We start from the raw sequence: 121,743 nt of genomic DNA, 5'->3' as shown, positions 1-121,743 counted from the left end.
AAGACAAAGTTAATTATATGCATAGAACCTTTTTTCGCTACTGTAGTTGTTGCTAATTTTTGTGTCGCGTGTTACTAAGACACTATATTTAAAGCATTTTTATTGAAATTAAGAGGTGACCGGATATTTCTATTTTGATTGCAATTCATGAATTTGATGAATCGTCATCAAAAACCGAATATATATCTAAAATAAGGATATTCTTCTGTTATTACTTTTGAAAAAACAAATAAAACAAAACAAATGTTGGTTTATTCAAAGCTGTTATTATATATATATATATATATATATATATATATATATATATATATATATATATATATATATATATATATATATATATATATATATATATGATATGTCTCCTTTGATTCTAATTCATTCCTTTGCCAAATCGGAATGTCATATTTGGTGCGAACCGAACATACGTAGTTAAATAAAAATATATTTTCATCTGAAAAATGTAGAATGCATCCGAAATGCTGAAAACTGAAACTGTGAATTTATGATAGCTTGACCTGAGTCCCTCTCCTGTACGGTGAAGGGGCAGAGAGGTCCACATTCATGCAGGTTACAGGGATCATACTAGGAGATAAACATCATGGGTTGGGACCCGTGAAGGTCGCGGGGTAGAATAGGCCTTCAGTAACCCACGCTTGCCATAAAAGGCAACTATGCTTGCCGTAAGAGGCGACTAACGGGATCAGGTGGTCAGGCTCGCTGACTTGGTTGACACATGCCATCGGTTCCCAATTACACAGATCGATGCTCATGTTGTTGATCACTGGATTATCTGGTCCAGACTCGATTATTTACAGACCGCCGCCATTAAGCTAGAATTTTGCTGAGTGCAAACTCACTCACTCATCATGTACTGGCCAATTGTCGGGTGTTATTGAGTATTTGATACCCGGGAATACATTTGTAACCGACGGCGCCAAATACTCAATAACAAATTGGCCAACACATGATGTTTATCGGCATTGTAAACACAAAAGTAAACCGAAGGGTTAAAATTTACTGCCTGCGCTCGTTTACATCGAGTAGGGGTACAGCAGTGAAGTGTCATCAGCAGGCTGTTTCAGCTGGTTTCCTTGGTAGCATCTGCAGTTGCTCATTTGTGACGTGATTCTGACTTTACGTCATAATGTGATTTGAATGAACTATTATAGTTAAAGTACGGGACGCAAGTGTCCTCGTACTTTAATTATAATAGTTCAGGGCGAAAGTGTGCTTTATTACACTCTACATGGTGGTAGAAGGAACTGTATTTCTTTTCTAAGTTGCCGTATTTAATAATTTCAAAGTCTAATTTCGATTAATATATGGCAGGAAACAAACGACGGTGTCTCTGACCTAAATTAAGAATCTTTGCACAGGGCTAACTAACGCGTTGTTCTTTTGACGTGTCAACCCCCTACGTTAAGACAAACGTTACTGGAAAAACAAATGATGAACAGTTTGGTGAAGGTTTATGTTCAGGTTAAATATCTTCTCTGGATCAGTTCATTTGCATCTGTGATTCTCTTAAACCATAAAAGGCAATATGAACTACCAAGATGAACTACCAACGAAAGTTTAGATCATTACATTCAGCTGACTAGTCGTGACATTCCACGATTGCATTGTGGCAATGTATACATTGCAAACATTACTGTGTCTCTGTAAAATTATAAGTCGAACCATGAGACATTTTATCCATCGGAAAACTTAAACGTAATGTTTCCACCAGTGATGTTAGCTGTGTGATGCAACTGCAAACCAGCAGTTTACTGTGGGAGGTTGTACGAGGCGATGGCAACTGACATCCATCGTGACGTCAGTTACATTGTGACGTAATGCAAAAAAGTTCGATTACGAGGGGGCAGACAGGAATGGCGTCAACACATTGTGACGTAATGCAAAAAGTGCACATTAACGTCTGATAAAGTATTGTCGGCGCTTTTGATCTTTCATCGAAGCATCTTAGAAGTGTCAATACGCAACGAATAGCCTTGGCCTCCATGCAGCTAGTTCACCCCCCAACAATATTAATCCGTGTTAGCACGGCCATCTGCAATCAAAGAGCCGACTTATGGGATCGGGTGGCATTGTTAACTGACTTGGTAGACACGCACGTCATCGTGGCCGAATTGCGTAGATCGATGGTCGTGATATCAGGCACGAGAATGAGTAGCTTGAATGAGTGCGATGTTAAATAGCAAACACAGGCTGTAATATAAATGTATTGCATGTTGTATATATAATATATGTAATCGGCAACCAGTATGCTTAAAAATGTATCAGGGGCGGTGGGGTAGCCGAGTGGTCAGATCGGTTATGCGTGGCCACATTTCCATCTGTGATTCGCTCTCATTTACAACGATAAGTCCCTTGCCGACCGCCATGGAAGGACAAACTGAATATGTGTTCATTTGTGAAGAGCACACGAGAGCATGCAGTGACGTTGGTTCCAGCGGCCATGATGTCCATTCCATTTCAAACGCGCCTGCCTCTGACGTGGTGTTAGTGGTTAACGAACTGCAGGTCGCCCACAGCGGAGACTGGGTGATCCTGATATCCTAACATGTTCAAGACAGAAGTACATCTGCTGCGTTAAGAGACCGGTTACTTAATGCATTGGTGTTATCGTGTGCCTCCAACTGTTGTGACTCTGGGGAGACCTGGTCAACGTGCATATTCCACGGGCCCATAGGCTTGAACTCTCTGCCACAGTGTACAAACAGCACTCTGACTCATATAAAAGCGGACAGCAACCAGTCCTGTCGTTGAGTTTGACCAGATTCAAAAAGCCTGATCCATTTCAATAAACGTTCAGGTACCTGAACAGTGCACGACAGTGAAAATGTATTTATATTGCCCTCCACTTTTCTTGGACATGGCCACGTGCACGTGAAAATCATTGACATTAAGAGAAGGGTAGATTTCCATATTGACAATCCGAATAAAAAATGTGTCATTTACAACAGAATATATCGGACGTAAAAGAACGTAATAAAGCCATTTCAACTGCCTGATGTGTTTTTGCATACTGTTAAGAAAGTTTGTAAAACGTTCTTTTGTACCTATATATTTCAGACAAAAACGAAGATTTTACAACTTTTAAGAAATAGTGTTACCAATAGCTCGACCCTTCATTAAAGATTATATATAATTAATCCGTCCAGTCGTGTTGTCTACAAACTCACAGACATCCATTGAAACGTCCCTTACGCCTCTATTGTGTTGATAAAAGGGGTGATATAAGCCTGTGTATTGTTTATCTAAGTCATTACCTAATTGTTTTATGACATACCATAAGTTCGAGTCATCTCAATCTCTTACACAATGCTATATTGTCTATGTCCCGGGGGCATGAACCGTCGTGTATATAGGAATACCGATCCAGAAATGTACTCAGGTTTTTGTGGATTTGTACAGACGTCCCTCTGAAGAACATACAGAAGACGTTCATGGGATATTGTAGCATATTCAGCAACTGAACATAAGGTATGGTTATAAACATATGTTTGCTTTCATATCATACTGTTAATATGTACATTGATGTATAAAATAATATCTCAAATAGAGGTTTTCTATTCAGCTTTCATTCACACGATACATCCCAAATGTCGTTTGAGTTAATCAAAGCACGTGGTTGCCAACCATAATCCTTCGAATCAAAGTAAGAAAAAGAACAGAAAAGAAGGCATTGCTCCTGGTTAACCGTTTGCGGAGCATTCAAGAAAATAAGTAACAGGAATGACAATGCTCAAGTTCTTATTGCAAAATCGGCATTTCGAGAAAGAGACTTGAAAACGATATAAGTATCTACACCGAAACGTCGCTATTGCACATTAAAAAAACCTTGATCATCCATAAAGACTTGCCATTCCTTTGTCCTCCTTAGATGTCGTAAAAATGTGACGCAATAGACGTTATTCAGTGGTGATATATGTAACTTGGATTTGAACTTGTTTGTGGTGTTTTGACGATGATTTCCGCCTGATTTAAGTTTTAATAGAGGCGAAAAAATATTTTTCAAGGATGACTTTTCTTTTACACACATTTGTATTTTCACGGCGATTGTTTGCATATATTGATGGCCGGTGAGCAAATATATGTACTCCAGAGAGCACAGGTGTTCCCTTAATCATTCTCAGGTTTCTTCACAAGTTATTCGATACACAGCTTGTGAAGAAACCTTGGGAAAAACAAATAGAGGAACACAGCATGTTCTTTCATGTGATCCCTTATTTTTTCCCTCCGTAGATATTCATAACTTGTAACATAAACGTTTCAGATCACACCAACAAAACTCCTACTGACACAAGTTTCTAAGTGTCTTTAAAAATAACAACAATTACAATATGTCTGTTTGTGCTGTTACAAGATTTGCTGTGTAATATATGCTACTCAAAAGAAGTTGAAGAACAGCAGGGCACTGTTCCGCTAAGTGATCGTAATTCCTATACTAGTACTTGTACATCATATCTTTAAAATGCACGTGGTGTTCATATCGCTTTAAGGAAGTGGAAATTGACCTACATTCTTTCAAGTCTGACCAGTATTGTTAATCAGCCATCTTGTGTCTTTAATTTCTGGTCTGCGGTAGTTTCCCCACAGGAACTTTGCCCACAAGGAAGTTTGCCCGCCATGATAACACAACATTATATAAATATGTGAAATATGATTGTGCTATTTATTTATTTATTTATTTATTTATTTATTTATTTATTTATTTATTTATTTATTTATTTATTTATTTATTTATTTATTTATTTATTTCTGGTGAGTGAGTGAGTTTAGTTTTACCCCGCTTTTAGCAATATTCCGGTGATATCAAGGCCTGGGACACCAGAAATGGGCTTCACAAGTAGTACTTATGTTCGAAATCGAACCCGGGTCTTCAGCATGACAAGCGAACGCTGTAACAACTAGGCTACCACACGGCTCTTATTGTTTTACTGCGTGAGTGGACAAGTGAGTTTAGTTTTACGCCACACTCAGACATATTCCAGCTATCCGGTGGCGGTCTGTAAATTCAATAATCGAGTCTTGACCAGACAATCCAGAGATGAATAGCATGAGCATCGACCTGCGCAACCGGGAACAGATGACATGTGTCAACCAAGTCAGCGAACCTGACCACCCGATCCCGTTATTCGCGTCTTATGACAAACATGGGTCACTGATGGTCAATATTCTACCCCGGGACCTTGATGGGTATATTTACTTAACTACACAGAAACAGCATTATTATATACCACACTGACAGCGTCAAAAAAAGGTAGGTGCATGAGCATTAAGTAAGTATTAATTGTGATTAGAAAATGAAGTACAAAGGTTCTGTGGGGAAAGTTCCTTGTGTGCGAAGTTCCCGTGAGCAAAGTTCCTGGATTCTTAATTTCTTTTTATGCGTGTGCGTGTGCGTGTGCGTGTGCGTGTCGTATACTTGTTTTCCCAGTTTTAAACCAGTTTTATCAAGGGAAATCATGAGTAGGTGATTTTAAAACCCTTTTAAATTACTATACTTAGAAATAAAGAGTAACTGCCTCAACGTAATATGAAAACATTTTTGATGAAATTAATCACATACATAATATCACGAATACTGTTTTGACAACAGGTGAAGGCCGTCGGCGAGATGAAGTTTACAGCTGTTACGGACGTGGAACGAGGTGACGCGCAGATTATGTAAGTTACACAATTTGCATCCTAATGAAAGGCGAAATGGACTTATTTGGCGTTGTTTTGTTAACTTCCATTTCTTTTTTTGTCCCAGCATATTACGCCATATTCCGCGTTGACTATAATTGTTTTAACGCATAGAAGTCGTTTCCCTTTTCCCTCAAACGATTGAAAACCCGGCACTGTACGGGATCATGACCCGTTGATGTCAGCTTGGGGGACGTTTATCAGTTATTCGTGGGATCTACATAATTACAAGGTGTAGCTCCAACAATTTACGAAAAGCTCTGCAAGAACAGAAGCCCATATCTGCCTACTCGCAATTCGTCAAACCTCGCCATCTTCCGTGGGAATTCGCTCCCCCTCCCACCCTTCCCCGCCCGAGATATGACGTGTTCACGAATAATAAATTCATTAATGTACACAACAAAAGTGATGACGTAGTACGCAAGTACACATGGCATAGTAAAAAGCGGAAAGTGAATCATTGGCAGGTGTTGACGAATGTAATATTAACTTATCTTTGGAAACGCAAACCACAAGAATCTACACACTGTTATACGAGGTGAGTGTGGGACGTTCCATCGCTAGGAACACAGCGATCTCGCGATAATAGGGAAATCGGGCAAGGTTGCAACGACCGTTCTCCAACCGCTACGATCAGGTGATTTTACTACAACGCATGTTGAAAGGCGCACGGCTGTTGACTCTGCATGTTATGAGGACTATGCTCCGGACCTACTATCTTTGAGGTTATCGTGCTAGTACAGCCTTTGACAGGTGCTAACTTGGTCTAATTTCGTCGAGTTGACCTTTGATAAAGTAGTTTTGTTTGGCGATAATGGCAAAGTCGAAATATTGACCGTAGCAGTACTGTTAGTTTATACTGGTGATTATGAATTCAGTTTGGCTATGATTCTAACAGAAGAGCTGTGAACTTACTGTTATGAGAAAACGGGAAGACACGACTGGTTTCATTGTCTGTGTGTTGTGTCTAGTTATCAACAGTTACCACCATGACTTCTACAAGAAAGTAAGACCTTTTTCACTGGCGATAACAGAACTTAACTGTCTTTATGTCCAATATTGAATGAACCATTAGTTAGTTGATGTGCCTGAGGCAGAAATGGGTACCACAATCAATACATAAGTATTTTTAGTATTTGGTCATACTCCGAGATTAATTAGTAATCAATCAGCTTAGATTTTGTCTTTGAATACCTAGTTTCTATGGTAAACAAATATGACGAAGTCTAAAGCTGTGTACAGGGACACACCTCCATACTCCCCATAAACTTATATGGTATAACTCTAAATCTGCGGATTTTTAACATGGGTCATGATTTCTCCATTTCTTGTGAAACTACCACTTCCTATAACTGTTTTTATCAAAATCACAAATGCTACGCCATCAGTTTGAAATAGTGTGTCTTATATTTTGGAAGGGTAACATATTCTAAAACATTAAGGTATAACATATCATTTCTCACATAGTCAAAATATATTGTATGTCATCATTCAAGCAAATCATGAGTATGAACTATGAATTGTGTTAAAACATTTCTTCTGTATGTTGTTCTTTTCCAGCAGCTCCCGTTTGTTTGATATTTGAAATTGTCGTGTCAAGAGTGTTGATTCAGTTGAAATGGAACTTTTTCCAGCTGGTTGAAAAATTCATGAAAAATCAATAGACAAATAATAACAGGGAGCAAACGTTGATAAATGATGGTACTTGCTGTAGCCCTGCCTGAAGCAAGAACCGATGGACTCAGAGACAATATACTGTGTCTCATTTGCCTACATGCCTACTTTGGCATGATATCTTAGTGAGACATGCATGTCTCATACAGGCATATGACAATGCATCTTGAATGCCCCAGTTTATTATCTATTTATTGTAAGAATATATCTTGCATTAATCAATTTGTTGCCTTCCATGCTTAGCCATGTATAACAGCAAGTGAGTGGTCCAGTGTTCATACTCATTTTTGGGTCATAATTTGGCTTGGGTGATGCAGATGCTCCTAGCTTGCAGTAACTGTATCTTCCAATTTGGAGGGTGTGGTGGTTTAGCCTAGTGGTTCTCATTGTCTTTCTCCTGTCAGGCTGAAAACCCGCGTACGATTCCCCTACATATGTACAATGTGTGAAGCCATTTTCTGGTGTCCCCTACCATGATATTGCCAGAATGAGGTGAAAAACACAAAAAACCATACTCACTCACGCCATGCTGGGACATCAGGGATGACAGCTGTTACCACAGGTATGGTGTTCCAGTGTGCTAATTGTGATAAGTTATATTTTATTCAGGCTTTTGGTATTATGGGGTTTTGTTTTGCTTGTGATCATGTGTTGATAGTTTCCTTGTCAGAAAATACCAATGAGAAAAATACGATTCATCATGTATGCGAGTATTCTTTTAGTGGTACTCACTCTTGGATGTAGATGCCAACTCAGACATGGCATCTTGTATAAATGAGTAAGTTAGGTTTTTATGCTGATTTTAGCAATATTCCTTAAATATCTTGGCATAGAACACCAGAAATGTGTTTCACACATTGTACCCAAGTGGGGAACTGAAGCCAGATTTTGAGCGTGATAAGCAAATGCTTTAACCACTATCCTACTCCGCCATCCTATGCATTAGATATTTATAATGACACGTCACTGCCTTTATTGTTGGCAGTGACTGGTTAATGGGTGAGTGAGTGTGTTTAGTTTTGTGCCGTTTTCAGCAATATTCTAGCAGTATCACTGTGGGGGACACCAGAAAATGGGCTAAACACATTGTACCCATGTGGGAAATCGAACCTTAACCACTAGGCTACCCCATCGCCCCACTGACTGGTTAACCTGACACTAGTCAGGTGGGTATGGTATATGAATGAGATATTGGATATAAGTCATGTTAATGAGAGTGATGTGTCTGAAGGATACAGATTGTGGTGAACAGAGTAATTTGTGATTATTCAGGAAAACATTACTTTCATATTGTCACAAATGTTATAAATGGTGTGAGTTTGTTACTGAGTTAAAATTTAACATCACATCAGCAATATTTCAACCATATTGTGATGAGAACGTTTGACATCGAAGTGGAAGTCATGGTGGCTGAGCGGGCTAGATGGCTGACTTTGTGTGCTGGCGATTAGGTGCCTGACTCTGAGGGTGCGGGTTCGAATCCCGGTTGGGACTCAACCAAAAAAGTACTAGGATTTGTACTTACTGAGAAAGTGAAATCCCAAAAATGACATATGTTGCATTTGTCCACTTTCTAAATGGCATGGTGTTATGACACATATAAAAACCTGTCTTCAAAGGATAGTTAAACAACTAGAGTATCACAATTACATCTAATAAACCTAATATCACTATTTGAACAGTACAATATAAATACTCCATAAATGTAAGAAAAGTGTTGATGTATTGTTTTTTGAAAGTCATTTTTTCTTGGATAATAACACAATGTATCTTGATATAAATTACTAAATTTATCCAATCTAATCTAAATCTGTCATTTTATTAATAATTGTGTCAGTTATCTGTTCAAATTATGGTGCCATGATAATTGTGTCTAGTATTTCATTAAAGGTCACATGCAACCCCCCCAAAAAACATAATTAAAACACATGTAATATACATTGCTGAAAAAACAAATAAGGAAAATTATAAGCGTACATTCACGAATCAGAGTGCAATATTTTGAACTTGGGTTTATTTCCCTCAAATTCTAAGATGCTTCGGTGAAAGATCAAAGGCACCGACAATACTTTATGAGACGATAATGTGCACACTTTTTTGCATTACATTACAATGTGTTGACATCACTGCGCCATTCCAGTCTGCCCCCTCATAATCAAACTTTTTTGCATCACAGTGTAACCGCCGTCACTATGCATGTCAGTTGCCATCGCCTCTTAGAAAAGAAATACAGTTTGCTTTACCACCATGTATAGTGTAAGAAAGCACACTTTTGCCCTGCACTATTATAACGTTAAAGCACTCGGACACAAGTGTCCTCGTACTTTAACTATAGTAGTTCAGGGCGAAAGTGTGCTGTATTACACTATAAATGGTGGTAGAACAAACTGTATTTCTTAAACAAAGTACCCTGGTGACCGAACTCGCTAAGAGCGGGTAGGTGTGTACTCAAGTTTAACAAAGACTTTTCATTGGCTGCTTCGTTTGCCGATATGCAGAAGGCCCATAGTGTGATTATAGGGATGATGTGTTTGGTTGGCATTTCAGAAGTATGGTGAGTTATAAGAAAGTAAGATTTTTTATGGATAACAACTTCTTTTATTGCATATGATGTGACATTTGAGTACGGATTCATATGCTGTCAAGCAAGAGTGATAATGGTATAAGATTCCATACGGAAACATTGCATCATATACAGTAGAAGTTGTTGTCCATAAATAATGTATATAGAAATGAAGGGTCTTGTAAATACATGTTATGCTCTCTGCATTTCTGCAATCAACAAATACTGTGATAGTGAACTAATTCATGGCTGGAAACTGTCCTTCATCCAAGTACAAAGCAGAACTTGAAACGGACAGTGTGAGTTTGCACTGATTTCCAATTCCAAGCCACAGATATGATAACATGTCATGTGTACAAATCTCACACCTGCCAGTCTGTTAATTACTTGATATGACAGAGACAGAACCCAGTTGCACGAGTCATAAATCAATGTATTCTGTTTATGGTGTATATCCTGATTGGTGTTTTAAGCTCAAATTGCATGTGGTCAATGATTTAAGTTGTGTATTGCATATTGTCATTAGCAGACAGGCAGGCAGACAGACACGTAGGTGTCAATAAACAGACATTGAGTTCTGTCAGTGATAGAGACAGTTTATCACAATCAACATATTTTTCTGTTTTCATAGAAAGTTTTCAAGCTGAGCAATTTTTAGCAATGAAACTGGTATTTCTAATGCTACACTTTCTTGAAACCTTCATTTGCAAATCTGCATGTATGGGACCAGTGTATATTTATTACTCCAGACTCAATATGCTTGTAATCACAGGAAACATCTCTGTTCTCCAACTTCGACCGTAGAGATAATCCTTGCGCACATCACTTGCTGTGTTTGTACGAGTCACCTTCCCGGTTCAAGCTGTGTCAACCTAATCACTGCGCATGCGCTATGGGCACAGCGCAGCACAGCTGGTGAAACCACCTTTTTTCCCAGACCTGGGGGAAAATTAGTGTATTGTTTGAACTACGATTTCATGGCCTTTTTTTCCTTGCATTATTTTTCAACTTTATAAGTTGAATTTGCATTTTTGATGATTTGTTTCTGTAAGTCCGTACCGAAAGGTATCACAATCTGTAAAGTTGTGTTTTTCTCATTGCATGTGACCTAAAACCTATAAGCGTGCTAATTTGTCAACAGACTGAACTCTAAACCAAAAACTTCACAATTCATGTTTCTCGCTCAAGAACGAACTGTGCTAACATACAGGCATAATGACCAAAATGGTGGAAACTCTCCCATGCCATAGGACACATTAAAAATTCATCTTTGAGGGCCAATACAAAACTGCTTAGGCCGAATATCAGTTATGGATTTCTGAGGTGAGCATAGGTGAGGCTGAAAGTAATTAATTGTTTTTAAGTCTGATTTTTATTAAATTGATGATGGCATTTTGGGATCTCAGTTTCTCATATTCGTTGAAAGTTGTGTATATGGTGGAGGCTTGGTTTGAAAATGCTAGCTTAAAGTGGCTTGAATAGAGGAATTATGCATGTATAGCTTATGGTTTGGGGAGCTGTGGAAATGCTTGCCTGGGTCAGACCAATTTTATTTCCTATTTTGCAGATTTTTGTCTTCTGAAAACCTAAAGGCAGACAGGGAAGAAATAAATATGAAATTTCCGATCAAATAGATATTCCTTCAAAACACTCAAAATATGTTACTTTTGGCAATTTATGAAGTGAATATGGATAAAAAAAAACAACCTAAAAAGTATTTTCTTGCGATTTTACATTTTTAGCCAATAAAAGCATTAGGATTTTATTTTTTGAGCAAGGAAAATTAATTTTTAATAAAAGTTTTATTTTTTCTTTCTTATTCTTGAAAAAACATGACAGGCTGATCCATAAAACAAGAAATAAAATTGGTCTGGTCTTATATAGACTACTGGGTTGTCAGACTCTCAGTTTTGTGACAGCATTGGTGACAGAGTGAACAGAGTCACTTGTTATGTGAAGACGTGAGTTTGATTTACAACATAGGTACAATGTGTTAAGCCCATTTCTGGTACATGACTTATCCCCTCGTATACCCAAACGTGATATTGCTGGAATATTACTAGGAGCAGTGTAAAACTACTTTTTTTCAATCAGTCTTCATTTAGAATGGGATAAATTGTGATAATGACAAATACTTTTTTTTATAATAACGTTTTTGTAATCAGTCCACAATTTACTGTTGAGATATAAGCTGACAGCCATATGACACACAAACATTGTTAAGTATTTGGTAATTTAGTGTGTGTAGGATGTATATTACAATGTACTTGATCATAGCAAAAAATGGGTACCCGAGGGGATAAGCGCCTCACAGGCAGTTTGGGCTTTCTGGGATAATGATAATCATTTTGTGTGCATTCAGCATCAATGTTCTTAATTAATTGACTAGACATGCCTATTATGCTTGTCGTAAGAGGCGACTAATGGGATCAGGTGGTCAGACTTGCTGACTTTGTTGACATGTCATCGTATCCCACTTGCATAGATCAGTGCTCATGCTGTTGATCACTTGATTGTATGGTTCAGACGAGATTATTTCCAGACCTCCGCCATATAGCTGCAATACAGCTTAGTGCAACCTCAACAAACCAAACCAAAATAAAACCAAACATATTGTCTATTGTCAGGCGTCATCACATAGCTGTAAATATGCTGACTGTTGTGAAACATCACATTACCTAAATGGCTATATGACTTTTATGTATTTTGACTACAGCAGTTTATCATTTTCAATGCTGATTTGTCACCTGAAACCATGTGACATCATGGTAGACTATTGTAGAGAAAATGGGACTTGACATCTTCATTTCTTTAAGACGACGTCAAAAACCTATTACAAATGCTTTCTAACAATAGACAATCTTCAGAGACGTCAGTGTTTGCGACAGTTTTGTTTGCCAATTGGCCATCAAGGCCCTCAGCTCCTGCAGGCTTTTGAAATCTACAGGTCCTAAATGAAACCTACAGGCTTATTGTGTTTAAATTAAACCAATAAAACCAAAATAGACTACACAGTACGCAGTTTCACATTGTTTCTACAAGACCAAGTAGTAAAGCCTATGGAACAGAGAGATGTTTTTATTTGTTAAAGACTGCGGTTGACATTCCTCTCTGCAAAGCGCTGAAATGCCAGGAAGTGAATCTGTAAGATATCGTAGCATGATGGATCATTGATGATTCCTGAAAGTTATTAAATTATAGATTAAGATTTCAAATGTTGTAAGTAAATGCAGACATTTCAGATCATTTGCTTATTTACTTAAGTAACTGTGACTGGTATTTGTTGGTGGTGCTGATTAACTGATTTGCTACTCGCCTCATTTTTTGTCTAATTTTGTGTTTTTCAGGAGGAAAATGGCGAGCCGGAAACGGGATAGGAATGGAGAAGTTATAGCAGAAAGCAGTGAGTTGAGAAGGCCGGTGAGTGTTTCTGATCATAGTGAAAGATCAACTCAAGACTTCAGTTTCAGAGGCAGGTGGATTAGCCAAGTGGTTAATGTGTTGGTTGTCACGTTACAGATCTGGGTTCGGTTCTTATCACTGATTCAATGTTTGAAGCTATCCATTTATGATGTCACCCGCCATGCACTTGCTGGCATGTTGCTTCAAGCAGCGGACATTATATTAAACTTCATTCTAACAGAGTGGCAGTCTAAACAGGATTCCAGGTGGGAGCTGGCTTCTAGGAATTGGTCGCTAGTAATATAAACATGTTGCAGGAGGTGACTTAATGATTTGGTCGGTCCGTCAAATGGACTTGGTTGATAGCATATCAATCGCAGGAAAATTAGCAATGGTAATTTTCTGCGAATCCTCAGAAATCTGTGGATATAAATGCAAATCAATCGCAGACAGTCAACATTCCTGAAATAATTTGTGGTGAAACAGTAACCACACAATAGCAGATCACAGCAATCTAGTCAGTTTTTAGTGTTTTGTTTTAAATTTGTTAAAGAATGTCACAGTCATAAGACATTCCATATTATTTGGAACCATGAACTACGAAGTATGCTCTGGACCCATCGGTGGTGGGGCAGTCTAGTAGTTGAAGCATTCGTTCATCACGCCAAAGACCTGGGTTCCATCTCTACATGGGTGCAACGTGTGAAGTCCATGTCCCTTGCTATGATATTGCTGGTGTACTGCTAAACGCAGCGTAAAACCGTACTCACTCACTCGCACTTTATCCATCTGCACCATAGCTTCAAGTGTATGTAATGTCTCCATCCTCTTAGGGGCGTTGGGGTAGCCTATTGGTAGAAGTGTTTGCATGTTATGCCAATGACCTGGGTTCAATTCCTTTCATGGGTGTCCCCTGATATTGCTGGAATATTACTAAAAGCGGCGTAAAACCATACGCACTCATTCCATCCTCGTCTTGATGGTCACTAACCAGAGAGGGCTAGCCTAGCCTAGGGCCTTAAAGCGTTTGCTCATCACACCAAGGACCTGGGTTTGATTCTCCATGGGTACGTTGTTTGAAGCCTATTTCTGTTGTCTTCCGCTGTGATATAGCAGAATTTGCTTAAGGAAGCTATAAAGCCATCCTCGACATCTCCAGGGTATACACTCCGATAAGTCTCCACTATACCCTGGACGCATCTACGGCTGTGCCAGATAAATTTATTACCTCCCTTTGCTGGCTCCGCCTTCTCACACTAGCCAATCAGCTAGGCCGTCGTTATAACAGAGCTTGCCAGTGTCAACAAAGGTAGCGGTCGCAACTGCGAAGGTTTGCCCACAGTGCGTCCCAGATTTTAGGGAAATCATACAAACAAATTGACAGGTCTGAAACTTTAAAACAACATATGCAAGAACGTCTTCTACCTCTTCCAGAGAACCTCTGCATGGTTTGTGTTGCCAAGTATAATCGGTTAGATGATTCAAAAAACGAAAGTGAGTTGTGATTGGTTCGCTCAGCTTCCCAGCGTAGACACCTGACTGGATGAAAAGACAGTCAAGGGAGGTAATAAATTTATCTGGCACAGCCGTAGATGCGTCCAGGGTATAGTGGAGACTTATCGGAACGTATACCCTGGAGATATCGAGGATGCTATAAACCAAACTTTCTCACTAACCTGACAGAATATTTATCTCACTCATGAGAAATCACCAGCCTTTTAGACTTCCATTGACTTCTGCCTACTAGTTTTGAAGCAAACCCATTGCTATTCCAGTTTGAACGGGATCAGGTGGTCATGCTAGCTGACTTGGTTGACACATGTCATCAGTTCCCAATTGCGCAGATCAATGCTCATGTTGTTGATCACTGGATTGTCTGGTCCAGACTTGATTATTTACAGACCGCCGCCATATAGGTTGAATATAGTTGAGTGCGGCGTAAAACTAAATTCACTCTCAGTCATGTTTGATGTGACAGTATCTACCTTAAGAGTGAATTGTGAAGATCTGTGTTGGAATTATTCCTCAGCAACCCATGCTTGTCCAAAGAGGTGACCAACGGAATCGGGTGGTCAGGCTTGATGACTCCATTGACACATGTTGTGTCCAAATTCCGTAGATTGATGGTGTTGATCAGTGGATTTTGTGGTCCAAATTTGATTGTTTACAAACCCCCACCATATATCTGGAATATTGCTGGGTGTGACATTAAAGAAGAGAGAAGGAAACAACCTGGAGTCAACAAGGAAAGGAAACAGGAAGCAAATGGAGTCTAGTTCAGCATTATAGTTAGGAACATGAACCCCATAGTGTCGTGTTTATTGTAGGGCGGTAGGATAGCCTGGTGTATAAAGCATTAGCTTATTACACCAAAGACCCAGGTTTGAATTCCCACATGGGTACAGTGTGTGAAGCCCATTTCTGGTGTCCCTCGCTGTGATATTGCTGGAATATTGCTGGAATATTGCTAAAAGCATCATAAAACAGTACTCACTTACACTCACTGCAACATAATACGCCTGAAATGCAGTCTCGTTTAGTTTTAAGGTTAGGAATACGAACCACTTAACTTCATTTTTGTTGCAATATTATCCTCCTGAAATGCCGTCAAGTGCCACTTTACACAGACTTCCCAATAGGTTCTGAACTCATGCAGTATGTTGTGGTTCATGAATCGTTATCTCAATAAACTATCATACAAATGTCAGGCCAGTACCCATTGTAGTGAGTGGAACTCAGTCGATATCTCTCTCCTGATGGGGTATTGCTGTTTGTGTCACTAGTGAAAGTGCTTCCTGTAAACTACTGCAGCCGATCATTTTCAAATGTATTCAATGCTGGCTGTTGATCAGGTGTGGCAAGTTGGCTGATGCACACATGGCCAGATGTTACTGGTAGCTGTTTTCGATGTTTTAGAAGTATTTTGTTTCAGGCTCTGTATCAGTGGCAGTATGTTAAAGGACATCAAGCTGTTTGACTGTGAATATGATCAAGCCATTGATTATCTCGGTATACATATATAGATTGTGTAAAATATATACTTTGTCAAGTGCTTTAAGAATAGCGTGCCAGATGGCTCTAACTAGTGAAACATCGTTCCTTACTGTGTCCTGGTTTTAGTGGATCATACAGTTACATATTGTATCCTTGGTTTTACTGCATGTTAAATATTGTGTCCTGGTTTTACTGGATATTAAGTATTGTGTCATGGCTGTAGTGGGTATTAAATAATTTGTGTCCTGGTTTTACTACATATTACATATTGTGTCATGTTTTTACTGGATGTAAGAATGCTCAAATACTGAGTCCTTGATTTATTGGGTATTAAATGTTGTATCCTTGGTTTTACTGGATATTAAATATTTTGTCATGTTTCTTTTGTAGGTCAGAATACTCAAATATTGAGTCCTGGTTTTACTGGATATTAAATGGTGTCCTATTAAATATTGTGTCTTGGTTTTACTGAACATAAAATATTGTGTCCTGGTTTTACTGGATATTAAATGTTGTGTCTTGGTTTTACTGGATATTAGATATTGTATCCTTTGTTTTATTAGATATTAAGTATTGTGTCATGGTTTTACTGGATGTCAGAATACTCAAATACGGAGTCCTTGGTTTACTGGATATTAAATTAAATATTGTGTCCTTGGTCTTACTGGATATTAAATATTGTGTCTTGGTTTTACTGGATATTAAATATTATATTGTGTCCTGGTTTTACTGCATATTAAATATTGTGTCCTGGTTTTACTGCATATTAAATATTGTGTCCTGGTTTTACTGCATATTAAATATTGTGTCCTGGTTTTACTGGATATTAAATATTGTGTCATGGTTTTACTGGATGTTAAATATTGTGTCCTGGTTTTACTGGATGTTAAATATTGTGTCCTGATTGTACTGTATATTAAGTATTGTGGCATGTTTTTTTCTGGATGTCAGAATACTCAAATACTGAGTCCTTGATTTACTGGATATTAAATATTGTGTCATGGCTTTACTGGATATTAAATATTGTGTCATGGTTTTACTGGATGTTAAATATTGTGTCCTGATTGTACTGTATATTAAGTATTGTGGCATGTTTTTTTCTGGATGTCAGAATACTCAAATACTGAGTCCTTGATTTACTGGATATTAAATATTGTGTCTTGGCTTTACTGGATATTAAATGGTGTCCTATTAAACATTGTGTCTTGGTTTTACTGAACATAAAATATTGTGTCCAGGGTTTTATGGATATCATTGTGTTCTATTTTTACTAGATGTCAATGACCAACCCCAGACAATATGCATTAATTGACTGTAACATGTCACATAGTACAGCTTGTGAACTATATATATTTTTTGCATCAATAGAAAATCCAAGTTCCAGGTTGAAGTATATTCAGATATTGCATGAATGTTGCTTAAAGCGTTATCTTTCAAAGGTTTTCTTAGAACAGAAAGCTAAAGATATCTATATATATGTTAAGGCCCAGTTGTGTATAGTTAAACAGATGCAAAACCTCCGTACATGTGTTGCACATCGATAAACCCTCTTGTCTCATTGTGACATATTTCCCTGTGGGTTCCCCGTGGGACTGCTCTCTCTATGTAATGGCGGAGCAGCCATGTATATGTAATCATTCTGCTCAACAATTCACTTTCGGTCGAACCGAACCCACACAATATTGATTATATTGATTGTCTTTTTTAGACGCGAATGAATTTTCTATGAATGAATCGTTATCATGAATTTCACTTTCAGAAACTGATTCTAGAAATGGCATGACCCCCATCCTCACATTCAGATTGTGGAGTGTTACTGAATTATTCAGATAGAGTGTTGTTATCACCTGCCAGCAGACTTCCCCTACAAGGATGTTGTGCAACAAACACTTAATTAGGTGTAGCCTCATTGACGTTGTTCTTGTGTTCTTTGATCAAATGGGTATTGATTGAGTGTATATTACATTCTCTGACTTGTCTGTGGTGGTTATGTTCATAAGTATGTTGGATATACTGTCAGTGTTTTGGATATGCTGGTTGTGCGTAAGAAATGTTGACAGTGTCGTATATATATGTAAAAAATGTTGACCGTCTCTGTTATGCTGACTGTCAGATATGCTGATGACTGCTTTAGCAGTTACAATGAATACTGCACATCAGAAATATCTCAGAATGACAGTGGTAAATTAATTTGAATTATTTGGGTTTAGTGATTTCTATATGGACCTGTTTTTTCAATTAATGGAAGCTTATCTGTAAAAAATCTGTTGGTTGATGGTTGCCAAGTCTGTCTCACCGTCCCTGAACCACATTGTTTCCACCACCTCTTTGCATTCCCTGTAATGCTAAATCCCACTGTATAAGCATACCCTGACACCCAGTACCAAGTACCCCGGTGAGTACCCTATTTAGCTGTTGTGGTTCTGACTCCAATGACAAAATGCATGCTGGGAAAATCCTTTGCGAGAATATACGACTATAAATACTACGAATGTCATCATTAACTCACATTATCAGTGAACTGTATCACATCATTATGTTCACTTTTTGTGATCTCTAGAATCAAATATTCATTAAGTTTTTAGAGAGAGCTTTTACTTAAATTTGGGTATTATTGAGATACGAAAAGTTGAATATGTTGAAGCCATGAACAATAGTCAACCTCTGATATATTTAATATAGAGATGCCAGCCTATACGATTTTATCATGTTCGTTAAGAAACACAACACAAAGTACATGACTACAGTAGTAGTAAAAATATATGATTTTTTTTTAAAAAGAAATACTTTAAATTATCAAATAGCATGCACAATAAATATGAACTCCATTTTATTCAGGTGCAAGCTATATGGGGATTCTTAATGCATTTATATAATGTTAATGAACTATGGGGATTCTTAATGCATTTATATAATGTTAATGAACAAGTCTTATGAATATTCATTTATCATCCAAAACTATGTTCCACAGGAGATATAGCTTGTGTAAAAATCAAACAATATCTCCTAGGAGATAGCATTTTGACAGTAGATTTTGTACAAAGCCCTGATGTCATACATGACATAACAATCCTATGATGTCCAAAACCCAATGATGTCATAATGATTTGACATCTTTACACTGTAAGTCTAATGGCAGTACCCTGTTCAGAAATGTATAATTTTCATTTTCTAATGAAGCTGATTTTTATGGTACATAGAAACTCCCCCTCATGTTTTCTGATATCAAACAGTTCACACCCATAGATAAAAGTAAAAATAAAAATTTGTAAAATTTGACAGCTTGTGGTGATATACTGGATAACCAGTATATTGCATTTGCAGTTCGAACTTCACAGTATGCTACATTCTAAGATGCTTCTGTGAAAGATCAGAGGCGCCGACAATACTTTATCAGACGATAATGTGCACTTTTTGCATTACGTCACGTGTTGACGTCACTGCGCCATTCCATTCTGCCCCCTCGTAATCGAACTTCTTTTGCATTATGTCACAATGTAACCGACGTCACGATGGATATTAGTTGCCATCGCCTCGTACAGCCTCCCACAGTAAACTGCTTCGTCCATCCCATTTCTTGGTTTGCAGTTGCATCACACAGCTAACATCACCGGTGGAAACATTATGTTTTCCGATGGATAAAATGCCTCTTAGTTCGACTCAAAACGTTACAGAGAGAGACACGGTAATGTTTGCAATGTTTACATTCCCACAATGCAATCTTGGAATGTCGCATGACTAGTCAGCTTCAGCTGAATGTACTGATCTAAACTTTCGTTGGTAGTAGAAATGAGATGGTCACTTTGCCTTGTATGGTTTAAGAGAATCACAGATGTAATTAAAATGATCTAGAGAAGATATCTAACCTGAACATAAACCTTCACCAAACTGTTCATCATTTGATTTTCTAGTAACATTTGTCTTAACGTAGGGGGCTGACACGTCAAAAGAACAGCGCGTCAGTTAGCCCCGTGCGAAGATTCTTAAGTTAGGTCACAGACACCGTCGTTTGTTTTCTGCCATAGATTAATCGAAATTAGGCTTAGAAATTATTAAATACGTCATCTTAGATAAGAAATACAGTTCGTTCTACCACCATGAATAGTGTAATAAAGCACACTTTCGCCCTGAACTATTATATCATTAAAGCGTCTGAGTGCTTTAGCAATATAATAGTTCAGGGCGAAAGTGTGCTTTATTACACTATACATGGTGGTAGAACGAACTGTATTTCTTAATTATGGTACACTTTTTGCGAATTGGTTTGCCTGATATTATCAGGAATTTCTGTGACCAGGGTCGGTAAATTTTGTCATGTAGTCAAAAATACTAATAACATTTGAATTTCCTTTGTATATTCACTGATAGTTTTGAGAACCTTTATTGGTCATATAATTGCATTTGCATGACTTTTAAACCATGCACATAAATAAAAAATACTTTGGTACCAGCACTTATTGTAGGGATAAACAAATCAAAATGACAGATGCCGCTGTAGACGCTCTTTCTCTGTTCAAAACTTTAAAGGAAAGCATTCAGTTTGAAAATGTTTTCAGTTGATCTCTTGAACAAGTACTTCTGAGTCATGACAGTAGTCAGTGGCATTGTTTAATAAAATGAAACAGTAATTTCATTATCTTAACATGTGTGTTGCACTTTCACAATATAATGCAATGCAACAACACATATTACAGTATGTGACAATTTGAAAATTTTGGCAATACCCAACCCAAACCATCATTGATATCTCCAGGGTATATGTTATGATAAATGATAAATCTCCACTAAACCTTTGATGCATCTACGTCTCTGCTTGATAATTTTATTACCTCCCCTAGCAGGCTTTTTATCCAATCAGGTGTCTATGCTGAGAAGTTGAGCGTATCAATCACAACCTACTTTTGCTTGTTAAATCATCTAGCCGAGGATGCAGATGAACACTGAAAGAGGTTGAAGCAGTTCTTGCATATATTGTTTTAAAGTTTTGGACTTGACAGTTTGTCAGTCATTCTCTTCCCACAGAGGTTACTCCTGTCATATCTTCCTAAGTCCCATTTAAACTTAAAGGAAGCCTCAGTGAGTTGGGAGAAATGTAGACTTGCGTCATTTTGGACTTCAGCATGCATTGCAGGGAGGTTTGGCAGTAGGAAAATAATATGGTTCAGGGACTGTGAGGCAGACTGCTCTCAATTTGAAAACAAATGCAAGTATCGCAAAAAATTCAACTTATCATCTTCTGGTTGTTGACCCTTGCTGGGGAGATGATACAAGCAACCCAACCTAACTTTGATAGAGGACAAGAGTAGTCATCAGGAAGACAGTATCTCAAATGACCTTTGGCCCCTACTGTTACTCATTCAGCAACTGTCAAGTTGATTGGATGCCTCATAATTGGAGCCATTGAACTTTGGTGCTCTCACCCATATAACATGCACATGTTGGACTATTGTCAATGATAATTGTCACCTCATTGACAAGAATGGGTTGTTAGGGCAAACTTCTTACATACAACATTGAACAACCAGAATGACAGCTCATGGGTCCACTTGATGGTGATACTGATAGCATGAACGTTGGTGTGCTGAGATTTTGGTGAAAGATATTAGAAGACCAAGTATTTAAGGAAGGTATACCATTGTGTGATTGTTGCGTAAATATTTTCATAAACGTTTTGGTCTTATTATGAAATTTGAAAAATTGTGTCAGTCTAGAAATCAATTCCTATATGTTAAATGTCAAGTTCTGTCTATGTTTATCAGAACAGCTTCATCGACTTCAGTTAGGATGAAACATTGTGATGTCAAAGAACTGCAGTGTGATTGTTAAAACTGAAGAAACCCCCTTAAAACTGGTGATTGCAGTAAAACTGTATATATTGTGATTATAATTGATAACTGTTCTACATAAGACTTCTGATAATCGATAGTGAATTTAGTTCCAAAACACTAGGTTTAATGCCTCTTCTAACATTTCCCCTACATATCTTCTTCTGTCAGCTCATAGGATGCTTGTCTCAACCATTTACCAGGGTCTTGGGGTTGCCTAGTAGTTAGAGCATTCACTCGTCATGCTGAAGTGCGGAAGGTCTGGGTTGGATTCCTCACATGGATGCGATGTGTGAAGCCCATTTTCTGGTGTCCCCCGCTGTGATATTGCTGGAATATTGCTTAAAAGCGGCATTAAACTAAACTCACTCACTCATTCACTCGTCACATTGAAGACCTGGGTTCATTTATTCAGTTATTGTCATTTCTGAAGCTCACTTCTGATGTGTCCTCCAGTGATATTGCTGGAATAAGGGTTTTAGCAACCATACTCCAGGGGTTCGAAAAACCCATCGCCCGACCCCCAGAACAAGTCAGTTTTCATTTCAGGCAATCAAATAATAGTAGCTTACTTGTCCATGGACTACTAGATAATTTCCACTTTTGGTTTCAAACTGCAAATAAATTTGGAGTTTGCTTCATATATGCTCAAAATGTAGCTATTAAATTTCACAATGATCATAAGGTAGAGTTATCTTTCTTTGCTATTTATCACTTCTTAATAAATAGCCCACTAAATATTTATTATTTCTTAACTATGTCATCAAGATTATAAAAATCAGGGCTTGTGGAAAATTACTCAGGACAAGTTACTTTGTGGCAAGTGGCTTTTAAGAAAAAAATTTGAACCCCTGCACTCACTCACTCACTGAGACATCTTTCCATTTAGGGAAACCAACATGTCAACTTCTGATTGTGACAAACCTTGAAATGTGATAATGGCAAATAGGGATCTGAACCACAATCATTGGTTCCTGATGGCTCCAAGGGCCACAAATCTGCACAACTAATTTCTACATGTACATAACTAAGCTTGTACTCTCTGAACAGGTGTGCAACTTAACATGAGTGTAAATTAACTGTTTGGGCATCCAGTTCTCAATAACGCTTGTAACTGTGAAAGTACAATTCTGAAAAATGTCACGGCAGTGCTATACAGATAATACCTTGACGGCTGCCGATTATTTATCACATTATGTTTAATTGCTATGGTTTGCATTTCCAGTTTACGAGAGAATGACAGTACAATACTTTCTTGACTATGTATTGCCATGGGACAGCTATATGATACACTTGGATCACTTTGGGAGTTTCTGTTAAAGATTGTCTATTTGATGCACTACCCTCTAATATATACAGCTGTTGGAGGCAGTGCTTAAATACACTACCCTTTAATGTATACACTTATTGGCAGAGGTGCTTAAATACACTACCCTTTAATGTATACAATTATTGGCAGAGGTGCTTAAATACACTACCCTTTAATGTATACAATGATTGGCAGAGGTGCTAAAATACAATATCCTTTAATGTACAGTCGTGCCCCGTTTATCCGGACACTTGTGTTTTTATTGAAATTGTCTGGATAAGCGAATTTTCGGATATCTGAATCACGGGCCATATGTATAAAGAAATGTACAAAGAAACGAACATAGTAGGCATCAGATACAATCTTTATTGATTACGGTACTTATAAACAAATATCAATGCACACAATGTCTCATACCTGTTCATGCAGTTATGCTCACTTGAAGAAATCAGTCATAACCTTTTGCACTGGCTGTATAGAAAAGCGAGAGGACTTTCGTCGCTCGGTTCATCACTGTCGACATTCACAAGATCGTCGGCAGTAACCGTCACAATTGCAACTTGTGCACAGGATCGTAGTACATCGCGAAGTTCCGACAAGGCCATGTCTACTTGTGGGTTCTCATTTGATTGGATAATATCCACATGATGAAAGCAATCAGCGATTGTCTTTTCACTCACAGCTGTCCAGACTTGCTTAATCATCCGGATTAATTAATTATAGTGACGAACAAATTGACAAGCCTCAAAATTAACTCAGTGTCACCTTGCTTCTCAGATGTAATTAATCTTCTCATGCTTCAAAGACCGCCAACTTCTTAGTTACAGCACGCGAGGCACTCGGTAATCGCGTGTGTAAACATACATTTGCTCAACCATCCAGATATACGAGACAAAAATGCACATGATTTAGTGTTTTGTATGTGAAAATGACTGTACGGTTACGGAAAACGGATAGGTGAGTGATTTTACAACATTGTGAATTCGTTTTAAGGAATTTTCGTTTGGAAGGCAAGTTTTCCGGATATCTTCGGTTCGGATAAATGGGGCATGACTGTATACAACTATTGGCACAGGTGTTTTAATGAACTACACATCGCATAATAAATCATACAACTCTATGAATAACAACTTCATGTTTATTGCATACAGCAATCGCAAGAGGTGACTGATTGGATTACGTTATCAGGTTTGCTGACTTGGCTGATATCTGATCGATGCTCATGTTGATCACTGGATTGTCTGTTTGAGACTCAATTATTTACAGACTGCTGCCATATGGCTGGAATATTGCTGAATGTGGTGTGAAGCCAAACTCACTCGCACTGAGCGACATATCGGTGTAGATTCAGTGAAGATTTTACCATGAGAAAGGTATAAGAATGTACACCAAATTATCGCTCTATACAATAAACAAGAACTTATTATCCAAAACTTATTATTATTAAAAGTTGTATGCTTTTTAACTGACTCATCAACTTCTAGAATGTGGATGATATGGTTACACTATCCCATCTATGTAACTTTTGGCAGGGGTGCTTTAATACAAGAATGTGTGTACTGTGATGTTTCTGGTAGTGTGACCTGATACCCGCGATAACCTTATCAACGCCTCCAGGATTTAACCTAGATATTTTTTTAGGACACCTAGATCCATTGACACACACTGAAAATATATCATGCACTTTCCAAAGGGTTAGTTCCATCCATTTGACCCAACAACTAAAATATAACTGGGAATTTCTAACACAATTGTAGGGCTGGGACGGGTCCAAATTTTCAACCCGGGTACCCCACCCTATTACCCTACCTTACCCTAGGTCACCTAGATTCATTATCTCACATTGAAAATATATCATTCACTATCGGAAGAATCAATTGCATCTGATTGATGCAATAGCAAAACTAACCTAGGTATTTCAACACAGATTGTAGGGCTGGGACAGGGCTAAATGTTCTAACAGGTACCCCACCCAATTGCCCTGTCTTACCCGGGTACCTGATATGGTTTCCTTGCATCAAATTTGTAAGGAATGCCTCTCTATCCTTCCGCCCAGATGCTGAAATTTCAGGTTTTTCACTGTCTTAATCATGTATCGTAGTCCAAACAAGTGACAAGAATGTCTTAGTTTTCAAAGACATTACAAGTTTTTCATCATGAAAGAATAAGATACAACATTGTTTTTATCTGTTAGACTTAGTCACTTGATCATAAAGGGTAAGGGCATCAAGACTTGTACCTGGGTCAAACTCATAAACCCCCCGTCCTGGGTATTCAGGTTACCCGTTTCAGCCCTAAAAGATTGCATCAGGTACCCAAGTCTTTGGGATCTCTGCCATAATACTCATAACTTTGGATCCAGTGATCACACTCAGGAGTGCTTCTAGGAGTTCTACATTGACTGGAGTTTATACAAGCACTTTTCGTGAACACATATGTCTTGAGATATTTCTGGAAAGTGGCAGCATGTTGATTGTTCTGATATCAGTGTGTGTGGGGGTTGTTCCATAGATTAAGTGCACCTGACTCGTGAACCATGTACAGACAAATTCCATGGAGTGGAATGCCGGCTTCTGAAATATTATGCATAACTAAAAGTATGTGTTGTTCCCCACCATTTCCTGTTATCGCTGTCATCATTTGATTTCTGGTTGCACGAATTTGTCTCATAAATACACGATGACTCGTGAAGGAAATTTGGTCTCATGAGATTCAAACAACAGCAATCTTGTACACATAAGCCGAAGTTAATCAGTGAGAAGACAATTGGTGTAGCCAACTGATCTAATTAACAAACCAGCTCGGTTGACAACTTTCTGCCATTGACGGGTGGGAATTCTTTGTATTTGTTATCTATGTCACCTAATGTATTGTTGTGCAATTTTTTCAGAGAATGTGTTGAATAAAGGACTTCTGAAATATTCAATCATCATTTTTTTTTCTACCCTCATAGACATATCTATGTCTCAAAAGCATTGATAAGTCAAATTTTTAACTTGAGTCCCAAGTGATTTAACTCATTGGGATTTGACTGTATTTCCGTATGATGCTTTGTGAGATGCTGGCACAATGGAGCAAATCATGACTTTTTCTCTCAACATTTCTGGAGATTTGTTTGGTTTATCATTCAGTATTTGCTGTGAATTGATCTACACTTGACACAATCAGCAACCACCTACGTCCATATATTTGCACAGCTCTGTTTACAGCCAATGCTATTACCTTGAATATTGACCTTTTGTTAAGATGGTTAACGAACTGTCACCATTTTTATTGGACAAGACACCAAGGATAATTGTCATTTGAGCACATGTCAACTTTTATCAATATAACTTTATATTTATGATGTTTGTTATTAATTACACATCTAGACATTAACAGCCAAGTATGGGGCATTTAGGTGACAGCAGTTCTGTTTTCGGTGACAAAACGGTCCACCTGTTGATTAGTAGGTGGTTATTGCACCTGGGAATTGTCCCGAATTTTCTGTTGCTGTGTATTGTGATACGCACTTGGAATATATTGATATGAACATATTTAGCTGGTGGTCATGAGATATTGTTGGTTGTGATTATATGGACAGTAGGTCTTTGGTATTGAGACTGACAACAGTGTTACATTAGCGTAAGTAGTGTCGAGAGGTGCTGTGTTGTGCTTTTGCTTCTTCCTTTTAGTTTCACCATTACATTACTTTTTTTTTTCTTGACTAAAGACAAAGAAATATGCGAGTATATGTATAAGCAGGTCCCAAACTAGCTGCTTGTGCCAAGGGGCAGTGCTTATATCTTTTTGCTTACCATGTTTGATTCCACACAGGGGTGCAATGTGTGGAGCTCTTTTCTGGTGTTTACGGTTGTGATATAGCTGGAATGTTGTTAAAAACAGAGTAAAATTAAACTCACTCACTCACTCACCCACTCATCCACCGAAGGGAAAGCGGGGTAGTCTTGGCTAATACTTTTGCTAACCATGTTCGATTCCTCACATAGGTAAAATATGTCCATTTCTGGTGCTCCTGCTGTGATATTGCTGGAATATTGCTAAAAGCAGAATAAAACTAAACTCAATCACCCTTAATACATTTTGAGAATCCAGGGAACATTGTGTCATTTGTAGCCCCAAGAACTAACTCTGATCGTAACCAATGTTTTAAGAATGGGCTTAAGAAGTTCATAAGACTACGATCATTTCAAGAATAGCTAGCCATGTCCATTTCTGGTCTCAGTATACATCTATATTTTTTCCTTTCCTCCAAGATCTGCACCCAGGGTGGCTTCACTCACACTCTTGACCCAAACACCTCGCAACCTCACAACACAATACATTCTCAATCAGCTTTAGCAAGACATCAAATTACGTTGTGAATGTCCCTCTTGAGTATGGTTGCTTCTATCCTGTGTGTACCACTGAGACCTACAGAAATGGAAGTGAAAATCTAGGTGTCACAGCTGTCCCTTGTGGTATGCCTATGGAATACACAGTTATCTCCCTTATCTGTGATGTCACAGCATTTTAGCTTGAAACCCTTCATAATTTTTCTGTATTGGCCACATACAAGAAGTGCATACAGAGTGGAAGTGTTTTGACTCCTACTTCAAGTCTTTCTCAACGATGCTCTAGAATCATGGTCAGTAGTGTAGCCTTGGCTGATGTTCGGATTATTGCATTTGATATTTATAGTCTGTTTGAAGTGAAATTAAAATTGCTATTCCTCATAATTTTACCTTGTCAATGTGAACATTTAGGTTTTAGACTTTTATTCAGCTTAATATAAAAGCTGTTGAAGAAATGATCATAGATTCAAATTGTTATTAGTTTGTATTACAAGGGGTCAAGTGCAGCAGTTGGAACAGGAAACAAATGCGTGTGCAGTACGTGATGAGCATTAACTTACACCAACCCTACTTGTTCTTGGTGTTTCATTTAATGTGCATACCCTCTTATGATACAAACAAATAAAGCAATGTGAATCTAACATAGTTTGTTAAACAACTTTTAATCCAAGTTGAATAGAATTCTGAGATTTGTAATGATCAACTGACAAGGTAAAATTATGAGGACTTTTAACATTTTTGTTTAAATTGATATTCATCAGTACGTTTTCACAGCCAACAGAGGATTGTGCATATTTGCTTTCAAGTTGTTGTGTTTCAATACTTTGCTGCAATTGTTATCAGTTTTAAGTGTAATTATCTTTCTCAAGCATTTTAAGCAACAAGTTATGTTGTTTTCTACATAAAACCCTGAAATTCTCCCATATCCCCCCAATACTATCAGCATGACCAGTAACCTCATTTGGCATGTTAGGTTGTTGTTGTCAACAGTGTCGTTTGACATTTCGGAAGTCCAGAGTCCAGAGATAGTTCAGAGTAATTCTGGTGATGCAGTAACGATTGATAACCTTTGTACTCGGCCCATACTCCTGCTTGTGTCCTTGGTGACCTTTGCCATTTCTAGGTGAAAGGTCACTGGAGGTCCCATCCATATCAGTGATAACACAGCGGCACGTTGTGGATGTCACTTATCTGCGATAATCAAGTGAATTAATTCTGTCCTAGGTGAATGCCTAGACTGTCATACAGACCCTGAAGAAAATTTATCCAAGTCTGAATTGTGTGGCAAGTGTAGATTTCCACGGTTTCCGGAAATGAAGAAAGTCCCTGAGCTCCTTTTCATTATATTTTATGATTATTTTTTGTGAATAGTATTTTTGTAGGAAATATGTTCATTTGATAAACTAGATGTTTACACCTTAACTCCCAGTCTTTAACATTTCTCAGTGGCTTCCTCAGTGACTTACGATCATCAGACTTCATGCTCTATGAAAAGAGGCTCTACTTTGTAGATTGTGACATCATCGTTGCCATGTGGTCACAATCAGTTCACATTGCTAATCTAATCTCCCTGTTGTTATACCGACATACAATGCACCCTGTTGAACACTATTTTTCTATGCTTATTTCTGAAGTGATGCCACTTTCAGTATCCATCATTGCTGACATAGCACAATATGTCTGTCACTGGTGAAAGTAATGATTGGTTGGTTACGTTTAGAATTGTTCTGTACCAATCAGGTTTAACGTGTGTTAATCATAGTAATTGCTCATGTAAAGACACACAGGTAAACACTGGATAAATGTAGATGCAAGTAGCATTTTGACATATGTACATGATAGCAATCGGGTTGAATGAGTCACACAACACTGGAGTGTGATGTATATGGAATAAATGTGACCTGTGAGGATCCGGGTTAGAGTTGGTCTTCAGCAAGCGATGCTTGTCATAAGAAGTGACTAACGGGATTGGGTGGTCAGGCTCACCGACTGGATGACACATGTCATCACATCCCAATTGTATCATGCTATTGATCATTGAATTGTCTGATCCAGACCCGACTATTTATAGACTCCCACCATGTTGCTAGAAAATTGCTGAATAAGGCAATAAAAACCAGGCAAGTGGTGGTGACTAGGTTAACGCTTAGTCTCTGAATATGTATATTTTTTTAAAGTAACAAACAAACCCATTTTAATTGAAAAGGAGCTCCAGGGATACCAGAGATTCAGAACCTAAGGAAATCTAGACTTGTTTCATTTATGGCTTTAGAACTGCAGAGAAGGCTTGGCATTAGGCAAAATAGTGTGATTCAGGGACTGTGAGACAGACTAAGCAGTGACTAACAGGATCTGCTGCTCAGGCTGTTTTAGTCTTGACACATGTCATTGTATCCTAAATGCATGGATTAATGCTCATGATGTTGATCACTGGATTGACCGATCCAGACTCAGTTATTTACAGATTGCTACCATGTTGCAATCATTTTGCGGAGTGTGGCATTAAAAATAACTCCAAACAAACAAATGTATATTATTGATAGAGCAGAAACAGATCCTCTGTGTGGTGAATTTGAGACGTATCAAACGTATCGGGTAATGAATGTGATTATTGGATCAGGAATACAATAACAAGTCAACAACTGATGTTGTAAATATACTTAGTGAAACAGTAACAAAATATATTCTTTGACATGTGTTGGTGGTTCAAGTTTCATGCCAGTGACCAGTGACCACATTACTACAGTCTGAGTCAGAAACAGATGGATGAATTGCAAATTTTATCATTGTACAAAAGTGCCACATAAATATAAATAGTACACGGGTTTATCATTACTAATACCCAACAGCTTTCTTATATTTGAACATTTTCCAGACACCAAAAAAGTTGTTTAAGAAACTGTCATCATTGAAAACGCAAAAGTTCTTATCCATCGCGGCGGGATGAAACTGCTGAAACGGATCAGCCAGTCATTGCAGGGGACATCTCAAAATCTTTTCTGGGAGACCTGTTGGTTCCTTGTCTGTCGTAGTGTCATAGCAACAACTTAACTACAGTCTCGGTGATGACAAGTGGTGCCTCATTTGCCTGTTGTAAGTCATCCCGAGACCAGTAACCTTGTTCAATGTTTGGCTGAGCCAAAAATCTAGCCAGACAGCATGACTGGTAACTTCAAAATGTTACCAGCCCCAAATGGATTTAACCAGATCAGACACCAAGATATAGTGAATTTACTCAGATGTATGGAACATCTAAAATTTGCATCAGACCATCAGACTGACTAGTTGTAAATTTAGACTATCCATCAGAAATCTAGCTCGTCTCAGTCGGTCGGCCTTATTTTATACACTGCTATCATTCTTCCAACCTTGGATGTGTCTCAGTGTGATGTAACAGTGTGACACCTGAAGTCAAACATAAACACTACCTCTTTTAGTAAGTCATGCTAGTGATCGCCTATAATGCAATGAATTTATGTGGTAGTGTGTGGTTCTGTGCATAGCGTTCAGGTCCAAAACAGTTGAAGTTAAGCAACATTGAGTCTTTGGATGGTTGACCACGTGTGACAGCTTGACTAGTGAGAGTTTCGTGGACTCTGTCCTGCCCCACAACAAAACACATGAGATGCATGTGGTCTCACCTTAGTGAGTTTGTTCAATATTGCCTTATGTAACTAACCCTCTAGCACCGCACAGCTTGGGTTAACTGGGCCCATTTGCAAGAAACAATCTTGGCACTACGACTATCTTAAGCCTATGTTGGAGAATGGGAGCTACAATCATTGCAAATCAAAGATCGCTTTGTGCAAGTGAGCCCTGGGGCAGTAATAATCAGGGTGTAAGAAATTCGTAGTGCTTTGAGAATGAACTAGAGCATGGAGTCTAGCACTTTACAAATCCAGTTTGTTATCATTATTGGATGAGTGAGTCATAACAGCCCAACTGTGTAATGGCAATGCAATTGTCATTGTTATTATCGTTTTATAGATTTTTATCATCAGTGGAACCATAAAAATATGTTGAAGTTGGGTTTGTGCAAAATGTGTGCAGTGTATTTCAGTGTTAGACTCATGTTATTTCCTTGTTGTTGTAGAACATGGGCCCTGCCCCCTACCACTACGAGCCTCTGGCAATGGAGAACCTACACCTCTGTGACTATACCACCAGGTTCAGCCTGGAGCAGGCTAAGGCGGGACAAGGTGAGGGGATATCAGGCATAGCGACAAATACAACCTCAGCCTCAACAGTAGCAGCAACAACAACATTATCATTAACAGTAACATCATCAACAATAACGACATCATCAACAATGACATCATCAACAATAACGACATCATCAACAATGACATCATCAACACTAACAACATCATCAGCACTAACAACATCATCAACGCTAACAACATCATCAACACTAACAACATCATCAACACTAACGACATCATCAATGCTAACAACATCAACACTAACGACATCATCAACACTAACAACATCATCAACACTAACAACATCATCAACGCTAATAACATCAACAATAACGACATCATCAACACTAACAACATCATCAACAATAACGACATCATCAACACTAACAACATCATCAACAATAGCGACATCATCAACACTAACAACATCATCAACAATAACATTATCAACAATAACATCATCAACAATAACGACACCATCAACAATAAGGCATCATCAACACTAACAACGTCATCAACACTAACAACATCATCAATAACGACATCATCAACAAGAACATCAACAATAACATTATCAACTATAGTAACATTATCAACAATAGCTATCATTAACAGTAACAACATCATCAACAATAGCAACAGCAATAACAGTAACATCATCAATAACAAAATCAACAACAATAATATCAATAACGTCATCAACTGTTAAAACTTTGTTAACAACAATAACAACATTATCATAAACAGTAACTATATCCTGAACAACAACTATAACATTTACAAGAATTACAACACCATCAGCAACAGTAACACTGCAACAACTGATATATATGTTCACGATGAAAATAATAACATCTGCTATAATAACAAGAGCATCATCCACAGGGGTAATAATGACATCAATGACAACAACAGCAAGAACAACAGCAAGAACAACAGCAAGAACAACAGCAAGAACAACAGCGTACAACATACATACCTGCATCAATACGAACACTCCCCCTGCCCCCTTCCCAAGCAGTTATTTTAATAACAACACACAAAAACTCTAAAACATCATTGATCTCAACATCCACAGCAACAATTTCTGTAACAACGATAACAACATCCACAGCAACAACCACCACATCAAAGATCAAAACATCCACTACAGAAATAATAAAATAACAGCAACAACATCAACCTCTGCAAGCGTGCCAGCCACAGCAACAAAAACATCTACTGCAAGAAGGACATCTACCACGACACCACAGCAACAGTAGTTACAATACCACAACATCCTCATTCCTAATGCCTTCACTTGTTGCAGCAACCCGACCAGTACGAGTTTACGCTGACGGAATCTACGACATGTTTCACAGTGGCCACGCCCGACAACTGATGCAAGCCAAACTGGCCTTCCCAAATACCTACCTCATAGTGGGAGGTGTGTATGCCGTTGCCATGGTAACAGTGTGTCAGAAATCTGAAAGATTGACAATTGAATTTATGAAAAAACCTGCTGGTGAACATTTCTAGGCATATAATGTGTTAAATTAGAAGACAATTAATTTATAACCTGTGTTTGGAATTCAGCTTGGAGATCAAACAGGTCCTTGTAATTTGTTGGAGATCCATGGGATCAAATATGACCCAAGATTCATTATCTTTTTAAAAAAGATTTCATGTGATCACAGTGCACTACCAGTGGGTGTTGCGGTTTAAAGCACCATCACTTACGTCACCTGGATCAGCTCCAGGAGGAGGTTAGCTAGTGGTTAAAGAGTTCTCTTATCACACTGAAGACTCTGGTTCAATTCCCTACATGGGTACAGTGTGTGAAGCCCATTTCTGGTTTCTCCCACAGTGATATTGCTGAAACATTGTGAAAAGCGGCATAAAACTAAAGTCACTCAGTCCTTGTCTGAACTGCAGTCAATTTCTGGAAAATGCTCACGTTTCCACATACGTACAATATCTGGAACTCTTTCGTGGTGTCCCAGATATACTGCTGAAATGTTGCAAGAGCATCATAAAACACAATTTGTTGATCACATGTTGTGCTATCCTGTCCGTACATGAATTGTCTGTCATTTTTCACAGTGTGTAATGATGGCCACACTCACAAGATGAAGGGCAGGACTGTCATGAACGAACGAGAAAGATATGAAGCTGTCAGACATTGTCGATATGTCGACGAAATTGTCACTGATGCACCCTGGGTACTCACAGAAGAATTCCTGGAAGAACACAAGGTTCGTGAGCAGGGAATTCTAGTTAGAATAGGTGGACAGCGACTCTTGCTGGTCGCAGAATAGAACCAAATGAATTAATTGTTTGTCGGACTTGGTGACTGTGCTTGACATAGATTGTTGTTCACCATATCAACCACTGGATGTCTTGTCTGGTTGTTAATAAATAATTAATTATTGACTCAGTGCTGTGGTAATTAGAGCAGTGTGACACATTAAACAACAAACATGTCTCTGTAGGAATCTAATTATGTTCGAAAAGCTCTTCTGGTCACCTAGAAGTGAGTAGCTACCTGATTTAAGAAACAGTTATGTAACTATTTACCTTCTAGTACCTTTGTAGCTTGGCCTGTATACATCTCAGGGAGCTGAGAATTATGTTTGAGTGTACACTGATTCACAGAACAGTCTATTGCTAATGCTGCCCCTTGTAGCATCCTCTAGACCTCTTTACTGTTACTCCTGCTGCTGCTGCTGCTGCTGTTGCTGCTGCTGCTGCTGCTGCTACTGCTGGTGTTCCTATTAATTGAAATAACCAAATGTTGGTGGCAGTGACCAAACGACCAAGCAATCAATCACATTTTTTCATAATTGAACACAAATGATTTTGGAACTACTGCTTTAGTCTTTGAAACATTTGGCCATGGAACATACGTTCAAAATTATCAGGGACTGAAAAGTTGTTTCATTCTCATAAAACTCATTTCACTAACTGAAAAGTCATGACTGAATATTTCTTGAAAACTTCATGATATATTGATCATCACTTATCATGTTATACATATCTGCAGTAACAATCTGGGTAGGAAAATCTGAAAAATGATGCTAACCAGTTTTTGTCGATGATCGTTTGTTACCAATGAGGCAATCATCAGTTGTGAGATTTCAACCAATTCCCAACACTATCTACTGCTACTACTACTACTGCTGCTGCTGCTACTACTACTACTACTGCAACTACTACTACTGCTGCTGCTGCTACTACTACTACTACTGCAACTACTGCTGCTACTACTGCTGCTACTACTGCTACTGCTACTGCTGTAAGCATTTTCTTAACAACGGTCATGAATCAGCACCTAGTATACTGATGTCCCCATTTATATTACAGATTGACTTTGTGGCTCATGACGAGCTCCCCTACACAACTGGTTCCAGCAATGGTGATGTCTACCAGGGCATAAAAGAGAAAGGAATGTAAGTCACACCCAGCAACAAGAAACCGGTGGAAACTGACAGTGGAATCAACAACATATTACGATAAGAGAATAAGAAACTTCATCATATGTCATACAGCATTCTCTGAACAACATGCAAATGGCAGCATTAATTTATTTCATGGTCTGTGCATGCCTAGTTTTGAAGAATCCAGCGTATTTTGTACTGCCAGTTACATGTTTTGGTAGTGACAACAAAATAAGAATAATGGTTTGTACTTTGTTATGTTGTCATAGGTTTCTGTTGCCGATTCTTTGCGTATTGCAGAAGCATGCCAATTTTTTGTATCTGGGCCTGAAGAACAACTCTTCACTTTGACTTCTGTGACACGTCCCAAACAGAGAGCTCTGTAGGTTTTGTGGCAGGATATGCTCCTAGCATCTGTGCTTGCTGTAGATGGATTGACGAGTCATGCTTGTAATTTGGTTGATTGGCAATCATTGTAACCCAACAGGGGAAGTTACTTATTATCTCAGTCACTGGTTCATGTGGTCCATTAAAGTCTTCCTTACATGACACAGTCACCATCATCAAAAGTAGGCCTGTAGGTCAAGGTCAAGATCACCTGTGTTTTCATAATACCAAATGATTTAGGGGGTCCTTTATGAAAGTAGATCAAGGAAACTAGGCTCCCTTAAGTTTGAACACTGCAGATATGTGGCTGTAGTAACATGATGGTAAATCCCGTTCAATGTGTGCTTTAGGTTCTTGGCCACAGAGAGGACAGAAGGGATCTCCACAACCGATGTGATTGCCAGAATCATCAAGGATTACGACATGTATGTGAGGAGAAATCTCCAGAGAGGGTACACAGCCAAGGAGCTCAACATTGGCTTCATGAAGGTAGTAGTGGTAAAGTCTAACATGAGTGAGTGAGTGAGTGAGTGAGTGACATGTCATCTTGTTTCAATGTTTGCATATCCTATTTGCATGGATCAGTGCTCATAATGCTGGATCACTGGATTGTCTAGTCAAGACTCAGTTGTTTAAGGATTATTATGTAGTTGAGTCCTGTATTAAGCAAAAACTGGTGGCAGTTGTCAGTCGCCGGATTATCTAGTCCTGACTTTACTACTTGCAGATTGCTTCCATGTAGCTGGAATATTGCTGAGTGCGGTATTTAATAACTAGCAGAGAAAAATCATGGTCACACATCATCATGTCCCAGATGCACAAGTTGATGTTCATGATGTCAATCACTAGATTGTCTGGTCCAGAGTAATCATATACCTGGAATGTGGTGTGTGCAGTGCAGTGTTAGACAACAAAGAAACATGTCTTTGAGCAGCAGTTGGAAGATGTTATAGATGACCAAGATGTTTTATGTTGTGTGGGAAAGAATAAAACTTAAATCCATGAAATATCGTAGTCAGCAAACAAACAGTTAAGAAGTCTGTGAATAAGTGGTGACCAGACAGTGTTTGGTTCCAGGAAAAGCGGATCATCTTCAAGGCCAACTATGAGAAGATGGGTGAGAAGGTGAAAGAGAAAGGGAAGGAGTTCTATGACAAATGGAAGGAGTCGGTTGACAAGGGCAACGAGCTCATCCACAAGTGGGAGGAGAAATCCAAGGAGTTCATTGGCAGCTTTCTCGATATGTTTGGCAACAATGGGAAACTGGTGAGGACTCTTTGCCCCGGAACATCGAAAACTGTACACTAAAACTTACCTATGATGACGAGTTATAACCACTGGCTATTCTGGGAGAGGTAGAACTTGACCATTGGGTATTGTAGGAAGTGACCACTGGCTATTCTAGAGAGGTAGAAACTGACCATTGGGTATTGTAGGAAGGAAGTGACCACTGGTTATTCTAAAGAGGTAGAAACTGACCATTGGGTATTGTAGGAAGTGACCACTGGCTATTCTAGGGGAGGGAAAACTTGACCATTGGGTATTCACAAGAAAGAAAGGAAACCACTGGCTATTATTGGGGAGGTAGAGACTAACCATTGGCTATTTGAAGGGAAGGGAGGTAACCACTGACTTGTCTAGGGAGGTAGTGTTTGACCATTGGGTATTTTAGGGAAGGGAAGTAACTGCTGGCTATTCTTGGAGGGAGCAGACTGAACATTGGCTATTTGCAGAGAAGAAATGTAACCGCTGGTAATTTTAAGGGAAGTAAAGAATGACCACTGGCTATTGGCAGAAAGGAGGTGACTACTGGCTATTCTGGGGAGCTAGAGATGGACCATTCTGTATTGGCAGGGAAGGGAGGTAACTACTGGCTATTCTAAGGGAAGTACAGACTAACTATTGGTTATTTGTAGGAAAGGAAGGTAACTACTGGGTATTCTTGACGAGGTAGAGATTGGCCATTGGGCAGGGGCAGGGAAGGGAGGTAACTACAGGGTATTCTGGAGGAGGAACTGACAGACTATTTGCTGTTCACAGTAAAGGGAGGTACCAACTGATTGTTCTGGGGAAGGTAGAGATTACCCATAGGGTATTCACAGGAAAGGGGTAGGTAGAGACTGATCACTGAGTACTGGGGTAATGGCAGGGAAGGGAGGTAACTACTGGCTACTCTTGGGGAGAGAGAATATTGGATATTCTTGGGACATTTTCCAGCTGTATTTTGAGAAATTTGCTAATGAGAATTACTATGGACTGTTAACTCGCACTTTCACAGAGCAACTGGTTCCAAGAGAGCAAGATGCGGATCGGCCGAGCGATGTCCCCTACATCAAGTCCATCTCGTGATGACTCTCCGTCTCCGTCCTCCAGTGAGCCTTCCAGCCCCCCAACCAAGAGAGGGCGCTTCTCACCGGAGCTGCGATATGAAGAAATTGAGGATGAAGACTCATAAGAAGCTTGTTGCCTTACAACTTATCAAACGGATTTGTGAAATCAATCCCGAAAGAATATGGATAATTTGATTCGTCAAATTTCCAAACTGGCAAGATGGTATATAGGTTATGTGAAGAAGACTACAATTATGATATTTAAGTCATTGCAATATTAAATTAATATTCAGGAAATATCATTTTGTATGTGTCATGCCTCGTGACATGGCTGATGTTCATGTATTGTTACTAGGGTGACAAGTATAATAATGACAGGTTATTGAGTGCAGTTTCAGCTGTTGTATGACATGAGTACGTTTATTGTCTGGAATGAATCCTAGCAGCTTTTCATGACATTTGTGACACGGAGAGTTTGCATTATTACTTCAATTGTATAATTGTCATTGACTGCATTGAATCATGTCATTGATCACATGTGGTTTTATTATCATGGTGTACAGGGATTGAACTCATACTGTAAATTGTGATTGATGCATATAATTATAATATGGACTTTCTACACGCCTGGATAGAAAGAGGAATCGATAGATGTATGGTAAAATTTTGATAGATATGACACAAATCCCAGGGATAAGATCAACAGGGAACCTACAGTGGCCTCTAAAGTAGATAAAGAGTCACAGTGTTTCATAAGCTGTGGTAGGAAGGGAGATAACTCCTCAGGCATAGATTGACAGCCACGCAAAATATGAGCGAAGGAGATTATCAGGTTGTAAAACATTTTGTATAAAGTCATTATTTGTTGATATATGTTCCGTTAAATTTCCCTCTGAAACAATAAGCATTCCTTCTTACTATATTTTAGCAACCCATGCTTGCCATAAAAGGCGACTCAGCTTGTCGTAAGAGGCGACTAACGGGATCGGGTGGTCAGGCTCGCTGACTTGGTTGACACATGTCATCGGTTCCCAATTGCACAGATCGATGCTCATGTTGTTGATCACTGGATTGTCTGGTCCAGACTCGATTATTTACAGACCGCCGCCATATAGCTGTAATATTGCTGAGTGCGGCGTAAAACTAAACTCACTCACTACAATATTTTATTACCCAATGATGTAAAATCAGGCCCTCACTGGTGTGAGGTAAACGATTGGTGACATCCACGCATCAACACCACATTCTTGTTCATGCAGGGACACACACCCCATCCTCAGTTATGCAGGGTATTTTATCAATTCCATCATTAAGAGCCCATCATCTTCATATCTGCTGAGATAGTGTTCCTAAACAAACAGTTTTACTGGACAGTTATGGTGACAAGTGGGTCTGATATATCTGACAGTGGGGCAGCTTTGTGGTCAAAGTGTCTGCTAGTCTCACTGAACATCAAGGTTTGATTCCATGCATTGGACAATTGCTTAGATCGATGCTCATGCTGTTGATCACTGGATTGTATGGTCCGGACCCGGTTATTTACAGACCACTGCCATATGGCTGGAATATTGCTGAGTGCAGTGTTGAACAGCAACCAAACCAAACCCTGCGTTGGTACAATGTGTGAAGCATATCCGGTGTCCCCCAGCTGTGATATTACTGGAAAATTGCTGAAAACAGCACAAAAACACACTCCTTCACTACAGAATATTTTTGGCATCAGAATGGTAAGATACACTTTGTTTTCAGATATGGCATCAGTTGGAAATTAGTAATTTGTATTCCAGGGAAGAATAATATTCATTTCACATTAGGCATAATTAAATATTTTCATGCAGAATATATTTTGTGGTTATCTGCCAGTTTATGTAAATATGACTTGGCGACTTGGACTTCTCACTGTTGGCTGTCAACTCTTCCTTGGAATCCTGTCTCAAGCTTATGAATGTCGCTAACCATCTTTCAGTGCCCCATGATGGTGTGATGTGCTTTATGGGAGGATCCTCCCCCATCATTCCAGCCTCGGCTCAGTGCAGGTGCAGGGTCATTACAAAGAATATTATCCCTCATTGTAAACCAAAAGTTACTGTGTTCTGTAATCTGATTGGTTGAAAAACATGATTAAATGGTATTAGATTCCCGGAAACTGAAAGACTATTCACCGCGTATTGACACGTAAACAATTGTTTTGTTGTGTCATCAACAGTGGTGACGTCATTCAAATCATATTGTGACGTAAAGTTAGAATGACGTCACAAATGAGCAACTCCAGATGCTACCATGAGAACCAACTGAAACGGCCAGCTGATGACACTTCACTGCTGTGTCCGTAATCGATGTAAATGAGTGCAGACAGTAAAACCCCTTTGGTTTCCTTTTGTGTTTACAATGTCGATAAACATCATGTGTTGGCCAATTTCCGGGTGTTATTGAGTATTTGAAGCACGTCAGCCGGAGGTTTCAAATGAAATATTCCCGTGCTTCAAATACTCAATAACACCCGGAAATTGGCCAACACATGATGTTTATCTCCTAAGTAACAATCTGCATTACACATTACATAATTCCTGAATTCTAATTTTGAAATGATTCATGTTACAGACAGTACACCAAATACAGCAAATTTTAAGCTTCCAAGGAAAGGATTAGACATGCCTGAAATATTAATTGATTCATTATATAATTAAATCAATGGATCTGTTTGCAAAATTAGTCAGGAAGAGAGATGGGGCAGTAGCCAGAGGTTTCAAATGAAATATTCCCGTGCTTCAAATACTCAATAACACCCGGAAATTGGCCAACACATGATGTTTATCTCCTAAGTAGCAATCTGCATTACACATTACATAATTCCTGAATTCTAATTTTGAAATGATTCATGTTACAGACAGTACACCAAATACAGCAAATTTTAAGCTTCCAAGGAAAGGATTAGACATGCCTGAAATATTAATTGATTCATTATATAATTAAATCAATGGATCTGTTGCAAAATTAGTCAGGAAGAGAGATGGGGCAGTAGCAGAGGCAGAAATTATGCATCTGGAAGAGTCACATTGTCTGTGGTTATTTCCTGATTTTAATGGACACAATTCTATAATAGGAGTCAGATGCAGCAAGTATTTCAAATTGTTATCTAGGTAAGAAGGTACTTTAAGGAACATTCTCTACTGTATTTTTTAAGGGGCTGTATATTTTCTCATTTTATGAATGATTGCAATTGATTGTACTATTTCTGGACAAAACATTTATTGTGAAAAATATTAATTTTTTATTTATCTTTACTGAGCGTGAGTATTGTGTGTGTGCATGCTTTCTTATTTATTCTTTATATTGAAAGAGTAAAGCAGTTGAAATCTCTAATCAAACAAGATTTGGAGCAAATCTTAAAAAAAAGGAAAAGAAAAACCAAATGGTCCTAACATTTTGTAAAAATAAATTCTCACGAAATTTTTATTTTATGCAGTGTGTTTTTAGTGGAATGTGAGTGGAATCTTTTTGTCAGCAAATAATAAAGAGTGTATGTCAAAACTTTAAAGTATTTGTCTCGAAGTTAAAGCGATAACCTGTGAGAGATTTTAGGAACAAGATATTTTGTGTATGGTTGAAAGATTTTTATTATCAGTTTGTGCAGTGAGTTGTGTTATTTACCTGGCCAGGCATTGCTCTTTATATCAGAGCTGATGTGGCATTCAGGTGTTCTCAATAGATGTTCAGTTTGCCTATGCTGTTAGCTCTTAATGATATTTGTAATATGCTTGGCCTTTTTAAAATCATTGAAATCATTCACATAGCCATTTCCGTTAACAACTAAATCATTGTCGTCAATCATAAGAAAATTACCGTCAATCATAACATCACAACTTTTAATTCTCAAGTCATTCTTGCCATCACTAAATCATTTTCATCAGTCACTTAACCAATGACCGTTATCACTAAATCACTACTTGTCAATCATAAGATCATTAAGTCAATCATTACTGTCAGTCATTAAATCATTACCTTCAATATAAAATGTGAAACCGAGTTTTTGGTGTCACCCCTTGTAATGTTGCTGGAATATAATACAATTATTAACTTCTAGTGAGGTTAATCCAGTGATTTATAGACCTTGAACATGTGATATTCGCCTCGGTGAAATATCACATGTCCAAGCTCGATAAATCATTGGATGAACTGAACTTAAGTCAGTGACTGTTTTATTATATGACAAAAGTACTGACACAGTCATGAATCTTCGTGGTGGCGTGTCGTCTGCCATTTTGATACTGATGGGAGGTAACTCAAAACCAGCATAGTCACAGGGACGAAGGGATGCCTATCGCTTCTTTACCTCGCATGATGCACACAGCGCGGACTTCCCAGCTGGAATAGCCCAAATCTATTTTTAGCCACAGGAGGTGCTTGGATTGTTATATCAATCTCTCGCAACATAGTGACTTTGACATCACTGGGCCAATCAGAAAGGCGGAAATCTACCCGTCATGTAATAATGCTAAATGTGACATGAGAGTAAACTCTCTCACTGATGGCATATTGCTGATTATGTAAGCAACATTAACCCTTTCACCTACTTTAAAAATGAGTGTCACTTGGTATTGAATGTACCATCTAAAATGAATTCCATTAAGATTCTGTTACATGTGATCTCTGTTTCATCGAATACATCATACTTAGACTATATTTACTACTGTGTCATCACGTGCACCCATAATGCATTGACGTTCACTGAAGTATTACCAGTCTGTTTGAACGGAGTTCGAATCTAACTGCAGCAGAACATTGTAGAGGTCGTTGGGCATATGGTAATCAGGTTAAATATGATATGTTTTCATTCTTCATTAGACGTGTGTCGAATATGATCACAAAGATTGATTGATTGACTGAGTTTAGTTTTAAGCGGCTTTTTGAAATATTCCAGTGACATCACAATGGGGGACACCAGTAATGGGCTTCACATGTTGTGAATCGAACCATGGTCGATTGATGAGTGAATGCTTTAACCACTAGACTACCCCACCACCCTGAACACAAGGAAGAAGCAAAGGAAAGAATTAACCTCTGTTTTTACTGAAAGTGAAACTTAAACAAGAATCATTTAAAAAGAAATGTTTATCTTCTGCCATGAAATTGGTATTATATGATTTATCATTATCTTGAAAACTGCGAGGAGGCTTATTATTTTATTATTGATTTTTATTTTTGAAAAATGTGAAATTCCTTTGTGTGTTTAAGTATGTGACTGATGAGAAGTTTGAATGTTTTCTGGGGCTATGTTGTATGACATCAAATAAAGAAGCAAAGGGGCAGACACAGGAATGTTTCCTCTGAAGGAAGGGCAGTTGTGGTAGCCTAGTGGTTAAGGCACTTGTCATCACACCGATGAGCCGGGTTCAATGCCCCAATTGGGTACAATGTATGAAGCCTATTTCTGGTCGACCGTGCTGTGATGATGCCGGACTATTGCGAAAACCAGCACAGAACTCACTCACTCATTCACTGCCTTGAAGGTACTTGAGAACATTAATTGATGGGATCCATGTGGGAAAATGTGATGACAAAATCTTATCATTTTTTATTAACCTTACATTTTGTTTCAGTATCCATCTGATCATTCAGATTCTTTTTACTGTGTCGAAACTAGGTTCTGCAGTTAGAACTGAATGCATCTAACAGAGTGGTACTGTCCATGACAGGCATCACTTCAGAACAGGTGATGGAGTGTTTGACTGTGCTGATGAACGTAACTTTTTATTTTGACCTTATATTCTTGTTCAGTGTCTATCTGATCATTCAAATTCTTGTGACTCTATGGAAAGTAGATAAATGCAGAATTGCCTGCATTTACCAAACTGGTACCATCTAAGAATGGCATCATTTTTGAAAGACACACTATGGTTTAACTGAATTTTCCAAGACAAAAAGCCACACCCGAAGCTTACTCTTTAAGATGATTAACACTGAAAATGGAGATGATGAGGGAGTTGTTTCACATGACGCCAGCTCAAGCTTGTGCTGAATCTGCAAAGTTTGATTCCTTCATGATTTAAAGCCATGAATCATCTCTGTTGGAAACGAGATAATCTACTTACCGGTGGATATATAGTCATATATAATATATGTTTTATTCAACATCACCAGGAGTACATTGTATTTCATTCTGTATTACCCATGTTGTAAGGTTGTAATTCATTTTCATTAAAGTTAGCTTAAACTATATTATTTTTATGTTTGATACAAATCAGAATTTATTGTCTCCATTACTCTTACAAGTGTGAAGTTAGATATTGTTTCAGGTAAGTAGAGATGTATAAATGTCACTCAGCTTTTGGTAAGGATAACAAGATGTTATGTCAAATGTACACTTTGTAACAAAATCAGTTTCATATCATGGAAATATAAGAGTTATTCTCATCAAAAGTTGAGACGTATATGTAGTCGGTTCAATGTTATATTCCATTCCTGCTCTCGGGGTAGAATAGGGTCTGTAAGTAGATCATGATGCTTCGCAAGACCTTCAGACTTCCGGTGACAAATGTTTCATGACTTTTGCATGGTCTCATGGTTGTCAGATGACAGTAATGAACCAATAATCCTTGCAGGAATAACAAGTGTCAAATCTGACCATCCACAAATTAGCCAACTATTATGACTGTCAACAGGTGTGACAGCCAAGCATTGTTCTACCCTTGATCCTGCCTAGAAAAGTCATATTTGGTGGTCTTGAATTTTAAAACCAGAACTGGTTCTTGAATATACACTTGTCACAGGAAATCTGGTACAGGAAGTAAACTGTGCACTGTCTCGCATATCGCAAGTTAGCACAGATAAAGGGAGGCGGGAACCGGCTTAGTAGACAAAATGGTCCCTCACAAGAGTTACATGCCCTATATCATTGTCAGCTGCAGTCTGTAATATCAGGTGTTACAAGTGCTTCATGTAGTTACTACCTTCTTTAAAAAAACTCCTAATGTCAATGTAGTCATTGGATTACATGTTACATATGCATGAGTGAGACTTGAAACAAAGGTCAAAATATATAAAAGTAACAAAACTTACTTTCCTTTGAAATTCTAAGTACACAAAATGAAGACAAGGGGAGGTAATCTTGGCAAAGTCATTGCATCTGGGAAAGGGTGCAGACCTCTAAATATATTCTACCCAAAATTACCTGTGGTGGATTGAGAGTAATCATAAAGTCAAACTGAACATTTTGGCGGATTTGCATAACTCTTTTGAAATGTTGAATATTCCCCCAAATTACAATGTATTTATGCATGGGTGCTGTGTCCATGTAATTTTTAGAAGTGTCAGTTTTAGATTTTGGAGGGAGTGGGTGTGAAACTAGGGATGATACAATAAATATTATGGTCACATCTGGAAAATAGTTTTAAGTCATTTTGTTTGTATAACTGTATAACCATGTGATTGAAACTACTGAAGACCAATCCATGATCTTAAGGCAAATTGTCAGGAGTGAATACTTGCAACATGGGAAAATATTTCTTGGAGTTGGTGAGTGCCTATTATTTCCTTGCTATCAATCTGTAACCTTGGTAACCAGAATAATGTTGCCTTCTGTCATGTCATGCCTGTGTTTTTTGTAAAAAGTAAAACTTACAACAAATTAGATATACATGTAAATAGACAGGAAGATGTCTTCAGGCTATGTAAACTGTAACCTGCTTGTTTTTTTAATTCACGATTTGTGTGGCTTGTTTCATTGAAATGTAGTTGCTTGTCTGTATTGTATCTCATAAAGTTTACCGATATTCTGTGAAATATTACACTTCCTGGACTTAAAAATCACTTTGTATATAAATTTAAAATGTACTCAATGTCATGTATCTCTTTGTATTGTATTGGAGCAGGGTGCTGTCAGTCAATACAAAGGTATGTCCTGTATGTCAACCGTCTGATCTTTGGTTCAAATCCAAAATTGGCATGCACTACTTTGACGAGATGAAAAGAAAATGAAATCCCTTAAATTCACAATATTTCAAGGCTGAAAACATCAATCCCACTGCTTCACACTCACATTTACCTAACAACCAATTCCATAATATTTTGCATCAAAGCAGTTTACCCAGATAAATTAGGTTGTGTATTGAAACAAATGTAATACTTTTTTTCAGGATGGTTACTTTTGTGTTACATGACAAACATAGCTTGCAAGTTTGTGGTGTGATTACATTTCTATGACATTTCAGTTCTTCCATTGTAGGCTGTTGTATGCCAAGTAGTTTATTGGGGCACACAGACACGGAGTTATCCCCTCTGGCGTTAACACATGTACATACTGATTGTCTGTATACCATGGCTGGTATGTTACTGGGCTTTCATCTTATTTTACATAGCTCTTGCCAGGGTCATTGCAGACTAATATTTATTGCAATATCATGGCTGCTTTCATCATTTTATTTGGGTATTAAAGTGATTTTAGATTGTCATTGTATTTATTATGTTAATTAATGTATTATTTTGTTATTTGGGTATTGTTTACTTTATGACAGATTGTGCAATTTGATGTGATGAGGCCAAACACTTGTTTAACGGAGAGACTGTGCTAAATTTTGTAATATATAAAAAATGCTTCTTTTTGGTCTTTTATGTTTACAATCATTCATCTCAAATCAACATTACTTTGATATGAAATTTTGTTTTAGAATCAGAATTAGGAAATATGTAAAGAAAGATACAGTATTGTCTGGCTGGCTGTCTCAAGAATGGATCAGGTGAACTTTCGGAATGACAACAAAACCTTGAGAGCTGTACTTAAGTTTCTTTATGTTATTTTATGACCCCTACTTACTTACCTCCCTTTGAAATGCCAGACCTCTGTTACTATAGGTTTGAATCGTAGATTTGACCCGTTTGTGATTCCTAATTTTGACAACTCATGATTTGTAAATGGGAGAAATTGTACAAGTTTCTGTTCATGAAGTGATTTGTCATTTTCAACTTGAGGCCTATCAAAGAAAAGACCAAATGTGGATTTATGGACCTTTGTTATCTGCATCAGTAGAAATATCTCTTTATAATACATGAGCTTTATTACACCTTATAATATTTTATAATTTATCTCCAACCCAAAATGTTAGAAAACCGTTCTTCTGATTCTTTTACTAATTTCCTCTGGAACTCAACTCAGCTTAATTGCGATTGCCCTGTAGTATTTACTCTGTGAGGTGCTCATACTGTGTATAGCTTTTTTGCCTCTTAATAGCAGTTTTTCCTTTCACAGAAAACAATTGCCTGTTCAACCTAGTTGTGTCACTATGTTTTTAATAAGTTCACAGTATTTTGATTTTGAGTGCAAATTTATTTGTATTATATGACATTTGTTTGATATTAAATGAGTATTTTTCTTCCTGGCCAATAAATGGTCTGATTAGTTTGAAGATGTTTGTTGTGAAATGTGAGAATGCCATCCTACACAATATGACGTCACTGAATGTCGTATGACGTCACTGAATGTCGTATGACGTCACTGAATGTCTAACTTCTTTACCTGTCGAAGATAAAGTGGGATGAGGTGAAATGGGATCAAAACCCCCTGGATGCCACAGGGACATATGTGTCCTTCCTCTACATACCTCACTTGGAAGTCCAATAAAATTCTAAATATACCACGCATATATAAATACTTCACAGTTTTGAATTCTGCGGAAAATTCCCACTTTCTTGATACCATCCACTATTATCTCAGACCAAGTTAAAGTGCTTAAAATCGCCTTTCAAAACAGGCTTCATCGTAAATGTCGCCATTTTTCAAACTGCACAAAATCGAGATTCACAGCGTTATTTGCAGTATGTTTTGAAATGTGAAAATCGGATAATTACTGGGATTAATGAATTTCAAAAACAGCATATTAATGATCACTGATATCAAGTTTTCATGTAACCAGGAATGATAATTCTGAAACGTCACCGATGTACCCAGAATCGGTTGGGATGTTTTCGAAAATACACTTACACGAACGCCGAAGTGCGCTTTCCGCCATATTGGATAGTGTTTACAAAATCACGTTTCGAGAAGGCCGGTATTGAGAAGCCTATTACATCATGTATACTTCATAGTTAGCTACGACAAATGCATCATTGAACACCCCATGCATCTTAGAATCAAATTACAAATGGTCTTTGTCACCAATACCAACTGTCTAGACAAAACGAAACGAAATATACTTTGTATGAAAACGAACGCTGTGCTCGAAAGACAGCGCTTGACTGAAATGTAAACAAAGAAAAATTCCAATTTTACACTGCCGAGCATTTTCGGAAATTTTCCAACATCCAGGCCTATAATCATTGCTTACAATGGCTCAATACGCTTTGTATATTCAGGGGAAGAGTATCGTGGCAAAAAATAGCAAATTGAAAATAGATACAATGAAATAATTTGGTAATTCATAAGAAACTGTCAAACTTTTAGTGCAGCGTGACGCCATGACTGACGCAAAATCACGCAGAACGACAACGGTACTTATCGGCATTTCTGGCTTCTTCCGTCATTCACAATGTAAACGATAAGAACACATAACAATACACAGATAGTCAGAATAATTCTGATTGCTTACATCTCACATTTATGTACAAAAGATCCCTGAAACGAGGAAAACGTCCTCGCAAAATCTTGCGTACCCTTGTCAGCGAAGCCGCCATTTTGAAAGAAATCGGTCATCAGTAGTGATGTCACACGTCAACATTGTTGCACATATTAGACAATTTCTTTGAGGTGAAGGTCGGTTGAAGAAGAGTAAACACAATGTCCATACCATTCCGATTGCACTTTTAGTATTGTGATGTATACTTTGCGCATCGTTCAGATATTTTTTCATGAAATTGATTTCAGTATCTACATATATCCATGTTCAACACCATATCATGTGTGGATATAAGGTATCCGTTTTTCATTCTTTGAAAGCTTTTGATTGTTTGAATAATAGTTACATGGGAAATTGACTCAGTAAGTGTATTATACCACATTTTAAGCCTCTACACAAGTGTTGGAAGATCACACGTAGCCATTACTGCAACATGTGCTTTAGTTCCCGTCATGCGCAATATTCAATACGTTGGGACAAATATTGCAGTTTCATATGAACAGGTTAATAAAGAGCGATTTACTTCCAACTTATAAGTAAAACGGATAATATTAATGAAAATGATTTGTACATTTTATGAAATGTAGGGGCACACATACTACTATTTAAAGGAATTGTCTTGTTCATTGTATTGGTTTGTGTCGTTTTTATAGACAAAACTATTATGAATATTAATTGACCAGGTGCGACTTTGTCAAAACGTTTTTTTTTTCGATAATAAAGTCAGTTCAAATTCGATTAAAATATATCTGATGGCAGAATATCTAACTCAAACAATATTTATATGAAAATTGTTAAAAACATATAAACCAGATCATGTCTTAATTTGGACAAGCCTTACGTCCATATTTTGATACTTATGTACTGAAAAAGCGATCTCTTTGTACCTTTCATTGCATACTTATGAAGGGAACTGATTTCATAATCATAAGAAGAAAAGTCTTTTTCCTAAATGAATACTCAATGAATATTCAGGTGTTGTGAAATTTTCATTTACGCTAAATTGATGGTAGGCAGGTGCGCGTGTTGCTCACAATAAGATATGTAGTAAAACCGTGTAATTGTTGATATATTCAGGACACCATTTCAGTGATAAAACCATTCATTTTATATTTTGGCTCAAAAGTGTTGAATTCTGACACAGAAGCACATTGCAATTCTTTTACACATTGAGTGGAAATTAGGTTAGATATATACTAATCAGCAACCAGAGTAGTCTTTTTCCGACGTCACAAAATGCACAAAACATGCTGTGACGTCAACTAAAATGTCGCATTATTTTCAGTTATTTCATTACGTTTGAAAATGTGGTTGTTACTCCGTTAATAATGATGGAAAATTAATAAAAATACATCTACACAAACAGGAGAATATGGGAATCTAAGAACTAAATTATGTATCGGATAGGGACATCCAAATCGCTGTTACCTGCTTTTTGATGTAGTACACTTGCATCTTTTCCTACAAATTGTGAAACTACCAAAAGGTATCCTCTCACATTGGGAAATTTGTATTGGAATAGTTTGGTTCACTGTGAACAAAACATAGCAAAAATATACTGTCGGTATCCACAGCAAATTCTCTCCATGTGATCGGAGTTACATTGACCTAATGTAAACCACAGCGGAGTTATGCCCCCTTATATTTATACGTGCATGACCTCTCTGTCGACGTTTGACGTCATAGAAGAAAATCGATTTTGACATTTATTGCAGGTCATTTTTGATTTTGTGAGTATGACGTTATGCGTTAGTGCATGCATCCATTTCATATACACCTATGTCGTTCAGATATCAAGCTGTATTTTCTTCGCTCACACTTTCCGTAAAGATGCCAAATTAACAAAAAATCGTAGCAAAGTGCTTTTATTGGTGCACGATAAAAAACGGAGAAATTTACTGTTTTTCAACACACACAAAAGTTTTGGACAACTTTAGCAGTGTCAATTTCTCAAACCCCTGAGGTAACCGCAGTTATATTTATACCAACGGATAGGAAATTAAATATTCTACATTTCTGTGCAATTTTGTAGCCGAACGCAGATCCAGTAGCACGCGAGCGCAAATCTCGCACAACGTTCACTTTTCAAACCTTACGAAAATGTGTGCCTGAAAAATAAAACTCGGCATCCAGGGGGTTAAGTAAAGAGAAATTGACATTTCTCAAAATTTTGCACCCTCATTTAATAAAACGATTAATGGCAGTTACATTTTGGTTGGTTTTCATTTTAACACCGCATTCAGCAATATTCCTGCTATTAGGCAGCGTCTGTAAATAACAGAGTCTGGACCAGACAATCAAGTGAGCAACAGCATGAGGATAAGTCTTCGCAAATGAAGTACCTTGACATGCTTCAACCAAGTCATATAGCCTGACCACCCGATCCCGTTAGTAACCTCGTACAACAAGCATAGGTTACAGGTATTCAATTCTAACTGAGATCTTCAAGGGTAACAGCATTGTGGATGTGAATTTGACTTCAAAATGACTCCCTCACACACGGATATCACTGAAGCAGTTTTCAAACCAGTGTTAATCCAAACTCTCTCTCTCTCTCTCTCTCTCTCTCTCTCTCTCTCTCTCTCTCTCTCTCTTTCTTTCTTTCTTTCTTTCTTTCTTTCTTTCTTTGCTGGCTTCACATTCTAACCGAGCTTGCCAGTGTCAAGAAAGGTAGCGGTCGAGAAAGTTTGCTCGCAGTGCGGCTCAGAATTTGGGGAAATCACACAGGCATATTTTTAGGTCCGAAACTTTAACAAAAAATACATGTGTATGTGCAAACCTCCTTCTACCTCTTTCAGAGAACCTCTCCATGGTTTGCTTTGCAAACTTTAATCGGTTAGATAATTTGAAAAGCGAAAGCGAGTTGTGATTGGTTCGCTCAACTTCCCAGCGTAGACGCCTGATTGAATAAAAAGTTGAATAAAAAGCCAGCCAAGGTAGGTAATAAATCTATCTGGCGGAGCCGTGGATAGCTACGATACATAGCGTTCACTACATGAACGCTATGCCGCACCTCCATAGGCCGCAATGGTAGAAATCCTTTGTCGCACTTTCGCGCACTCGTTACGACTATTGCGCACGAAAAACTTATGTGAATGGCTTCTTTGAACTTATACCTACATGTGCGCATTAGTTTCGTTATCAAAATATTCAAAAATAAATATTTGCAAGCCATCAAACATCTCATTCGGCGCCATTTTGAATCACGTGACGCGAAGTGATTCCCTCATACATGATGCACGTTAAAACCATGTGAACGGTGCGGAAATAGTGTTTTTGGCAATATTCAAAGATGTCATCTTGCGGAAATATTAGCTAGTGGTAACCATGTCAACAGGAACCCCAAAGCGTATATACTGCAGGTCAATTAATTGTGTTATATGAGGATTTTTGTTTGTGGAGATATCTGTGTCAGTGAACTGAATATTGTGTTAGTCCCTCCGACCCCAAAGTAGTAGCCGTTGTCTGATTGGTTAAATATATTTAACCGTCTCGCTATCGATTGGACGGTCACAGTCGCTCAAAGGTTACCTGACGCGACCTTCTACTTGTTGTTAAACTCAGTGGTGGAGTGTAACAAGTGACATTGGAGGCTGAGTTTACTTACACCGAATGACATGATGAGTGAAGGCTTTCACCACTAGGCTAGCACGCTGCCCACAGTGGAACATGAGGTGGTCGTCAGATGGTGATGTCAGCTTCATAATGGAGGAAGAGATCCAGGCTGAAGGCACTGAACTTGTAGTGCAGCAACATTCCAGCCAGCAATATCACCCAGAAAGGACACTAGAAATTGACTTCACACAACGTGCCCACAAGGGGAATCGGGTCTTCAGGTCTTCGGCGTGACGAATGAGTGAGTTCAGTTTTATGCCACACTCAGCAATATTCCAGCTACATGGCGGCGGTGTGTAATTAATCGAGTCCGGACCAAACAACCCAGTGATCAACAGCATGAGCATCAGTCTGCGCAATTGGGAACCGATGACATGTGTCGACCAAGTCAGCGAACCTGACCACCTGATCCCGTTAGTCGCCTCTTACGACAAGCATATTCGCCTTTTATGGCAAGCGTGGGTTGCTGAAGGTCAATTCTATCCTGGACCCTCACGGGTCTTCGGCGTGATGAGCGAACGCTTCAATCACAAAGCTACCCCACCGCCCCTCACGATATATGAACGCATCAAATAGTGTATACATTGGTTGGAATAGTGTTGAACGCAATATTCCAACTAGACAACCTCACCGCTGGGATGTGAACTCACCCACTGATGTTTCACTGGTACGGGTTCATATAACAAGGAGATGGACATGTGTAAGGTGTAAAATACGTTCTGGGTCTTCCTATTAAGGATGTACAGTATTCTGTTACCGTTTACTTGCATTGTGAACAGTAGTTTCCAAGCTGCACTTAAAACCAAATATAGTGAGTGAGCTTATTTTACGCCGCACTAAGCAACATTCCAGCTATACTGCGGCGGTCTGTAAATAATGAAATGTGGATTTCAGTGATTAACTTTGTCGCCTTTTGTGGCAAGCATGGTTTACTGAAGGTCTATACGGCAGCTAGGATAGATAGATAGATAGATAGATAGATAGATAGATAGATAGATAGATAGATAGATAGATAGATAGATAGATAGATAGATAGATAGATAGATAGATAGATAGATCTGAGTATGGAAGTTACGACAATCTTTGCGCCGAGATTGCTTTGTGGAAGTGGGTCGTGGACAAAACTGGCTACAACGCTCTCAGTTTCCAAGTGAAAGGGTAAACTCCTAACGTCTTCCATATGAACTTGGCGTCAACTTTGCAGAAGATTTTCCATATTTGCCACCACCAAGGCAGTGTAAATGAGTTTAGTTTTACGCCGTTTTTAAGTAATTATTCCAGCAATACACTAACAGATTTGTACCCCACACTGTACCCGTAACTAGAGTCGATCCTGGATTTCAGCGTGACGAACGTGAGGATTAGCCCTATATAGCCTGGTTCTATATTGTATTCTTAGTTATAGTTATATATTTAGATTGAATTACTAGTTTCAAATTTTTATCCGTGATAATCTAGTTGCTTTACTGTCCTTTACTGACAGATTTATGTTATTTACTTTCAGTTACTGTAGATCTGTATGTTGGCAATCTATTGCCAGTTTTTTATATTGTATATCAAGATGGTTACATTAGATTTTCATACTATAGTTTCAGATTAATGTCACTGTGACATTTTAACTATTTTATTGTCCTTTGCAGACAGGTAAATATATTATATAATTTTGATTTATTCATTTATAAATTTGAGTCACGATATGACTGAAATAATGCCGATGTGATTTTAATTTTAAGTCAATCACTCACCATAAATCTACTATCTGATTTAGTCAGGATATGGCTGATATATTGCCGATGCGACTTAAAATCTTAACTCACTTACTCATGAACTTCCTACAGAACATTTTGAACGATGACGACCACTGCTAACCTTTGAATATTTGCAGCTCGCATCTTGAACAAGAACCCATTGTAATAAAACACTTTATAAGATGCCAAGGCTGTCCCCCATTTCCAGTCTTGTGTACCCCTTGATAAAAAGGTGATCGCGCGAAAACGCAACTTTTGTTTGTTTCCTCTATGTACAGTTTTCAACGTCATGCCAGATCCGACCCAGTATGACGTAAAACCTCTTTCAAGGGAAGTGACGTCATAGACGTCTCCTCATAGTTACGCCTTCATTGTCAGCGCATTGCCGCCTTGGTCGGACGTTTTGTTGTTGTCACTGTTGATATACGTCGTTTCAGACGCTGCTATCTCTTCTGGTCTATACGAGGTAGGTGACAAGTATTGAAAACTGTGTAATGCCCGTGAGCAAACAATTTAGATTACTTTTACGTTCACAAATATACAAGTACAGATTACGCTTAAAATAGGGAGTTGAACACGGACCATGTGACGTACAAAGCCGCAAAGCCACTGAAGTGTTCTAGTAGGATATCATTGTCAGTATCATCTTACCGAACCAAGGTATTTAAGTTGTATATGCGGGAGGCTTAAAGAATAATCTTCATCCAGGATATACGGTTTATTGAAAACTTCGCTGATTTATCTGATTGCATACAGAAACTGGCCGGTGATAGATACAGAGTATCAGTTTGGAAATGATGATATACATATTCTGCTTTATTTCTTGACAGCACGGAAAACAAGATGATCTTTCTACATGGACTGGCTTTAGCCGTATATGAATTTCAAAGATACCTCAAATACCGCGATGGTACGTCATGCGTGTGTGTGTGTGTGTTTGATTGTGCTTAGTTTGTAGTATAAGTCCACACACAGCAATGATCAAGTTATACCTGGTAAATTTCTATATTTTGAGGAACACTACGTTTCGGAGTATATTTCATCTTTTCATCCTCAATATTTATGATCCTATTTTAATTAAGAATATATGTGGATTTCCAAATTTGATAAATATCCTCTTCGTATTATTAATAAAATTTGCAAAAGGTAACAATGTAAGAATCGGTGTACATGATCGCCTGTTACCTGCAGTCGTTGCCCCCAACAGATCAGAGACAAGAGATGGGAAAGCGGGCTGCAGATCAGCAAGCCGCCGAGGCGTACGCCACCGCTGCTGTAGAGAAGGCCGAGGCTGCTACAGCTGCAGCAGACGCTGGTTACGTCGCCTGGAAGGAGGCCCTGATTTTTGCAGCTTTAGAGGCTGAGCGAGTGTCTGCGTACTCTTCGAAGAATGCTGGGTCACCTGCAACGTTGGAGGTCCATAGGTTAGAGGCAGTGGCATTGGAGAAGGCGTATGATTATGCAGCATTGGAGAAGGTGAGAGCAGATGCAGCTCTCGCCATGGAGAAGGCCCAGGCAGCCGCAGCTGGTACTGACCTCCCCACTGATCAAGACGCTGCAGCTGCTGTTGCAGTTTCCAATGCCGACACCGTTCCAAGTAAGAAACATTTCCATTGTATTCACAAAACGTCACTTGAAGCTGTTGTAAATATTCTGATATAAATATATTGTGTTCTTATGTTGTAGAATTAACCTTCTTACTGGGCTAACATATTTTCGTATTTTCTTTCAGCCAAACAAGACAAGGCCAAGAAGAAGGGCATCTTTGGGGGCATGAAGACTGGCTTCATGCTATAAATGCTGTTTTCTCATTGGTCCTCGACAGGCTACTTAATCCTTTCATGACCCATGCGCATGTCCTCCACTAACGACCTTGACCGTGATTGAACCAATTCCTGATGGACTATTTCGCTGAACATACAGCGGTTTGATCAACTTCTTCACAAGCGTGTAAAATTAGGGGCTGATGGGTGAAGAGTTTACTACTGAATTTGAATATTTGCGTATGTGTAATTATTGTTTCAATGAGCATGTACCAATTTCAGGGCTGTGAGATGGTTCTAAGTGATGACATATGCAAAAGCAACAAGCACTGTGACATATTGTGACGGGAGAGTGCGGGTGTGTTGTTTCACGATGTCGATGTGTTGTTGACCGCCAAGGTCGGACTTTATGCTGCTTAAGTCCAAGCTACCCTAACGTTGTGTTTCGACACTATTGGCAAACAGATAAATACGGTGGATGGTGGCTCAGTTTGGCAGACTGGCTGATGATTGTCCGTGAGGTCATAGCGATCGGGTGTTGAGATTTTCAAGAGTGGAGTTGGAGAGACGTTGGGTGCGGTGTTGGGTGAGATGTTTAAGAGGTGTTGGGTGAGATTTTCAAGAGGTGTAGGTTGAGGTGTTGAGGGGGTGTTGGGTGAGGTGTTTAACACGTGTTGGTGTGAGGTGTTCAAGAGGTGTTTGGGGAGATGTTCAAGGGGTGGTGTGTGAGGTTAACGTGATTGAGAGGGGTTCGACTTGGTGTCATAGCGGGTGATATTAGTAAATGTTCCCCAGCAGTGTATTTAAAAGGGACCCGTGTCACCTCTTTTGTGTTGTGTATCAAACAACCCAGTGTCTCCTTTCTAGTGTTGTGTCTCAAATACCCCAGAGTAAGCTCTCTAGTGAGGGTCCCAAATACCCCAGTGTCACCTCTCTAACATATTGATCTAGACACCAGTGTGACCTTTAAGTGTTGTGTTCTAAAGATACCTTTGCGATTTTTAGTGTGGTGTCCCAAATACCACTGTATCACCTCTCTAGTATTCTGTTCCAAAGACATCAGTGTCACCTCTCTAGTATTGCGTTCCAAAGACATCAGTGTCACATCTCTAGTGTTGTGTCCTAAATACCCCAGTGTCACCTCTCTAGTGTTGTGTCCCAAATACCCCAGTGTTACATCTCTACCGTCACCTCTCTAGTATTGTGTTCCAAAGACAATCAGTGTGAGCTCTCTAGTGTTGTGTCCCAAATACCCCAGTGTCACCTCTCTAGTGCTGTGTCCCAAAGACATCAGTGTCACATCTCTAGTGTTGCGTTCCAAAGACAATCAGTGCCACCTCTCTAGTGTTGTGTTCCAGATACCCCAGTGTCACATAGCTAGTGTTGTGTCCCAAATACCCCAGTGTCACATTGCTAGTGTTGTGTCCCAAATACCCCAGTGTCACATAGCTAGTGTCGTGTCCCAAATACCCCAGTGTCACATCTCTCTAGTATTGTATTCCAAATACCCCTGTGTCACATCTCTAGTGTTGTGTCCCAAATACCCCAGTGTCACATCTCTAGTGTTGTGTTCCAAATACCCCAGTGTCACATAACTAGTGTTGTGTTCCAAATACCCCAGTGTCACATCTCTAGTGTTGTGTCCCAAATACCCTAGTGTCACCTCTCTTGCGTTAGACAGAACTTGTACCACCAGAGTTCGAACCTGTAACCCTTCCTGGCTGTCACCAGCTCAACCCACTCTCCCAGTCGTTTCCTATCCACCAGCCCTAACACCACACATCACAGATTTCTTTTAATTTGTTTTGTTAGCAACGCCTGTTTAAATAGCGGCTAGGACGATGATATTGCCAATGTCGTTTTACTTACCCATCAGCCTCTATTGTGATCACTATGTTGAATTGTTTTCATTCCGTTAGATAACATCTGTGAAATAAATGTGTGTAATTGTCTACCTGTTTGGAGTGTTCTGTTTCTGGTTGTTCGCCCAATCACGAGTATCGTGTACCATTCAAAATACAGACTATATCAATACCAGGTGACAGAACATAAAGGATGGGCAAGTTCAGACATGGTATGACGGGCATGGTGGACCCATATCTAACTGATTTGATTGGTCGAGAGCTTGAGATTTGTAGTAAGAATCAGGCCAAATTATGTCTTACAACTCGGCTGCGACTTTGAAAGTTCAGTGTAGCCTGTTTACTTCGATGTTTCAAGATCTACAGGCTTTCGCATTCGATGCTATGATATCTTATGTTTTTAAATGGTGGTGAAATGAAAGCCAAACTCTTTTGGGCCATGCACCCATCCGGTAATGAATACAAACTGGCTGGAATAATGCTGACGTGATGTAAAACCCAACTCAACTTCCGTATACACCGATAGATTCGAGTGCCGACACGAGACGGCAATAATTGGGAAATACCGTTCAAGGCATCAACAAACGCAATACGCCCCACCCTGCGAGTTTGAGTGAAATGAAACATTGTCAAAACAGCCAAAAACACTCACCATGATTAATACAAACGCCCAAACACAACAGCCTAGTGCATGTGAAATACACGTGTTAACAAATTGTAAACAGCTATCAAAATGAACTGGGAATATGAATAGATAAACGCAGCTCTAGCTGTTGTTTTTGTTGTTTAAAGAAAGAATAAACCGACATATTTTGCACTCCTTTACCCATTACAAATGGAAGACATATGGTGAGTCTTGAGCTAAACACCATTTTTGGTGTTAAAAAACGGGTAGTTCTTCAATGCCGGGCCAAAAATTAAGTCGCCTCCTTAGAAAGGCTTTTCAGGTAGTTGTAAAATGTGTAACAATTAAGTTCGTCAGTTTGCTGATTACTCGTCCCAGAGGCGCGCACCTCTGATTGGTTGAAATTTCGCTCGCGGGACAGAATCGTGCACTGCTGTCAAAAAGGTCGATTTAAGGTAATTAAATGTCGAAATGAGTAGTTTTAATGTCGGGGTCTGTAAAAACATCTAGCCCGGGCAGTGGTCAACATCATAACCATTGATCTACGCAGAGAAACAGTGCTAGAGAGAATTGATTTGTTTCTCATCCACTACCGAACTGGTTTCAATCCGTGATGGTGTAACACCAAACATCGAAAAACACCAAGTTCAACATTGTTGAATTTGCCAGAACAGTGTGTTTTTTATTGATTATTCTTACATGAAAGTGAATAAATCCTGTGCCAAAAATAAAAAAAGAACAAATATTTAAACCGTCTATCCTAGAACATGTTTTAATATCTGCAGTTCAAAGACATCGTCCTGGACTCATCCAGTGCTATCGTGTGGTCTGCAAATGGATGGATGTACGTAGTGGATGTGGTATTTGTAGAGATCATAACATTGAAACATGCAGTAGGGATTCGAACAACGGGCCTTCGGATTCGAAGTCGGACGCCTTGTCCACATGCCCAAGGTCGGAATATTCTGTCGGTAATTCCGTGATGCATTCTCTAGGAGGCCCCTGCGTCCTGCTGAACAATAAAACAGTATTTTACACTTATGAATGAGTAGCGAAGCATGCACAAACTATCTGTAATGACGGTTACCTATAGGACGGGGAGATAACTCTACTGGCTAGCGACCAGTTATCGTCGCGTACCCGTTATCGCCACTTCGTCGTTACGGCGCATGCGCAGATCTGATCACGTCAATTTCGTTGTTTTTTCGAACGGCATTTTCAGATAGATCTTGGATATCCTAAAACATTTCCATGGTAAGTAAACAATAATTCAAATCAACATATAGAAGTTTGTTTTTGTCTTAATTGCGCGGTTGGGGGGATGTCACGTGATGGAAATGGTTGGCGTTTCACTTTCATATAAAACAATCCGAAAAAGTTACACCAACATTTAAAGTTTTGTTTTTAATTACAAAGCATTATTTTCTGTTTGGGTATGTATAAATTTTCACATAAAAGATAATTACAGCTCCATTTGAGCATTTCTACTTTTCGTCTCCCAGCGAAAAGGTCGGCTGAATCGCTGTATTATTGGCTGTCGGCTGCGATGGCTAGCAGGCAGACGACTTCTGGTACTCAAAGACAGACGATAAACAAAAAATATATTTAATTCTCATAACTGAAGTAGATTATCGAGGTAAAAGTAGAAATAATGGCGAAAGTTCAAAAACTCACCTTTGACTTTAGAATGTTAGACTTTATTCCAGAGTTTTACTGCTTGAGAAGTATGAGCTGAGCCAGCGCAGTGAACGCGTTTGTGACAAGCAGGTGGGGCAGGTAATCTGGACGAATACACTTGGTTCCTACAGATTGGCGATTAAGCACGTGCAATACATGCTGACCGTGGCGTGAAATCTATACCGCTACTGTTAACACGTGTCTCGTAGAGCAATGTCGTTCAGCAAGACACCATGACGACACGATTCGCACGAGGAAATTGAACTTTTCAATATGTAGACGACAACCTGTTTCCCTCTTGTTTCAAATGGAATGTTCTGGAGGGCATTCTTTTATATGAAAATTGGGGTCATTTGTCACGTAGTGGCTCATCTAACACTTGTCAAGCAGTAGATCTGGGCGCGGAACTTATGCTGATAGTAGCAGACAACTGATCCAATGCACAACACTGTATATAATTATCTGTATGGTAGAATGCATATGAAGAGGAACAATACCCAATTTATTTCCAATTTAGTTCACTCATACAGCAAAGTACACACTGGTCACATTAAGGATTGTTCACCATGCAGAGATATAAATATGAGCGCCAGGCTCGTAAGCAAATTTGAAATGCTACTTTCAGTAACTTTTGTAAAACCTCCCTTTAAAATCCTTTTGGATTTGAATTGAAATTTCTTGTTGTTTCAACTTACACGAAACCATGTTTAGTAAAGTTGTGTATGAATGTGTTTATGATTTGATAAGATGGGGAATTAAACAAGTTCACATGTCTCCTTGTACTATTTCATCTAAATTAGATATGAATCTTATTATATCATTACATTCATATATATGTTTCATATTTCCCAAATTGTAATAGGATTACGTTCATGAGAAACATTTTCAAAACAGTTTCAGTCGTTTCCACTTGTAGTTGACTCTTAAAAAGATAAGGAAGCAATATGATCGAATGAATTTGGCCATCGCAGATAAGTATGTAGAGGCGTAGAATGCACGTATTTTTCCCGTATTTTCAGCGTGCCACATAAAACTTTGGATCATTACTTTCAGAGTAAGGCAGTAAACCAGGGCTTCGGTGAATGCTTACGGATGAAAAAGAAAAAAACGCTTAACGAACTACCTAATTTACATGGCTAACTAGGGCTTTTCATTAACCAGATCAGTTAGCAGATCATTCATTACCACGATTATTCCAGGACAAGGATGTCTAATCAAACAGTTATGGAGCAGAGCCCCGTTTCACAAAACTCTCGTAAGCCTAAGATCTCGTAACTTTTCTCGTAGCAGCCGTAGCTCCTGTGTTACAGTATAGGAGGTACAATGGCTACGAGAAAACGTACGAGATCTTAGGCTTACGAGAGCTTTGTGAAACGGGGTCCAGTGCTTTACTCTTCTCGATCAAACTTGGCAGTGAACATACTTGGTGTTACTGATAAACCGTCACTGATCTTTAACGCAGACGCAGAGTCCAGCTTTTCTGGTAAATAGATGAGCCTTGAGAGAGTGACCACAGCCAGGGGGAGCATGCGTACCACTGTCATTTTCCACTGCAGATCACATTAAAGCAACCGTCACAGTCTGCGCCAGTGGCCGAGGTCTGCTGACAATGGTAGTTTATGCTAAGTCTCTCCCACACAGGAACTACAAAGAAGTGGTACCAGGTGACTGGCTATTCGCTGTGTCTGGGTGCATGGATACAGAATTATTTACAAATTGCTCACTCGGCCAACTGTAGCAGAGCAAGGCTGGTACGTTTCGTTTCTGGACAGTCACGACTGTCACGTCCAGTTTGAGATTGCAAAAGGAAATGAAACAGAATTTCTTTGTTTGCCTCCCAATACAGCACACATCCTCCAGCCTCACGATGTAGACATTTTTGGGCCCCTTAAAGCAACATGTACATTCTCTTGTCTTGTCGGGGTCTGTAAAAACATCTAGCCCGGGCAGTGGTCAACATCATAACCATTGATCTACGCAGAGAAACAGTGCTAGAGAGAATTGATTTGTTTCTCATCCACTACCGAACTGGTTTCAATCCGTGATGGTGTAACACTAAACATCGAAAAACACCAAGTTCAACATTGTTGAATTTGCCAGAACAGTGTGTTTTTTATTGATTATTCTTACATGAAAGTGAATAAATCCTGTGCCAAAAATAAAAAAAGAACAAATATTTAAACCGTCTATCCTAGAACTGTTTTAATATCTGCAGTTCAAAGACATCGTCCTGGACTCATCCAGTGCTATCGTGTGGTCTGCAAATGGATGGATGTACGTAGTGGATGTGGTATTTGTAGAGATCATAACATTGAAACATGCAGTAGGGATTCGAACAACGGGCCTTCGGATTCGAAGTCGGACGCCTTGTCCACATGCCCAAGGTCGGAATATTCTGTCGGTAATTCCGTGATGCATTCTCTAGGAGGCCCCTGCGTCCTGCTGAACAATAAAACAGTATTTTACACTTATGAATGAGTAGCGAAGCATGCACAAACTATCTGTAATGACGGTTACCTATAGGACGGGGAGATAACTCTACTGGCTAGCGACCAGTTATCGTCGCGTACCCGTTATCGCCACTTCGTCGTTACGGCGCATGCGCAGATCTGATCACGTCAATTTCGTTGTTTTTTCGAACGGCATTTTCAGATAGATCTTGGATATCCTAAAACATTTCCATGGTAAGTAAACAATAATTCAAATCAACATATAGAAGTTTGTTTTTGTCTTAATTGCGCGGTTGGGGGGATGTCACGTGATGGAAATGGTTGGCGTTTCACTTTCATATAAAACAATCCGAAAAAGTTACACCAACATTTAAAGTTTTGTTTTTAATTACAAAGCATTATTTTCTGTTTGGGTATGTATAAATTTTCACATAAAAGATAATTACAGCTCCATTTGAGCATTTCTACTTTTTTCGTCTCCCAGCGAAAAGGTCGGCTGAATCGCTGTATTATTGGCTGTCGGCTGCGATGGCTAGCAGGCAGACGACTTCTGGTACTCAAAGACAGACGATAAACAAAAAATATATTTAATTCTCATAACTGAAGTAGATTATCGAGGTAAAAGTAGAAATAATGGCGAAAGTTCAAAAACTCACCTTTGACTTTAGAATGTTAGACTTTATTCCAGAGTTTTACTGCTTGAGAAGTATGAGCTGAGCCAGCGCAGTGAACGCGTTTGTGACAAGCAGGTGGGGCAGGTAATCTGGACGAATACACTTGGTTCCTACAGATTGGCGATTAAGCACGTGCAATACATGCTGACCGTGGCGTGAAATCTATACCGCTACTGTTAACACGTGTCTCGTAGAGCAATGTCGTTCAGCAAGACACCATGACGACACGATTCGCACGAGGAAATTGAACTTTTCAATATGTAGACGACAACCTGTTTCCCTCTTGTTTCAAATGGAATGTTCTGGAGGGCATTCTTTTATATGAAAATTGGGGTCATTTGTCACGTAGTGGCTCATCTAACACTTGTCAAGCAGTAGATCTGGGCGCGGAACTTCTGCTGATAGTAGGAGACAACTGATCCAATGCACAACACTGTATATAATTATCTGTATGGTAGAATGCATATGAAGAGGAACAATACCCAATTTATTTCCAATTTAGTTCACTCATACAGCAAAGTACACACTGGTCACATTAAGGATTGTTCACCATGCAGAGATATAAATATGAGCGCCAGGCTCGTAAGCAAATTTGAAATGCTACTTTCAGTAACTTTTGTAAAACCTCCCTTTAAAATCCTTTTGGATTTGAATTGAAATTTCTTGTTAGTTTCAACTTACACGAAACCATGTTTAGTAAAGTTGTGTATGAATGTGTTTATGATTTGATAAGATGGGGAATTAAACAAGTTCACGTGTCTCCTTGTACTATTTCATCTAAATTAGATATGAATCTTATTATATCATTACATTCATATATATGTTTCATATTTCCCAAATTGTAATAGGATTACGTTCATGAGAAACATTTTCAAAACAGTTTCAGTCGTTTCCACTTGTAGTTGACTCTTAAAAAGATAAGGAAGCAATATGATCGAATGAATTTGGCCATCGCAGATAAGTATGTAGAGGCGTAGAATGCACGTATTTTTCCCGTATTTTCAGCGTGCCACATAAAACTTTGGATCATTACTTTCAGAGTAAGGCAGTAAACCAGGGCTTCGGTGAATGCTTACGGATGAAAAAGAAAAAAACGCTTAACGAACTACCTAATTTACATGGCTAACTAGGGCTTTTCATTAACCAGATCAGTTAGCAGATCATTCATTACCACGATTATTCCAGGACAAGGATGTCTAATCAAACAGTTATGGAGCAGAGCCCTGTTTCACAAAACTCTCGTAAGCCTAAGATCTCGTAACTTTTCTCGTAGCAGCCGTAGCTCCTGTGTTACAGTATAGGAGGTACAATGGCTACGAGAAAACGTACGAGATCTTAGGCTTACGAGAGCTTTGTGAAACGGGGTCCAGTGCTTTACTCTTCTCGATCAAACTTGGCAGTGAACATACTTGGTGTTACTGATAAACCGTCACTGATCTTTAACGCAGACGCAGAGTCCAGCTTTTCTGGTAAATAGATGAGCCTTGAGAGAGTGACCACAGCCAGGGGGAGCATGCGTACCACTGTCATTTTCCACTGCAGATCACATTAAAGCAACCGTCACAGTCTGCGCCAGTGGCCGAGATCTGCTGACAATGGTAGTTTATGCTAAGTCCCTCCCACACAGGAACTACAAAGAAGTGGTACCAGGTGACTGGCTATTCGCTGTGTCTGGGTGCATGGATACAGAATTATTTACAAATTGCTCACTCGGCCAACTGTAGCAGAGCAAGGCTGGTACGTTTCGTTTCTGGACAGTCACGACTGTCACGTCCAGTTTGAGATTGCAAAAGGAAATGAAACAGAATTTCTTTGTTTGCCTCCCAATACAGCACACATCCTCCAGCCTCACGATGTAGACATTTTTGGGCCCCTTAAAGCAACATGTACATTCTCTTGTCTTGTCGGGGTCTGTAAAAACATCTAGCCCGGGCAGTGGTCAACATCATAACCATTGATCTACGCAGAGAAACAGTGCTAGAGAGAATTGATTTGTTTCTCATCCACTACCGAACTGGTTTCAATCCGTGATGGTGTAACACTAAACATCGAAAAACACCAAGTTCAACATTGTTGAATTTGCCAGAACAGTGTGTTTTTTATTGATTATTCTTACATGAAAGTGAATAAATCCTGTGCCAAAAATAAAAAAAGAACAAATATTTAAACCGTCTATCCTAGAACTGTTTTAATATCTGCAGTTCAAAGACATCGTCCTGGACTCATCCAGTGCTATCGTGTGGTCTGCAAATGGATGGATGTACGTAGTGGATGTGGTATTTGTAGAGATCATAACATTGAAACATGCAGTAGGGATTCGAACAACGGGCCTTCGGATTCGAAGTCGGACGCCTTGTCCACATGCCCAAGGTCGGAATATTCTGTCGGTAATTCCGTGATGCATTCTCTAGGAGGCCCCTGCGTCCTGCTGAACAATAAAACAGTATTTTACACTTATGAATGAGTAGCGAAGCATGCACAAACTATCTGTAATGACGGTTACCTATAGGACGGGGAGATAACTCTACTGGCTAGCGACCAGTTATCGTCGCGTACCCGTTATCGCCACTTCGTCGTTACGGCGCATGCGCAGATCTGATCACGTCAATTTCGTTGTTTTTTCGAACGGCATTTTCAGATAGATCTTGGATATCCTAAAACATTTCCATGGTAAGTAAACAATAATTCAAATCAACATATAGAAGTTTGTTTTTGTCTTAATTGCGCGGTTGGGGGGATGTCACGTGATGGAAATGGTTGGCGTTTCACTTTCATATAAAACAATCCGAAAAAGTTACACCAACATTTAAAGTTTTGTTTTTAATTACAAAGCATTATTTTCTGTTTGGGTATGTATAAATTTTCACATAAAAGATAATTACAGCTCCATTTGAGCATTTCTACTTTTCGTCTCCCAGCGAAAAGGTCGGCTGAATCGCTGTATTATTGGCTGTCGGCTGCGATGGCTAGCAGGCAGACGACTTCTGGTACTCAAAGACAGACGATAAACAAAAAATATATTTAATTCTCATAACTGAAGTAGATTATCGAGGTAAAAGTAGAAATAATGGCGAAAGTTCAAAAACTCACCTTTGACTTTAGAATGTTAGACTTTATTCCAGAGTTTTACTGCTTGAGAAGTATGAGCTGAGCCAGCGCAGTGAACGCGTTTGTGACAAGCAGGTGGGGCAGGTAATCTGGACGAATACACTTGGTTCCTACAGATTGGCGATTAAGCACGTGCAATACATGCTGACCGTGGCGTGAAATCTATACCGCTACTGTTAACACGTGTCTCGTAGAGCAATGTCGTTCAGCAAGACACCATGACGACACGATTCGCACGAGGAAATTGAACTTTTCAATATGTAGACGACAACCTGTTTCCCTCTTGTTTCAAATGGAATGTTCTGGAGGGCATTCTTTTATATGAAAATTGGGGTCATTTGTCACGTAGTGGCTCATCTAACACTTGTCAAGCAGTAGATCTGGGCGCGGAACTTCTGCTGATAGTAGGAGACAACTGATCCAATGCACAACACTGTATATAATTATCTGTATGGTAGAATGCATATGAAGAGGAACAATACCCAATTTATTTCCAATTTAGTTCACTCATACAGCAAAGTACACACTGGTCACATTAAGGATTGTTCACCATGCAGAGATATAAATATGAGCGCCAGGCTCGTAAGCAAATTTGAAATGCTACTTTCAGTAACTTTTGTAAAACCTCCCTTTAAAATCCTTTTGGATTTGAATTGAAATTTCTTGTTGTTTCAACTTACACGAAACCATGTTTAGTAAAGTTGTGTATGAATGTGTTTATGATTTGATAAGATGGGGAATTAAACAAGTTCACATGTCTCCTTGTACTATTTCATCTAAATTAGATATGAATCTTATTATATCATTACATTCATATATATGTTTCATATTTCCCAAATTGTAATAGGATTACGTTCATGAGAAACATTTTCAAAACAGTTTCAGTCGTTTCCACTTGTAGTTGACTCTTAAAAAGATAAGGAAGCAATATGATCGAATGAATTTGGCCATCGCAGATAAGTATGTAGAGGCGTAGAATGCACGTATTTTTCCCGTATTTTCAGCGTGCCACATAAAACTTTGGATCATTACTTTCAGAGTAAGGCAGTAAACCAGGGCTTCGGTGAATGCTTACGGATGAAAAAGAAAAAAACGCTTAACGAACTACCTAATTTACATGGCTAACTAGGGCTTTTCATTAACCAGATCAGTTAGCAGATCATTCATTACCACGATTATTCCAGGACAAGGATGTCTAATCAAACAGTTATGGAGCAGAGCCCCGTTTCACAAAACTCTCGTAAGCCTAAGATCTCGTAACTTTTCTCGTAGCAGCCGTAGCTCCTGTGTTACAGTATAGGAGGTACAATGGCTACGAGAAAACGTACGAGATCTTAGGCTTACGAGAGCTTTGTGAAACGGGGTCCAGTGCTTTACTCTTCTCGATCAAACTTGGCAGTGAACATACTTGGTGTTACTGATAAACCGTCACTGATCTTTAACGCAGACGCAGAGTCCAGCTTTTCTGGTAAATAGATGAGCCTTGAGAGAGTGACCACAGCCAGGGGGAGCATGCGTACCACTGTCATTTTCCACTGCAGATCACATTAAAGCAACCGTCACAGTCTGCGCCAGTGGCCGAGATCTGCTGACAATGGTAGTTTATGCTAAGTCCCTCCCACACAGGAACTACAAAGAAGTGGTACCAGGTGACTGGCTATTCGCTGTGTCTGGGTGCATGGATACAGAATTATTTACAAATTGCTCACTCGGCCAACTGTAGCAGAGCAAGGCTGGTACCTTTCGTTTCTGGACAGTCACGACTGTCACGTCCAGTTTGAGATTGCAAAAGGAAATGAAACAGAATTTCTTTGTTTGCCTCCCAATACAGCACACATCCTCCAGCCTCACGATGTAGACATTTTTGGGCCCCTTAAAGCAACATGTACATTCTCTTGTCTTGTCGGGGTCTGTAAAAACATCTAGCCCGGGCAGTGGTCAACATCATAACCATTGATCTACGCAGAGAAACAGTGCTAGAGAGAATTGATTTGTTTCTCATCCACTACCGAACTGGTTTCAATCCGTGATGGTGTAACACTAAACATCGAAAAACACCAAGTTCAACATTGTTGAATTTGCCAGAACAGTGTGTTTTTTATTGATTATTCTTACATGAAAGTGAATAAATCCTGTGCCAAAAATAAAAAAAGAACAAATATTTAAACCGTCTATCCTAGAACTGTTTTAATATCTGCAGTTCAAAGACATCGTCCTGGACTCATCCAGTGCTATCGTGTGGTCTGCAAATGGATGGATGTACGTAGTGGATGTGGTATTTGTAGAGATCATAACATTGAAACATGCAGTAGGGATTCGAACAACGGGCCTTCGGATTCGAAGTCGGACGCCTTGTCCACATGCCCAAGGTCGGAATATTCTGTCGGTAATTCCGTGATGCATTCTCTAGGAGGCCCCTGCGTCCTGCTGAACAATAAAACAGTATTTTACACTTATGAATGAGTAGCGAAGCATGCACAAACTATCTGTAATGACGGTTACCTATAGGACGGGGAGATAACTCTACTGGCTAGCGACCAGTTATCGTCGCGTACCCGTTGTCGCCATTTCGTCGTTTCGTCGTTACGGCGCATGCGCAGATCTGATCACGTCAATTTCGTTGTTTTTTCGAACGGCATTTTCAGATAGATCTTGGATATCCTAAAACATTTCCATGGTAAGTAAACAATAATTCAAATCAACATATAGAAGTTTGTTTTTGTCTTAATTGCGCGGTTGGGGGGATGTCACGTGATGGAAATGGTTGGCGTTTCACTTTCATATAAAACAATCCGAAAAAGTTACACCAACATTTAAAGTTTTGTTTTTAATTACAAAGCATTATTTTCTGTTTGGGTATGTATAAATTTTCACATAAAAGATAATTACAGCTCCATTTGAGCATTTCTACTTTTCGTCTCCCAGCGAAAAGGTCGGCTGAATCGCTGTATTATTGGCTGTCGGCTGCGATGGCTAGCAGGCAGACGACTTCTGGTACTCAAAGACAGACGATAAACAAAAAATATATTTAATTCTCATAACTGAAGTAGATTATCGAGGTAAAAGTAGAAATAATGGCGAAAGTTCAAAAACTCACCTTTGACTTTAGAATGTTAGACTTTATTCCAGAGTTTTACTGCTTGAGAAGTATGAGCTGAGCCAGCGCAGTGAACGCGTTTGTGACAAGCAGGTGGGGCAGGTAATCTGGACGAATACACTTGGTTCCTACAGATTGGCGATTAAGCACGTGCAATACATGCTGACCGTGGCGTGAAATCTATACCGCTACTGTTAACACGTGTCTCGTAGAGCAATGTCGTTCAGCAAGACACCATGACGACACAATTCGCACGAGGAAATTGAACTTTTCAATATGTAGACGACAACCTGTTTCCCTCTTGTTTCAAATGGAATGTTCTGGAGGGCATTCTTTTATATGAAAATTGGGGTCATTTGTCACGTAGTGGCTCATCTAACACTTGTCAAGCAGTAGATCTGGGCGCGGAACTTCTGCTGATAGTAGGAGACAACTGATCCAATGCACAACACTGTATATAATTATCTGTATGGTAGAATGCATATGAAGAGGAACAATACCCAATTTATTTCCAATTTAGTTCACTCATACAGCAAAGTACACACTGGTCACATTAAGGATTGTTCACCATGCAGAGATATAAATATGAGCGCCAGGCTCGTAAGCAAATTTGAAATGCTACTTTCAGTAACTTTTGTAAAACCTCCCTTTAAAATCCTTTTGGATTTGAATTGAAATTTCTTGTTGTTTCAACTTACACGAAACCATGTTTAGTAAAGTTGTGTATGAATGTGTTTATGATTTGATAAGATGGGGAATTAAACAAGTTCACATGTCTCCTTGTACTATTTCATCTAAATTAGATATGAATCTTATTATATCATTACATTCATATATATGTTTCATATTTCCCAAATTGTAATAGGATTACGTTCATGAGAAACATTTTCAAAACAGTTTCAGTCGTTTCCACTTGTAGTTGACTCTTAAAAAGATAAGGAAGCAATATGATCGAATGAATTTGGCCATCGCAGATAAGTATGTAGAGGCGTAGAATGCACGTATTTTTCCCGTATTTTCAGCGTGCCACATAAAACTTTGGATCATTACTTTCAGAGTAAGGCAGTAAACCAGGGCTTCGGTGAATGCTTACGGATGAAAAAGAAAAAAACGCTTAACGAACTACCTAATTTACATGGCTAACTAGGGCTTTTCATTAACCAGATCAGTTAGCAGATCATTCATTACCACGATTATTCCAGGACAAGGATGTCTAATCAAACAGTTATGGAGCAGAGCCCTGTTTCACAAAACTCTCGTAAGCCTAAGATCTCGTAACTTTTCTCGTAGCAGCCGTAGCTCCTGTGTTACAGTATATGAGGTAGAACGGTTACGAGAAAACGTACGAGATCTTAGGCTTACGAGAGCTTTGTGAAACGGGGTCCAGTGCTTTACTCTTCTCGATCAAACTTGGCAGTGAACATACTTGGTGTTACTGATAAACCGTCACTGATCTTTAACGCAGACGCAGAGTCCAGCTTTTCTGGTAAATAGATGAGCCTTGAGAGAGTGACCACAGCCAGGGGGAGCATGCGTACCACTGTCATTTTCCACTGCAGATCACATTAAAGCAACCGTCACAGTCTGCGCCAGTGGCCGAGATCTGCTGACAATGGTAGTTTATGCTAAGTCCCTCCCACACAGGAACTACAAAGAAGTGGTACCAGGTGACTGGCTATTCGCTGTGTCTGGGTGCATGGATACAGAATTATTTACAAATTGCTCACTCGGCCAACTGTAGCAGAGCAAGGCTGGTACGTTTCGTTTCTGGACAGTCACGACTGTCACGTCCAGTTTGAGATTGCAAAAGGAAATGAAACAGAATTTCTTTGTTTGCCTCCCAATACAGCACACATCCTCCAGCCTCACGATGTAGACATTTTTGGGCCCCTTAAAGCAACATGTACATTCTCTTGTCTTGTCGGGGTCTGTAAAAACATCTAGCCCGGGCAGTGGTCAACATCATAACCATTGATCTACGCAGAGAAACAGTGCTAGAGAGAATTGATTTGTTTCTCATCCACTACCGAACTGGTTTCAATCCGTGATGGTGTAACACTAAACATCGAAAAACACCAAGTTCAACATTGTTGAATTTGCCAGAACAGTGTGTTTTTTATTGATTATTCTTACATGAAAGTGAATAAATCCTGTGCCAAAAATAAAAAAAGAACAAATATTTAAACCGTCTATCCTAGAACTGTTTTAATATCTGCAGTTCAAAGACATCGTCCTGGACTCATCCAGTGCTATCGTGTGGTCTGCAAATGGATGGATGTACGTAGTGGATGTGGTATTTGTAGAGATCATAACATTGAAACATGCAGTAGGGATTCGAACAACGGGCCTTCGGATTCGAAGTCGGACGCCTTGTCCACATGCCCAAGGTCGGAATATTCTGTCGGTAATTCCGTGATGCATTCTCTAGGAGGCCCCTGCGTCCTGCTGAACAATAAAACAGTATTTTACACTTATGAATGAGTAGCGAAGCATGCACAAACTATCTGTAATGACGGTTACCTATAGGACGGGGAGATAACTCTACTGGCTAGCGACCAGTTATCGTCGCGTACCCGTTGTCGCCACTTCGTCGTTACGGCGCATGCGCAGATCTGATCACGTCAATTTCGTTGTTTTTTCGAACGGCATTTTCAGATAGATCTTGGATATCCTAAAACATTTCCATGGTAAGTAAACAATAATTCAAATCAACATATAGAAGTTTGTTTTTGTCTTAATTGCGCGGTTGGGGGGATGTCACGTGATGGAAATGGTTGGCGTTTCACTTTCATATAAAACAATCCGAAAAAGTTACACCAACATTTAAAGTTTTGTTTTTAATTACAAAGCATTATTTTCTGTTTGGGTATGTATAAATTTTCACATAAAAGATAATTACAGCTCCATTTGAGCATTTCTACTTTTCGTCTCCCAGCGAAAAGGTCGGCTGAATCGCTGTATTATTGGCTGTCGGCTGCGATGGCTAGCAGGCAGACGACTTCTGGTGCTCAAAGACAGACGATAAACAAAAAATATATTTAATTCTCATAACTGAAGTAGATTATCGAGGTAAAAGTAGAAATAATGGCGAAAGTTCAAAAACTCACCTTTGACTTTAGAATGTTAGACTTTATTCCAGAGTTTTACTGCTTGAGAAGTATGAGCTGAGCCAGCGCAGTGAACGCGTTTGTGACAAGCAGGTGGGGCAGGTAATCTGGACGAATACACTTGGTTCCTACAGATTGGCGATTAAGCACGTGCAATACATGCTGACCGTGGCGTGAAATCTATACCGCTACTGTTAACACGTGTCTCGTAGAGCAATGTCGTTCAGCAAGACACCATGACGACACGATTCGCACGAGGAAATTGAACTTTTCAATATGTAGACGACAACCTGTTTCCCTCTTGTTTCAAATGGAATGTTCTGGAGGGCATTCCTTTACATGAAAATTGGGGTCATTTGTCACGTAGTGGCTCATCTAACACTTGTCAAGCAGTAGATCTGGGCGCGGAACTTATGCTGATAGTAGCAGACAACTGATCCAATGCACAACACTGTATATAATTATCTGTATGGTAGAATGCATATGAAGAGGAACAATACCCAATTTATTTCCAATTTAGTTCACTCATACAGCAAAGTACACACTGGTCACATGAAGGATTGTTCACCATGCAGAGATATAAATATGAGCGCCAGGCTCGTAAGCAAATTTGAAATGCTACTTTCAGTAACTTTTGTAAAACCTCCCTTTAAAATCCTTTTGGATTTGAATTGAAATTTCTTGTTGTTTCAACTTACACGAAACCATGTTTAGTAAAGTTGTGTATGAATGTGTTTATGATTTGATAAGATGGGGAATTAAACAAGTTCACATGTCTCCTTGTACTATTTCATCTAAATTAGATATGAATCTTATTATATCATTACATTCATATATATGTTTCATATTTCCCAAATTGTAATAGGATTACGTTCATGAGAAACATTTTCAAAACAGTTTCAGTCCTTTCCACTTGTAGTTGACTCTTAAAAAGATAAGGAAGCAATATGATCGAATGAATTTGGCCATCGCAGATAAGTATGTAGAGGCGTAGAATGCACGTATTTTTTCCGTATTTTCAGCGTGCCACATAAAACTTTGGATCATTACTTTCAGCAGAGACCATATAATAGATGGTCTCTGCTTTCAGAGTAAGACAGTAAACCAGGGCTTCGGAGAATGCTTACGGGTGAAAAAGAAAAAAACGCTTAACGAACTACCTAATTTACATGGCTAACTAGGGCTTTTCATTAACCAGATCAGTTAGCAGATCATTCATTACCACGATTATTCCAGGACAAGGATGTCTAATCAAACAGTTATGGAGCAGAGCCCCGTTTCACAAAACTCTCGTAAGCCTAAGATCTCGTAACTTTTCTCGTAGCATCCGTAGCTCCTGTGTTACAGCATATGAGGCAGAACGGTTACGAGAAAACGTACGAGATCTTAGACTTACGAGAGCTTTGTGAAACGGGGCCCAGTACTTTACTCTTCTCGATCAAACAATGAACATACTTGGTCTTACTGATAAACCGTCACAGATCTTAAACGCAGAGGCAGAGTCCAGCTTTTCTGGTAGATAGATGAACCATGAGAGAGTGACTACAGCCAGGGGGGAGCATGAGTACAACCTGTCACTTTCCACTGCAGATCACATTACAGCACCCGTCACAGTCTGCACCAGTGGCCGAGATCTACTGACAGTGGTAGTTTATGCTAAGTCCCTCCCACACAGGAACTACAAAGAAGTGGTACCAGGTGATTGGCTATTCGCTGTGTCTGCTTTGTTTGCCTCCCAATACAGCACACATCCTCCAGCCTCACGATGTAGACATTTTTGGGCCCCTTAAAGCAATATTCTCTGGTCTGGAAACCAAGCTGGGAGTTTCCAATAGCCATATGGTTGTTGGAGAGGCTAGATTCCCATTCCTGCTGAACCATTCCACTGACCATGTATGTTCCCCAGCGAGAGTCAAGGAATCGTCCAGGAAGATATTTGCAACTCTCATATGGAACAAGAACCCATTGTAATAAAAAACCTAACTTTTGTTTGTTTTCTCTATGTACAATTTTCAAGGTCATGTCAGATCCGACCCGGTATGAGGAGCATGAAGTTAGAAACGGATTCGGGATCATATTGGGGTTTCGACATTTGAAAGTGATTAGACACTGCGAAAATGGATACTGTGGCACCATTCTCGTGGGTTGAGACAACTGATGCATTGTTCCTTATGAATGGTGCCACAGTATCCATTTTCGTAGTGTCTAATCACTTTCAAGTGCCGAAACCCCAATATGAAGAAAATCAAAGTTGATGCTGAAATACAGAAAAATGTTAGTTTGAGTGTTCATGTGTTTACGAAACCCGGGTTTACTAGCGGCCCCTAGTACCTTAGAAGGGGTGAGATAATGTATGCTGACACTGTTGTTCATAATAATTCAGATTCGGAATTCGAATGGCTAAACCCGAATATGAAGAAAAGTCAAAGTTGAGGCTGAAATATGGAAAAATGTAGGTCTGGGTGTTCATGTTTGTAAGATTTTAATCCCGAATTTCAAAATTAAATATTCATACATACATACATACATACATACATACGTACATACATACATACATACATACATACATACATACATACATACATACATACATACATACATACATACATACATACATACATACATACATACATACATACATACATACATACATACATACATACATACATACATACATACATACATACATTTAAATTCAGGATTTAAATCCCGAATGTGAACAAAAAATTCAGATTCGGAATTCGAATCCCGAATGTGAACAAATAATTCAGATTCGGGAATCGAATCTCGAATCCCGAATCCCGAATCCCGAATCCCGAATCCCGATTCCGTTTCTAACTTCATGTTCCTCCGGTATGTGACGTAAGACATCTTTCAAAGGAAATGACGTCATAGACGCCTCATCATAGTTACGCCTTCATTGTCAGCGCATTGCCGCCTTGGTCGGACGTTTTGTTGCTGCCGCTGTTGTACCACGTCGTTTCGGACGCTGCTATCTCTTCTGGTCTATACGAGGTAGGTGACAAATATCGAAAACTGTGTAATGCCCGTGAGCAAATAATGTAGAATACTTTTACGCAAGTTCACAAATATGCAAGTACAGATTACGCTTAAACTAGGGAGTTCAACACGGACCCTGTGACGAACAAAACCACAAGGCCACTGAAGTGTTCTAATAGGATATCATTGTCAGTATCATATTACCGAACCAAAGTATTGAAGTTGTATATGCGGGAGGCTTAAAGAATAATCTCCATCCAGGATATAAGGTTTATTGAAAATTTCGCTGGTTTTTCTGATTGCATACAGAAGTATATTGATACTGGACGGTGATAGATACAGAGTATCAATTTGGAAATGATGATATACATATTCTGTTTTATTTCTTGACAGCACCGAAAACAAGATGATCTTTCTACATGGACTGGCTTTAGCCGTATATGAATTTCAAAGATACCTCAAATACCGCGATGGTAAGTATTGTAAAACATGCATAGCATTATGTATTTTTCGAAGTATTTTTTGTTTGGTTTCATTCGTTCGTGCGTGTGTGCGTGTGTGTGTGTGTGTGTGTGTGTGTGTTTGATTGTGCTTAGTTTGTAGTATAAGTCCACACACAGCAATGATCAAGTTATACCTGGTACATTTCTATATTTTGAGGAACACTACGTTTCGGAGTATATTTCATCTTTTCATCTTCAATATTTATGATCCTATTTTAATTAAGAATATATGTGGATTTCCAAATTTGATAAGTATCCTCTTCGTATTATTAATAAAATTTGCAAAAGGTAAGAATGTCAGAATCGGTGTACATGATCGCCTGTTACCTGCAGTCGTTGCCCCCAACAGATCAGAGACAAGAGATGGGAAAGCGGGTGGCAGATCAGCAAGCCGCCGAGGCATACGCCGCCGCTGCTGTAGAGAAGGCCGCGGCTGCTACAGCTGCAGCAGACGCTGGTTACGTCGCCTGGAAGGAGGCCCTGATTTTTGCAGCTTTGGAGGCTGAGCGAGTGTCTGCGTACTCTTCGAAGAATGCTGGGTCACCTGCAACGTTGGAGGTCCATAGGTTAGAGGCAGTGGCATTGGAGAAGGCGTATGATTATGCAGCATTGGAGAAGGTGAGAGCAGATGCAGCTCTCGCCATGGAGAAGGCCCAGGCAGCCGCAGCTGGTACTGACCTCCCCACTGATCAAGACGCTGCAGCTGCTGTTGCAGTTTCCAATGCCGACACCGTTCCAAGTAAGAAACATTTCCATTGTATTCACAAAACGTCACTTGAAGCTGTTGTAAATATTCTGATATAAATATATTGTGTTCTTATGTTGTAGAATTAACCTTCTTACTGGGCTAACATATTTTCGTATTTTCTTTCAGCCAAACAAGACAAGGCCAAGAAGAAGAGCATCTTTGGGGGCATGAAGACTGGCTTCATGCTATAAATGCTGTTTTCTCATTGGTCCTCGACAGGCTACTTAATCCTTTCATGACCCATGCGCATGTCCTCCACTAACGACCTTGACCGTGATTGAACCAATTCCTGATGGACTATTTCGCTGAACATACAGCGGTTTGATCAACTTCTTCACAAACGTGTAAAATTAGGGGCTGATGGGTGAAGAGTTTACTACTGAATTTGAATATTTGCGTATGTGTAATTATTGTTTCAATGAGCATGTACCAATTTCAGGGCTGTGAGATGGTTCTAAGTGATGACATATGCAAAAGCAACAAGCACTGTGACATATTGTGACGGGAGAGTGCGGGTGTGTTGTTTCACGATGTCGATGTGTTGTTGACCGCCAAGGTCGGACTTTATGCTGCTTAAGTCCAAGCTACCCTAACGTTGTGTTTCGACACTATTGGCAAACAGATAAATACGGTGGATGGTGGCTCAGTTTGGCAGACTGGCTGATGATTGTCCGTGAGGTCATAGCGATCGGGTGTTGAGATTTTCAAGAGTGGAGTTGGAGAGACGTTGGGTGCGGTGTTGGGTGAGATGTTTAAGAGGTGTTGGGTGAGATTTTCAAGAGGTGTAGGTTGAGGTGTTGAGGGGGTGTTGGGTGAGGTGTTTAACACGTGTTGGTGTGAGGTGTTCAAGAGGTGTTTGGGGAGATGTTCAAGGGGTGGTGTGTGAGGTTAACGTGATTGAGAGGGGTTCGACTTGGTGTCATAGCGGGTGATATTAGTAAATGTTCCCCAGCAGTGTATTTAAAAGGGACCCGTGTCACCTCTTTTGTGTTGTGTATCAAACAACCCAGTGTCTCCTTTCTAGTGTTGTGTCTCAAATACCCCAGAGTAAGCTCTCTAGTGAGGGTCCCAAATACCCCAGTGTCACCTCTCTAACATATTGATCTAGACACCAGTGTGACCTTTAAGTGTTGTGTTCTAAAGATACCTTTGCGATTTTTAGTGTGGTGTCCCAAATACCACTGTATCACCTCTCTAGTATTCTGTTCCAAAGACATCAGTGTCACCTCTCTAGTATTGCGTTCCAAAGACATCAGTGTCACATCTCTAGTGTTGTGTCCTAAATACCCCAGTGTCACCTCTCTAGTGTTGTGTCCCAAATACCCCAGTGTTACATCTCTACCGTCACCTCTCTAGTATTGTGTTCCAAAGACAATCAGTGTGAGCTCTCTAGTGTTGTGTCCCAAATACCCCAGTGTCACCTCTCTAGTGCTGTGTCCCAAAGACATCAGTGTCACATCTCTAGTGTTGCGTTCCAAAGACAATCAGTGTCACCTCTCTAGTGTTGTGTTCCAGATACCCCAGTGTCACATAGCTAGTGTTGTGTCCCAAATACCCCAGTGTCACATTGCTAGTGTTGTGTCCCAAATACCCCAGTGTCACCTCTCTAACATATTGATCTAGACACCAGTGTGACCTTTAAGTGTTGTGTTCTAAAGATACCTTTGCGATTTTTAGTGTTGTGTCCCAAATACCCCAGTGTCACCTCTCTAGTGCTGTGTCCCAAAGACATCAGTGTCACATCTCTAGTGTTGCGTTCCAAAGACAATCAGTGTCACCTCTCTAGTGTTGTGTTCCAGATACCCCAGTGTCACATAGCTAGTGTTGTGTCCCAAATACCCCAGTGTCACATTGCTAGTGTTGTGTCCCAAATACCCCAGTGTCACATCTCTCTAGTATTGTATTCCAAATACCCCTGTGTCACATCTCTAGTGTTGTGTCCCAAATACCCCAGTGTCACATCTCTAGTGTTTTGTTCCAAATACCCCAGTGTCACATAACTAGTGTTGTGTTCCAAATACCCCAGTGTCACATCTCTAGTGGTGTGTCCCAAATACCCTAGTGTCACCTCTCTTGCGTTAGACAGAACTTGTACCACCAGAGTTCGAACCTGTAACCCTTCCTGGCTGTCACCAGCACAACCCACTCTCCCAGTCGTTTCCTATCCACCAGCCCTAACACCACACATCACAGATTTCTTTTAATTTGTTTTGTTAGCAACGCCTGTTTAAATAGCGGCTAGGACGATGATATTGCCAATGTCGTTTTACTTACCCATCAGCCTCTATTGTGATCACTATGTTGAATTGTTTTCATTCCGTTAGATAACATCTGTGAAATAAATGTGTGTAATTGTCTACCTGTTTGGAGTGTTCTGTTTCTGGTTGTTCGCCCAATCACGAGTATCGTGTACCATTCAAAATACAGACTATATCAATACCAGGTGACAGAACATAAAGGATGGGCAAGTTCAGACATGGTATGACGGGCATGGTGGACCCATATCTAACTGATTTGATTGGTCGAGAGCTTGAGATTTGTCGTAAGAATCAGGCCAAATTATGTCTTACAACTCGGCTGCGACTTTGAAAGTTCAGTGTAGCCTGTTTACTTCGATGTTTCAAGATCTACAGGCTTTCGCATTCGATGCTATGATATCTTATGTTTTTAAATGGTGGTGAAATGAAAGCCAAACTCTTTTGGGCCATGCACCCATCCGGTAATGAATACAAACTGGCTGGAATAATGCTGACGTGATGTAAAACCCAACTCAACTTCCGTATACACCGATAGATTCGAGTGCCGACACGAGACGGCAATAATTGGGAAATACTGTTCAAGGCATCAACAAACGCAATACGCCCCACCCTGCGAGTTTGAGTGAAATGAAACATTGTCAAAACAGCCAAAAACACTCACCATGATTAATACAAACGCCCAAACACAACAGCCTAGTGCATGTGAAATACACGTGTTAACAAATTGTAAACAGCTATCAAAATGAACTGGGAATATGAATAGATAAACGCAGCTCTAGCTGTTGTTTTTGTTGTTTAAAGAAAGAATAAACCGACATATTTTGCACTCCTTTACCCATTACAAATGGAAGACATATGGTGAGTCTTGAGCTAAACACCATTTTTGGTGTTAAAAAACGGGTAGTTCTTCAATGCCGGGCCAAAAATTAAGTCGCCTCCTTAGAAAGGCTTTTCAGGTAGTTGTAAAATGTGTAACAATTAAGTTCGTCAGTTTGCTGATTACTCGTCCCAGAGGCGCGCACCTCTGACTGGTTGAAATTTCGCTCGCGGGACAGAATCGTGCACTGCTGTCAAAAAGGTCGATTTAAGGTAATTAAATGTCGAAATGAGTAGTTTTAATGTCGGGGTCTGTAAAAACATCTAGCCCGGGCAGTGGTCAACATCATAACCATTGATCTGCGCTGAGAAACAGTGCTAGAGAGAATTGATTTGTTTCTCATCCACTACCGAACTGGTTTCAATCCGTGATGGTGTAACACTAAACATCGAAAAACACCAAGTTCAACATTGTTGAATTTGCCAGAACAATGTGTTTTTTACTGATTATTCTTACATGAAAGTGAATAAATCCTGTGTCAAAAATAAAAAAAGAACAAATATTTAAACCGTCTATCCTAGAACATGTTTTAATATCTGCAGTTCAAAGACATCGTCCTGGACTCATCCAGTGCTATCGTGTGGTCTGCAAATGGATGGATGTACGTAGTGGATGTGGTATTTGTAGAGATCATAACATTGAAACATGCAGTAGGGATTCGAACAACGGGCCTTCGGATTCGAAGTCGGACGCCTTGTCCACATGCCCAAGGTCGGAATATTCTGTCAGTAATTCCGTGATGCATTCTCTAGGAGGCCCCTGCGTCCTGCTGAACAATAAAACAGTATTTTACACTGATGAATGAGTAGCGAAGCATGCACAAACTATCTGTAATGACGGTTACCTATAGGACGGGGAGATAACTCTACTGGCTAGCGACCAGTTATCGTCGCGTACCCGTTATCGCCACTTCGTCGTTACGGCGCATGCGCAGATCTGATCACGTCAATTTCGTTGTTTTTTCGAACGGCATTTTCAGATAGATCTTGGATATCCTAAAACATTTCCATGGTAAGTAAACAATAATTCAAATCAACATATAGAAGTTTGTTTTTGTCTTAATTGCGGGGTTGGGGGGGATGTCACGTGATGGAAATGGTTGGCGTTTCACTTTCATATAAAACAATCCGAAAAAGTTACACCAACATTTAAAGTTTTGTTTTTAATTACAAAGCATTATTTTCTGTTTGGGTATGTATAAATTTTCACATAAAAGATAATTACAGCTCCATTTGAGCATTTCTACTTTTCGTCTCCCAGCGAAAAGGTCGGCTGAATCGCTGTATTATTGGCTGTCGGCTGCGATGGCTAGCAGGCAGACGACTTCTGGTACTTAAAGACAGACGATAAACAAAAAATATATTTAATTCTCATAACTGAAGTAGATTATCGAGGTAAAAGTAGAAATAATGGCGAAAGTTCAAAAACTCACCTTTGACTTTAGAATGTTAGACTTTATTCCAGAGTTTTACTGCTTGAGAAGTATGAGCTGAGCCAGCGCAGTGAATGCGTTTGTGACAAGCAGGTGGGGCAGGTAATCTGGACGAATACACTTGGTTCCTACAGATTGGCGATTAAGCACGTGCAATACATGCTGACCGTGGCGTGAAATCTATACCGCTACTGTTAAAACGTGTTTCGTAGAGCAATTTCGTTCAGCAAGACACCATGACGACACGATTCGCACGAGTAAATTGAACTTTTCAATATGTAGACGACAACCTGTTTCCCTCTTGTTTCAAATGGAATGTTCTGGAGGGTATTCCTTTACATGAAAATTGGGGTCATTTGTCACGTAGTGGCTCATCTAACACTTGTCAAGCAGTAGATCTGGGCGCGGAACTTATGCTGATAGTAGCAGACAACTGATCCAATGCACAACACTGTATATAATTATCTGTATGGTAGAATGCATATGAAGAGGAACAATACCCAATTTATTTCCAATTTAGTTCACTCATACAGCAAAGTACACACTGGTCACATTAAGGATTGTTCACCATGCAGAGATATAAATATGAGCGCCAGGCTCGTAAGCAAATTTGAAATGCTACTTTCAGTAACTTTTGTAAAACCTCCCTTTAAAATCCTTTTGGATTTGAATTGAAATTTCTTGTTGTTTCAACTTACACGAAACCATGTTTAGTAAAGTTGTGTATGAATGTGTTTATGATTTGATAAGATGGGGAATTAAACAAGTTCACATGTCTCCTTGTACTATTTCATCTAAATTAGATATGAATCTTATTATATCATTACATTCATATATATGTTTCATATTTCCCAAATTGTAATAGGATTACGTTCATGAGAAACATTTTCAAAACAGTTTCAGTCGTTTCCACTTGTAGTTGACTCTTAAAAAGATAAGGAAGCAATATGATCGAATGAATTTGGCCATCGCAGATAAGTATGTAGAGGCGTAGAATGCACGTATTTTTCCCGTATTTTCAGCGTGCCACATAAAACTTTGGATCATTACTTTCAGAGTAAGGCAGTAAACCAGGGCTTCGGTGAATGCTTACGGATGAAAAAGAAAAAAACGCTTAACGAACTACCTAATTTACATGGCTAACTAGGGCTTTTCATTAACCAGATCAGTTAGCAGATCATTCATTACCACGATTATTCCAGGACAAGGATGTCTAATCAAACAGTTATGGAGCAGAGCCCCGTTTCACAAAACTCTCGTAAGCCTAAGATCTCGTAACTTTTCTCGTAGCAGCCGTAGCTCCTGTGTTACAGTATAGGAGGTACAATGGCTACGAGAAAACGTACGAGATCTTAGGCTTACGAGAGCTTTGTGAAACGGGGTCCAGTGCTTTACTCTTCTCGATCAAACTTGGCAGTGAACATACTTGGTGTTACTGATAAACCGTCACTGATCTTTAACGCAGACGCAGAGTCCAGCTTTTCTGGTAAATAGATGAGCCTTGAGAGAGTGACCACAGCCAGGGGGAGCATGCGTACCACTGTCATTTTCCACTGCAGATCACATTAAAGCAACCGTCACAGTCTGCGCCAGTGGCCGAGATCTGCTGACAATGGTAGTTTATGCTAAGTCCCTCCCACACAGGAACTACAAAGAAGTGGTACCAGGTGACTGGCTATTCGCTGTGTCTGGGTGCATGGATACAGAATTATTTACAAATTGCTCACTCGGCCAACTGTAGCAGAGCAAGGCTGGTACGTTTCGTTTCTGGACAGTCACGACTGTCACGTCCAGTTTGAGATTGCAAAAGGAAATGAAACAGAATTTCTTTGTTTGCCTCCCAATACAGCACACATCCTCCAGCCTCACGATGTAGACATTTTTGGGCCCCTTAAAGCAACATGTACATTCTCTTGTCTGACAACCAAGCTGTGGATTTCCAATAGCCATATAGTTATAGGAAAGGCTAGATTCCCATTCCTGCTGAACCATTCCACTGACCAAGTATGTTCCCAAGCGAGAATCAAGGAATCGTTCAGGAAGACTGGGATCTGGCCTAGATGCTACTGACAAATCTCACCTACTTCCCCCTTTCATTCACAGGTAGGTCATCTCAGTCAACCAGTAACACACAACCCCAAACGTCACAATCAACCAAACAAACGCAACTCAGTGTCCCAGTCACAACCGCAAATATGTGCAGCATGGTGAATGTTTTTGCGTCTGGTTTTATCCCCTCGTATCTTGGTACCATTCTTCAAACCCCAAAGTCTGCTCTCCCAAACAAAAGTAGCAAGGCAACAAACGTTGCGAGTGTAGTTACTTGTAACAAATTGACGGACAATATGCGAGAAAAAGAAGAGAGTGAGAAAAGGAGAAAGGATGACATGAAAAGAAAGAATGAGGAACCGCAACTAAAATTGATCTCGATAATCATAGAACCTTGTCGGCTTCTGTGAATCTATTGCCTGTTTTTTATATTGTCTTGTCTTTCAAAGTTAAGATGGTTTTGACGTTCATACCATAGTTTCAGATTACTATTACTGTGATATTTTAGCTATTCTACTGGCCTTTGCAGACAGGTAAATATATTATCTAAATTGGTTTTATTCATTCATTAATTTTAGTCACGATATGGCTGAAATACTGCTGATGTGATTTTAAATTTTAACTCACTCACTCTCTCACTATAAACCTACCATCTGATTTAGTCAGGACAAGGCTGAAATATTGCTGATGTGACTTCCAGTCTTAACTCACTCACTCATTAACTTCCTACAGAAATTTTTGAACGATTACGACCACTGGTAGAACCCTGAATATTTGCAACTCTCATATGGAACAAGAACCCATTGTAATAAAACACCTAACTTTTGTTTGTTTTCTCTATGTACAATTTTCAAGGTCATGTCAGATCCGACCCGGTATGAGGAGCATGAAGTTAGAAACGGATTCGGGATCATATTGGGGTTTCGACATTTGAAAGTGATTAGACACTACGAAAATGGATACTGTGGCACCATTAACGTGGGTTGAGACAACTGATGCATTGTTCCTTATGAATGGTGCCACAGTATCCATTTTCGTAGTGTCTAATCACTTTCAAGTGCCGAAAATCCAATATGAAGAAAATCAAAGTTGACGCTGAAATACAGAAAAATGTTAGTTTGGGTGTTCATGTTTTTACGAAACCCGGGTTTACTAGCGGCCCCTAGTACCTTAGAAGGGGTGAGATAATGTATGCTGACACTGTTGTTCATAACTCCGAATCTGAACAAAATATTCAGATTCGGAATTCGAATGGCTAAACCCGAATATGAAGAAAAGTCAAAGTTGAGGCTGAAATATGGAAAAATGTAGGTCTGGGTGTTCATGTTTGTAAGATTTTAATCCCGAATCACAAAATTAAATATTCATAGATACATAGACACATACATAGATACAAAGATACATAGATACATGGATACACAGATAGGTGCATAGATACATACATAGATACATGCATAGATACATAGATAGATGGATGCATAGATTCACACATAGATACATACATACATACATACATACATACATACATACATACATACATACATACATACATACATACATACATACATACATACATACATACATACATACATACATACATACATACATACATACAACAAAAAATTCAGATTCGGAATTTGAATCCCGAATGTGAACAAATAATTCAGATTCGGGATTCGAATCTCGAATCCGTTTCTAACTTCATGTTCCTCCGGTATGTGACGTAAGACATCTTTCAAAGGAAATGACGTCATAGACGCCTCATCATAGTTACGCCTTCATTGTCAGCGCATTGCCGCCTTGGTCGGACGTTTTGTTGCTGCCGCTGTTGTACCACGTCGTTTCGGACGCTGCTATCTCTTCTGGTCTATACGAGGTAGGTGACAAAATTTAATATCGAAAACTGTGTAATGCCCGTGAGCAAATAATGTAGAATACTTTTACGCAAGTTCACAAATATGCAAGTACAGATTACGCTTAAAATAGGGAGTTGAGTTCAACACGGACCCTGTGACGAACAAAACCACAAGGCCACTGAAGTGTTCTAATAGGATATCATTGTCAGTATCATATTACCGAACCAAAGTATTGAAGTTGTATATGCGGGAGGCTTAAAGAATAATCTTCATCCAGGATATACGGTTTATTGAAAACTTCGCTGATTTATCTGATTGCATACAGAAACTGGCCGGTGATAGATACAGAGTATCAATTTGGAAATGATGATATACATATTCTGCTTTATTTCTTGACAGCACGGAAAACAAGATGATCTTTCTACATGGACTGGCTTTAGCCGTATATGAATTTCAAAGATACCTCAAATACCGCGATGGTAGGTATTGTAAAACATGCATAGCATTATGTATTTTTCAAAGTATTTTTTGGTTGGGTTGGTTCGTTCGTTCGTTCGTTCGTGCGTGCAGGCGTGCGTGCGTGCGTGCGTGTGTGTGTGTGTGTGTGTGTGTGTGTGTGTGTGTGTTTGATTGTGCTTAGTTTGTAGTATAAGTCCACACACAGCAATGATCAAGTTATACCTGGTACATTTCTATATTTTGAGGAACACTACGTTTCGGAGTATATTTCATCTTTTCATCTTCAATATTTATGATCCTATTTTAATTAAAAATATATGTGGATTTCCAAATTTGATAAATATCCTCTTCGTATTATTAATAAAATTTGCAAAAGGTAAGAATGTCAGAATCGGTGTACATGATCGCCTGTTACCTGCAGTCGTTGCCCCCAACAGATCAGAGACAAGAGATGGGAAAGCGGGCTGCAGATCAGCAAGCCGCCGAGGCATACGCCGCCGCTGCTGTAGAGAAGGCCGCGGCTGCTACAGCTGCAGCAGACGCTGGTTACGTCGCCTGGAAGGAGGCCCTGATTTTTGCAGCTTTAGAGGCTGAGCGAGTGTCTGCGTACTCTTCGAAGAATGCTGGGTCACCTGCAACGTTGGAGGTCCATAGGTTAGAGGCAGTGGCATTGGAGAAGGCGTATGATTATGCAGCATTGGAGAAGGTGAGAGCAGATGCAGCTCTCGCCATGGAGAAGGCCCAGGCAGCCGCAGCTGGTACTGACCTCCCCACTGATGAAGACGCTGCAGCTGCTGTTGCAGTTTCCAATGCCGACACCGTTCCAAGTAAGAAACATTTCCATTGTATTCACAAAACGTCACTTGAAGCTGTTGTAAATATTCTGATATAAATATATTGTGTTCTTATGTTGTAGAATTAACCTTCTTACGGGGCTAACATATTTTCGTATTTTCTTTCAGCCAAACAAGACAAGGCCAAGAAGAAGGGCATCTTTGGGGGCATGAAGACTGGCTTCATGCTATAAATGCTGTTTTCTCATTGGTCCTCGACAGGCTACTTAATCCTTTCATGACCCATGCGCATGTCCTCCACTAACGACCTTGACTGTGATTGAACCAATTCCTGATGGACTATTTCGCTGAACATACAGCGGTTTGATCAACTTCTTCACAAACGAGTAAAATTAGGGGCTGATGGGTGAAGAGTTTACTACTGAATTTGAATATTTGTAATTATTGTTTCAATGAGCATGTACCAATTTCAGGGCTGTGAGATGGTTCTAAGTGATGACATATGCAAAAGCAACAAGCACTGTGACATATTGTGACGGGAGAGTGCGAGTGTGTTGTTTCACGATGTCGATGTGTTGTTGACCGCCAAGGTGGGACTTTATGCTGCTTAAGTCCAAGCTACCCTAACGTTGTGTTTCGACACTATTGGCAAACAGATAAATACGGTGGATGGTGGCTCAGTTTGGCAGACTGGCTGATGATTGTCCGTGAGGTCATAGCGATCGGGTGTTGAGATTTTCAAGAGTGGAGTTGGAGAGACGTTGGGTGCGGTGTTGGGTGAGATGTTTAAGAGGTGTTGGGTGAGATTTTCAAGAGGTGTAGGTTTAGGTGTTGAGGGGGTGTTGGGTGAGGTGTTTAACACGTGTTGGTGTGAGGTGTTCAAGAGGTGTTTGGGGAGATGTTCAAGGGGTGGTGTGTGAGGTTAACGTGATTGAGAGGGGTTCGACTTGGTGTCATAGCGGGTGATATTAGTAAATGTTCCCCAGCAGTGTATTTAAAAGGGACCCGTGTCACCTCTTTTGTGTTGTGTATCAAACAACCCAGTGTCTCCTTTCTAGTGTTGTGTCTCAAATACCCCAGAGTAAGCTCTCTAGTGAGGGTCCCAAATACCCCAGTGTCACCTCTCTAACATATTGATCTAGACACCAGTGTGACCTTTAAGTGTTGTGTTCTAAAGATACCTTTGCGATTTTTAGTGTGGTGTCCCAAATACCACTGTATCACCTCTCTAGTATTCTGTTCCAAAGACATCAGTGTCACCTCTCTAGTATTGCGTTCCAAAGACATCAGTGTCACATCTCTAGTGTTGTGTCCTAAATACCCCAGTGTCACCTCTCTAGTGTTGTGTCCCAAATACCCCAGTGTTACATCTCTACCGTCACCTCTCTAGTATTGTGTTCCAAAGACAATCAGTGTGAGCTCTCTAGTGTTGTGTCCCAAATACCCCAGTGTCACCTCTCTAGTGCTGTGTCCCAAAGACATCAGTGTCACATCTCTAGTGTTGCGTTCCAAAGACAATCAGTGCCACCTCTCTAGTGTTGTGTTCCAGATACCCCAGTGTCACATAGCTAGTGTTGTGTCCCAAATACCCCAGTGTCACATTGCTAGTGTTGTGTCCCAAATACCCCAGTGTCACATAGCTAGTGTCGTGTCCCAAATACCCCAGTGTCACATCTCTCTAGTATTGTATTCCAAATACCCCTGTGTCACATCTCTAGTGTTGTGTCCCAAATACCCCAGTGTCACATCTCTAGTGTTGTGTTCCAAATACCCCAGTGTCACATAACTAGTGTTGTGTTCCAAATACCCCAGTGTCACATCTCTAGTGGTGTGTCCCAAATACCCTAGTGTCACCTCTCTTGCGTTAGACAGAACTTGTACCACCAGAGTTCGAACCTGTAACCCTTCCTGGCTGTCACCAGCACAACCCACTCTCCCAGTCGTTTCCTATCCACCAGCCCTAACACCACACATCACAGATTTCTTTTAATTTGTTTTGTTAGCAACGCCTGTTTAAATAGCGGCTAGGACGATGATATTGCCAATGTCGTTTTACTTACCCATCAGCCTCTATTGTGATCACTATGTTGAATTGTTTTCATTCCGTTAGATAACATCTGTGAAATAAATGTGTGTAATTGTCTACCTGTTTGGAGTGTTCTGTTTCTGGTTGTTCGCCCAATCACGAGTATCGTGTACCATTCAAAATACAGACTATATCAATACCAGGTGACAGAACATAAAGGATGGGCAAGTTCAGACATGGTATGACGGGCATGGTGGACCCATATCTAACTGATTTGATTGGTCGAGAGCTTGAGATTTGTCGTAAGAATCAGGCCAAATTATGTCTTACAACTCGGCTGCGACTTTGAAAGTTCAGTGTAGCCTGTTTACTTCGATGTTTCAAGATCTACAGGCTTTCGCATTCGATGCTATGATATCTTATGTTTTTAAATGGTGGTGAAATGAAAGCCAAACTCTTTTGGGCCATGCACCCATCCGGTAATGAATACAAACTGACTGGAATAATGCTGACGTGATGTAAAACCCAACTCAACTTCCGTATACACCGATAGATTCGAGTGCCGACACGAGACGGCAATAATTGGGAAATACTGTTCAAGGCATCAACAAACGCAATACGCCCCACCCTGCGAGTTTGAGTGAAATGAAACATTGTCAAAACAGCCAAAAACACTCACCATGATTAATACAAACGCCCAAACACAACAGCCTAGTGCATGTGAAATACACGTGTTAACAAATTGTAAACAGCTATCAAAATGAACTGGGAATATGAATAGATAAACGCAGCTCTAGCTGTTGTTTTTGTTGTTTAAAGAAAGAATAAACCGACATATTTTGCACTCCTTTACCCATTACAAATGGAAGACATATGGTGAGTCTTGAGCTAAACACCATTTTTGGTGTTAAAAAACGGGTAGTTCTTCAATGCCGGGCCAAAAATTAAGTCGCCTCCTTAGAAAGGCTTTTCAGTTAGTTGTAAAATGTGTAACAATTAAGTTCGTCAGTTTGCTGATTACTCGTCCCAGAGGCGCGCACCTCTGATTGGTTGAAATTTCGCTCGCGGGACAGAATCGTGCACTGCTGTCAAAAAGGTCGATTTAAGGTAATTAAATGTCGAAATGAGTAGTTTTAATGTCGGGGTCTGTAAAAACATCTAGCCCGGGCAGTGGTCAACATCATAACCATTGATCTGCGCAGAGAAACAGTGCTAGAGAGAATTGATTTGTTTCTCATCCACTACCGAACTGGTTTCAATCCGTGATGGTGTAACACCAAACATCGAAAAACACCAAGTTCAACATTGTTGAATTTGCCAGAACAATGTGTTTTTTACTGATTATTCTTACATGAAAGTGAATAAATCCTGTGTCAAAAATAAAAAAAGAACAAATATTTAAACCGTCTATCCTAGAACATGTTTTAATATCTGCAGTTCAAAGACATCGTCCTGGACTCATCCAGTGCTATCGTGTGGTCTGCAAATGGATGGATGTACGTAGTGGATGTGGTATTTGTAGAGATCATAACATTGAAACATGCAGTAGGGATTCGAACAACGGGCCTTCGGATTCGAAGTCGGACGCCTTGTCCACATGCCCAAGGTCGGAATATTCTGTCAGTAATTCCGTGATGCATTCTCTAGGAGGCCCCTGCGTCCTGCTGAACAATAAAACAGTATTTTACACTGATGAATGAGTAGCGAAGCATGCACAAACTATCTGTAATGACGGTTACCTATAGGACGGGGAGATAACTCTACTGGCTAGCGACCAGTTATCGTCGCGTACCCGTTATCGCCACTTCGTCGTTACGGCGCATGCGCAGATCTGATCACGTCAATTTCGTTGTTTTTTCGAACGGCATTTTCAGATAGATCTTGGATATCCTAAAACATTTCCATGGTAAGTAAACAATAATTCAAATCAACATATAGAAGTTTGTTTTTGTCTTAATTGCGCGGTTGGGGGGATGTCACGTGATGGAAATGGTTGGCGTTTCACTTTCATATAAAACAATCCGAAAAAGTTACACCAACATTTAAAGTTTTGTTTTTAATTACAAAGCATTATTTTCTGTTTGGGTATGTATAAATTTTCACATAAAAGATAATTACAGCTCCATTTGAGCATTTCTACTTTTCGTCTCCCAGCGAAAAGGTCGGCTGAATCGCTGTATTATTGGCTGTCGGCTGCGATGGCTAGCAGGCAGACGACTTCTGGTACTCAAAGACAGACGATAAACAAAAAATATATTTAATTCTCATAACTGAAGTAGATTATCGAGGTAAAAGTAGAAATAATGGCGAAAGTTCAAAAACTCACCTTTGACTTTAGAATGTTAGACTTTATTCCAGAGTTTTACTGCTTGAGAAGTATGAGCTGAGCCAGCGCAGTGAACGCGTTTGTGACAAGCAGGTGGGGCAGGTAATCTGGACGAATACACTTGGTTCCTACAGATTGGCGATTAAGCACGTGCAATACATGCTGACCGTGGCGTGAAATCTATACCGCTACTGTTAAAACGTGTTTCGTAGAGCAATTTCGTTCAGCAAGACACCATGACGACACGATTCGCACGAGGAAATTGAACTTTTCAATATGTAGACGACAACCTGTTTCCCTCTTGTTTCAAATGGAATGTTCTGGAGGGCATTCCTTTATATGAAAATTGGGGTCATTTGTCACGTAGTGGCTCATCTAACACTTGTCAAGCAGTAGATCTGGGCGCGGAACTTCTGCTGATAGTAGGAGACAACTGATCCAATGCACAACACTGTATATAATTATCTGTATGGTAGAATGCATATGAAGAGGAACAATACCCAATTTATTTCCAATTTAGTTCACTCAAACAGCAAAGTATCCACTGGTCACATGAAGGATTGTTCACCATGCAGAGATATAAATATGAGCGCTAGGCTCGTAAGCAAATTTGAAATGCTACTTTCAGTAACTTTTATGAAATCTCCCTTTAAAATCCTTTTGGATTTGAAAAGAAATTTCTTGTTGTTTCAACTTACACGAAACCATGTTCTGTAAAGTTGTGCATGAATATGTTTATGATTTGATAAGATGGGGAATTAAACAAGTTCACATGTCTCCTTGTACTATTTCATCTAAATTAGATATGAATTGGAATGTATTAATCTTATTATATCATTACATTCATATATATGTTTCATATTTCATGAGAAAGATTCTCAAAACAGTTTCAGTCGTTTCCACTTGTAGTTGACTCTTAAAAAGATAAGGAAGCAATATGATCGAATGAATTTGGCCATCGCAGATAAGTATGTAGAGGCGTAGAATGCACGTATTTTTCCCGTATTTTCAGCGTGCCACATAAAACTTTGGATCATTACTTTCAGAGTAAGGCAGTAAACCAGGGCTTCGGTGAATGCTTACGGATGAAAAAGAAAAAAACGCTTAACGAACTACCTAATTTACATGGCTAACTAGGGCTTTTCATTAACCAGATCAGTTAGCAGATCATTCATTACCACGATTATTCCAGGACAAGGATGTCTAATCAAACAGTTATGGAGCAGAGCCCCGTTTCACAAAACTCTCGTAAGCCTAAGATCTCGTAACTTTTCTCGTAGCATCCGTAGCTCCTGTGTTACAGTATATGAGGTAGAACGGTTACGAGAAAACGTACGAGATCTTAGACTTACGAGAGCTTTGTGAAACGGGGCCCAGTACTTTACTCTTCTCGATCAAACAATGAACATACTTGGTGTTACTGATAAACCGTCACAGATCTTAAACGCAGACGCAGAGTCCAGCTTTTCTGGTAAATAGATGAACCATGAGAGAGTGACCACAGCCAGGGGGGAGCATGAGTACCACCTGTCACTTTCCACTGCAGATCACATTACAGCACCCGTCACAGTCTGCACCAGTGGCCGAGATCTACTGACAGTGGTAGTTTATGCTAAGTCCCTCCCACACAGGAACTACAAAGAAGTGGTACCAGGTGATTGGCTATTCGCTGTGTCTGCTTTGTTTGCCTCCCAATACAGCACACATCCTCCAGCCTCACGATGTAGACATTTTTGGGCCCCTTAAAGCAATATTCTCTGGTCTGGAAACCAAGCTGGGAGTTTCCAATAGCCATATGGTTGTTGGAGAGGCTAGATTCCCATTCCTGCTGAACCATTCCACTGACCATGTATGTTCCCCAGCGAGAGTCAAGGAATCGTCCAGGAAGATATTTGCAACTCTCATATGGAACAAGAACCCATTGTAATAAAACACCTAACTTTTGTTTGTTTTCTCTATGTACAATTTTCAAGGTCATGTCAGATCCGACCCGGTATGAGGAGCATGAAGTTAGAAACGGATTCGGGATCATATTGGGGTTTCGTAGTGTCTAATCACTTTCAAGTGCCGAAACCCCAATATGAAGAAAATCAAAGTTGACGCTGAAATACAGAAAAATGTTAGTTTGAGTGTTCATGTGTTTACGAAACCCGGGTTTACTAGCGGCCCCTAGTACCTTAGAAGGGGTGAGATAATGTATGCTGACACTGTTGTTCATAATAATTCAGATTCGGAATTCGAATGGCTAAACCCGAATATGAAGAAAAGTCAAAGTTGAGGCTGAAATATGGAAAAATGTAGGTCTGGGTGTTCATGTTTGTAAGATTTTAATCCCGAATTTCAAAATTAAATATTCATAGATACATACATACATACATACATACATACATACATACATACATACATACATACATACATACGTACGTACGTACGTACGTACGTACGTACGTACGTACGTACGTACGTACATACATACATACATACATTCACTTAAATTCAGGATTTAAATCCCGAATGTGAACAAAAAATTCAGATTCGGAATTCGAATCCCGAATGTGAACAAATAATTCAGATTCGGGATTCGAATCTCGAATCCCGAATCCCGAATCCCGATTCCGTTTCTAACTTCATGTTCCTCCGGTATGTGACGTAAGACATCTTTCAAAGGAAATGACGTCATAGACGCCTCATCATAGTTACGCCTTCATTGTCAGCGCATTGCCGCCTTGGTCGGACGTTTTGTTGCTGCCGCTGTTGTACCACGTCGTTTCGGACGCTGCTATCTCTTCTGGTCTATACGAGGTAGGTGACAAATATCGAAAACTGTGTAATGCCCGTGAGCAAATAATGTAGAATACTTTTACGCAAGTTCACAAATATGCAAGTACAGATTACGCTTAAACTAGGGAGTTGAACACGGACCCTGTGACGAACAAAACCACAAGGCCACTGAAGTGTTCTAATAGGATATCATTGTCAGTATCATATTACCGAACCAAAGTATTGAAGTTGTATATGCGGGAGGCTTAAAGAATAATCTCCATCCAGGATATACGGTTTATTGAAAATTTCGCTGGTTTATCTGATTGCATACAGAAGTAAATTGATACTGGACGGTGATAGATACAGAGTATCAATTTGGAAATGATGATATACATATTCTGTTTTATTTCTTGACAGCACCGAAAACAAGATGATCTTTCTACATGGACTGGCTTTAGCCGTATATGAATTTCAAAGATACCTCAAATACCGCGATGGTAAGTATTGTAAAACATGCATAGCATTATGTATTTTTCGAAGTATTTTTTGTTTGGTTTCATTCGTTCGTGCGTGTGTGCGTGTGTGTGTGTGTGTGTGTGCGTGTGTGTGTGTGTGTGTGTGTGTGTGTGTGTGTGTGTGTGTGTGTGTGTGTGTGTGTGTGTGTGTGTGTGTTTGATTGTGCTTAGTTTGTAGTATAAGTCCACACACAGCAATGATCAAGTTATACCTGGTACATTTCTATATTTTGAGGAACACTACGTTTCGGAGTATATTTCATCTTTTCATCTTCAATATTTATGATCCTATTTTAATTAAGAATATATGTGGATTTCCAAATTTGATAAGTATCCTCTTCGTATTATTAATAAAATTTGCAAAAGGTAAGAATGTCAGAATCGGTGTACATGATCGCCTGTTACCTGCAGTCGTTGCCCCCAACAGATCAGAGACAAGAGATGGGAAAGCGGGTGGCAGATCAGCAAGCCGCCGAGGCATACGCCGCCGCTGCTGTAGAGAAGGCCGCGGCTGCTACAGCTGCAGCAGACGCTGGTTACGTCGCCTGGAAGGAGGCCCTGATTTTTGCAGCTTTGGAGGCTGAGCGAGTGTCTGCGTACTCTTCGAAGAATGCTGGGTCACCTGCAACGTTGGAGGTCCATAGGTTAGAGGCAGTGGCATTGGAGAAGGCGTATGATTATGCAGCATTGGAGAAGGTGAGAGCAGATGCAGCTCTCGCCATGGAGAAGGCCCAGGCAGCCGCAGCTGGTACTGACCTCCCCACTGATCAAGACGCTGCAGCTGCTGTTACAGTTTCCAATGCCGACACCGTTCCAAGTAAGAAACATTTCCATTGTATTCACAAAACGTCACTTGAAGCTGTTGTAAATATTCTGATATAAATATATTGAGTTCTTATGAACTAAGTTGTAGAATTAACCTTCTTACGGGGCTAACATATTTTCGTATTTTCTTTCAGCCAAACAGGACGAGGCCAAGAAGAAGGGCATCTTTGGGGGCATGAAGACTGGCTTCATGCTATAAATGCTGTTTTCTCATTGGTCCTCGACAGGCTACTTAATCCTTTCATGACCCATGCGCATGTCCTCCACTAACGACCTTGACTGTGATTGAACCAATTCCTGATGAACTATTTCGCTGAACATACAGCGGTTTGATCACCTTTTTCACAAACGTGTAAATTTAGGGGCTGATGGGTGAAGAGTTTAATACTGACTTTGAATATTTGTGTATGTGTAATTATTGTTTCAATGGGCATGTACCAATTTGTGAGATGGTTCTAAGTGATGGCATATGCAAGAGCAGCAAGCACTGTGACATATTGTGACGGGAGAGTGCGGATGGGTTGTTTCACGATGTCGATGTGTTGTTGACCGACAAGGTCGAACTTAATGCTGATTAAGTCAAAGTTGTGCTTCAACACCACTGGCAAACAGATAAACAGGGTGGATGCTGGCAGTTGGTCAGACTGGCTGATGATTGTCCGTGAGGCCATAGTGAAGAGTGTGTTGAGATTTTGGACAGCTGTTCAAGAATGGAGTTGGAGAGACGTTGGGTGAGGTGTTGGGTGAGGTGTTCAAGAGGTTTTGGTTGAATTGTTCAAGAGGGGGCGGGTGAGATGTTCAAAACGTGGTAGGTGAGATGTTCAAGAGGCGTTGAGTGAGGTGTCAGAGAGGGGTTTGAAAAGTGTTAAAAGTGGTGGGAAAGGTGTGATCGCGTCTTTACTTTTGTTAACTTGATTGAGAGGATTTCGACATGGTGCCACAGCTGGGTGATATTAGTAAATGTTCTCCAGCATTTTGTTTAAAAGGGACCAGTGTCCCAAACAACCCAGTGTCACCTTTCTTGTGTTGTGTCTCATAGACTCCAGTGTCAGCTCTCTAGTGTGGGTCCCAAATACCCTAGTGTCACCTCTCTAACATTTTGCTCTAAGGACACCATTCAGATCTTTTTAGTGTTGTGTTCCAAAGACAGCTGTGTGATCTCTCTAGTGTGGTGTCCTAAATACCACTGCATCACCTCTCTAGTATTGTGTTTCAAAGACATCAGTGTCACCTCTCTAGCACTGTGTTCCGAAGACACCAGTGTCAGTTCTCTAATGCGGTGTCCCAAATACCCCAGTGTCACCTCTCTAGTATTGTGTTCCAAAGACACCAGTGTCAGCTATCTAGTGTGGTGTCACAAATACCCTAGTGTTACCTCTCTAGTGTTGTGCTCCCAAGACACCAGTGTCAGCTCTCTAGTGTGGTGTCCCAAATACCCCAGTGTCACCTCTCTAGTATTGTGTCCCAAATACTCCAGTGTCACCTCTGTAGTGTTGTGTCCCAAATACTCCAGTGTCAGCTCTCTAGTGTTGTGTCCCAAATACCCCAGTGTCACCTCTCTAGTGTTGTATTCCATATACCCCAGTGTCACATCTCTAGTGTTGTGTCCCAAATACACCAGTGTCACCTCTCCAGCGTTGTGTCTCAAATGCCCCAGTGTCACATCTCTAGTGTTGTGTCTCAAACACCCCAGTGTCACATCTCTAGTGTTGTGTTTCAGATGCACCAGTGTCACATCTCTAGTGTTGTGTCCCAAACACACCAGTATCACCACTCCAGAGTTGTGTCTCAAATACCCCGTGTCACCCCTCTAGTTTTGGACAGAACCTATACCACCAGAGTTCGAACCTGCAACACCCCCTGGCTGTCATCGGCACAACCCACTCTCCCAGTCGTTTCCTGTCCATCAGCTCTAACACCACATGTCAGAGATTTCTGTTAATTTGTTTTGTTAGCACGCCTGTTTTAATAGCTGTTAGAACGATGGTATTGCCAATATCGTTTCATTTACCCATCAGCATCTATCGTGATCACGATGTTGTTTTCATTCTGTTAGATAGCATGTGTGAAATAAATGTGTGTAATTGTCTACCTGTTTGGAGTGTTCTGTGTCTGATCGTGCGCCCAATCACGAGTATCGTGTACCATTCAAAATACAGACTATATGAATACCAGGTGACAGAACATAAAGGATGGGCAAGTTCAGGCATGGTATGACGGACATGGTGGACACATATCTAACTCATTTGATTGGTCGAGAGCTTGAGATTTGTCGTAAGAATCAGGCCAAATTAAGTCTTACAACTCGGCTGCGACTATAGTTGTGTGCAATTTCAAATCGTTAGGATTGGATGTTCCAATCGTTGCTACAAATTGTTATTAGACGTTGCACCGCGAGAACTAAGCATATGAGAACGTCAGTCGTGTTTTAATATTGTTTGCATCGTGAGGAGATTAAATATGTCGGAGTTTGAGGCCCGTTTGCGTGGTTGATGGCATGTCATCGTGTCCCTGACAGTCACTAGATTGTCTGGTCCAACAAATCTTCAAGTTTTCTCTCACATCAACTTGGTACAATGCCATAATACTTTTGTTCAAACTGGCTTTGACCTCAACCATTTTGAGAGTTCAGTGCAGTTCAGTTTAATTCGATGTTCTGTTAACAGTCCAAGACCTACGGGGTGTTCCGTATGCAATGATAGATTTGAGTGCCGACATGAGACGACAATCATTGGGAAATACTGTTCAAGACAGCAACAAACGCAACAATACGCCTCACTCTGCGACATTGCAAATATCATAATTAAATATGGATCCATCGATTAACACGATGATCATCTCGACAGTTGGAATATGATGATAGGCATCAACCCCGTCAATAAGTAAGAGTACTCGATCCCGTCTGTGGGCACTTTAAACGACATGTTGGAACATGAAGTAAAGCAACTGACTCAATATTTGTTGTGTTTAAGTGAAATATAACATGCCAAAAACAGCCAAAAGCAAGGGTGCTGAAACACCCCAGCACCATGTTTGATTCAAACGCCCAAACACAACAGCCTAGTGCACGTGAAATACATACTTAGGACATCCGTTAACAAAATGTAAGCAGCTTTCAAAATGAATTGGGAATATAAATAGATAAACACAGCACTGCTGTTTTTGCTGTTTAACGCCTTACTCAGCAATATCCCAACTCTAAAAATATCTCTTTTAAAATATCGAGTCCAGACAATCTAGTGCTGAACATAATGAGCACTGATCTGGGCAACGCGGATATGACGACACGTGTCAAATCAACCAAATCAGCGATCCTGGCCGCCCGATCCCGTATCGCCTCTTATGATAAGCATGGGTTGTTGAAGATCAGTTCTAACCATGATCTTCTCGGTTATATGAACACCGTGGTGGTGCAAACACCAAACATCGAAAAACGCCAACTGCAGCACTGCGGAATTTTTTTTTTTTTTTTTTTTTTTTTTTTTTTTGATGATTCATACATAAATGTGAATTACGCCTATGCCAAAAATAAAAAAGAACAAATTTTTAAGCCGCATATCGTAGAACTGCCTTCATGTCTGCAATTGAAAGACATCGTCCTCGCCTCTTCCAGTGCTATGTTCCCCTGTGGTCTGCATTTTGATAGTGGATTTGGTACTTGTGGTGACCATAAAATTCAGACATGTAGTAGGGATTCGAACCACGTGCCTTGCGATTCGAAGTCGGACCCCTTGTCCACATGGCCAAAGTTGGAACATTCTGTCAGCAGTTCCATCGTGTACTCTCTGGGAAGACTCCACGCCCCGCTGCAGAATAAAATAGCATTTGCAAATCTAACGAAGCACACATAAAATCTATTTAGCGAAGGTATCACAGCAGGGGGAGATAACTCTAAATACGGAAGTCACAGTAAACATGGTTCGAGCAAGTTGAAACAGCGAAGCGGGGTTGTCCTTTCATATCATTTCTGTCTCACACGTACAAAGGCATCGAATGTAAGTATGATAATTTGTAAGAGTTGCATGTGCCCCCTTTCTTTCTGATCTTGCGCTGATGTGCAGTGTTAGGCACCAAGTATCCGTCATCGTACATCGAGGGATCGATTAGTTGTGAATGGACATAGTTGTGTGTACTCAGTACAGGTAACGATCCCCAGAACAGGTTTTGAAACAACAGGTGTATGTGATGGATAGTGATCAATTTCTGGTCTTGACCTTCGTGAGTAATAATGGGATCGTGATAGTGAAAGGTGGATTGAGGATTTTGAAATAGTTTGGGGTGTAAGTGACACCCAAGTCGTGACATGAACTGTTTGAGCCAAGGTTACCATTAGCATTCGAGAGGGTAGATTGGAGTACGCCTCCCACTGTCCCAGTCCACCGATGATGATGATTCAGCCATTGTAGAGACACAAAAATAACATGAGGATGGGGATAACATGAAAGTAACATGAGGCAAGGTTTACTTCCCAATATTGAAACAACTATACAATTACGAATTTACTAGGTCAGAGCTTGCGACCTCTCCTCTCAGTTCCTCATGAGTGCCTTTGGTTAATCAGAGGAAAGCTTATAGCTACGTCACTTCTGAATCAGGGAACAGCTTTCTAGCATTATATTTTATTTTCAAAACGAAATGCATATGACTCAGTGAAAAGGGTGCTACTGCAGTCCCTGGTAATAAATGGTAATTATGTGAATGCATAACTTAGATATAAGACATCAAGTGCTGGGTGTAGTTTTGTCTTTTAAGATACATTTACATGTTGGTACATGTTGGTCATGCAACGGATGTCATGACTCCGTTTGTCACACGACGCAGATGCATGACAGCTTACTGGTTTTGTTCTAGTCTTCACAAACTTTTGATTTTCTTGTAAACTGTTTCAGATTTGAAATATTTTCTCTTGGGGAATGAGAAAACAGGGTCCTAACTACACTCAGTCGAGGCTCACACCACCATGCTCCCAACACCAAACAATGTGAGGAGCCGGTACTCCAAGCAGTACAAAGAAAAGGGAATGGCAAACCTGGAGAGAGCCGTTCATGACTCTGCGCTGAAATTCAAGAAATTACCAACAAGGGCCAAAATCTTATTTGCTTCCTCCCTGGTCATATCTGTGCTATTCTACGGTTTGATCATCAGAAGTTTTTTCAAAAATGATTTGATGGATGAAAACTTCCTGGAAACTGATAAGTGTCCGGCCTGTTATGGCGTGAGTGCATGTGGTCAGTTCTTTTACGATCGTGTCAAGTTTAAGGGGTGGTCGAAGTTACGATTCCTTGACAGGGTCAATGTGAAGAATGTTCACTTTGCACATCATCAGGATTTGAACAGTGTTGTTATCAAGAAATTGGGTCATGATAGTGAACTCCAGGAAGTTGATGATAAAATCTGTTCTGATGGCAACCGGCCTGCTGGTTGCGATGTTCCTAGGGTTATATATATCACAAATACAGCTGAGACAATGAAGAAAGGTCCCATTCAGCCAGAAATTTTGAAGGGAGATGCATCCATGTTTACATGTGGTTCCTACCGATTGTTGGATCGCATGTGGCATTATTACAAGGAGAGGACGAAGAAGAATGACATTTTTTTCAGGGATAAGGTTCAACTGTGGTATATCAGTATGGTCAACACTGAGCCTCTCATGTTGCAGGTAAGTTATAGAGTGAGTGAGTGAAACGTTATACTCATTGTTACAGGTAAGTTATAGAGTGAGTGAGTGAAACGTTAGCCTCATTGTTACAGGTAAGTTGCAGAGTGAGTGAGTGAAACGTTAGCCTCATTGTTACAGGTAAGTTGCAGAGTGAGTGAGTGAAACGTTAGCCTCATCGTTACAGGTAAGTTGCAGAGTGAGTGTGTGAAACGTTAGCCTTATGTTCCAGTTAGGTCACAGAGACAAGATGGCTCTTTAGAAATTAAAGTTGTTAACACCACTCTCATTTGTCAAACAATGTAGCAGTGGTCTGTAAATAACCGAGTCTGTATGAGACAACCCAGTGATCAACAGCATGAGCTACCCAATCAGAAATATAAGCATGGTAAGGATCAGCTGAAGTAAAACCTGACAGCCTTGTTCGCTAGTAATGATTTCACTTAAAATTGTTCAGTACTCATCAGTTTCTGCGTCCTATATGCATAAAAATTAACAATGGACACAACAACATGTGGTAACACGTGCACAAGGACGCAGAAAAAGTCCAAACATTTTGGCAAATATTTTGATCAAGTAACAGTAAGTTATCGCTGAATCTGCTACTAGTGGGGTTATGGTATCATTTGCAATTTAATTGTAACAATGTGCAGCTCAGGATACAAATACAATAACAGTAACTGAATTACAACACTATTACAACATAGTATTAGTAATAATACTTAATAATACTTAGTAATAAATGTCTGGGTCCCCATTTTGTAGTCCAGGACCCCTGCCAGTTAAGAGGATGAATCCCAGTGACCTTCAAATATAGGACACAAGGTAAATCCTTGGCTCACTTTGCAAATGAGTGAGTTTAGTTTTATGCCGCACTCAGCAATATTCCAGGTATATGGCAGCTTTGCAAATGAAGCAGACACATTGATGAAATCTATTTAGGAAATCTATTTATAAATATATAAAACATGCACCAATGCATCGTTCAAAATAACCACTAGCCCGGTAGCCCAGTGCTGGGTAAAACTTTTCTGGGCTAGTGAAAATAAAATGATGGTAGCCTGCTTGGCTTGCGTAAATTTTCAGTCTGTGAAAAATTCTTTTCATGGCGTTTTCTGATTAAGAAAAATTCTTAATTCTCCTAAAGCTGACAATTCTGAGCTTATTGAAAATGCACATGAAGCTGAAATCCTAACCCATTTCTAAGACGTGTTGTGGTAAGAAGTGTTAGGAAATAAACACCAATCAAAATAGCCGACACATTCTTTATGTGCTGAATCACCTGGTCCTGACAATTTGTAAGGTTGATGTTCTACTTTGAACTTTATGAAAGGAATAGTAAATAGCTACTTTTGAGAGTTCTGTATCTTTCCTTTGTTTTGCTAGTGATCTTGAAAAATTATTATCATACACTGCAACAGTGCAACCAATTTTTTATGAACAAAGTGTAATGGAGCATGCTCACAGTAAGAGCATGACATAGATTTTCTAATTTGTAGCCAGGTAACCGCTAACCGCTAGGTATCATCAATATCAGTCTTTGAACACAGCATGTTCTTTCAGAGTTGATTTACAATACATCCCATATCCTGCACAGGAGTTGAAAAAAAACGTTTGCTTGACGCCCAATGCCCGGGACAAGTCAGTTTTCATTTGGGGAATCAAATAATGGTATATTACTTGTCTGTGGGTTACTACATAATTTCTAGTTATATTTTCAAACTGCAAATAAACTTGAATTTCATTTCACATCTTCTCATAATGTAGCTATTAAATTTCGTAATTATAAATAAATAGAGATCAGTCTAAAATTTATCACTTTTCAATAAGTATTCCTGTAAACGTTAACATCAAACGTTGTGTCATAAAATCAGCATGGCAAATATTGTTCACCGCAAGCAAACTGTTCCCAGTTCTTTATAGGAAGACCCAGAATGTACATTACACCTTGCATATGTGCATCTGCTTGTCTGTGTTACTGGAGAAACATGAGTAGGTGAGTTCACCTGCAGACCGCTGCCATATTGCTAAGTGCGGCGTTTGACAACAAACGAATCCATGTTCATGTGCTTGACTACATGCGTTCGAAAATAACATTGGTCCTTAGGCCCAAAGCTGACAGAAAAGCACTTGGACCAACAACTTTTGTCTTCAGCATGTCCTTTTGGGTGACAGCTGTTTCATTGTCAATAATTAAGAGACTATCATTCAGTAATTTCTACTTTTTACCTAGATCAGGAGCTTTTGTCTGTAAGTGAAACAGCTATCATCTTCGAAGAAGCAAATTAACAAAACGTCACATTTTTTGTTTGCTTGGAATTACCAATATCATAGGTAACACATTCTGATCAGAAGGCACGACTTTTCTGGTCTGGGTCCTTAGAGCCTGCAGCTTTTCAGGGTTGCAAGCAAACACTAGTTTGTCCTGTCCTATGCAGGAAATATGTTTGAATCATTCATGACAGCAGGTTTGTTAAATGTCTGTCTTTCTAGAGATATTTAGCTACACATCCAGGTGAGCTACACATCCAGGTGAGCTACACATCCAGGTGAGGTAATGTACCTTGACACTATTTTATTTGTAAATCTCTTTTTGTTGGCCTAATAGTTATTGACATTTTCAGACATTCCCAGCGTCGGAGGGATGGCCGTTTCCCGAGTACTATGGTGCGTGTGGGCGCTACATGATGGTGGAAGACACTGGCAGACCCCTGGAGGACTTTTACGATGCTCCGTTTCAGAAGAGGGTAGGTGAAGGTCACTGCTTTTAGACAAGTTCTCTCAAATTGTCAGGATGCCCTCTGAGTCCGCTCATTGTATACAGGCAATTGTAGAGGATGATTTTCAATTCAATGTCTTTAAAAATGGCTGCCAAATATATATAAAATGCTTTGAATTAGGAAAAAATATTGTTCCAGTTTACTGTTAAATAAATGTATAAGGCCTCGTTTGTAACTTTGCTTATGAAAAAACAACCTAAAATGACATTTAGAAAAGAAAATTCTTAGACAAATGTTTGTGTGTCTTTTTCAACTAGATGAAATCTAAAAAAAAAACATGACTCGAAATGTAAACATCATACCTCAAACATGATCAGCATTCGAAATAATTGCCGGCCCAGAAGCAGTTTCAAATATCTGCAGGCTCTTGTGACCTGTGGTAAAATATCTGGCAATTTTCTTTTTCAAACTGTAATCATTCCCATAATGTTTTTCTTTATTAACAGTCGAGAATCATTCTTGATCCATCGCACATGAAATACCTAAAACTTGCCCTGATTACACAATACCATTTAGAAAGTAGTCAAATGCAACATACGTCATATTTGGGTTTTCACTTTCTTAGTCCCAACCGGGATTTGAACCCGCACCCTCAGAGTCAGGCACCTAATTGCCAGCACACAAAGTCAGTCGCCTAGCCTGCTCAGCTAGGTGACTGAGCAGTGACTGAGTGGGCTAGATGGCTGACTTTGTGTGCTGGCAATTAGGTGCCTGACTCTGAGGGTGCGGGTTCGAATCCCGGTTCTAGCAGTACTAGGATTTGTACTTCACTAAGAAAGTGAAATCCGAAATGTGACATATGTTGCATGATCCATCATGTTAAGATAACTTACAGTTTCACTTTCTGGTATTTCAGCGCTTTGTGCCTGGGAATGTCCATACCAGTCTTGAACAAATATATACATCTCTCTCTACGCTATATGGGTGGCTAAATGATTTTGTAGAAACAGTGTGAAATTTGTACAGAGTTGTCTATCATGTTTCTTATCGGTTTGACTTTGACAAAATGGGTTTGTAGGTTTCATTCAGTACCTGAAGATTTTAGTGCCTTTAGGGCAGCAGGCCGAGATGGCCAGGCGGCAGCAGGCCGAGATGGCCAGCAGCAGGCCGAGATGGCCAGGCGGCAGCAGGCCGAGATGGCCAGCAGCAGGCCGAGATGGCTAGCAGCAGGCCGAGATGGCTAGCAGCAGGCCGAGATGGCCAGGCGGCAGCAGGCCGAGATGGCCAGCAGCAGGCCGAGATGGCCAGGCGGCAGCAGGCCGAGATGGCCAGCAGCAGGCCGAGATGGCCAGGCGGCAGCAGGCCGAGATGGCCAGCAGCAGGCCGAGATGGCTAGCAGCAGGCCGAGATGGCCAGGCGGGAGCAGGCCGAGATGGCCAGGTGGCAAATTGAAGTATTGCAAACTCTGATCATGATATGTCATATCTTTAACTCTTCTAGGCGGATCTAGCGTTGCAGATCATGAAGATAGCTGACAAAATGACCAACAATGAAGAAGAGTTTGCCCTGTACTGGACCGACCTGACTTATGAAAACTTGTCTGTTGATGCATCTGGCAAGGTCAAGGTTGTTGACCTTGAGAATATCATCGTAGTGGATCTCATGGCAATCGCAGCAAGTATGTCCATTTATACTTCATGTTATAACTGAATACAATGAATAACACATGAACTGTGTTGGTTGTATTTGTTACCCAGTATTTGTATTCATTATCCGATATTTGTATTAACTACCTAGTGTTTGTATTCGTTACCCAATATTCATCTGTATCTTATTTGCCTAAACTTGGATTTTTTGAGGCCCAAGAATCCAAACAAAATGGTTGCCCTGTTCCGGGTCTAAATAAACTTACACTCAGTATTATTCGTTATTCGTTTGTTATACTGAGTCTAACAAACACTAGTACAATGCTATTTTCCGCATGATTGCTTCTGTGTGAAACATATGGACTACAGCATTATCGACATCGTTGAGTAAACTATTGCTGAAAATAGCTTTTTTGTCAATGTTCCAGGGTGTCATTTTGCGGAAATATAAGCTAATATTAACCGTGTCATCAGAAACCCCTAATACCCAATATTTTGCAGGTCAAATAGATGTGGATTTTTTTAGGATTTTCGTTCATTCAGAGATCAGTGTCAAGACTGTCGAAGAGAAAACTAAAAAATACATTTTGTAGCCCAAACCTTAAATAATAGCTGTTGTCTCATTGGTTAACTCTGTTCATCTGTCTCATGTTTGATTGAACTGTCATGGGTCGCTCAAAGTTGTAGCTAGGGTTTACTGGGGTTTGTTAGTGTAGGAAATAGCGTCTGCCCAGCGGCCCGCTGCCTGCTAGTTACATGGCGGCTTACAACTTTCCATTTTCTATGGGTATATATTTTACCATGTCATTGACTATGAGTGATATTTTGAAAATAGTTTACAATTGTGGTAGCTACGTCTATGAATAGTTCACGATCAGCCAAACTGTAACTTCCACAGATCAGCCTACCCTTTTATCTAAAACTAAACATGATTGGTCTAAGAATGCTTTCAGTGACCAAGTTGTTTTGTTAAATTTGCTGTCGCGGATGTTTACTTTTCACAAGGAGAGTTACAAATCCCCTGTGGTAACTGCATGAAGAACATACCAAAGATACTGACCATTCTGACTTTGCCTGTTTGTCTCATTCACATGGCAGTGACACTAAATGGACCCATGAAGATCCCAGGGTAGAATAGGCCTTCAGCAACCCATGCTTGCCATAAAAGGCGACTATGCTTGTCGTAAGAGGCGACTTACGGGATCGGGTGGTCAGCCTTGCTGCCTTGGTTGACACATGTCATCCATTCCCAATTGCACAGATCGATGCTCAGGTTGTTGATCACTGGATTGTCTGGTCCAGACTCGATTATTTACGGACTGCCGCCATATAGATGGAATATTGCTGAGTGCGGCGTAAAACTAAACTCACTCACTCACTGACACTAAATTAAACAACAGCTACCACCAAGTTATGCTTTGTAAAATTTGCTTTTGCATATGTTTAAGGTTACTGAACTATAAATAATTCTTTGATAACAGTATTTTAATGCCCTACCTCAGTTTCCTATTTTTAATACATGGCTGGTTACATGTTTACAGTGCCAGCAACATTTTTCAGTCATTAGCCCACTCTTTCTCTTTCCACAGAGGTTAGTTGTCATATCTTCCTACGTAACCTCTGTTCTAATACGACCCTTTCATGGTGCGAGTGTTCAAGACTCGTGATTGGAGGCAATCAGATTTAGTAGTGCAATCAGCGGTTTCAAAAGTGATCGTTTGCAAGATCTAGGTAATTTCCGGATGCATTGTGAAAAATAGAACCATTTCCTGAGCATGATACTCAAATGTTTCTTCTAGACAGAACTCAATCATGTCATATTTGTTTCTCCACATTGCTTGCATTTGTCAAGTTGAATCTAGGTCGATGTAACATGTATTCTGATTGGAGAGAAAAAAAGGGAGATAAATCTGCTGCCATTTTTGCCGGTAGGGGATTTTATGAGAACCGCAAAATATGGCTGTATTAGAACAAAGGTTCGTAGGAAGATATGACAAGTAACCTCTGTGGGAAGAGAATGTAGCCCACTGGGCTTCCTGTTTTTTTCATGAGTTTCATACACTGTTATAGCTGCGTAATAAATATTAGTGAGCCTAAGTTTACTTAGACTGCCCCGTCCCAATTTTCCAGTATGTTTTTATCTCTGTATGAAACCTCTCTATTTACCTCTGGTATATTCTTTCTTCCAGCCAAGCCCAAAGGATGGGATGACTTTCTGGAGAGCCCTTTTGATGAATGTGGAGGCAAAAACTGCTTAGGCTTCTCCACTAAGAAACTGTGTTCACATGTGAACTCTGATCATAATTATTACGCAGCATGCCGCAACATTTTGTCCCAGTATGCAAATGAAGACGGAAGACCAGGAGGGCTGCTACACGACATGCCAGAGCATGCTCGGGACTATTGGGACCTTGAAAATCTTCTCAATGAATGTGCACGGCCTCAGAAAGAACAAGGTCGAATGAAGGTCAAGGGCAAACTGATGACTGCATTCGAGAATCTGAGGTCTGACCCAAATTTGGAAGTTAATGTATTGGATGAAGCTTTGAAAGATCAACATTAAACATGTTTTTGAGAAGTCTAAAAGGCAGCTTTAAAGGATGACGAATAAAAACTTAGAACAAATATTATTCATGGACTGATATGACATTGTGATTGTGCCACAAAGATTATGATGACACCCAGGTCTTGAGTCAGATGACTTGGAGATGACTTGGAGATGACTTGGAGAGTAACATGTAGTCTCCGAATGTACAGAATTTTGAAAGAAACACTGAACTGAAAAGGGGCCCCAGGGAATGGCATATTCTGAATCTAAACCTTAGGGAGTTGCTTCATTTAGGTCTTTTGACATTATGGAATTTGATGGATGGGAAAACAGTGAGGTACAGGGGCATCAGGATGACGTATACATTGGATCATTTTCTGGACTTTGGTTGAATATTATATGACATTGTTTGTTTTTAATCATGTTGTTGATTGGAGTGGGGACTTCAGTGGGTTTGTTTATACTGTGGTGTACTTACACTACTGGAAACTACAGCTTACCTCTTGTGATGGAGAACTGAGATATTCTATAAATTCTTGCCACTAAGTGTGAATGTCTGCTCCCATTGTGTTCAGTTTCATCATCTGTATATGTGCTTCAACATCATTAAAACTTTCTTCCTATTCAGTACCTGATTGTGTGTGACACTTCCCAGTAGAAGGTCATGGTCATGTCAGTTGTTGGTCATCAACATATCAGCATAATGAATGATTGATAGATTTTTGTTTAGGTCAGTCCAATTTTATTTCTGGTTTTACGAACAACATACCTTTTCAAAAATAAGAAAAAGAATAAAATAAGTTTTTCCCAGCTCAAAAAAAAAAAAAAAATTATTTTTTTTATTTTTTCCCCTGCCTGAGAGGACAAAACCCCATAAAACAAGAAATAAAATTTGTCCAGTCAGCATTATTCCAGCTACATGGTTGTGGTCTTTAAGAAATCTAGTCTGGACCAGACAATCCAGTGGTCAACATCATGAACATCTATCTATGCATATGGGATATGTCAGCAAGCCTGACCACCCTATGCTGTTAGTTGCCTCTTACAACAAACATAGGTTACTTAAGATATATTTTCACCCTCATCTTCATGGGTTCTACATTCTCAGAACAACATTCGGACAAGTTTAGTTGATTTGTGTTGCTTGCAAACAAACATAGCCAAGAGTTTTGTTTTTAAAATAATAAAACCTTTGCTGTTTTCTAAGATGTTGAAAGCAAGCAAACTCAAGTATAAAGGCATCTTTCATTCTGATTAGATGGTCACAGGACACAGCTCATACCATTCGTGCTGCTTTAGTGCATGTGGTGTACCAAAAGGTGATGACATTTTTGCTCTGTTTTGGAATGGATTGGTTCTGTTAGGTACTGTCAGTCACAATATTGGTGGTGTAACACTAAAGACTGACTAACTGAGTTAAGATACTTGTTAGTGCAGTGTGTAGCAAGAGGAGTTTTATTGTGACATGCTAATGTCAGATGATACTGCAGGCCTTCAAGCCTTTCGGTGCATAGTCCAGGGGGAGAATTTCAAAAAGGGCCTAGAAATAGGATTTCGTAGCCTCCCAAGTACTGATTTTGTTTGACACTACCTTCAGTTAGTATGATGTCTTGGGCTTATGAAAAGGCCTGTAACACTCTCAGATTGTGGTATCAGCTGGCAACTTTATGTGATGGGGGGTCTGTGAGCATTTTCTTGACATTAGGTTTGCTGCCTGACAATATCTCAGAGTAAATCATGGATAGTTTTACTACTATCAATCTGATCACTTTCATTTTGATTTTTGTGTATCGGTAAAGGATGTATAACTTTTTTCACATATTTTTGCTTTTGAAAATAATCAAAATGGCCTCCATTTTTGGCCGTCATCATGAATTGTTGTGTGTTGCCTTCTTGGCAGTTAAATTTACATAAAAATTAACACCAGATGTGTCCATTTACATCCAATGTTGATACTTTTGATGTTTTTTGACACTTGTCTCTTCTAGAGTGGTGGTTTTGGCACAAAACAAGTAGTTTTAGTATGGTCATGTTGTGGTAATATAATGTTTTTAAACTTTTACAGTTTTTTTTTGAAACAGTTTCCTCTTTACTTCTAGAGTGACAGCATGTTATATGGAATATAACCCAGAATTCAGAATGGCCATATCACCCAGAATTCAAAATGGCTGTAGAGGACTAAGTTTGTACTGATATGTAAACAAACAATTCATTTGATGTCAGATGTTTTATACAGTATCGAAAAAGAAATTTCAATGGTATGGTTAATAAACGCTTCACATTCCTAAAATAGTTGATGAAATAACATCATCCAAAGTGTTAGAAAACTATGCTTCAAGGCCGATAACTGCCTCTAAGCTCTGACTGTACAGGGTCTGGGAAGCAGGGTACAGCTGCCCCCTATAATTTTTTACAGGTTACTTTCTGTGCATAAACGTGTTGATATAACACTGTTTTAATATTGGTAGTGCTCCCTTGACTGAGAAATGGTAACGTCAGCCCAGTTGTAGCTATTCAAAGTGGTATGTCAGATAACTCTTAATCACTTGATTTTTAATGTTGATTTTTATTTTTTAATATTGGACTTGTTTCTTGACGTGTTTCTGCGTTTAGCAGTGTATGGCAAAAACAAGCAATCCTAAACGGCGATAACGTCGGGCACATCCGATTGCAATGGACAATAACAGTTCTTCTCGAGTTCACAACTTTCAAAAAGAAAACAACAAAACAAACAAGTAGAATTGGACAGCTGTACGGATTAAAGTTTTTAATGTCATCATTCCCAACATGAAACAATTCCAAATCCTCGAACACAAACACCAAAATTGTTGCCACAGAATGTGTGTCTAAATTGACCTTGTTGAAATTTGAGATTTGAACAAGGTCAAAGGTAACTGAAGCCCGACACGTAAAACCAGAGACAAAAAACTTTCTTGAGAAAAAACAACAACTCTGGAACCGTGTTCCCTCAACGTATGCAACGCTACCTATTCTACTGGAGGGTTTACAGTAGTAGACACGCAGAGTACATTGTCACAAAATGTCCGAACAGTAAAACATCCACATCCTGCTGCAGAAGAATCCTTGATCCACTTCTGTCCATGTCTTCTTGGCAGTCGTCCTGCCCCTGGGGGACTTCAGGGTCCAGTTCTGCCACCAGGACGATGGCATCCACGCTCCTGGTAATAAAGGTAAACACATTTTTACATTACCGGTACTGTGTGTGTTAAAGCAAAATATATGTCTCGACGAGAAAAAAACCCTCAAACATGAAACTGAAAAGTTGTGACTTGGCAGCAGACGTCATGGTAAACAAGGAGACATTATATGTTTTCTTTAAAAGATCGTTTGGAAAAACAGTTGCTTCCTTGGGCGACGGTTCTACTAATAAAGGTAAATAGCATTCTACATCATTTATGCCTCCCACACAGACTATGACTGCCTGAGTGTACTTTTTACACCGCTTTCAGCAATATACCAAATATATCACGGTGAGAAACAACAAATATATGCTCCACACATTCCCATATGGGAAATCGAATTAAGGTTGTTTGGAGCGTCGTGAGCGAACGTTTTAACCATTCGGTTATTCGACGAGCCCCATAAATTTAAATGCAAAACAATTATGTCGAGACGTGAAAACAAACTTTAATCTAAATATTAAACAGAAATATTGAAATACTTTACCAGCAGGTGGCCGCGAAGTCGGCCAGTACACTGACTCTCAAAGTGACCATACAGGGCATGCACGAAGGGGGCCCTATCTACACTACCACCTAAATCTACCAGTCAAGTGCAGTCAGCATTGGGCCTACCGGGGATGCTGAAAAGGCTGGGGCCACAGAGTGTGCCAACCCTAAAGTAGGTGGGTTGCTGTAACAACCATCCTGACTGTACAATCAGACCCTAGCACCGAACCTACTCCATGTACAGTCGGCGGGGGTCTACGCGGAGAGTGGACGTACTATGGAGCCACCATGAGACAAAAGCTCATCCCATCGGCCCCTTGGAAAGCCAGTGTACTAAAGTCCAGGAGGAAGGGTTTAGAAGGACACAACACCAAATCCAGAGTGTGCCAGGGTTCCCGCGTCTGAAAGGAATACGTCGTGCATAAGCATCAGGGATCACATTTCTCGTGTATGTAGAATGGTTTAACAACAGCGAGTGAGTGTGGTTTTATGCCGCTTTGGCAATATTCCAAGTACGGGCTTCGGAAGTGGGCGTGAGCCATAGTATTTAAGTGGGGACTCGAACACTGGCACTGAACGTGGTCTGCTAACACTTGAACAACTAAGCTACACTGTCACTCCGTTTACATGCAGAAACCAGTATCCACCTTTTCCCATCTGTACCTAAATGGCTGTATACTATGAGAGTAAGCGTGTGCACTGTATATTAAACAAACATTCATGAAGACGCATATTTTCTTCCAAATAGATTTGGAAACACCTGCCTGTCTGGTCCTCTGTTGCCCTTCTGAAGAATACTTGAAGTCGTCCTACCTCTACAGGATATCAAGGCTTTCTGTCCCCACGACGAATATTTCACATCATTGTGAGTCGGTGCTCAGACCCCAAGCGGGCTTCAGTGGGTCGCTTCGGTGGCTCACTTAAAGTGTGCAGCTGGAAACGACAAAGGGCAAACCAGCCACCTTACGCAACCTAATCCCAGTCGCCGAACCCGAAACAAAGGGTAAAAGCTATTGAAAACACCTCAATCACAACTGTTTGCACAGAGACATGTTTTCTGATCTAGCGTGAGCCAAGACCTGGTAATATTCTTTATTGAAACAAAACGAAACAAAACCTCCTTTCATTAATTACAGATTTATTTATGGAAGACAACATGATTAAAACATAATCAACGGTTAATACAATACAGGTATGACGCATTGTAAATTGAAAATTACAAGTTAAACCCAATGTGACATAGGTGCATAGATCATTCAATACAAATGAATTAAAACAAACTGTCGTCCGTGGGTTGGAATGTTGTAAACTGTGATGTGCCTATCCCTGCTCATCGTATTCGTGACTCACTCGTGTTATTATGCGATTACAGTCTGTTTGCCGTGAAAACGTACCAATGAATGTCTCTTTAAACAAAAAGTAAATCGAATAAAGTGAAGTTAATATTGCAAATTCTTATAATTTTATCTTGCCAATTGAACATTTAATTCTCAGAATTTTATTCAACTTAGGATGAAAGTTGTTTAACAAACGATCGTAATTTCAAATCACTTTCTTTGTTTGTATGAAATATGACGCCGAGAAGAAGTTAGGTTGGCCTAAGTTAACGCTCATCACGTACCGCACCTGCTCTTGTTTTGCTGTTCTAACTGCTGCTCTTACCCCCTGGCAATACAAACCAGTAATAACGATTTGAATCTATAATCGTTTGTTAAACAACTGTTATCCTAACTTGAATAAAAATCTAAGACTTACATTTTCAATTGGCAAGATAAAATTACGTGGATTCGAAATATTAATTTCACTATGCCTGGTTTACACTTTGTGTAAAGTGAGAAGTCATCTCAACATGAGACACCACCATCACATTCGCCAATACATGGCGCACCACCACCTGCAATACATGGGTACTGCACAACATCCACCAATGCATGGGCACCAACACATGCACCACTACATATAGACACCACTGCTACGACACAACATGGGACGCAACACAGCCACCACTAATTACGACACAACTACACCCACCACTACACCACTGAAACACCCAAACCACATCTATTACTGTATGCAAGTCATCATTAATATGTAGTGCTATGGTGGACACTGAAGTGTTTTTAGCCCATTTTGTTTAGTGGTGGGTTTGTTCATCCTTTCCTTGTGCAAACTAGTTCTAAACACGTGTAGCGATGCGACATGCATCCTAAAAAGACAAAGTAGGATCAAACCTTTTGAACGAATTAAATCTCTCTATATGAATGAATTTGACTTTAAAGGAATAATTTATTATGCATTTGAAACCACAATATTGACATCTAGGTGATGTACAAAGTACATATGATATACTCCCAGTTTTGCGATATTAAAAAAACAACAACAATATAACTTTAAACACATGAAATGTTTTATTGATAACAGTACTTCTTTTTTATTCTTTATACCACTTTTCAGAACCACTTCTTCAGAGCTAATTTTTGCTCCTAGTCAGATATTTTTTCCAGGTGATAAGATGTTATATTTACTAGCCAGTGTTTAGAATACCTCTTGGCTACATGTTCATTTGCTGAATCAGCTGTCACGTAGATACAAGTCATGGTGTGGATGCATCTTCCAGTCATCGTACATTGTAGGTTAAACATTTGTGGATTTAGATCTGGTTTTACATAATCGTAGATTGTGCATCTGTGTATTCAGATTTGCATCTAAATGATCGTAGATTGTACATTTATGGATTAAATCTGGTTTTGAATGATCGTATACGTAGCCTATGCGTGTATTATGATCTGGTTGCCGACAATGGAACATATAAAGTAATACATGTTTTATATAATTGTATCGAATTCCGATTTTTCTCAATTAAAATTTAAAGATATTCTTGTGAAATTCCTATGTGTTAATGACCTTTCTTGAGTAGTAAAATAATATCTGCTTTACCAAAACGTCCTTGGTGGCCATCGCCATACCAATATTCATAGCAAGCATAAAAATATCCTGCAGATCATAGTCAGGTTTTATAGTCGGTTGTTCTATAATCATTTTAGTCAACCGAGTGTATCCTACTGTTAAAATGGAAACCGCTAATGCGTGGTATGCATCGTTATCGAATGTTTTCCCCTCAGACATAATATATATTAATGAAAATATACAATTTTAATTATAACATAATATGACGGTCGATGGTGGGACTTGCAGTCGGCTGTCTGCAGGACCCCACACCCCCTCGGCTGTCCGCAACTGACTGTGGTGGGTGAGGTTTGCCCCACTACTTTGCCCCACTACTACGCCACCTACGGCTATCCACAGGGGTGTGGGGTTTCCCCACTCCGCAGGACTCAACTCAACGTTGGATCCTTCATCTTGGTGACTTGCGTCACTGGTTCCTGGGGACTGCACACAGGACTTGGCTTCGGTGTTTCCTCTTTGGTTATCTCTTGGGCAGCATCCATTTTGTATACTATTATTATTATATTTTCTTTTATCAAATTTACAATGCTTTGCCGTGATCATTGCTGCCGTCAGTAGGGCTAGATACATAGCGTATTTGTGATACAAATCACAACTGATATAGCTCAAGGCATTATAAACGGGTTCTTCTCTAAGTCCTCCCACAGATATAGTCGACGTTCTGCTGGTGTTGGTAAAAAGTGCGACGCTATGCCGGTATAAATCTAGGTAATGGTAGAACCTATCACTTTTGTCAACTCAGCCCCGAGATGTGCCTCAATCCTAGCATATAGTTTATTGATTTCCTCATCTGACATTTTCTGAATTTTATCAGCAGTGATGTTATCACCTAAATATTGTTTTCCCTTACCACCCACGACTAGTGTTATCAATCTGTCTCACTGTTTGTTGTCCTTTTGTTCATCTGAAACTAACATCTGTTCTAGTAATTCACCACACTCCATTTTAAACTGTAGTAATCTAGTTTTTATTTTTTAAAAATAATATCCAACATACACTAAACACATAGAGATAAAAGTTAGGTTACGCGTGACTAGAACTTCAAAAACCGACATGTATACTAGAATTTACTAAACATTACTAAAACGTTACTAAAATTTACTAAAACGTTACTAAAACATTACTAAAAATTACTAAAACACTACTAAAATTTACTAAAACATTACCCAAATGTACTGAAACAAAGGCCGTCCGCTTGGTAATTACTAACATTGTATTAAAACAAAAGCTGACCGCATGTCACCGCTTGGTCATTACTTGGTAATCCTCTGGTTGGTCGGTTTTCAACGCGAGCTTGGCATGTTTAGTTTCAGTGAGCTGTTTCTTCACCCGTTCCGGGTCTGTTTTGCTCATCACATCGTTCTCTCTCAAACACTCCTCGAACGAATCCCTGTCCTTGCAGTGAAATAATGCCACCCAACGCGTCTGCTCCCTCAAATCTTTCAACATTTTTGTGTCAGCACCCATATGCTCTGATTTGCATGTCTACCTGATAATGCTAGGTACGATAGCATGTCTTGTTTGTTATCTCTCTATTAGCGCTACAGTCGTCCAGGATGAACAACGTCGGTATTCCTTTAAATTGGTTGTGAAAAAAAATTAAACACTCTTGTAAACGTGTACTCGACTTTATGTGCGTCTGTGTCTGTCATTACCAAAGATCTATCACTGTAAGTCTTGATCATGTTTATAGTAGGGCATAATATAACTATTTTATCAAATATGTATTTATAGTACCCCTCCAACAAATCCGGTACGAAAACGGTTTTACCGCAACCCGTCTGCCCACATATTATAGCGCAGTGCGGATCGTGGGGCAAGTCCCACACCCCAGTAGATTTACAGTTATTGGGGGTGTGGGGGCACACCCTCTAATAGATAGCTTGCACGAATCTTCCATTGTCTATATTAAGTTTCACGTCCACAATTACATATAAATATAATTTTAATTTACCAGATTGTTTAGCCTTCTTCGTTATTTGAATTGTTATCCCCTCGCTTCCATTTTCGATGCGATACCGCTACCGTGTAAAGTGTTATCATCCGCCGATCTCAAATCCAACCATAACACGTACTTTGTCGATACGTGATCACCGATACTCACGGAATATAGATCCAGGTCATTGACCACGTTGTCAACTACTGAGTTTCGTTTTATCGTTGTTAACTTCTTTATTTCATTCCACTGCTGGTATGCTCTCATTCCATAGTTAAATAACTGATTAGGCACTCCCTCTATGGTCACTTCTACTTGTGTGATTTCTCGCTGTCTCTTTTGAATGGTTCGTATTCCTCCACGGGTATGATTAAAATACCTTTCATCGATCGACCTGGAACGTTCATGTTTAAATTCCATACCGTGTCGCTTTTATCGAGTACTACCATTCTTTGTCTCAGTATCCTATCGTATAGGATGGTCATTTTTCCAGAGTACTGATTTCGAATCTGCCTGGCAAGATCCAGACTAGTCACTTTATCAAACTCTAATGATACGTTGTTTATCTCATAACTACCTTCATAATTACTATCATTACTGTTGGGTAAACACGCGACTTTGCTGTAATCACTGAACGTGAGTTCGTATTCCAACCTGTCACCCAATGCAGCTTGTTAAAACGGTGCATGCCCAGTTAGTAACTCAGAGTCTAACAGGATACAAAACCTGTTCCCATACGCTTCATAGGTTGCTTGTTCACTAACTGATATTTTAGCTAACTCTTCTGGCGTGCAGTTGTACCCGATACGTAACCTGTTCGATGTTTTGTTACGCACCATTATCGCGTTCACTCTTACTTTTCCATAGGTCTGTGTAACAGTAATAAACATCGCTGTCGTCTATACTAAGCATCTTGTTACCGCTAATTTTTATGGAGGTCTTCTCAACTACGGCATGACCCACATTATTCGCGAGTTCACCTTTGTTATTTTCTGAAGCCAACGTGATATTAAACGCTAATCGTGCCGTCCCTGATACTGTGACATCGTTCTCACCCAAGTTTGGGAATCTAACCACAAGTAATTGGCTCTGGTCTATCTTGCTGGCATTATTTGTAATAGTAACCGACTGACGAACTGCTTTGATACCTAGTGGTTCTCTTAATCTTCGGAAAGGATTTAACTTTCTACCGTATGACATTACTATATATTTATATTAATATAATATAATTTCAAAAATATGGACGATTTTGAGATGGATGATTTGGAGCTACTGCTCTTCCTGATATTGATTACGATGAAGATACTTCGTTTACAAGTTTCATTGTGTAATCAAATGTTAAAAACAACAGTAGATAATTATTACAATGGATTAAGAAACGATAAAAACTATGTCGAACCTCAGGGTCGAGACTATTTGAAGTTTACCAAAGATGATAAGGACATTCTATGCCTTAAGGATAACCTGGAGGTTGACATCATTAACAGACGAACTAGAAAATCACTCGCCTTATCAACTCTAGCCAGTCGCCATGGTACTACTTTTATCCGAGATAAACTAAACATGCAGGATTATAATGGTACAAAATCTAAGATACCGCCGAAGGTCGTTCAAGATCTGCAAACCATACGATCCGAACTTGTGGGTGATACCCCCATTGGGGATGTGGGGGATACCCCCACTGACATAACACAGCGTGCTATAGAAGCATCGGACAGTATTGAAAAACTGTTGAGTAAACACTGGGATAAACCATTACCGGGATTTGAATTTCCAATGAGGGAACTGTACGGACTAGACGAAGCCTTGGAACACGTGCGTGGAGAACTCGTGAACAACATGGGGAAACTGAACTAACTCAATGAGCACATCGCTATTGAAAAAGTTAAACTCAGGGAAACGGAAGACGATGATGTGAAACGTCGTATCACAGAATCGTGAACAGCCTCGAACTCAGATCAGTCGCATTCGGGAAACCATAGATAGAATACTGAACGAGGATACAACACTAGCCGACAGGATTAAAAATTTGTTCCGTGAGCAAGGTATCACTATTGTCAGTGTTCTGACAGCATTAAGTTTCATTATATCAACTATTGTAGTATCTGTTACTGTGGGGGTTCCCCCAGTGGGACTACCCCAACACCGAGTGGTGGTGACGTCAAAGACTGGATTAAAAACATCTCATATCGCCCGAGGAAACCCTGGCTAAACTCGCTGGTAAGGCCACTAGGTAGATCTACCGGTGTTGCAATAGCATCCTCACTATTAGTCAGGAATTGTTTCTGTGCATCATAAGCGGTTCCATTACCTATGATACTGGAGCGAGTCTGTGACTAAGCCCCGAGAATAACCCACACATACGTTCTAATCGAATCGTTTAAACGAATAATACCAGCGTGAGTGTATCCTTTCGATGTATCCAGCATAAATATTTTCCAATCATCTTCCGAACCTGGAGGCTGCTCCACTTTTTGAATTGTGAAAGCAACATCCCCTTTAAAATTCATACGAACATCTCTGCATTCATTGCTCGACAGAGCAAAGTCCTGTCTAAGTATACCGCGTCGCACTAAATCATCACTGGCATCTCTCTCTGGTTTTGGTCCATATTTGGTAGGTTTAGGAACAATATCATCCAAAGCATGGAAAAAAATTCTGTACTAAACACTTTTCGTTTCATAAAGTTTGTTAGTAAATCTTTTTTTAAATGCTTTTACTGAGAGCGCATCGCTGTAAGGAATTCCTAAACCATGGTTTATACCCGGTAAACGCCAATCGGTCTTAGGGTCAATTCCGAATTCATTACAAATCCGTTCCTAAGTCCGTTTATCATACGGGTTGTTCGTTACATTCCACGCCTTGTCCTGTGGAAGTGGAGCGCTGATCACCTCGAGGACACACCTAATCTGGTCGTATACGTGAAACGTGAAAGCTGATTTACTCAAGGCATCAGACCAAGTGTCTGTCAACGTCAGAACGCACCCAGTCGTAGCGCACCATCTCGCAAAATTGGGTTGGTTCTGCCAAAACCGCATCGGGTTATTGAACCACGCATTGACAGATTTCTCATCAGTGACTACTAGCTTATACTTCCCCATCCTCGATGATCTCCAGGGTATACGTTCCGATAAGTCTCCACTATACCCTGGATGCATCTACGGGTCTGCCCGATAATTTTATTACCTCCCTTTGTTGGCTCCGCATTCTCAAAATAGCCAATCAGCTTAGCCGCCGTTATAACCGAGCTTGCCGTTGTCAACATAGGTAGCGGTCGCAACTGTGAAGGTTTGCTCGCAGTGCGACTCAGATTTTGGGGAAATCATACAAACAAATTGACAGGTCCGAAACGTTAATACAACATATGCAAAAGCTTCTTCCTTCCAGAGAACCTCTGCATAGTTTGTGTTGCCAAGTTAAATCGGTTAGATAATTTAAAAAACGAAAGTGGGTTGCGATTGGTTCGCTCAATTTCCCAGCGTAAACACCTGATTGGATAAAAAGACAGCCAAGGGAGGTCATAAATTTATCGGGCAGAGCCGTAGATGCGTCCAGGGTATAGTGGAGACTTATCGGAACCTATACCCTGGAGATATCGAGGATGATACTTCCCAAACACATCTACAAACTGGGTTTTAAAATACGAACCATCTGCATGAACATTTTCATGTGTGTGAAGTCAGAGGCATTTGTATTATCGTTCTTTTTGGATAACGTACTTCGGGTTTATACATATTATTATTGTATGATATGAAAATATAATAATATGTACATTACTCTTCCGGATAAAGAGAGCGGTGAGGCCGTTCAGCTTACACACGCTATTGATAACACATCTGGGCATCTAGAAATAGCACTATGTGATATAACCTACTACCCACGATGAACAAACATTAATAAAAATAATAATAAGATGTTTATTAATGGAGACAGACACTTAATAACCGATGGATACTACAGCGTATGTTCTCTCAACGATGAATTTTGTAAACCCTTATGATCTGAACTTAAAATAAATGATTCAAACGGAACCTGGTGTTGATTAACAAATATTAATAGTCCAACAACACTGAGACTAGGCTGACCGTTGGCGAATATACTAGGGTTACCATCAGAAGAAATAAAACCTAATATTACCGTCACCGGTAGGAAAGTACCAGAGCTAGTTCCATACCGCGAACTATATGTTCATCTCGATCAGCTAGCACAACAGGTAACATAAAACGTGAAAACCCTTCCACATTGTTAAGGGCTGTCCCGGTTAAAACAGAAAAATACAATGTTGAGTCATTTCCATCGAGACAGTATAAAAAATTAATAAATCGTAATATTTCTGAATTAAAAAATTCAATTTTAGATATAAAAAATAATACTATAAATATAGGCTACTTAGTAGTAGGCAATGAAGGCCCAAACACTCCCGTTTGAAGTTCCTTTTATTGTAAAAGGAACATCAGAAATGTCAATGTGCTGATCAGGATTGATGGGAAATCCATTCGGTCCTCCAAATCAAAGACGTGTCATGTCTGTATCTTATGAACATTGCAAGGGGAGTTGTTGTCCCAAAGGATATAATTCACAGCTTCTTGCACCTTGAACAGAGCAAAAGGATTAATATCACGTGTAGTCAGCGGAACTCTTCCAAGACTTTTGGTCCCCTTTACATCTATTGAAGCTGAAACTGAAAATCTCCTTTTCTACATTGATTCCCAAAATGTGTATAAAGCCCAGGGATGAGAACCTCCACACAACAAATGGGTCACAATTTTGATGTTCACGAAACACGTCTTTACATCTTGTAGACAGGTTTCTAAGGCTATGTATGCACAAAATAATCTAGTAATGCTTGTAGATGAAGTATTGACAAAAACTCCCACCAACATCCAGCAGTCTAAAACGTCTTATTGAGCGGGTTAACCACAATGTGCATGTGTGGATACAACTAATCATGGTTCCTTCACTAGTTTAGTGAGAGAGAGATCCTGCTCCCCGTGGATTGGTTGAACTGACGTTGAGTAGGTGCAAAAGGTCAGCATGCCAGCAGAGAGATCTATGTCAATGCAGATGAACTGATTTATTGTGCACAGAGACATGTCTTTTTCGTATGGCAGGTGGCTTGTAGATGGCATGATGTAACATATGATATGAAACAAAGTGAAGAGAAGAGTTAAATATAAGCTTCTGAATGTATTGTCATAGACTAAATCATTTCAATAAGTTTCCTTAAAACTTCATTTATTCAAACAATCTATTTGTTTCAATATAAGTCCAAAGTGCACCGAAATTCTATCCCCTTTGTCTATGTAATGTATTCGGCAAACATTCGGTGTATCCCCTCTTATCATAAACCCCCCTCCGGGAAGGACCCTTAATTCTCAAACGCTATCAATACATGTCAATTAACACCTCCCTACGTCGGCGAATCTTACGTATGTACATGTGCATGGGCCAGTGACCTTGCACAATGTGGCGTAATGACCCTGTGTATAAAAACCTGACTGATGTGGTCAGTCGCACCAGAGACCATATAATCTATTATATGGTCTCTGGTCGCACAGACCATCCAGTGAGACCAACCAGTCGAGAGACCATCCAGTGAGACCAACCAGTCGACAGACCATCCAGTGAGACCATCCAGCAAGACCAACCATGGAGACTAGATCATCGACAGAAGTGGACGGATT

The 121,743-nt window shown here is 39.7% G+C and overlaps 6 protein-coding genes across 8 annotated transcripts; all 6 read left to right on the top strand.

Moving 5' to 3' along the window:
* The first annotated feature begins 5,642 nt into the window (after positions 1-5,642).
* LOC137281593 (choline-phosphate cytidylyltransferase B-like) lies at positions 5,643-47,530 on the top strand. 3 transcript variants are annotated; one of them, XM_067812925.1, is made up of 9 exons: positions 5,643-5,676; positions 13,282-13,354; positions 31,892-31,997; positions 33,310-33,426; positions 34,083-34,234; positions 35,343-35,428; positions 36,154-36,292; positions 36,881-37,069; positions 38,082-47,530. In XM_067812925.1, coding segments are annotated over exons 1-9 (1,041 nt in total). In that variant the 5' UTR covers positions 5,643-5,674; the 3' UTR covers positions 38,259-47,530. The 3 variants fall into 3 exon arrangements, with proteins under 3 accessions (XP_067669026.1, XP_067669027.1, XP_067669028.1); XM_067812926.1 differs by lacking the exon at positions 5,643-5,676 and adding an exon at positions 6,114-6,235; XM_067812927.1 differs by lacking the exons at positions 5,643-5,676; positions 13,282-13,354 and adding an exon at positions 21,872-21,957.
* A 7,416-nt stretch (positions 47,531-54,946) lies between these two features.
* On the top strand, positions 54,947-55,900 carry LOC137281623 (uncharacterized). Its single transcript, XM_067812983.1, has 3 exons — positions 54,947-55,013; positions 55,311-55,700; positions 55,836-55,900. The coding sequence occupies exons 1-3, from the start codon at positions 54,947-54,949 to the stop codon at positions 55,898-55,900; spliced, it is 522 nt and encodes a 173-aa protein (XP_067669084.1).
* Positions 55,901-76,263: 20,363 nt separating this feature from the next.
* Positions 76,264-76,908, top strand: LOC137280961 (uncharacterized). The gene is made up of 2 exons (XM_067812136.1): positions 76,264-76,708; positions 76,844-76,908. Exons 1-2 carry the CDS (start codon positions 76,264-76,266, stop codon positions 76,906-76,908), a joined length of 510 nt encoding a protein of 169 aa, XP_067668237.1.
* Positions 76,909-86,030: 9,122 nt separating this feature from the next.
* LOC137280959 (uncharacterized) lies at positions 86,031-86,675 on the top strand. The gene is made up of 2 exons (XM_067812135.1): positions 86,031-86,475; positions 86,611-86,675. Exons 1-2 carry the CDS (start codon positions 86,031-86,033, stop codon positions 86,673-86,675), a joined length of 510 nt encoding a protein of 169 aa, XP_067668236.1.
* Positions 86,676-93,987: 7,312 nt separating this feature from the next.
* LOC137280958 (uncharacterized) lies at positions 93,988-95,096 on the top strand. Its single transcript, XM_067812134.1, has 3 exons — positions 93,988-94,054; positions 94,500-94,889; positions 95,032-95,096. Exons 1-3 carry the CDS (start codon positions 93,988-93,990, stop codon positions 95,094-95,096), a joined length of 522 nt encoding a protein of 173 aa, XP_067668235.1.
* A 3,678-nt stretch (positions 95,097-98,774) lies between these two features.
* On the top strand, positions 98,775-108,376 carry LOC137281588 (divergent protein kinase domain 2A-like). The gene is made up of 5 exons (XM_067812918.1): positions 98,775-98,892; positions 99,787-100,556; positions 103,178-103,300; positions 104,774-104,951; positions 107,109-108,376. The coding sequence occupies exons 2-5, from the start codon at positions 99,858-99,860 to the stop codon at positions 107,480-107,482; spliced, it is 1,374 nt and encodes a 457-aa protein (XP_067669019.1). The 5' UTR covers positions 98,775-98,892; positions 99,787-99,857; the 3' UTR covers positions 107,483-108,376.
* Positions 108,377-121,743: the final 13,367 nt, after the last annotated feature.

Source organism: Haliotis asinina, chromosome 4 (genome assembly GCF_037392515.1).
Source record: "Haliotis asinina isolate JCU_RB_2024 chromosome 4, JCU_Hal_asi_v2, whole genome shotgun sequence".
NCBI classification, from domain to species: domain Eukaryota; kingdom Metazoa; phylum Mollusca; class Gastropoda; order Lepetellida; family Haliotidae; genus Haliotis; species Haliotis asinina.
This window is presented reverse-complemented; position numbering and strand designations above follow the sequence as displayed.

Excerpts from the sequence above, each read along its gene's own strand:
- LOC137281588 (XM_067812918.1), top strand. The coding sequence starts at position 99,858 with ATGCTCCCAACACCAAACAATGTGAGGAGCCGGTACTCCAAGCAGTAC. Across the intron at positions 100,557-103,177 it reads CTGAGCCTCTCATGTTGCAG|ACATTCCCAGCGTCGGAGGG; the intron begins GTAAGTTATAGA and ends TGACATTTTCAG. Across the intron at positions 103,301-104,773 it reads ATGCTCCGTTTCAGAAGAGG|GCGGATCTAGCGTTGCAGAT; the intron begins GTAGGTGAAGGT and ends TAACTCTTCTAG.
- LOC137280961 (XM_067812136.1), top strand. The coding sequence starts at position 76,264 with ATGTCAGAATCGGTGTACATGATCGCCTGTTACCTGCAGTCGTTGCCC. Across the intron at positions 76,709-76,843 it reads CAATGCCGACACCGTTCCAA|CCAAACAAGACAAGGCCAAG; the intron begins GTAAGAAACATT and ends ATTTTCTTTCAG.
- LOC137280959 (XM_067812135.1), top strand. The coding sequence starts at position 86,031 with ATGTCAGAATCGGTGTACATGATCGCCTGTTACCTGCAGTCGTTGCCC. Across the intron at positions 86,476-86,610 it reads CAATGCCGACACCGTTCCAA|CCAAACAAGACAAGGCCAAG; the intron begins GTAAGAAACATT and ends ATTTTCTTTCAG.
- LOC137281623 (XM_067812983.1), top strand. The coding sequence starts at position 54,947 with ATGATCTTTCTACATGGACTGGCTTTAGCCGTATATGAATTTCAAAGA. Across the intron at positions 55,014-55,310 it reads ATACCTCAAATACCGCGATG|ATCAGAGACAAGAGATGGGA; the intron begins GTACGTCATGCG and ends TGCCCCCAACAG. Across the intron at positions 55,701-55,835 it reads CAATGCCGACACCGTTCCAA|CCAAACAAGACAAGGCCAAG; the intron begins GTAAGAAACATT and ends ATTTTCTTTCAG.
- LOC137281593 (XM_067812925.1), top strand. Across the intron at positions 31,998-33,309 it reads GCAGGCTAAGGCGGGACAAG|CAACCCGACCAGTACGAGTT; the intron begins GTGAGGGGATAT and ends CACTTGTTGCAG. Across the intron at positions 34,235-35,342 it reads AATTCCTGGAAGAACACAAG|ATTGACTTTGTGGCTCATGA; the intron begins GTTCGTGAGCAG and ends TTTATATTACAG.
- LOC137280958 (XM_067812134.1), top strand. The coding sequence starts at position 93,988 with ATGATCTTTCTACATGGACTGGCTTTAGCCGTATATGAATTTCAAAGA. Across the intron at positions 94,055-94,499 it reads ATACCTCAAATACCGCGATG|ATCAGAGACAAGAGATGGGA; the intron begins GTAAGTATTGTA and ends TGCCCCCAACAG. Across the intron at positions 94,890-95,031 it reads CAATGCCGACACCGTTCCAA|CCAAACAGGACGAGGCCAAG; the intron begins GTAAGAAACATT and ends ATTTTCTTTCAG.